The 144179-nt window shown below is 37.0% G+C and overlaps 1 long non-coding RNA gene and 1 pseudogene across 4 annotated transcripts; one reads left to right on the forward strand and one right to left on the reverse strand.

Moving 5' to 3' along the window:
• Positions 1-7313: 7313 nt before the first annotated feature.
• Positions 7314-8175, forward strand: LOC100999894 (annotated as a pseudogene). Its single transcript, XR_644556.4, has one exon. The product of XR_644556.4 is annotated as a 60S ribosomal protein L7a pseudogene (transcript).
• A 197-nt stretch (positions 8176-8372) lies between these two features.
• LOC110742781 lies at positions 8373-72553 on the reverse strand. Of its 3 annotated transcripts, XR_002520845.2 has the most exons (7): positions 70397-72553; positions 69775-69886; positions 68300-68361; positions 68024-68087; positions 67808-67878; positions 51645-51766; positions 50108-50252 (listed from the first exon to the last, which is right to left on the reverse strand). It is a non-coding gene; the product is annotated as an uncharacterized LOC110742781 (long non-coding RNA). The 3 variants fall into 3 exon arrangements; XR_002520846.2 differs by lacking the exons at positions 50108-50252; positions 51645-51766; positions 68300-68361 and adding exons at positions 8373-9216; positions 17740-17880; XR_002520844.2 differs by lacking the exon at positions 68300-68361.
• Between the last annotated feature and the right edge of the window lie 71626 nt (positions 72554-144179).

Raw genomic sequence — 144179 nt, forward strand, 5'->3', positions numbered from 1 at the left:
AGAGAACACTAGAATTGTTCAAAATCAACATTTTTATAACTCTGGAAATTAACCAAAGACTTGCAATAATTAGTAGATGGAAAAAAAAAACAAAAACAAATCTCAGTAAGAAGAGTGAGGTTTGTGGTATTTCTAATTTCCCCTATTTCCACCCCTGCTCCTCTGTACCTTGGCGACAGCCTTGAAAACCAGCAGCCTTACAACCATGGTAGCTGTGCCGGGCGCGGTGGCTCAAGCCTGTAATCCCAGCACTTTGGGAGGCCGAGACGGGTGGATCACGAGGTCAGGAGATCAAGACCATCCTGGCGAACACGGTGAAACCCCGTCTCTACTAAAAAATACAAAAAAAACTAGCCGGGCGAGATGGCGGGCGCCTGTAGTCCCAGCTACTCGGGAGGCTGAGGCAGGAGAACGGCGTGAACCCGGGAGGCGGAGCTTGCAGTGAGCTGAGATCCGGCCACTGCACTCCAACCATGGTAGCTGTAAGAATCAGCAGTCTAACAGCCACTGAAGGAAGAATGGGTTTGGAGCTTCAAAAACCAGATCTTGAGAGAATTGTTATTTTTTGACCTGCCTGGCACCATTCATAGGGGGCTCATCTTTACATGAAGTAAGTCAGAGCTTATTGACGAGGAAAATCCCTTCACCAGGTCATTTATCAAATTTCACAGGCAATTATATATTATTTCAGCTGCCTGAGGTGTTAATATCATTTGGGGTAAACAAGAGTCTGGCCAAAAAACTTAACAAGAAAACTTGGAGACAATATGTCCACTGAACTGTGAAAAGCTCTGTTACATTCTTGGGAAGCTGAAGACCATATACATGTACAGGGCTGTACAACACTCAGAAAAGAACTGAGAAAGTTCTAACCTCTCATTTCTACTTAATTTTGATACTTTATCCAAATAGGAAGTAATGGCTGAAGCACAAATGTAAACTCTCAGAGCATTAAAGACATGCCCAACACACAAACAGAGCCCCTCAGGAGAGTTTAGGGGACTAGTTGGCTCAAAAACTCCAAGGAAATGAATCATTAGCTGATCACTAAGTTAAATGAGCAGTGACTTCAGTGATTGCACATGACCAACAATACAGACTTTAGAGAATTATTTCATGAAAAACATGAAACAAACAAATAGCAACAACAAAAACAAAACTAGGGACAGGAGGAGATCTGATTACCAAAGCTAACACATGATATAATTTTAAATATCCAGTTTTTAACAAGTAATTATAAGACATCCAAAGAAACAGGAATGTATTATCATACATGAGAAAAAAAGCAGTCAATAGAAACTTTTCCTGAGGAAGCCCAGATGTTGGATTTATTAGACACATACAGTAGCTATTCCAAATGTGCCCAAATAACTAAAGAAAATCTTGTGGAAAGAATGAAAATAAGGTTAGAAAAATTCCTCATCCAATATCAATAAAGAGAGAGAAATTATTTTTTAAAAAGAATCAATAGAAATTCTGAAGTTGACAAATATTTCTTATTTTTTTTTAACAACAGGGGCTTTACAGCACATATAAGTTATCAAAAGGAGAACCAATAACCTTGAAAACATGTCCATTGAGATTATCCTGTCTGAGGAACAGAAAAAAAATTATAAGATCTCTGGGATTGGAGTTTCAGGAGGAAAGCATAAGTAGAAATAGATAGAAAAAAATTGAAAAAATACAGGCAAAAACTTTCAAACTTTGATTTAGAAAACACTAATTTACACATCCAAGAAGATCAACAACTTCCAAGTAGGATTAACTCAAAGAGATCCAAGTGTAGACACATTATAATCAGACTGACAAAAGCTGAAAACAAAGGGTATTGAAAGCAGCAAGAAAAAAAGAGTCTTATAAGATACAAAGGAATCTCATTAAAATTAACAGGTTACTTTCAATAGAAATCATGGAGGTTATAAGGCAGTAAAACAACATATTCAAAGTGCTTAAAGCAAAAGAATGTCAACCAAGAATTGAATATCCAGCAAAACTAACCTTCAAAAGTTGAGGAGAGATTAAGATATCCCCAGGCCAAAAAAAATAAAAAATAAAAATAAAAGGAAATTTGTCACTAACAGACCTACACTGCAATAAATACTGAAGGAACTCCTTCAGAATCAAATGAAAAGAAGTTAGACTAATTCAAATCCACGTGAACATTTTTTCAGGCCTGGAAATAGGCACCTGAAAAGGCTTTACCTGGCAGGCCTCACGGGGAAATCTACTCTCCCTACACCAAACTTGACATACAGACAATGCACTGAAGTCTCTGGTGAAAGTTGCAGCCAAGAACTCAGGCCCCTCTGGCTGGTCATGCTCTTATGTACATTTTTATTCATAGCCAAAGGACCTCTATTGGGAAGTCTCCTTATTGGGAAGCCTCAGCTGAGACATTCCTCAAGCACCTCTATATTTTTATAAGGGGTCCTCAAAGATTTTTCCACTCTGACTCAGTAATTACGACTCCTTGAATTTGAGCCCTTACCCTTCCACTTTCCCTAGCCCCAGGTCATAAAATGACAGAAGTCCCTTGTTCAAGTATCTCTTGGCAGTTACATATTTTCTCCACATGTATTGCTACATTTGATCCTCACACACTGCCATTCCATGGGGGAAATGGGAACATTGAGGGAGCCAGCACTCCAGCACTCTTTGCTATTTAGCTTCTTACTGATACTATCACAGTAAGTGAAAAACAGCTCAATTATTATTTGTAGTTTAGTTTATTGTCTTAATTAGCATGAACACCCAGCAGCTCAACTTTCTTCAAAAGAATAAAGAGCACTAGCTTGTGCAGTGGTTCATGCCTGTAATCCTAGCACCTTGAGAGGCCGAGGCAGGTGGATCATGAGGTCAAGAGTTCAAGACCAGCCTGGCCAATATGGTGAAACCTCATCTCTAATAAAAATACAAAAATTAGTCGGGCGTGGTAGTGTGCATCTGTAGTCTCAGCTGCTCAGGAGGCTGAGGCAGGAGAATTGCTTGAACCTGGGAGGTGGAGGTTGCAGTGAGCTGAGATTGCACCATTGCACTTCAGCCTGGGTGACAGAATGAGACCCCGTCTCAAAAGAAAAAAAAAAAAAAAAAAAAAAAGGAGCACTAGTAAAAGTAACTACATCGATAAATATAACAGATGTAATAAATGTATTTTTTTGTTTCTAACACTTTCCCTGATTTAAAAGGTGAATGCATAAAGCAATAATCATGAATATGTGTTCATTGGCCTTAATGTATAAAGGTGTAATTCATATGAAAACTATAGCAAGAAGAATTGTAAGGGAACAAAGCTATATTAGAGTAAAATTTTTGTATACCACTGGAAGTTGGTATGCATTAATTTTAAATACATTGTTGACATTAAAATTGACAATAATTTAAAATACATTGTCTTAGTTAAGATGTAAATTTTACGCCCAGGACAACCATTAAGAAAATAATGCAAAATAATATAACAAAAGTAACAAAATGAATTAAAATAGTGCAATACAAATATATAGTTAACACAAACAAGGCAGTAATTGAGTAATGAAGAAACAAAAAACATTATATATATATATGTTTAAATATATATTTATATACATATATATATCCCAAGACCAAAAAAATAAATTAATTAAAGAAGAAATACATCACTAATAGACCTGTACTACATGAAATACTGAAGCAAGTCCTTCAGAACCAAATGAAAGGAAACTAGTCAACAAGTCAAATCCACATGAACATAAGGAGTCCAGCTCCAGGCCAAAATCGTATATGTGATTTTTGAGGCCTGAAAATAGGCAACTGCATATATATATGATAAATCCAACAGGCACCAAATAAATCCAAAATAGTCACCTACATATATATATATGTGTGTATATATATATACGTGTATATATATACATATATGGCAGATATAAATCCAACCGTATCTATATTGCATTAAACAAAAGTATACTAAACACTCCAATTGGCAGAGATTGGCAGAATGAATTAGAAATATGATCCAACTATATCTTGTCTGTAAGAAATACACTCAAGATTCAAAAATAGGTAGGTGGAAAGTTAAAAAGATGGAAAAATTATATCATAAAAATAGCACTCAAAAGACAACTGAAATGGTGATACTAATATCAAGCAAAATAGACTTCAAGAAAAATATTATTAGAAAAAAGAGAACTATGTTTTATAATGATAAAAGGGTCAATCCTTCAGGAAGACATAACAATTATAAACATATATGCATCTAACAACAGAGTCCCAAAATACATGGAGCCAAAATTGACAATACTACAGGGAGACATAGCCACGTCAACAAGAATAATGGGACACTTCTATAGCCTCAGCTGCAATAATGAATAAAAATAAACTAAGAAGAATTTCAACAGGGAATTAAAGGAGAAGATTTAACAAACCTATAAGCCAACTAGAGCTAACAGATTTTTATGGAACACTCTATACACAACAGAAGAATCCACAGTCTTCTAAAGTACAAAGGTAATATTCTCTAAGATAAATTGTATATTACTTCATTAAAACCACAAAAAATTAAAAAGGTTGAAAACATACAAAATATATTCTTCAACACCAAAGGAATTAAATTATAAAGGGAAAACAAAAGGAATTTTGGGAATTTACAAATATGTAGAAATTAAACAACATGCTCCTAGTCAATGGGTCAAAGAAGACATAAGGAAAATTAGAAAATACTTTGAGATAAAATATTTATAGGATTCTATTACATTTCCACACATCGTGACAGTACATGGATCAAATTCCTTTATTTTTCTTTTTTTTGGGGGCTTCTTTTCTTACAATTTGTACAGAAAACATCCTTGGAAAGTAGCAAAAGTGCTATTTATTGTCATCAGTAACACACCATTATGTGACTATAGAAAGTACGGAGAACAATTTTCTATATTATAAAAATACTAATTGTAAAATGGTTATATCTTTCTAATATGTATTAGTGGTATCATAGATTTTCTGAAATAGAATTTCCGTGGAAAATATTACTATCTAGAAGATGTAGCATTTATTGGATTCTGCTCATTTTTATTCATAAATTAGACTTTTGCTACCTTAAAATTGTTCTTAATACTCTAGGTGCTAAGGTATGCTTGTTGTTAGTGTAATTATTGCAAACCTCAGCTAATCAAATGTTTTATATGAGTTTTTCACTACTTTTGGCTTCAAAGCGAAGAAAAATTTCAGTTTATAAAATTTGCCAAGGAATTAACTGGAACCAAGGACTTGATTAACTATAAAAGAAGGCAAAAATAGGGGAGAGTGATCAAAACAATAAAATAATTGCTTCTAAAATAAAATCTCAGGTACTTTGGATTAACTGAGCAAATTTATCCAGAAATAAGCTCAAGGTAATTATAGACTTTTATATATTCAAGTGTGCATAAATATAACATTTTATATATTCAAGTGTACATAAATATAACATTCATAAATTTTTCCCAGGAAAGACTATATAATGTGCACCTCCAATTTCATGTCAAATCTTTATCACATTTAATAGTAAATTTTATCCCAAAAATAAATGTTGAAAAAAATCAGTCAAGCTACACACTTTTTAAATTAAGACATAAACCTTCATTTGAATAAAAATAGTTATTACACCATTGGATTAACTAATAAGTAATAATTAAGGCCATATTTCCAGGTCTTTACAGTCTACATTCCTGGGAACTTCTGATACTTCAAAAGTATTTAAGAGGTATGATATGGTTTGGTTATATGTGCCCACCCAAATCTCATCTCAAATTGTAATTCCCAGGGCCGGACCTGGTGAGAGGTGACTGGATTATGGGGGCAGCTTTCCTCATGCTGTTCTCATGATAGCAAGATAGTTCACGTGAGATGTGATGGTTTTATAAAGGGATCTTCCCCTTTGCTTGTTTGTTCTCACTGTCACCTGCTGCCATGTAAGAAACGTCTTGCTTCTTTCTGCCATGATGGTATGTTTCCTGAGGCCTCCCCAGCCATTTGGAACTGTGAGTAAGTTAAATCTATTTCCTTTATTAACCACCCAGTCTCAGGTAGGTCTTTATAGCAGTGTGAGAAGAGACTTACGCCATAAATTGGTACTGGTAGAGCGGGGGTGCTGCTATAAAGATACCTGAAAATGTGGAAGCGACTTTGGAACTGGGTAACAGGTAGAGGTTGGAACAGTTTGGAGGGCTCAGAAGAAGACAAGAACTTGTGGGAGAGTTTAGAACTTCCTAGATACTTGTTGAATGGTTTTGACCAAAATGTTGATAGTGATATGGACAATGAAGTCTAGGCTGAGGTTGCCTCAGATGGAAATGAGGAACTCCTTGGAAACTGCAGCAAAGGTGACCCTTGCTATGCTTTAGCAAAGAGACTGTCAGTAGTTTACTGCTGCCCTAGAGATCTGTGGAACTCTGAACTTGAGAAAGATTGTCTGAAATTGGAACTTATGTTTAAAGAGAAAGTAAAGCATACAAGTTTGGCAATTGTGCAACCTGACCATGCAGCAGAAAAGCAAAACCTATTTTCTGGGAAGAAATTCAAGCTGGTTGCAAAAATTTGCGCTAAGTAACCAGGAACCAAAAGTTGATAGCCAAGACCATGAAAAAAATCTCTCCAGGGCATACCAGAGAACATCACAGCAGCCCCTCCCATCATAGGCCTGGAGGCCTAGGAGGGAAAAATTGTTTCTTGGGAGCAGGCCCAGAGCCTCACTGCCACTCTGCGCAGTCTTGGAACTTGGCTCTCTGTGTCCCAGCCATTGCCACACCAGCTCCAGCCATGACTAAAAAGGGGGAATGTAGAACTCAGGCCATTGCTTCAGAGGGTGCAAGCCCCAAACCTCAGAAGCTTTCATGTGGTGTTGGGCCTGCAGGTAAACAAATGACAAGAATTGAGGTTTGGGAACCTCTGCCTAAATTTAAGGATGTATGGAAACGCCTGGATGTCCAGGCAATTTTCTGCAGGAGTGGAGCCCTCATGGAGAATCTCTGCTAGGACAGTGGATAAGGGAAATGTGGGGTTGGAGATACCACACAGAGTTCTCACTGCAGCACTGCCTAGTAGAGCTGTGAGAAGAGGGCCACCTCCCTCCTGACCCCAGAATGGTAGATCCACCAACAGCTTGCATTGTGAGCTTGGAAAGCCATAGACATTCCATGACAGCCCATGAAAGCAGCTTGGTGGGAGGGCGACTGTGCCCTGCAAAGCCATAGGGGCAGAGCTATCTAATACCATGGGAACCCGCCTCTTGCATCAGCATGACCTGGATGTGAGACATGAAGTCAAGGAGATCAATTTAAGCTTTAAGATTTAATTACTGCTCTCTCCTCCCGCCGCCCAAGATGCCGAAAGGAAAGAAGGCCAAGGGAAAGAAGGTGGCTCCGGCCCCTGCTGTCGTGAAAAAGCAGGAGGCCAAGAAAGTGGTGAATCCCCTGTTTGAGAAAAGACCTAAGAATTTTGGCATTGGACAGGACATCCAGCCCAAAAGAGACCTCACCCGCTTTGTGAAATGGCCTCGCTGTATCAGGTTGCAGCGGCAGAGAGCCATCCTCTGTAAGCGGCTGAAAGTGCCTCCTGCTATTAACCAGTTCACCCAGGCCCTGGACCGCCAAACAGCTACTCAGCTGCTTAAGCTGGCCCACAAGTACAGACCAGAGACAAAGCAAGAGAAGAAGCAGAGGCTGTTGGCCCGGGCCGAGAAGAAAGCTGCTGGCAAAGGGGATGTCCCCACTAAGAGACCACCTGTCCTTCGAGCAGAAGTTAACACCGTCACCACCTTGGTGGAGAACAAGAAGGCTCAGCTGGTGGTGACTGCACATGACGTGGATCCCATCGAGCTGGTTGTCTTCTTGCCTGCCCTGTGTCGTAAAATGGGGGTCCCTTACTGCATTATCAAGGGGAAAGCCAGACTGGGCCGGCTAGTCCACAGGAAGACCTGCACCACTGTCGCCTTCACACAGGTGAACTTGGAAGACAAAGGCGCTTTGGCTAAGCTGGTGGAAGCTATCAGGACCAATTACAACGACAGATACGATGAGATCCGCTGTCACTGGGGCGGCAATGTCCTGGGTCCCAAGTCTGTGGCTCGTATCGCCAAGCTCGAAAAGGCAAAGGCTAAAGAACCTGCCACTAAGCTGGGTTAAATGTACACTGTTGAGTTTTCTGTACATAAAAATAATTAAAATACCAATTTTCCTTCAAAAAAAAAAAAAAAGATTTAATTACTGCCATGCCTGGTTTCAGACTATCATGAGCCCTATAATCCCTTTGTTTTGGCCTCTCCCATTTGGAATAGGAACATTTAGCCAATGCCTGTACCCCACTGTGTCTTGGAAGTAACCAATTTGTTTTTTATTTTACAGGCTCATAGGTGGAAGGGACTTGCGTTGACTCAGATGAGACTTTGGACTGTGGACTTTTGAGTTAATGCTGAAATGACTTAAGACTTTTGGGGACTCTTGGGGAGGCACAATTGGCTTTCAAATGTGAGGACATGAGATTTGGGAAGGGCCAGGGATGGAATGATATGGTTTGGCTCTGTGTCCCCACCAAATTCTCATCTCAAGTTGTAATCCCCACAATCCTCATGCATCAAGGGCAGGACCTGGTGAGAGGTGATTGGATGAGGGGAATGGTTTCCCCCATGCTGTTCTCATGATAGTGAGTTCTCATGTGATTCAATGATGTTATAAGGGGCTCATCCCTCTTCACTTGTTCACACTTTCTCTTGCCTGCCTCCATGTCAGATGTGACTTTGTTTCTCTCTCACTTTCTGCTATGATTGTGAGTTTCCTAAAGCCTCCCTCCCAAGTCATGCAGAACTTTGAGTAAGTTAAACGTCTGTTCTTTATAAATTACGCAGTCTTGGATATGTCTTTATAGCAGTATGAGAACAGACTAATACAAAGTCTGAATATGTCTTCCAAATTTAATAGACATAATCATTATAATTACATGGTTTTAATTTAACATATGCATTTTATTGGCTAAACAGGTGCACAGTTTATGCTGGGCCCCTCCACAAAAACCATCCTTCCATTTTCTTTGGCTACAAATGTCATTTCCTTTAAACAACTCATCTGACTTCAAAATCCCAGTTACATGTCTTGTATTATAGGCATTGTGTACATCAAAGCACTTACTATGGTATTTTTGGTTTTATGTTTATTCATCATTATACTCCATAAATATGGAAGCTTCGTGACCACATACGTCACTGATCTTGCTCTTTAACAAAGAACACAAAAGTAGAAAATGGAGGAATGAAATAAAAATCACGCAGATGTGCAACAAGAGGAGTGTTCAATAATTAATCCACACATTGATAAATTCTTTATACTCAGTAAATATAATGAATGTAACAAATGCATTATACTCCTAGAATGCACCATTTTCTAGATACCAGATGATATAGCAGTAAATAAAATGCAAAATGTCTGCCATCTAGCAGCATACATTTTAGAATCTAGATGGTTGTTACCTGAGATATATCATATTTTTAATAAAAGAAGCAATGTAAAATAACATATTATTATCATCTAAAAAATGTGAGGACACTGGGCACATATGCAACATGATGAAATAGGAGAAATGCAGGACCAAGCAAATAGACACATGAAATAGGTCATCGGTTGTTTCAGGATGTCTTGTAGATTCGTGTATTTGTTCATTATACTCAAATACTAATTTGACAACTTATATAAGCATTCTACTAAAAACTGAGTATTGAGTCCTGAACAAACATATGTGGCTCTGTGCTCATAGCATTCTGATTTATTTTTAATTATTATATTTTAACCATTGCTTTGGTTTGAATGTTTTTTTTTTCCCTCTAAAGATATACATTGAAACTTAGCCTCCAATGCAACAAAATTGAGAGATGGAGCTTCATAGAAGGTATTTAGGTCAGAACAGGTCTGCCCTCATGAATTAATTAATGCTGCTATGGAAAGGCCTTGTGAAAGTCCATTCTGCCTCTTTTGCTATTTTGCCATATGAAGAACAGCATCTGTCCCCCTTTTCTGCCCTTCTCCTTCTGCCATGAAAAGTCACAGCAAGAAGTCTCTCATCATATCAAGCCTATGGCTTGATCTTGGACTTTCCAGCCTCCAGAAATGTGAGAAAAAAATTTCTGGTTTCTGTAAATTATCAAGTCACAGGTATTTTGTTATAACAGTACGAAATGGACTTAGACAACCACATATTACCATAAGTTACAATGACTGTTTAAAACTAAACTTATTTTTAAAAAATTATACATTGACATGCAGTTGAAAATAATAATAGAAACACCCCGTGTACCCTTTGTCCATATTCCTGTAATAATAACATCTTGAAGAACTGTAGTTCAATATCATAACCACAATATGACATTGGCACAATTAAGTTACCAAATATTTTCTTTACTACAATGATTTCTCATGGTGCCTCTTCATAACCACATTCCCTCTGCCATTGTGTAACTCATGAAAATCACTAATCTGTTCTCCGTTGTTATACATTTTACTATTTCAAAAATATTATATGTGTACTACCCTAGTATGTAGCCATTTTGGATTGATTTTGTATATATGGAGATTCTCTTATTCATAAAAATTTCCTTTTTTTCTCGCTGCTTTCAAAATTCTGTTTTTGACTTCTTACAATCTGATTGTTATGTGTCTCTGTGGAGTTTTTTGGTTCCATCTATTTAGGGTCTTCTTATAGCCGTGGGTATAGATAATCATTTCCTTCCTCAGATTTGAGAAGTTTTCAGCCACTACTTTGAATATGCTTTCTGATCTTTCTCCTCTTTTTTTTTCTGAGGACTTTCATAATGCATGCATTTAGATGATGTTCTTTAAATCTTTAAAAATTGTTTCACTATGTTTCATTGTTTTACTTTTCTTCCTCTGACTAAATAATATCCAACTATCTGTCTTTGCATTTGCTGAGGCTTTATTCTGTTTGAAATAGTCTGTGGTTGAACTACTCTAGTGACTTTTTCCATTCAGTTATTATATTCTTCAACTCCATGATTTCTGTTGGAACTCTTTTGTATTTTATATCTCTTTATTGAAATTTTCACTTTATTAATGCATTGTTCTCTCAATCTCAGTGGGCATCTTTATTATTAATTAAATTAATTCTATGTCAGGTAAATTATATAACTACATTTCATTAGCATTAGTTTCTGGAGATGTATCTTGTTCCCTGTTCCTTCTTTTTTGTTGTTGTTTGAGTATCATTTGCCTAGTTCTTCGATTTACTTGACTCTGTGTTGGTGTCTGTCCATTAGACACAGCAGGCAACTGTTCCAGTCTTACAGACTGACCTCATTCTGAAGAAGACCCTGATAAACAACCCTAACCAGAGATTCTGGGAGCCTCTACCCACTCTTTCCTCCACAGGGAGGGAAGGCAGCTGTGGTAATTGTCTGCTCACTCTGTGCTGAGCCAGGGAGAAGCTACAGCATCTATCAGCTCAAGCCACCAACCTCCATTCTTCCCAAGGCAACTTGATTGTGCCGGCCTCAGCAGAGCTTTAATATTAGCTGGGCGATGCTATTATTTTTGGCAATCCCTGGTGACTCTTGGGTACTGGGAACATGGATGAACTCTTTCTCTCTCCATATGGAAGCTGAGAGCTGAGATTTTATTTTTGCCCTTTGCTCTATGCTGAGAAGTTGGGGGTGGGATTAATGGTGTCTACCATCTGAAGCCACTCCCTCCTTTCTCCCCCAGCTGGATAGACTGCATAGAACCTGTCAGAGCTCCAAGACTGGGAAGACATAAGTTGGTTCTCTGTGGAACCCACTCAAAAAAGTTGGGGTGCTGGACACTTGAACAAACACCTTGCTTCCCTAAGATCAATCTGGGAGCTAAAGTGTCTATTCCTGATTGTATGGTGCTACAGTGGGGTCACGGTCTCCAGTGCAAGGGTGTCCCAAATATCCCTACCAGCTTTGGTAACTCTGGTTTCACATTCCCTCAAGGTGCAGGAGCGCTTTAATTAGTTTTGGATTACTCACAAAGGAAATTAACCTGTGAATTGCTGCCGAATCAGTGTTTGTGGAAGAAGGGCTGGGATTAATATTGATGTGGAGGAAGAAAGGAGGGTGGGGATTAAAGAACTACCTATCAGGTACTATGCTTATTACCTAGGTGATGAAATAATCTCTATGCCAAGCCTTGTGACATTCAATTTACCTATATAACAAACCTGCACATGTTCCCCTGAACCTAAAAGAAATATTATCGGGATTTTGGTAGAAATTGTGTTTAAACTGTATATCAATATGGGGAGAACTGACATCTTCACTATGTTGAGCTTTCCAGTCCACAAACACACGAGCCTATGAATCCATTAAGCAGATTATGTCTCTCCATTTGTTTAGATAGTCACTGATTTCTTTCATCAGTGTTTTATTGTTTTTAGCATATAAGTCCTATAGATGTTTTGTTCAATTTACACCTATTTCATTTTGTTTTCTGAGCCTTTGTAATGGCACTGTATTTTTAATCCATGTGTTTATTGCTAATATGCAGAAATATAATTGATTTCCGTCTTTTTTAATTCTGTGACTTTGAACTCATTTATTAGTTCTATGAGTTTTTGGTCTCTTTTATGGGGCAGCGGAAGATCACTTGGGATTTTCCATATAGACCATCATGTGATTTGCAAATAAGGACCATTTTATTTCTTCTTTTCCTGTCTGCATGCCTATTATTTACTTTGCTCATTTTACTGTATCAGCTAGATTTTCCAGCACTATGTGGGATACTGGTGGTGAAAGTGAACATCCTTGTCAGTTTCTAATCTTAGATGTAAAAAATATAGTATTTTACCATTAAGTATGATGTTATATATAAGCTATTTGTAGATATTCTTTAGCAAGGGTAGAGTCCCTCTATTGTTATATTTCTGAAAGTTATTATCAGTGGGTGTTGCATTTTATCAAATGCTTTGGCTGTATTAATGAATATGAACTTGTGATTTTTTTCTCCTTGTGAGTGTTAACACAGTGGATTACACTGGCTGTCAAATATTGAAGTAGCCTCAAATCACTGGAATAAATCCCATGTGATCATGATGTATATTTTTTCTACATTACTGAATTCTATTTAATAATATTTTAATAAAGTTTATTACATGCCTATATTTCTGAGAGACATTGATCGGTAATTTTCTTTTTTGTTTCTTAGTTTTTGGTATCAGGGTAATATAAACATCATAAAAAGAACTGGGAACTGTATACTTATTTTTTCTGGAAGAGATTACATAAAATTGGTGTTAGCTATTTAAAGATTTAGTACAATTATATAGGTAACCATCTGCGCCTGGAGATTTCTTTTTAGTAGTTTTTCAAATTTGACTTAGCTATAATTTAATTTTATTAACAAGTATAGGGCTATTCAAATTATCTACTACATATTGGGTGAGTTGTCATATTTTGTGCTTTTTGAAAAACTAGCCAATTTTTATCAAAGTTAACAAACATGTTTGGGGAGTTGATAGTATTTTCTTATTATCCTTTTGAGCTCTGTAATGGCTGTAGCAGTATCACTCCCAATATTGGCAACTTGTGACCTCTTTTTCAGTCAATTTTGATGCTTTTTAAATTTTACTTATTTTTCAAGGAGCTAGTTCTTTGCTTATTTTGGTTTTTTATTGCTTTTCTGTTTTCAAATTCATTGATTTAAACTATTATCTTTAATATTTTCTTCCTTCTGCTCGCTTTGGATTTATTTTGTTCTTAGATTCTTGAAGTCAGAGATTAGATGATTAATTTGGAACTTATTTTCTAATGTATATATTTAGTACTAGAAATTTCCTTTTGGGGTCGGGTGTGTTGGCTTATGCCTGTAAACCTAGCATGTTAGGAGACCAAAATGGGAGGATCACTTGAGGCCAGAAATTTGAGACCAACCTAGACACTACAGTGACACCCTGTCTCTACAAAATACTTTTTCATTAGCTGCACATGGTGGCATGCAGCTCTAGTCCAAGCTTCTTGAGGGACTGAGGCAGGAGGAACCCTTGAGACCTGAGCAGTGAGGCTGCAGTGAGCTGTGATCATGCCACTGCACTCCAGTCTGGGTGAAAGAGTGACATGGTCTTAAAAAAAAAAAAAAAAAAAGGGGAAAAAAAAAAAACCCTCTTGGAACTAATTTTGCTGTGTCCTGAAAAACTTTATATGTTTATATATTCATTTATAATTCATTGAATGTCCTTTTTATTTTCCTTGAAACTTCCTCTTTAACCCAGGGATTATGTAGGCGCCTGCAGTTCCAGTTACTAGGGAGGCTGAGGCAGGAGAGTGGTGTGAACCTGGGAGGTGGAGCTTGCAGTGAGCCGAGATCACGCCATTGCACGCCTGGGCGACAGAGCGAGACTCCGTCTCAAAAAAAAAAAAAGAAATGCATTATTTCATTTCAAAGTGTTTGGAGATCTTCCTATTAACTTTCTGATACTGGTTTCCAGTTTGATTCCATTGTGATTACAGAACACTCCTTGTATGATTTCAATTTTCAAAAAATTTGTCTAGGTCTGCTTTATAGCCCAAGATATGATCTATCTTGGTATATTTTCCATGGGTACTTAGAAGAAATGTTTATTTTGCTCTTTAAAGAGTAAAATGTTCCTTAAATGTTGATTAGATACTTACAGCTGTTGGTGTTAAGTTCTTCTACATCTTTGCTAATTTTTCTGTCTAAATAGTCTATCAATTGTTGATAGAAAGGTGCTGAAATCTCCAACAAAACTATGGTCTTTGTCTTTTTCTCCCATCTTTTTAATTATATCAGCTTTTGTTTCACATATCTTGTACTTCTATTGTTTGACTTGTATACCTTTTATCATTATGTAATGTACTTCTTTGTCTCTGGTAATTTTCTTTGTTCTGAAGTCTCCTTAATTTTACAATAATCTAGCCACTCCTGCCTTTTTAAAATAATATTTGCATGGCATATCTTTTCCATCCTTTTATTTTTAATTTATCTATATTATATTTGAAGTGAGTTTTTATAGCATATAGCTCAGTCACATATTTTTAATCCACCCTATAAATCTTTGCCTTTTAATGTGCGTATTTAGATTATTTACTTTTAATGTAATTATTAACATGTTGGCATTTAAGTCTACCATCTAAGTCTTATTTTGCTCCTTCTCTTTTCTCTTTGTCCTGGTTCCTGTTTTCTTTTTTCCTGCCTTATTATGAGCAATGTGACAATATTTTTAGAATTTCATTTTGATGTATGTACAATAATTTTTATATATCTCTTGTTATAGCATTTTCAGTGATTCCTCAAGACATTATATTATATAATATATAATGTATATTACATAATTATATATAATATATTATATATAATTACATTACATATACATATATTATATATATAATATATATATAATTATATTATATGTACAAAATTTATTATGGTCTACTGATGTTTACATTTTACCAGTTAAAGTGAAGCTTTAAAGCTTTCCTCTCTTCACATCTTTTTTTCCTCTTCCATTTATAAAATAACTGTCTTTAATATATTCTAAGCAATTAGAATCACATCAGACAGTGTCATAATTTTTGCCTCAACTGTCAATCATGGCTTAGAAAACCCAAGAGGAGAAGAAAATATGAGTAAGTCTCTTGCTTATCCATATTTTTGCTGTTTCTTGTTGTTTCTTTCTGATATTTCAAAATTCCTTTTTTTATCATTTTGTTTCTGTTTAGTCAATGATAAATTCTGACCCAATTTTGAAGTGAATTCTCACTGAATTATGTCCCCTCAAAATTTATATATTGAGATCCTAACCACCAATGTGACTGTATTTGAAGACAGAACTATAAGGAGGTAATTAAGGTTAAATAAAGTTACAAAGGTAGGGCACTCATACAATAGGATTAGCGTGCTTATAAGAAGACAGATTAGAAAACTGTCTCTCTGCCTCTCCCGCCCTCTCTCTGTCTCTTTCTCTTTCTGTGTGTGCACGCACACACACACACATACACACACACACACACACAGAGATCATCTGAGCACACAACAATATGGCAACTGTCTACAAGAAGGAAAGAGAAACCTCACCAGAACCAACCAGGCTGGTGTCTTTTTCCAAGACCTCTAGCCTCCAGAATAGTGAGAAAATATGTCTATTGTTTAAGCCATCCAGACTATGGTATATTAATAGCCTATGCTAACTAACAAAGATAATTTCCTTTAGTCATTCTTGTAGAATATGTCTGCCAGTGATAAATTCTCATAGCTTTCCTTCATCAGAGAATGTCATTTAGCTTTGATTCTTAATTGAAATGTAAATGGTATTTAGAATTTTGAACTGACAGTTATTTTCTTTTAGCACTTAAAAAATGCTGAAGTACTGATTTCTGATTGAAAAGTTAATATCATTCAAACTGTTTTACTCCTATAGCCAAAATGTCATTTCTCCCTAGTTGCTTCCATCATTTGTATTTGCCTTTAGTTTTTACAAGTTTGAGTATGATATATCTTCATGCAGACTTTTTCGGGTTTATATTGTCTGGGTTTTTCTAAGCTTCTTGAATCTGTAGGTTTACGTATTTTGCTAAATTTGGGAAGCTTTGGTCATTTGTTTGCGTATTTTTTTAGCCCTACCTTCTTTGTTCTTTCCTTCTGGAACTCTAACCCTGTTTACTTACTCATCCTTCTGTCCTCATTATTCTGCTGCTGAGCTAATCCACTGAGTTTTCTATTTTGGTTAGTGTATTTTTTAGTTTTAAAATTCCCATTTCACTCTTATTTTATCTCCTATTTCTTTACTAAAACTTTTCTCTTTTAATTTATTTCCAGTTTATTTGTAATTACTTGCAGAAGCATTTTTTAAATGATTTGTCACATAATTCTAGTATCTACATTGTACTGGTGTTGACATATCTTGATTGTCTTTCTTCATTCAGTTAGAAATATTCCTGGCCATTTTGTGACATGTGATGTTCTCTCAAAACCTGAACCCTTTAGAACTATGAGACCGGATCCTATGTAAATCTACTCAGTTGGTTTCCTCTACAGGGACAGAAGGGAAGTGAAGATAAAATTTCAAGTTCCCTACTTGATCCTTTATTAATAGTCAAAGGGGAGAAAAGCTCCTTGTTACTGTTGGACAAGTGAGGGATTTTCATGCCCCCACTAGAGGTTTGCTGATATCATACTGGCATGCTTCTATTACTGCTCCCCGTGTGAACTCCACTGACACCACAGGGAGGGGAAACTGGGCAATGATGAAAGTCCAGACTGTCTTCTAGGCCTTTTCTAACACCACCAGAAAGAGGTAGAGGCATTCTTCTTCATTACTAGGTGGTGGTGAAAAGCAAAACTCCTCAGGTGTATTCACTGACACAATAGAAGCCACAAGTGTGACTCATTACCCTTAGCAGAGAACAAAGTTACAACTTCCTACGCAGTCTTCTCTGACATCACCCTGGAGAGAGTTTGAGACCCCTCTTTATAGTCTGAAAAGAATGAAACTTTATGCTTGTCATTTAGCTTTTGCTAGCTAAGGTGGGACTGGGCTACAGATTTTTTTCTGTGGTATTTGGTCAGGGTGGAAGAGTTATTATATAGAAGCTTTCTTTCTTGCTAGTATGTGCCTTTCCTGAAACTTTGGCTAGAGCCAGTAGGCTTTTGTTAAGGATTTTTGTTTTTGCATCCTCTGGCATTTCTGGGATTTTTCCAGCTTCTGTATCTCCACGTTGGAAACATATGAGGCAAAAACAAAACATATAAAACTTACCACCATGCCATTCTTTGGTCCTCCAGTTCCTTAGCTAGTTTTCCTCCTTCTTTACACTTTTCAGGTCTTCTTGGGTTTGTTTTACATATAATTTTCAAGGTTTTCAGTTGGATTTAGCAGGAATATATCTATTCCATCTTTCTGGAAGCAAAATACCATTGAGAGATATTGATTTTAGAAATGGAAATGACTCATGTGAGAGAACACAGAATGGAATAATAATTTTACTGAGACAAGAATGATCAAACCACAGAGAAGATGAAGACTAACTAAATTAGCATGAGCTATGGTGGTTACAGAGGATAAAGTTACCTGACTGTTACAATCAATATTCTGGAGCTCAGGGAAGGCAAAACTATGTGATTAGTAGCCCTTTCCAAATTCCATTATGAGTGGGAACAATCAAATTCCTAATGGCCACTTGCTTAGTACTGGCTTTTTACCCACAAGATTTAATACTAAGTTGATTGATTCACTGTTTCTTTGCCTGTTTCATGAGCTGCTCACTTTAATTCTGGATGTTTGACTAGCAAAACAGATCCATTCCTGTAATTTTGAAAATATGAAAATATGTGAAGTCAAAGTCAATCTCAAAACTTCTTTGTAGAGATGGTAAGTAAAATTAAAGGATTAAAAACCCATTACTGTGCTACAAATCTACTTAAAATTTCTTAATCATTGCTGTTTCTGAGCTCCTCTGAATAATCTGTTAATGTGTGGTACCCTGGCTCATGGTAAGGGCATGACTTACATTATATGCAAAAATACCTTAAAAGTATTTATTCAGGTAATAGATACTCCCTTTGTGATGAGAAACAGATTTAATACAATGATGACTTGTTCCCAAACAATAATCTGAGTATCAGAAATTGAAGCTTAAGTTATTCCTAAGTTTTATTCCTAAAATGGAGTTTTTTTTGTTTTTCAGAAGAAACTAAAACATATTAATATGCAACTTCACACCCAAAGAAATGTGAAACTTTAACTTTCCTGACAAAGAATGTCCACTAATTAAAAATGACTATGTTGGCACTTTAAAAGTATCTCTTTGCATACTGAACACCTGCTTTGGGTAATACCTTGGCAAACTAAAAGCATATGGCCATTCTCCTTTTCATGGTTGTACCCAATAAATGTCATCAGAATTTCAAAATGATGAAGAAGGTCTTTAAGTAGAGAAAATGAGATGCCACTTTTGGTTTTCTAAACCACAGAGATTTGAGGGAGGGGCCCTGAGGCACACACCCAGAGACCATTAAGTGATATAGGGGCCAGAAATACAGAGTCAAATTTTATACAATAAAGATCAAATATCAAAAATAGTTCACAATACTAAAACAGGTTATGTCTAAAGTCAAGAAATTCTTTCAGTAATACTGGTAATTTTTTATGCCTCTAATCATAATCCGTAAGACTGAACTAAAGCAGAAAGCCCTACATTTAATTTGTCGCTTGAGCAATATTATGCGGTTTCAAAACTATAGCTATAAGAAGAAATTCATTTGATGTTTCCATTAGTGTATTATTCAAGTTCAGTCCATTACTAACCACTTTACATTTTTAAATACCAGCATGTCTTAATAGTAGGAGTACTGGACTAAGAGTAACAAGCTGCAAATTCGAGTTCTTAACTACCACTGACATCACAATGCATTACATTTTTTCTGAATCTCACTTTCCTTATTTGTAAATTAAAATAGTAATAATAGCTGTTCTGGGTGCCTCACAGGATAGCTCTAAGGAACAAAAGAAAGAAAATGTTTATTAAGTAGATTCACACCAAAGTGGTAATGAAACCCTTGAACAGTGAAACTCCAAGTGGATGTAACTGGAAACTGAACTAGCACAAAAGAGCAAGAGGAGACATTTGTTAGTGCAAATGAAGGGGAATAATATGTGAAATGATATCTGTACTACAGGTAAATTTCCTCAGAAAGCATTCAACTTGGAAGATGTTCTTATTAAAACACCCAGGGTCATCTTGGTATGTGTGTGTGCATGCATGCACATGTACATACACACACATGCAAACACAGATACACACACTAGTCTGCATTTATTGAATGCTAATTAAATACTAATTTAATGTCTGCTCTGTGTTTGTCACTGTGCTCAGAACTAGAGATAGAGGAGTAAGTAATTGAGAAACAGTCCCTCCTTTCACAGAGCATATGTTCTGGTAAGGAATATTACAATATCATTTCCAAGTATGCAATGACAGCATGATATGTTGTAGAAATGAGAACTACGGTGGTATTCATTATTATAAATAATAAACATACAATATTATTTACAGATACATATTGTATCAATATTAAATACAGATACAATATGCTTCAGCAAAATAAGGGGGAAATATCAAAAAGAAAGGCAACATCATGCAATAAGCCGAGATTGCGCCACTGCACTCCAGCCTGGTGACAGAGCGAGACTCCATCTCAAAAAATAATAATAATAATAATAATAAATACAATAATAAATATAAATATTTATGACTGAGACATGAACATATTTGTGTCTACATTAACTGATATTTTAAATTTCCATCCCCTATTTCCATACTATTATAAAATGTTTAATAGTAATTAACTTGATATTTCAGTATTTAAGCTCCAGGATATCCAGGAGTAAGTGTGTCTCAGCTAGAAAAAAGCATCAGCCAAAGACAGCCAAAAGGACTTTGTGTTCTCTTGTGGTGAGATGGTTAGTTAGTATCTGTTCAGTTATTAGGCAGAAACATGATTTCGCTATGTCTTTATTTGGAAGTCAAAAGGCTTTTATGTGAATATCAGGTTGACAAGGGGCAGACTGTGACAGCTTTGTACAATGTCAATTTAGTTAAACTAAAACTAGGTCTTCCATAATTCTATTTTCTATGTATTTCTGCATTAGGGTGAGCCAAAAGAGAAACTGCACAAGAATGGAATGGTAGACGTGAAAGAATGGCTATAATCTCTAAAGGTCAGTGTAGGGTACCAGGTCCCCATGTAGCTCACATACATTGTTACTGACCTGCTAGGCATGTGGGAGCAGCCAGACCTACAGCTTTTTCAGATCCTGCTAGAGCTTCAGGTTTAGTTGTTGCTCCCAGGTAGAGAGTAGCTAGCTCTTCCTAACACAGGACACTCATATCATCAAGACTGGAGGAGGTAAGATTCAGACACTTCCCAGTTTTTCCTTATGGATTCCAGTTTGTCCTTGCTGTGTCTCCTATTCCATGTCTAACTTTTTTTCTGAACTACCAGCCTTGACTATCTATAGCAACTTCAGATCCACTGCCAGATACAGTGACAACAGCCTTCTGTAGACTTCTTTGCCAGCTCCCACAATTGTATATGTTCTGATTCCAACAATGTTCTTTCTTCTACGGTGATTATGCTTCTCCGATTGAACTCTAACAGATACAATATGCTGCAGCAAAGTAAGGGGGAAATATCAAAAAGAAAGGCAACATCATGCAATGAGCCGAGATTGTGCCACTGCACTCCAGCCTGGTGACAGAGCGAGACTCCATCTCAAAAAAAAAAAAAAAAAAAAAAAAAAGGCATCATCAGGGCACAAAAACAATGAATTCACTAACGTAAGAAAATTTGGAATTATTGACCTAGGATGATTGCTTCTGAAATCAGAAAGCCACCAGTTCAGCTAAATTAGAAGCACGTGGACTTTAGAACAAAGGTCTCCAGGCAAAAGGACTGGAGATTTGAGATTAAGTCCAGATAAAGAGTAGGTTACATGACAGAAAGTAAAGATAAAATTAATGATATTATCAAAACCTGAAAGAAAATGAAAGAAATCAATCATGAACTGCAGGTAAAACAAACATCTGCATAAGCAATTATGGTCTATATATCAAATTACTCCTTCAAATTAGAATAGGAAGCCAGTAAACTTCTAGAGGAAAAATGGACTGGATTTTAGGCAATAGAGTGAGCAAAAAGACAGATGATATTGGAGACATAACAAAGAAAACACATGTTTCCAACAAGAAAAACAAATCAAAATAAAAGCACTTAGAAACTCTAGAAAGAACCAAGAAAAGAAAAAAGCATGGTAAAAACATGAAGGAAGTTAAAATGGGTCATAATTTTAAGAACTTGGGGGAGAGTAATAAAGGAGAATGGATTTGATCATCGTCCATTGAATGTCAGTGGGGTTGTCTCCATGGTGCTATAGAACAGGAGACTAATTCCGTCATCCACTGGGCATTGTTGTCAAGGATATTTACATGGATATACCAACTTAATTGTAATTTATTTCAACTTTCAGACTCAGACTGCATAATGCCTAGAAGACCAAATAATTAACACAAAACAGAATATTAGTGGAATCAACACTGAGAAAATTAACAGTGCAGTTGTAGAAAACAGAACAAGGACATCATTTGATGTGCTTCACTTGCTACAAAATTGAGAAAAAAAGCATCTCAATAAAATATAGTATGACGCTTTGCTGAGTTAGGTGTGAGCTAAAGTTAGGAAAATCATCCTGTTTAATTATACTGTACACCATAAAAACAATTTAGCATAGAACATAAAACATTGCTAATCTATGTTTCTTGAAAACCTGCATTTCTCTGAACTTGAGTTAGAGAATTTTATGAACTGAATGACTGTGTGCCCCCTGCCAAATTCACGTGTTGAAGCTCTAATCCCTAGTATGACTGTGTTTAGAGATGGTGTCTCTAAAGAAATAATTAGGGTCAAATGTGGTAGTAAGGTGGGTCTCTAATCCAATATGGCTGACTTCCTTATGAGAAGATATGCTAGAGAGCTTTCCATGTACCAAGGAAAAGCCATGTGAGGACACAGCAAGAAGAGGCCATCTACAAATCAGAAAGAGAGCCTCACCAGAAACAATCAGCCTGAAGCTTGATGTGGGACTCCAGCCTCCAGAACAATGAAAAAATACGTTATTGTTGTTTAAGCCATCTAGTCCACAGTATTTTGTTAGGCCAGCCAAGCTGACTAAGGCAGAGACCAATGATGGGGTTAAAGAAGAGGTGAAGAGAAGCTAAATGCCTCGTGTTTCTAGTTCAATCATATCAGCCTCATGTTATTTGTTTTATAATTGTTGTTTATTGTATTAGATATCAGATTTTCCCTGATGAAAGAAAAAAGAGTTCCAAACCATGAACTAGCATCCCTGAAGAAATAGAATGTCAAAAGCATCTAAATACTAAATAATTTATGTTTCCTACTCAAATATTACTGATTTTCCTTTATGCCACCATTTTTATGCACTGTTTGATATTTTGTTTTAAAATAAATTTTAACTTACAGGAAGGTTTTAAAATAGTTATATAAAACTCACACTCGTAGCTATATTCAACAACTATCAACATTTTGCCAAAATTTCTCACACATACTCTATTTCTATTCCTCTTTTCCCTTCCCTCTCTCTTTACACATACAAAATAATATAGACATAGAAATCTAAACCTTTGAGATTAAATGCAGATATCATACTTCCACATCTCCTAAATACTTAAACACGCATTACAGCAAAACAAGGGCATTCTCTCTTTAAACACCTTCACAACATTTTTTGAACTTTCTTTTCTCTTTCCCTACTTCTTGCCCACAACTTATCTTGATTGCATTTGGTTACTTTTGTCATATTCATAAATACATACCAGTATTCTGAATGAGATAAGCTAGGTAGAATGGGGAAAGACTGGTGTTTCTAGAAGAAACTGTTGAATTCAGTTGCCATGGTGGGATTATGAAAATGGGTTTGATAAAAATTCAAGCAGAAATAAATATGCATGATCTTCTCCATTTAGAATTGTACAAAAAGCTGTGTATATTGTCTGCTTTGAGACGAAACAATAGTCTTGTGCATTGTCATGTCAAACACAAATAACTCTTTATTCTATTTTGTTTTTCTTGTTTTCCCTTCTAGTCCTGCATGAAAGATATCCAAAAACTGATCTTCACTGAAAAACAACACTAAAATCAAGCAGAAGATTCTTTTTGGCAAAACATATTGAACTGATAAAACACTAATTAGTATATTTGGGTTCAGGCCTCAGGACATTTTCTTCAAATGTTTTCATTTTTATTCATAATTTATAATGTAATTCTCTTTTATTTTGAAATACACGCTTGTTTTGGAGGAAAACTCTGGCAATATACCAAGGAATAAGTTATATCTAAATGATTTAAATAGTGTTTGCTAAGCATCTTTGGTGACTGTTTTTCTCCCTTAGAACTATAAAATCTAACAAACATAATTTATGGAGATGTTTAGTCTTAAACAGAGATGTTATAGTTTTGAACCGGATTAAATTTCAAAAGTACCTTTCTATATCTTGAGACTTTTTGGTAATATAAATCAAAATAAAACATCCATAAAACATACAATTCTGCTTCTTTCATCTCTTAAGTTTCTGTGCTCTACTAAACTGTTATGGGTGTTTGTACACCAACTGCATACACATTTACTCATGGATGCAATGGGAAGCTGAGAATTTTTGAGTTGCACAATTAGGATGTAAGAATATTCTTCAAAGGCTTCGCCATAGTCCAGAGACTGAGGAATGCGTACTATCTCAAAGAGAAAAAATAAATAAGGCTCGCTTATCTTTCAAATTAAATTGATAGGGTATTAGCATAAGTAAAATTGTGTCATATTAATTATTGATCTGTAGGATGTTAGAGATTGTGCTAGAAAACTTAATGTAAGGACATGATACTCTTACTCATGCCTGGAGAGTTAGCAGTAATGTTAGTGTTATCCTGGCCAACTCTGTCCTTTTTCTTCCTAAATCATTTTCCCATCAGCCACTGATAAGAAATTCTGCTAATGAAGACATATTCTTTTGTGTAAAACCCACACATGAATGAGATCATGATTTTTATGGAATCAGTATTAGTGACCACAGAATACGCTTGCAATAAATGTTGCTTAAATGTTTCTGAATACAGAAAAAAGAGACAAAAGTCAGTAAGCAGATGATGAAGCCCTACTTACAGAGACTAAACCTTTTGGGCTTCATGAGGGTTTTTCTGTCTTACAGAGTTTTTGTTGTGAAGCGACTCCAACATAAAGGGAATACAAAAATTAACACATTGCATAGAATACGGTATAATCTCAATAAATTCAACTGCCTTTCACCTCACACATGTCCTTTGCATCTCCCACACCAAAGTGGCCAAATGGGACACTGTTCTATATAAATACATATTCTCTTATATCCAAAAAAAAAAAAATGAGCCTGGTATGGTGGCTCACACCTATAATCCCAGAACTTTGACTAGAGAGTCCCTTGAGCCCAGGAGTTTGAGACTAGACTGGGCAACATAGGGAGTCCCCATCTTCTCTCTTAAAAAAATTTAAAAATTAGTCAGACATGGTGCCATGCACTTGCGGTTCCAGTGACTCAGAAGGCTGAGGTGGAAGGATCGCTTAAGCCCAGGTTGAGGCTCAAGTGAGCTGTCATAGCACCACTGCACTCTAGCCTGAGTGACGGAGCAAGACCTTGTCTCAAAAGAGAGAAAAAAAATCATCTGTCACTTTTCTATATATGACAGTCCGTATACAGTTGTCATATATTGACCACTCTAAATCTAGCCTTCAAATAATATGACTGTTTTTGAATATAAATTGTGCATTGGCAAATCTAAATCCACCTTTCAAAGTACACATAGTTCTATTTTTTTTTAAGTCACTATCTGATTATTGACAAATCTGAACAAATCTGTCATGTGGCTGAGGATGAGGGGCTGGGAGAGGGGAGTGGTATTGCACGTACACCAGATCATTTGACAGTACTTATGAACAAAGATCAATGTCAAATGAAAGGAACTTTCTCTCTACCTGGTCTATAAAGGACCCACCAAGGCACCTGAAATTCCCTTGTTCCTGTGGGACACTATTTGCTGCTGTCCTCTTTCCTACTTCAAAGCCCCCACCACCTGTTTCCTCTGGGATAGAGCTAGAACTGCCATAATGTTAAGAAGCAAAGGAGTTGTCCAAAATAATCCCCTCTTCATGTAAGGTGGCCAAAACAGGCCCGAAACTCACTGACAAGGCTGCAAGGTGGAGGTAGAAACACATGCTATCTTTCTGTTATCCCTGCTCTGTGTAAAGTAGGTAACCTGACGATGAAGTTAAGAGATTGGGAGCTGCTCGCATCGCTACCTCTGCCCATTGGAGAGGTTGGAGCTCAAGGGAGCAGGTGCTAACTGAGAAAGAACAAATGCCCCACTGGATTTCCCAGTAACAGTAATTGGTATGTGGGTGTTCATCCCCTCCACTGAAGCTGATTCCTGGTACGCCCAGGGGCTCTCATTCACCCAATGGATGGTCCAGTCCTGAAGGACACTACCTCCTTTCACTCCCAAATTAAGAAGTAATAGCATTTTTCAGATCTCAGAAATTTAACTCTCCTAATAGTCTCTAAGTCTATTGTTCTACTTCCAGACATTATACTTCTAATTACATTTTCATAAACACCCACTATTAATTAAAATGGGGGCCGTCTATAGTTGTTCAATCATTGGCCAATATTTTGGAGTTCTGTTCATCCTAAAGCTTCTAACAATCTCTGCTACAATATAAAAATGTTTAAATGTTTTGCAGGTAGTAGTGTCTAATAAATATCTAATAACTGATTTAGCACTTTCAGATAAATTCAATAAAACAATTCTTGCATTACATCTACTAGAATAATTTTATTATAGTTACAATAATTCTTAAATTAGCCTTTTGAAGGCATGTGATCTTCACATCACATTTTGTTGCTGTCTCTTCCATGACTATATGGTGTTTTACCATATTTGTGTGATAAACAAAATGTAGTTTTGATGAGAAAGTCTGGAGTCAACATAGAGCCTTTGGCTGAAATCTCACTTGCAGCAATATATTAAAATGATATCTGTTGAGTGTATCCTTTCTAAATTTGAATATTAAAACCACTATTGCAACTTGTTAAAATGTAAAAGTAACTGTTAAATTATAGAAAGAATTCACTAAATGATGCTCTAGTAACTTACTAAAGACATTTTTAATGAAGTCAATCAATATTTTCACTTATCTTTATAAGAGTTCCAAAATGCTAGCATAATGAGCTTTTCACAATATATATTTTGTTTCATTACGTATAATATCACCTTAATGTTTGTGGGAACTTAGTGTTTCAACAATTCCCCTTACTATGTGTTGCTCTTTAGAAATTTTTCTAAATTTTAAGTTATTTAAAGATCAGTGATTTAAAAAGAGCAATTCTGCCACCTTGTGTTCTGTAAAACCAGGATAGCTGCTTGCTTCTGGGAAATTGCCAGTACTTTCTTATCAAACTTGAAAGTTGTAACTCTGAATCAGAATTCAACGATGATAATCAGCTGTGCCCCTCCCCCTGTTTATTTTCTTCCAACTGTGCTTGTACTGATCATGGAAGCTGGTTACTTAAGCTGTACTTGTGCCAGAGTTAGGACTCATTCCTCAGGATTTCCACTAAGGTTTGTAAAGCCAAACAACAAAACTTTAATTGCAACCATATGTCACTCTGTTTAAATTTTATTTTATTATATATATTTCAAATTTAGGATATATGTGTACATGGAATTACTGAAATGCTAGTTGATACTCAGTTATACTGGTCATATTATACTCTATGTTTTAAAACAATAATAAGAATACAAAAAGAAGCTTACAATTTTAAAAAAATATACAACTTTTAAGAGGTAAGAAAAGTTGGTTGTGGTTTTTTGAAGTCAGATAATTAAAAGAAGAAAACTTTCAAATTTTTGGTAAAATACAACTTTTAATCAGAACATTAAAAATTAAACAGAAAAGGGTCTCCTACTAATAAATAATCATTAACCTATTGATGTGTCTCTTTCTTAGAGTGGAAAGTTCCAGGAATACACAATCCATCATTTAAAGGTTTGTAATTTATCATTCTTCCCTGGAAAGGCAGAAGATGAAATACCATCAAAAGCCTCAACTTCTGAGTCTGTCCTTCCCTTGATACTTGGATTACCGAACTCTTTGTATCATCTGTTCCCTTTGTGGATTTATTTTCAAAAGAAAAATATAAGTTAGTCTTCACAGGACTAAACTTTGTAAGTCTATGAAAAGGCTTCATCAGAAATTTATATACATGGTGGTTGGAGTGAAGAGAGACCACCATTTTAATCAGATTCTCAAAGGTGTCTACGTCCCCACCTTCCCAAAAGGATAAAAATTACCATAAAAAGTCTCTGATTTGAATTACACAACTTTAGTTTCTATGAGTAAATCATAAAATTTTGGTGGTATGTTGCTGCCATCTTGTGTCTAGCAAATATCTCTTTCCATTTCCATTAAGTATGCTAGCTGGAGTGATCAATAAAGAAACATTCTAAATTCAACCTGTAGGATTCTGCAGGTACTTCGGGAAAACTTCAAGCTATAGGTCCCTTAAAGCATTATTAGAATTATTGTCCAAAACAGTTTTTTTTTTTTTTTTGAGACGGAGTCTTGCTCTGCTGCCCAGGCTGGAGTGCAGTGGCGCAATCACACTCACTGCAAGCTCCGCCTCCCGGGTTTACGCCATTCTCCTGCCTCAGCCTCCCGAGTAGCTGGGACTACAGGCGCCGCCACCACGCCCGGCTAGTTTTTTGTATTTTTTTTTTTAGTAGAGACGGGGTTTCACCGTGTTAGCCAGGATGGTCTCGATCTCCTGACCTCGTGATCCGCCCGTCTCGGCCTCCCAAAGTGCTAGGATTACAGGCTTGAGCCACCGCGCCCGGCCCAAAACAGTTTTAATAAATTATATGGTTGCTCATGATTAAAGATTTCTCCTTAATAGTTTTAGTCTTAACTCATACTTAGAGCAGGAATTAGAATTGGCAGGAATCTCATAAGAAAGGACACCTAAATAATAACATTTCTGCAACTGAAGGCAAGGAAATATCACTAATTCATTGAGATGTTGCAATTAGTTTTTAAATCTTGGATTTTTAAGGTGAACTTCTCCAAGTTTCTGAGTATTCATCCAACATGTGCCAAACTTCAAAACTTTGTAAAGTTTAGGCATTTCAACTTGAAAAAAAAAAATTTTAAAGTACAAACATAAAAGGAAAATGCTGTGATGTATGACATAAAATCAGAAGAATTTTTCAGCATTGTGATTTTTAGTTATCTGGCTAAATTGTCTGTGTTGATTTAACATACAATTTAAGAACTAAAATCACTTTTTGAACACTTATGTATAAAAAATGATTGTAATTCTAAAATAATCCTGAAATTTAAGAAATGGAGGATTAATTACAGACATCAGAAAGAAAACACAAAAGTTCCAATGCTAACCAGCCTATCCAGCATGAACTTTTGAATATTATCAACTTTCCAACGGCATGGGAAGATGATTGGAGAGAGCTGGCAACTGCTTTTGAGTAATAAGTATATTTTGGAGCTCAATGGAAAGAAGAATTATGAATTTTCTTTCTCAGTAGTGTGACTACAAAATTCTTAGTTATAGAGGCATTAGTAGATATTATGAGGGTATTTCTAGCTAACAAATAATGTCTATTTTAGAGGGACTTCAAAGTAACCCTTTGGTTAAAAGAGGATTTGGAAGTTGGTCTTGAAGCTGATTTTGGATAGCAGGGACACTGATCTGGTGACTTTGTGGGGAGAGCATCACTTAATGCTGCTTTTGATAGATTGAAAACTGCTCTGTGAGAGAGGAAGAATTTGGTTTCATGATATAGCACTTTGGTCAAAAAAATAAGCAGAAATAACTAGTATAAAAATAAGCACCAATAAAGTTAACTTTTCAGGAGAAAATTTCTTTATATTATATTTTTATCTGGTTGGGAGGTTGGGGGTTGGAGACAGGTAAGTTTAATTCAAATTCTCCAACTGACAAGCATTACTCACATTATCTGTATCAACTCACCCTTGTTTGAGCCTTTGATCATACAGCTGGCTTCCTAAACATGATAGGATTTCCTAAGGCACCTAAGATGTACTTCTAACAGGACGCTCAGTTAAAATAAATTATGCACGTTTCCAGGATCTGTTTCTGAGCCACTCAGATTCTTCTATTAACAAGCATATCTGAAATCAGTGTCCTATACCCATTTTTAGACTCTTACCCAAGGGCAGCCTAGCTCTCTGAATTGGCAGAACTATTGTTAGGACACTGCATTGTTCTGGGTTTGCCCATCTGATATGCCTATCCCAGAGGAAGAGCTGTAGGAACTGATAGAAGTTTGGAGAGCCATGTTTCCTTCCACTCCATGCTTCTTGACCAATTAAAACAAAGCACAGAAGGGAAAAATCAGTAATCACATTACAAAAGAACACAGGCATAAAAATCTTTCATTCTGAACAGTGGAAACTCAATTTTGCTATATCCTTCTCAAAATTTGCTTAGAAATGACCAAAAAAAAAAAAAAAAAACAGAACCGGAAAAGACCTCAGAAGGACATGTGAGTGGCTTCCGGCCAGTTTTATGTGCCCCTTGTGTCCCTGGCCACACTTGACTGACAGCATAGATGTTCTCTTTGGCAATCTTTCCTGCTCTTTCACTCCAGTGGCGGCTGGTCTCCCCACTTCTCTTTGTGTTTACTCGATTCTATAGCTGCAGCATTCCCCCTTCTCTCAATGACATTTGGCTGGACTTTGACTTGAAACTTGTTTTGTGCTTGTAGTGACCTCTGATGTAGACTTGTTACATTCTTCCACTAGAATGCTTCCCAATGAGTTTCCAGTACCTGCTGGCACTGCTTTAGCCCTAAGAGGTGAGGATCCCTTCTCAATACCAGTACCTCCCTTGCATCAGCACCCTGAACATCAACCCATTACAAAAAAACACGAACTTCTCAACGACATTTCTAGCTTCCTCTCTTGAAAACTTTTGGATTGTTTTTCCAAGGGCTTGACTGGGGTACATTGACCAACACCACAAAGTGTTACAACGAGAGTACCCATTCCTCCACTCCCAGCATTGTCCTGTGGCCAGGATCAAGTCCAGGCAGCTCAGTTACTTTCCCACTCAAGATAAGCTCCCTTCTCATCCAAAGCACCTTGGAGAAATTGAAATAACCTTTGACCCCACCCTGGGTGGAGGTGTCTTAAGCCTGCCTACTAGATAAAAATGCCAGTTCCAGTGTTGTCTGCAACATTTCTCCTAGGGGAGTCATTAATTTTTCATGAAGATTGTAAGGGCTTTTATTCCTAAGCTGAAATCAATGAAGTTAATATGTTAAAACAAGCCTGTCCCATGGGATATTTGTGTCACTTGAAATGTGGAACTACAAGCATGAATAGTAAAATTGGACTTTTTCCTAAATTTTTAAAGTTGAAATAAGGAGTAGTTTCTGTTTAACTATGTCTCATGCTCATTCCAAAGTAGTTAAATGCACATAAATATTTTCTAACCACTCTGTATTTTTTTTTAATTTCTTTTGTTGTTACTTATTTACCCCAAAACCACATTTTATGACTTCAAATCATCTTCATTCTTTAAAGCTGTCATGGATTTGGCTCTTTCAGATTGATCTCAATATATTTCTGACTGTGGTAACATCAAAAGCCAATATCAATTTCTTTCAAAAAATACCAACCATCTCTATTCCAATAAAATAATTTTTTTAAAATCGTTTCTCTCTTAAACTAGTGTATTTTTAAAGAAGAATTTAAATAAAAAGGCAAGCATTTCTACCCTTACACATGACTACAATTCAAAAGCTTCGACAAAGTTGAAATTTTCTTATTGTCATTTGTCAGAATATATCTTGCAAAACAGATTTATTAGTATTTATCATCCATACGTATAATTCTGTGTGAGAGTATGTATGTACTTTGGCAGTGCAGTGGAGTATTTGCATGCTTTAGTAATTTTTGAAAGGAAGCCCCAGGAAGCAGGATAGTTGATTTCCTTGACATAATGAGCTAAATGCCCATCATCATCCACTTGTCTATAGATAAAGTAAGGAACCTAAGTGTGTTTTGAAGAGCATTAGAAGGGGGGAGGTACCTATCTTTCAAACTACATTTCACTGTCTCATAATCCAACCCCACAAATACATTCAATTGGTTTAATATCCATGGAGATATTTTGATAGTTCTAAATCATTTCTTTATCATTCCAAAATCCAAGAAACTAAAATTGTCTGTTTGTTTCCTAATTCTTCTGGTGGCAAAATCTGAACTAATACAGCAAGTAGCCTTATCTACTTTATCTTAATTAGTACCATTTCACTGCAGAGGTATTAATTAGTTAATTTGATTATGTATTTGATTATAAGGTGAAGGCATTTGTACCATACAATTTTTCTAAATTTAAAATTCTACAATTTAGAATTTGAAACATATCTTGTCTCAAAGTTTTTAAATAGAAGATTTGTACTTATACTGGATAACACACTGCTTCTGGAAGGATAAATGATCTCAAAGGATTTATTAGACTCATTGTTCCCTGATTGACAATAAGGTTGGCTCCAGCACTTCGTTGTTTAGGGGCAAGGTGGGGACTAGACATAATAAGAGTGGAAAGAAAAGAGAGATATGGGTTTCAAGTGGCAAACGATATGTCTTTTGCACCTATGCAAAAGACATATCGTTCCAGATTATCTAAGGGGCAGAAGTAATCAGTTTCCTTCTGGAGCTTTCCAGCATCTAACTGGATCAGTCCGCACTCTGCATGTAGATTTTGGTGTCATTTCCTTCAGTTTTCAGAGGAAAGAGTAGATTCTATAGCTTCTGGCTTTTAAAATGCAGCCATCCCTCTGTCTTGTTTACATTTGAATTAAGCGTTTTCCTGAGGAAATTTCAAGGATAGGTTGAAATTTCAGAGATTCCCCTTTAGAGGCTACTTAGATAGAAGTTCATGGCGAGTGATGGCATCAAGCCATATAATCCAGCACTTTGGGAGGCCAGGCAGGTGTAGATCCACAAAGGTCAGAAGGAGATCAGAGACCATCCTAAGCTAACATGAGTAGAAACCAAATCTCTACTAAAAAATACAGCAGGCGTGGTGCAGGCACTGCAGTCCCAGCTACTGGAGGCAGGAGCAGGGGAATGGCTGGAACCTGGGAGGCCCGGAGCTTGCAGTGAGCCAAGATCGCCACTGCACTCCAGCCTGGGGTGGCACAGTAGCAGAGACTCCGTCTCAAAAAAAAAAAAAGAAAGTTTCTTATGCAGACAAACCATTTTTTTTTTTTTACAATAGTATAATACTGTAATAAGAAGAAAAAATCCACATAAGTTACTAAAATCTGTAATAGTCAAAATTTGATGGTTACAAAGGCAATTTTTTTTTTTTTTAGAATGATCACCATCTATTACTTAAGGCTGGAGTGGAGTGGTCACGACCAGCTCCTGCAATCCCACCTCCAGTTTAGAGCCATTTCCTACCTCAGAGTAGCTGGGACCATAAACTCCCTACCTCCAGGCTAATTTTTATATTTTAGTAGAGACAGGGGTTTCTGTGTTGGCCAGGATGGTCTCGATCTCACAGGCTCTGTGATCCGTCACCTCGGCCCTCCCAAAGGCTGGGATTACGGGCATGGAGCCACGGCCCGGTGGCATTTTTGGAAATTAATTCAAATTTCAAATTTCTGAAAATCTGACCAAGTGAATATTTTTCTTTCTTATATATTATACCTGTTATACATTATACATATTTAAAATGCCATTTTGAATAATTGGCTTTTTGCATTAGACATTTAAAATGCAAAAAAAAAAAAAAAGAAATTGATTAAGATAAGTAAATAAACCAGTCTTTCAGATAATGTTACAAATTTATTCTAAGTTTTACTCAGAATCTACACATATTATTTTAAATTTGCCATACCCTTAAGCATATATAATCAGTAAGTATCTTTAAATAATTGTTATTTGTAAGAATATGTCTTGCAAAACAGATTTTCAAAGTTGAAATTTCTAAGGCATGAAACTAGAAAATGTTGAGGAAAACATAAGAAAACTATGCCCTATTCCTCAAACATTTTCTACTTGTTGGTTTTAGTGGGAAGTCTCATATCACATATACAGAACTCCCTTAAAAAATAAAAAAATGTGCCATAATTTTGGAATCATATAATATACCCCACTTACTAACTTGAGACATGTGTTTTAAAATTATTATTTAGAGAAAAGAGCCTTTCAATAACAATTTGATTGTGAACACAGAATTATAATTGAGCCTTAGTAGCACTATGTTGCTTTTTTCAGACACAATAGATAGGGTTTTGATTTGATCACATCTCCAGGAATTCAGTGTGGCTCACACTGAAATTGTTGTGGTTCACACAAGATTGTTGAGCACAATCTTGGATTACACTCATTGAAAGCTAGAAGGTGAAATGACCGACAAGAGATTTCACAGAAAGCATACTTTGCCATATGGCTTCTAACTGTTTGCTCTTTGAAGCTCAGTGAGAGAGATCTGAGATACTACAGCCATGTTTTTCCTTCGTCATGAAAGATTTGTCTAGGAAGACAGCAGAAGCCATGAATTTGACATGCTAGTCAAAATACAAGAAGTTTAAGACAACAGATGAAAAAGCAGAGGGCTTGCAGCTGTTTCAAATGAGTTCCCGTGGTGCTGCGCTTCTTTCGAAGAGGGCCCTATCTCAGAATAAAGCCACAAGAGTTCTTCCTACCACCTAACAGTCCTATAGGTTAAAACCCATGACAGCCATTCTACTGATTTAAATTTTGATAGATCCTTATTTAAGCATCAAAGTTTAGTCAGTAATCTTTTGCATAAATGGGATATAATTAGTGATGTGTGAAAATTCACTAAATAAGCTTTCCTTCTTTGGTTTATTATGATGCTCAGAATTAGTCAATAATCTTTTGCAATTGTTGCTCTAACTCTGGGAATTTTCATGCTATTCTGAACCTTGAACGTTTAAAATGCATAATAAAATACATGAAGTCCAACTTATCCTCAATTAAAATTTAATAAGCTTTGAGAACTCTATTTTAAGGTATTACTAGTGATCATTTTTTACAAAAGAAATTTCAAGAAATATTAATACACCCATTGTATTAGTCTGTTCTCACCCTCCTATGAAGAAATACCCAAGACTGGATAATTTATAAAGAAAAGAGGTTTAATTGATTCACATTTCTGCATGGCTGGGGGTGCCTCAGGAAGCTTACAATCATGGCAGAAGTCACCTCTTTACAGGGTTGTAGGAGATAGAATGAGTGCCAGGAGGGAAATGCTGGATGCTTCTATGATGTGGTTTGGCTGTGTCCCCACCAAAATCTCATCTTGAATTTTAGCTCCCATAACCCCCATGTGTCATGGGAGGGACCCGGTGGGAGGTAATTGAATTGTGGGGCCTGGTCTTTCCTGTCCTGTTCTCGAAATAGTGAATAAATCTCACAAGATCTGATGGTTTTACAAAGAGGAGTTTCCCTGCATGTGCTTTCTTGCCTGCCACTGTGTAAGACATGCCATTGGTTCTCCTTTGCCTTCTGCCATGATTGTGAGGCCTCCCCAGCCATGCTGAACTGTGAGTCTGTTAAGCTTCTTTCCTTCATAAATTAGCTAGTCTCAGGTATGTCTTTATTAGCAGTGTGAGAACAGACTAATACACTTATAAAACCATCAGATCTCGTGAGAACTCACTATCACAAGAATAAACACGGGAAAAACATCCCCTATGATTCAGTTACCTCCCACTGGGTTCTTCCCACATGTAGATGTTATGAGGATTACAATTCAACATGAGATTTCAGTGGGGACATAGCCAAACGATATCACCCATAGACCACTTTTTTTTAATTCATGAGTTAATTATTTTGAGAAGAGAATCTTAGTATATTCCTAAAATTTAGAGAAAGACTTTATGTCTAAAAGAATGTCAATTAGAAAATTGTCACTGGGGCCAGGCGTGGTGGGTTATGCATGTAATCCTAGCACTTTGGGAGCCCAAGGTGGGCAGATCGCTTGAGGTCAGGAGTTCGAGACCAGCCCAGCCAACATGGTGAAACCCCATCTCCACTAAAAACACAAAAATTATCCAGGTGTGGTGGCAGGCACCTGTAATCTCAGCTACTCTGGAGGCTAAGGCAGGAGAATTGTTTGAACCTGGAGACAAAGGTTGTAGTGAGCCAAGATCATGCTACTGCACTTCAGCCTGGGTGACAGAGTGAAACTCCATCTCAAAAAAAAAAAAAAAAAGAAAAAGAAACTTGATACTGGTTGTTTTGTTTTGTTTTGTTTGGAGCATTGAAACAATTGTCCTCCAACTATTAATCCATCATAGCAAGATTAAAATGTTAATGCAACTATTATATTTGAAAATTAGCATCATGATGAAATTATAAACTTGACCACATTGCAATAGCACCAACAATGGATTACTCATCACACATAATGACCCACTTCAAATTTAAATGATATTATTTAGTGCAATTAAATTAGAATTATCAAATTTCTATCTAGAGGACATATGTGATGACTTTAGAGTAAATTGCCATAAAAACAATAGGCAGTGACATGAGAAGAGGTCAATTTAGAGTCCAAGAGATACAGGAACTAAAGATGACTTTGTACACAACTTATTTCTATTTTCTTTTTACCATGCAATATATGTGAACAACTTAGGGTTGTAATGCAGTGCCTGGAAGTTCCTTTATATCACATTCAGTTGCTATGAGAGTTCCTGGATGAGAAAATCAGGGACAATCCAATGGGAGTGGGCATGGAGCAGAGGCAGAGAACAGCACATCAGAGTGAGAAGGGAATAAAGAAGAATAAAGTTAATGCAAATCTGGCAGTTTCTGACCATTTGTTTTTCCTTGTGACTTTTAAAAATCTTTTGCTAGGCTGCCTTTAAGCTATAATTTGTAGTCTCAACAGAAGGCATAGAGTGAGTGGTATCCAGACCACTGCGACTCAAAAGAGAGAAGACCTTTCTTTAATGGATAGAAATTTAAGACTACAAGAGTTCACTGTTTTTACCATCCTTGGAACAATATGTGTGCTCTAGGGAGAGATAATTACTTTTAAGAACTTCAAATCTAGCGCCTTTCACCAACTTAATTCTTTGAAAATGTTAGAAAAACATGACTTTTTTTCCTGAAACTTATTCTGAACAGACTTGAATGTTCCCACCCAGGGAGCAATTCAGGAAAGATTCTTCTTGCCAACCTTTCATGGCTAAATTTCTCAAGCACGACCTAGGTTAAAGTAAGGTTGCTTCAGTCTTGGGATGATTGCCGTTTTTCCATTTATTGATTTTACATTTTTTGTTTCATCTCTGCAGGAAAGCATCTGTGTGGCTGGGGGATGAGGAAGTGTGAAAGAGTGCCTGCTTTTTCTGGGATTGCATGGTCTCCTATGATTTCGTCACTTTAAGATGAAAATGCTGACAGCTAGGGTGGAGAGTCAAAGAAATAAATTAACGCCCTTGTCTGGTGTTCAAAGTAATGATTTCATAAGTGTTACAATGATTATTCCATACTAGGATAAAGACTCATACTGATGAATGACTTAATAACCTATGGTAACTATGTGAAGTTGTTTTATTAAAGATGGTGGCCTACTGATCTCTGTCTCTTCTGAAAACAAAATGAGGATAAAAAGTGCAAACCACACCCACAGCAAGAGAGATAAAACAGATATTCTGGATTTTCTAATCACAGTAGTTGTTATGAAAGAAAATCAATTTCTAAGAAATTGTAAGTGATCTCTAGTAAGAAATCAGTCTCCCTTAGTGAAATAAAAATATACCTGAAAGTGGCTTCCCCCTGCCCCGCCACCCCCGCCCAATGGCAGCTGGCATGCTTCATGGGACCCTAGCCTATGACACTAAAATTGACCTCTAATGCATTAAGGGAAATAGGCTCTTCTTCCACTTGTTTGTATATATAAGGGCCTTGAGTTCCCCACATTTATTTGAGTCAAGAAGCAAAAGATTAAACATTGGTCACTGATTAAATAATGTAATGATTTTCAATAAAATTCACAGGTTACCCCAACAATCATGGGTTAACTGTGTCCTATGAGATCATAGTAAAATCCAGAATATTTTCATTATATTTGGTAGCAAAGCACACTGCATGGCTACAAATTCTTCTCTGCCCTTGCTCAGCTACTTCCTCTCCTCCAATTCCCCTTTGCCATCCATGACCAGCCATGCACATGCATGAACAGTCAGAGGAGGAACAGGGATGCTCTTCAGGAACCCTTATAGAGCCCCTGAGTGTCTGACAAATGCAATTGCCTCCACTGCACTCCAACTCCCACAGACAGCTCCTTTCTCCATTCTTTTTTGGAGGAAGAGCTAGGTTCCTAACTCCACTGCAATCAGTCACAACTCACTTCATCACATGTGCCCTGGATGAAGCTATAAAATCAGATATCCAATCAAGAGAAATGGTGTAGGCATTAACTTTGGGCTAATTTCCGGTGGTATATTCTCAGATTCTTGCCTCATTTCCTCTACTGTTTTGTCATAGAATGTTACGGATTTTCTAGAGACAATAAAGCTGAAAGCAATGGAAAGAAGTCTTGGCTGGAAAACAAAGAGAAAATAATCCTTCAATATTAAAATCCTTTAAAAGGAGATGAAGGAATTACATTAAATGACAATTATAGTGCAGTAAGGAAATGACTCCAAAGCTGGTAAGCTCATCATGATTTTGGGGGAGAATTCATAGTAGAACAGGAAAAGGCAAAGCTTTGGAGCTAGAACAGAGCCCCCAAGGCATTTGTGCCTGAGATATGTCACTGGAGCAAAGGCCACTCATGTAAAGGTCTGTGAGAAGACCGTCACTGAGGCCTCTCCTGCTGTCTCCAGTGGCCCTACCCTTCCAGTGCGACCCAATTCTCAAGACATCTAAGAATTATTAGGGAAAGGAAAGGGAAGCAAAGGAAGAGAAGACTCAAGTAACAAACCTATAAATAACTTTTTTTGGTTTTTTTTTGGTTTTTTTTTTTTTGAGAGAGAGTCTTGCTCTGCCATCCACGCTGGAGTGGAGTGGTGCAATCTTGGCTTACAATCTTAGCATCACAGTTGGGATGCTAAGAAATGTTGGGAATGGAGAAACAAAAGTTATCATTTTTAGTTACTTGGTAAAAGTTAATCACAATTCAGTTGGTAAATTCTCAATCATCATTGTTCAAATGTCAGCTAAAGTAAATCTCCAAACCAATCTTGCCCAACAGTTGATCACTCTTTCCATGCTTGATAGCTCTACCTTGTAAAGAGTTATTGGCTGGGTGTGGTGGCTCATGCCTGTAATCCCAGCACTTTGGGAGGCCAGGGCGGGCAAACTGCCTGAAGTCAGGAGTTCAAGACCAGCCTGGTCAAAATGGCGAAACTAAATAAAATACAAAAATTAGCCGGGCGTGGTGGCATGTGCCTGTAATCCCAGCTACTCATGAGGCTGAGGCAGGGGAATTGCTTGAACCAGGAAGGTGGAGGTTACAGTGAGCCAAGATTGCACCACTCCACTCCAGTCTGGATGGCAGAGCAAGACTCTCTCTCAAAAAAAAAAAAAAAAAAAAAAAAAAAAGTTATTTATAGGTTTATTACTAGAGTCTTCTCTTCCTTTGCTTTCCTTTCCTTTCCCTTCCTTCCTTCCTCCTCCCTTTTTCCTTCCCTCCCTCCCTTCTTCCTTCCTTCATTCCTCCCTCCCTTTCCTTCTCCTTCTCCTCCTCTTGTTCCTCCTCCTCTTCCTCTGCTTCTTCTCCTTCCTTCCTCCTTCCTTTCTCTCTCTCTCTTCTTTCTTTCTTTCCTTTCTTTCTCTCATTCTTTCTTTCTTTGTCTGTCCCCCTGACTTTAGAGAAAAGAAATGGTATCATCTTGGTTGTGTTCTGTCACATGAATCTGACAAATATTTGTTGGGCTCAAGGAAACTGAAGGTTGTAGAAGTCACTCTTAGATTCTTGGAAATATAGTTGCTCAACTGTAAAATAGTCATAATATCTTTTTCTTATGGTTGCTGGACTAATTTTAATAATTTGCCATATATGTCTGGTAAATGTCATGCCCTCAGCTAAATGGTTGTTGATGTATTACTATTTTCAAGTATGATATTATTTTAAATATTTCATAATATGTCTATTTTTATTATTGAGACAGAGTCTTGCTCTGTCACCCAGGCTGGAGTGCAGTGGCGCAATCTTGGCTCACTGCAACCTCCGCCTCCTGGGTTCAAGAGATTCTGCTGCCTCAGCCTCCTGAGTAGCTGGGACTACAGGCGCCGCCACCACGCCCAGCTAATTTTTTGTATTTTTAGTAGAGACAGGGTTTCACCGTGTTAGCCAGGATGGTCTTCATTTCCCAACCTTGTGATCCGCCCACCTCGGCCTCCTAAAGTGCTGGAATTACAGGCGTGAGTCACCGTGCCCAGTCAGTATGTGTATTATTATCACTAGTACTAATAATAATTGAGTTCCTAGGTGGACCTGGGGTAAACTTCATCTGCTGAAGACTTGAAGTGATTGTCTTTGTCCTCTAAAGAGAGTCTAAATGATTTCAGTAAAGCACAGACCACTTCTTTTTTGCATTTTTTTTTCTTTTCCAGATACGTTCTTGGTTATGCTTTCACTGCCTTTTACTTCTTAAAATTTTTTTCAAGTGTTCTTAAGATGACTTCTCTCATTCTAATGGTTTTAATATTAAATTTCTAAATCTGGTTTTAAAATGAAACAGGATTACAAAACATGTTTGCAGATTAAGCTGGTATTAAAGAGATTAATAAATAAAAGTATTTTTTAACATGGGAACTCCACAATGTTGTGGTAGCTGGGGACAAATGTTTCTAGTGTATTTTGTGGCAGGGAAATGCAATCAGTTCATATGGGAGATGAATTTAGTTTTTGGATGCTCCTCCTTGTAATTAATAATAAATCCTGGTTAAAATAATGAGAGGAAAACAGGAAACGGAAGAAAAGAATCTCCAATCTGTGACTGGAGTGTAACTGTTTGGATAGTAATTATTGCCACATTTTTTGTATCATTACGAAAGTAAAATATCAGACCAACATTCTGATTGTTTTATAAAAGAAAACAGGAACATCATTTTGTTCCTGATACTTGGCACTGACATTTCTACATATTATTAGAAGTAGCATTTGTCCCTTTACTGTAATAATGTGTTTTGAACAGATTGATTTTGACATTCTAATAAATAACCAACATGTAGGCAATTGAATATTTTGATTTTTTCCCAAAGAATTAGTTAAAACTTACATATACATTTGAAGAATCATCAACTTTTAGATAGCATTTAATTAAAACCATGAGACCAGATGAAATTACTTAGGGAATAAACAGAAATGCATAGACATTTTTGTTTGTTCTTAGTTTTCAATCATTGAAAAAATGATAAATTATCAGGCAAGGTAACTGGTGATCAGTTTCGTTATCAAAGAGGAATAAACAACTATAAAAACTGAAGGGCAATTGTCATATTAAAGTAAAAATCCTTTTGGGATTAAATAGAGGGCACTGCTCTAGTAAGATATAGCAAACACTAAAAATGTTAGAGGTGATTTGAGACCTCGGTATTCCTTGCTGAAGCCAAATTTAGATATACAGTTGATTTTACTATTTATTCAAGTTTACCTGCCCAGGAGAAAAAAGAAAAAAATGAATTTTTCATTTTGTGTTTTTCTTAAATTAGGCAAATTCTAAAACAGATTTGTATTTTACTAGCTCACATTCTACTTAAAATGAACAAGTACAGATATGTTTATAACCCTATTTTCTGACCTTCTACTCTAGTCTGGCTTTCTCCTCATGCTGACTTCTTCCAGATTAACAATCTCAGAGCAATTCCAGAAGAGTAGTGGGATCACAGTCTCTATTTAATGTGCAGCAAAATACCAATAGACTTTATTTGCCTAAATAATCAAAAAGATATCTATAAATGTGCATGCATAAAAATCCTAAAATAAATAAAAATGTTAAAGAAGTAAGTCTTTAACATTTAAAAATTACTTGCTGCTGTTGTTTTGAAGAGTTTCTTTCTTAGGTCTTTGGAACTATTTCATCTGGTATGGGAAGACAGTCTGATTTTTCATTAGTAGAAATAGTAGTGATACAAAAACAGTAGTAATAGAAAAGATAGTGCATGTAAGCATACTATTTCCGAGTTTAACTAAGAATTGGTGAAGTAGGTTAGGAAACACAGCCATGAACATTTCAGGGGTCATGGCACAGAGCAAAGATAAGCATAGAGTAATATGGAAGTGATGTCTTGACTGAGCCTCTATCTAACTGAACACATGTTATTCAGGTCCTTCAAATCAATTTCTGCATGTTTATTTAATACATACAAACTTGCTATGGTTGGAGTGGCTTACTGGATCACAATTCTCATCTCATTCTTTCAATTTAATATTGCTGAGCCTAAGAAAGGTCACTTCTTAAACCATGTTTATTTTACTCGGAAATCAAAATTTGGACAAGGTTTAGAGAAAATAGCTTTTCTCTGCTCCTCTCAGAACCTGAAGGTTTGTTCACTCAAATTTTTGACAGTTGATGATCACTCTCTGTTGCAAGTTTATCTGGGGCTACCAATGAGAAAACCTACACGTGGCCTCTGTGCTTTCTCACAGAATGGTAGCTGAGTTTCAGAGACAAATGTTTTGAGAAAGAAAAAGTGATAGAAATAAAGGGAGAAGGAGAGAGAGAGAGAGAGAGAGAGAGAGAGAGAGAGAGTAGACAGAAGCCTTAGAAGCCTTAGAAGTCATGCAACATCACATCCACTGCATTCTATCCATCAAGCCAGCCACAAATGCCACCAAAATGCAAGGGCATGAAAAACAGACTTTACATCTTTATTAGAAGAGGCAGAATTCTGCAAAAGCATATAGGCAACAGAATCTCTCATAACTGGTTTGCTCGACATGCTGTCAGTATAGTTCCACAGAAGAATTTTGTTGTTGCTGTCCTTATTTTCTAAAGAGTAAAGTTTTATCATGAAGAACATAACTGATGAATATGAAGGGAAGAAAGATAAAACAATTAACAGTGTGTGCATATTTACGTGTGTATTCATGCTAAGTATACGTTCCTTCAAAAGGCTCCTATTCACTGCTTGAAACTTCATGGGGAAATTGATTCATGGCTAAATATAAATAGCAGCTTCCATTTTAATATACAGTCTTCCTTGGGATAACAGGAAATTGGTATGACTTCACACATCAAATATTCTTTTTCCTCCCCTTCCTCCCTCTTCTCCTCCATCTCCTTCTGCTGCTTCTTCCTTTTTTCTCTTTTATAAAATAATTTTGCATTATTATCCTCAAAGTAACAGTTATAGCTCATCACACTCCATGCCCACACTGTTTCTTCAGACTTGAGATTAAATCCAAAGACATAATGTAATGGCCAGTGATTGTCAAAGTGCAGAAAAGGTCTATCTAGGGAAGAAGTCTCAATAGGAAGAAAATGTGGAACACTCAATGGAAAGAAGAGAGGAGAGTCAGACCTGTTCTTACTCTCTTCCTTTTGGTATAGAAATATGGTAGGTAGACAGAGGGAACAATGCAAAAGAAATACCAGCCCAGTGAGGAGGGAACTCAATGCCATTTGGGGAACAGTTGTTGCTTTTTGTGGTGTATTTTAGAGAAATTTCAAGTAGTCGTGTTTAGGTTTGGTTAGGAGAGGTGACTAGATAGATTATCTGCAGGGCTCTTCATGATCTTCATAGAATAAGTGGCAGAGTAATTGGTGATATAAGATTCTATGTGCCCAGAACACAGCACAGAAAACATGAACAGGAAGAGGCCTCCAGGGGAGTCAGACTTAAAAAGGCACAATATTTAAAAATGTCACCATAATTGGCAAATAGTTGAGCCCAAGGACTTCAGTAATGGGTACTAGAATGCTAACCACACAACAGATAGGGCCAGTCCTGCTTCACTAGTTGTGGGTTCAGGGACCACAACAGAAAGTCCCTGCTTAGCAGAGACCAGCAAGATTCAAAAGACACCTTGTAGATCAGGGAACACTGCTATGGAGGTTCTCCCTTCCTGCACATATGTGGAGAGGAAGGGTAGAGGAGAAGAAAATCTAAACTCCTAAGCACTTGTACAAAGAAGACTGATACATCCAAAATTATTATCTAAACTGGAAGGGACTGTGATTCTATCAACTTCAGGTTGCAATTTAGGTTTCCCTGACCACTTATAAAGTAACTGTTAATGAGGATAATCAAATTGGTTGTAGTAAATTAAGAACAACAAGATTTTGCCCATCTGAGTACATGCTCATCTAGCAAATGTGTGAGCCTTCCCCCTTAGAGAATATTGAAGGTCTTATCATGAAAGAACCAATTTAGCTAACGTAAAAGAACAGAAATGTCTTCCCTTAGGAAATAGAGGTCCAAGGTATTCAAATGGCCTGCTTACAAGTAGCAGAATAGAAATCAGCATTCAGGATGCCTGGCATCCAGTTCAGTTTTCCCTGCCACACTATGTCCCACATGCAGTCAGGTCTGCTTGCTGTCCAATGGAAAGTCAGTGGAGGAATGAGTTCAGATGGGAAGGGACAGACCAGATTAAAGGTGTGAAAGCCCAGAACACTAATTGGCAAACGTCAGTTAATTTTTAAACATAATGTCTTCATCATTAAACACTTACTCTTCTCAAACTACGTGAAATCATCAAAGGATGTTACTGAGTCAACAGAATAAAAGACAAGGTCCATCTTGGATCATTTCACTGTTGGAGACTAAGCAGAAGTGAAAATCTCCTCTAGCAAAATTAGCCACCTGAATCATCTAAATGAGCTTAACAATGTTATACTAGATTACCTTTCAGAGTAATTAGACCACCCATGCCTGTCAATTTAAGGAGGCTACTTTCCAGAATGTGTTGAACTTGACATCATTCCCAAACTGGTAGAAAATGGAATAATGAGAATTACAGTTTTGATATCATTTGTTTAGCCAAGTATGCTTTATTCCACTAAGTAACCATAGCAATTCTTAATATTATAGATACTTCGTTTTCTTTGTTCAACCCATTTTGTAACATGCTATTTTATTATTTTGAAAATTGTAGAATTGTGTATATTCTTCTTAGGCATATTGGTCAAGCTGTAATTTTTTTTGTTTAGCATAATTAGAAGTCTGGTATAAAAAAGTGTTTTAAAAAATATTATCTAAAAAAGAAAGTATGGGGCAGTGCAGCTTATGCATAGGAAATTTCATTTGTTTGCATGCATAAGTAAATATTTTCATGGTGAAGTCAGATGTGTTTGCATGACCAAAGCTCTTTTGCATGTACAAATATGGGTTTCAAGTACCCAAATTACACAAACACATATGCTAATATAATGTGTTGTAGTTGTCGAATTTTTTTCTAAGTAAAATATCAAGGATGAATGAGCTCATTAGTTCCACAGTAAGCAGTTTTTCTCCCTGAAAGCATCTTATTTTAAAATACTCATCCCTCTATCCTTGCAACTTATAGAAATAAAAAACAATTTTTTTAACTTGAAGAAATACTTTTGAAAGGCAAATATCACACAAAGTATTTAATTACAACACAGGCATAACAGTTAAGTTTTTAAGAAAGATTTTCAATTTTTCTAAGAAAGTTATATAGAAACCTACTAAACAGCCACAATTTTAGGTACTAAATTCACCATGCTATTCTTAGAGAGAAACAATAATTTTTTGAAAGGTGGAGTAATTCTCACAGGTCATGGGAATTAATTTGAGGTGGACCCTCACCAGTTCTGTGACTCTACCAATCCTAAAGATCTGCTACTTTGCTGGAAAACCCTTCTCATTTTCTCAAATGTGGCATTATAGGCAGTAACCATTACTGAATACTCAGAAAGGAAAGTGAATCTTCAAAGGGGAATATTTTAAAAACGTGCCTGAAATGTGAATTTTAGAAAAATAACTTTCCTCTCTCACAACTTTTCCTCATTAATATATCTTTCCAAAGTTACCTTGTAAGTTAAATTAAGGTTTAAAAGAGCTTTTAGAGTAACTTGATCATGTTTTAAGAGTTCAAAAACAATCATTTTATTAAGGCGTTGGAAATAGTTTAATAAAGTCATGCCTAAAGTTTTTCTTCATTTTTCTTTATTTTTTCCTAATAACATGTTCTGGACTAAATGACTTCTCTCAAGTACACATTCAATGATGCATATTGTTTGAATAAGTATATTCAGAAGTCTTCCAAAACAAGCAATTGTGGAAATTTAGTAAGGCTTACTTGGGCCCAAAGCATGATTTTCTTCGGAATAGTTTCTTATTCTTTTAGACTGTAAGCAATGGACATTAATTGTATTTGTATTTATACTATATAAAAATGTATTTATACTATATATAGAAAATATTCACTGTGACATACATAAACACAAATATAACGAACATTTCATTTACATGTAGTATAAATTCACTGCTATCAATATATGTATTATACATACAGTAGTATAAGTTCATTGGTATCATTCTCTATGAAATACTAAGAGTTCTATTCAGCACATCAGATTCATTCACCAAAAAAAAATGATTTTGTTATCATGAATTTCATAGCATTCACTCTGTACTGAGGAGAGAGAGAGGGGTTGGAAGTCATGGGACTTTAAGGAAACTGAAACCTAGTCATGAAGAAACATGCACAAAATGACCTACTACTTCCAAAATGTTATATCAAGATTTTAAATTGTGCATCACAACAAATGGAAATAAGTGATCCGATGTGAACGGCACTTGAAAGGGTTGATGTGGAGTTCACTGTCATTATCAGAGTAGCACAGATTGGCAGAGGAAGACTTCAGGTGTTTAGAAGGAATGATCTCAGCAAAGGAAGAGAAGAGATTAGAACTCCTCAGCAGAAGCCAAAAAGCAGTCAGAAGTTGCTATAGGCTACCACTTATAAGGAAGAACAGGTGCTATTTGGTTTTCTGTTCCTGTGTTAGTTTGCTAAGGACAATGGTCTCCAGCGCCCTCCATGTCCCTTCAAAGGACACGATCTCACACATGAACACATAGAAGGGAAGAACACACACTGGGGCCTTTCTGAGGGTGGAGAGTGGGAGGAGGCAGGGGATCAGGACAAACAACTATGGGTACTAGGCTAAATACCTGGGCAATGAAATAATCTGTACAACAAATGCCCATGACCAACTTTACCTAGTAATAGACCTACACTTGTACCCCTGAACTTAAAATAAATGTTTTTTTTTTTTTAAAGTTGCTATAAGCTTGTTAAAAGAGGAATAGGAATTGAGAATATGTAATACAAACGAAAAATAGAGCCATGCCTGTTGACCACATTCTGGGAACCATCACACAAGCCAGCTTTGTTGGACTGATTAACCTTATACAGCCACAGTGTAGCTAGACCCTTGTCATGCATCTCATTATTCTTTTCACATAACCTCATGCATATCTCACCATTGAGGACAACAGCGAGAACCAATCTTGTCTTCATTCTAGAATTAGAGTCATAGGGACAACAAAAACAACAATAAAGTGATGGAGCATCTAACTGTCCTTATATCTAAATGTCAAGAAATGACCCTGATGTGTCATCCCCACCCTGCTTTACAATCAATGTTGTCCCAATTATAGAAATGATCCTTATGTTCTTGAAAATGTCAAAGTCTGATGCACATGAAAGAAGAGGTTGTTGGGTCCATTCCAAAGACGACTAGGGAAAAAAAGTATTGAGAGATGAGGAGAGCCTGGAAGATAAACTTTTTGGCCCAAACGCAGCTTCCCATTCAAAGAAAGAATTCTACAGTGGGCAACGCTTCCATCTCCAAGACCTATTATGGGCACATTTAACTTCTGGCCAGATTCCCAGCATTTCTACTGTTCTTTGACTTTTCTACTGGTCCACAATGATGGAAATTCATGCATAAAAGTATATGTAGAGTAAGAGTGCACAAATAGGGGCATCTTCTATTCACCCGTTGAAAGAGAGGGTCCATTTCTGAATGCATGCTTGCTATTTCCACCCAATAAAAGGAGTAGGAAACATAAAAGGTCTATTAGATCATCTTGTCAACTCTTTTTCTTACTTTCATCAACAGTCCAGGATGCTGTCAAATGAAACTCCTCACATTAGGGCATCTCCAAGGATAAAGGCCAGGCACACCTCTGGAATTTACATAGATGCCCAGTGTGCCAACCAGCTACAACAAGGTTCTATGATTCATGATTAGAAATGATGAAAGACCACCTCCCAGTGTTTCTTTCTCCCAGAATTAATAAACTGTATGACACTGAATTCACAAAATATTGTATTTTTAAGCATTCATATGCAATGATTCCTTTCATTGCTATTAATAAACTGGAGGACTCATCCAGCTGAACTCTTTCACTCTGTGTGTGTGTGCGCGCATGCACGTGCTCCCACTTGGACTAGAAGAAAATCCCAGCATCATCTATATCTGACAAGCTTGCTGTACTGTGCTAATGAGCCCTAACGGTTTTAACATAAGTCCTGCAGGGCTGGACTACTTGAGGCTTATTCCATCATTGACAAAAAATGCTCAAGCTTATGGCAGTACTAGACGTTCAGAGAGCTTGAAGTGAAATACAGTCTGTCAATCTGTTCAGTGTCATACCTATAATCAGAATGCTGGGAATGTCTGCACAAATCCTTGTGCTTTTTCTTATGAATTGGAAGACTTTTCTTTCTTAAATAAAAGGAAACAGATCATGCAGCATGTTGAGTAGAAACAGGCTGGTGCATAACAGGAGAAGAAAATCCAATGGAGTAGCCACACACAGATTCCCTTTACTTCTAGGTTGGCAGGCAAAGTAAGATTTGGAATTAACACCAGAAAGGAATTTCTCCCATCTCTTTCCATGGAGCTGGCTCACTGATGTTCAAGCCATGTTAATAGTCTCAGACTGCTGGCTCTGGAAAATGCTAAAGGTACCACAAGGCACTCAGACATTTACCAGTGAATCCAAAATATATAAGCATTTATCCAAGTGCACGTTTCCCAGTCTTCATTAATAATCAGGTAATTGAAAGTGTTCTCATCTCTAATGCCTAATGCAGTAAATTATGAACAGTCTTGCCACCACATCTATGAGGCATGTTAAAGCCTATGGTGGGTTCTCAACCCTGGCGGCATGCTAATGTCACCCAGAGAGCTCTCACCAAATACCTACATCCAGAGCCCATCCCCAGAGATTCTGGCTTAATTGGCCTGAAGTAGAGCCAAGCCTTGGTATTTTTTTATTGCTCCCCAGGAGATTCTGGTGTGCAGCCAAGATTGAAAGACTAAAATTAACAAGCTGAATCTGAAATGAATTATAGGTATATTGGTATATTATAATAACATGTAACCCTTTATTAGAAGACTCGGAACTTTCTAGAAAAAAATTCCTCTGACGCCTCAGGACTTCTCTCATTACTTCACTTGATGTCTCCTGTGTATCTCAACAATCAGGAGCTACTTGGCATAAAATGTGTGTGAGAGGCAGCCCTGCATAATGGTTAAGAACACAGTGTTTATATTCTTGGGTTTAAATCCTTACTCCTTGGTTGATCTTGGTTGAATTACTTAGTCCTTCTGTTCCTCTACTTTCCCTCTGTAAAATGGTAATAATAGCTCCAGTTGAAAGGATTGAATGACTCGATGTGTGTGAAACATTTGCACTGTGTCTGGCCCATGGGAAGTTCTACATATGTACTGGCTATTATTGTCTCTAAACTGCCAATAGCTGAAAAATAAAAATGTATGAAAATCCAAACTCCAAGTGTTTAATGCTTGAACAGTGTTCTAAACAAGAGTCAGCTTTTGTTTTCCCTTTACTGTAAGTCCGGTATGCAATGACCTCTACAATTCTTAATATTCCACCCAGGACTCAGTCAAATGCACTAGTTTCTTCCATCAAAAAGGCTGCATGTTTTCTTGCCAGTATTGTCAAATTGGGAATCAGTTATTATATAATTTTGTGTTTACTAACAGCATTGTTGCAACACCATAAAAAACTATAGTTTGCAAAAGAGCACTGTATTTCCAGATGTTTTAAGCACGTCTATAGCAGTTTTGGTGACATTTGGAATATAAGCATTATGTAAACCTGAAATTTAAATTTCCATTTTTACAATAACAAGACTGACATAATGTGGATCCAAAGTGTGGTAGGTTTTTTTTTAAAAAAAAAAAAAAAAGAAGAAGGAAAAAAAAAACTAAAAAGTCTTTTGTATAAGCATGTGCCCCGCTTAATTAGCTACTTCACTGTTTGACAAAATATCATTTGGAAACAATGTCGGTAAGTACCACCAATCCTATGTAGAAGTTGTACTGCACTGACTCTGAAATATTGTTTTGCTTTTAATTCTGCAGGCGTAATTTTTCCAGTGGGTCAGAATCAAGATTACAGTAATATGAAGCAGTGGAAGAAAATCTCCCTGCTGTTAGAAGAAAATATGGTTATCCTACCTATTAGTAGACAAACATGGAAATATTTGATTTAATTTAATTTTGACATGATTTAATTTTGACTTAATGCTCTCCCAGGGAATAGTGATTTCCAATGTCAGGAACTGCCTTTCCTTTAAGGCATGCGCTTCTTCTTTAGAGGCAAGGAACTGCAAACATTTTCTGTAAAGCACCACGCATATACATTTTAGATTTTGCACCCATATGTTCTCTGTTGCAAATACTCAACTCTGCTATTGTAGCAAGAAAGTCACAAATAAATGAGCATGTCTGGTATGGAAGGCTGAATAATAGTTTCCAAAGAAAAGCAGATTCTAATACCTGCAACATGTGACTACTGCCTTATATTGCAAAAGGAACTTTGCAGGTATGGTTAAATCAAAGATCTTGAAATGAGGAGATTATTCTAGATTATCTGGATGAGCCCTAAAAGTAATCACAAGTGTCCTTATAAAAGAGAGGCAGAGAGGACATTTGACCACAGAGACAGAAGGCAATGTGACAACTGGAGCAAGATGCTATGCTACTGGCATGAAAGATGGAGAAAGGGCCCGAGGCCAAAATATCAGTTTTTAAGTGTACGATAGCGTTATCATCTATAGGGACAATGTTGTACAGCAGATCTCTGGTACTTACTCATCTTGCATAATTGAGAATTTATGCTCTTTGACTAGCAATTCCCTAAAGCTCCTTGCCCCCAGCCCTAGGTTACCACCATGTTATCCTCTAATTCTATGAGTTTGACTATTTTAGTGTCAATTCTATGAGTTTGACTACGTCAGCGGAATCATGCAATTTTAGTCCTTCTATGACTGGCTTATTTCACTTAGCATCAGGTCCCTAGGATCATCCAAGTTGTTGCATATAGCAGGATTTTCTTCTTTTTTAAGTTTGAATAAATATTACATTGTTAAGTACATACCATATTTTATTTGTTCATCCTTAAAAGGACATTTATTCATTTCTACATTTTGTTATTGCAAATAGTGATGCAATAAACACTGGAGTGCTAACATCTCTTCTAGATTCTGATTTTAATTCTTTTGGATAAATACTAGAAGTGGGAGGAGTGTACTATGTGATAGTTCTATTTTTAATATTTTGGGAACACTCCTTACTCTTTTCCATAGCTGCTGCACTATTTTGCATTTCTGCAACAGTGCTCAAGAGATCCAACTCCTCCACATCCTCACCAACACCTGTTGTGTTTTGATTGTTGAAAACAGCCATACTAAAAAGTGTGAGGCGATATCCCATTATGGTTTTGATTTGCATTTCTCTGATGATTACTGACAATGAACATCTTTTTCTTATACCCGTTGGCCATTTACATGTCTCAACGACTGTTTATTCAAGACTTTAGCCCATTTCTTAATCTGATAATTAGGTTTCACTATTAAGTTACAAAAGTTTCCTTATATATTTTGGAAATTAATCGCTTATATAATAAATGGTTTACAAAGATTTTATTCCATTCCCTAGATTGCCTTTTTCACTCTATTGATTATTTCCTTTAATGTTAGAAACTTTCTAGTTCAATGTTGTCCCACTTACCTATTTTGCTTTTCTTGCCTGCTTTTGATGTCATATTCATGAAATTATTGCCAATACCAATGTCTTGAAGTTTTACAGTTTCAGGTCTGATATGTAAGTCTTGAATCCATTTTGAGTTGAATCTGCATATGATTTAATATAAAGGTCCAATTTTATTCTTTTGCATGTGGATATCTAGTTGTCCCAGAGCCATTTGTTGAAGAAATTATCCTTTCTCAGTTTTATGACCTTTGTCAAAGATAATTTGACCACATATGTGTGAATTTATTTTGGGGTTCTCTATTCTGTTCCATTTTTCTATGTGTTTGTCTTTATGCCAGTAACATATTATTTTTCATTTTTTATTGATAGAGGAAAGTTTGTGTATTTACCATGTATAATGTATTGTTTTAAAGTATGCATACAATGTTAAATAACTAACTCTAGTTAATTAACATATGCATCCCTTCATATGGTTATCATTTTTGTGATGAGAACACTTCATATCCACTTTCTTAACTATTACTATAGCTTTGGAATAAATTTTGAAATTAGGAAGTGTTACATTGAATCTGTAGATTACTTTGGGCAGTATTGACATTTTAACAATATTAAGTCTTTCAATCTATGAACACAGGATATCTTCCATCTGCTTGTATCTTATTTCATCAATGTTTTGTAGTTTTCTGTGTAGAAGTATTTTGCCTCCTCAATATGTTCTGCTTTTGTTGCCTTGTAAATGGGCTTGTTTTCCTAATTACTTTTCCAGACAGATTGTTGTATAGAAACTCAACTGATTTTTGTATGTTGATTTGCATCCTGCAATTTTAATGACTTTATTAGTCCTAATGTTTTTTTTAATGGAGTCTTTAGCATTTTCTATGTATAAAAACTGCATCTGCAAACAGAGACAATGCTAATTTTTCCTTTCTGATTTGAGTGCCACTTTTCTTGCCTAATTTCCCAAGCTAGGAATTCCAGTAGTATGTTAAATAAAACAACAAGTGACAAAAGAGGGCATCCTTACTTTGTTCCAAACCACAGAAGAAAAACTTGCAACTTTTCACCTTTAAGTATGATGTCAACTGTGGGCTCTTCATATATGGCCTTTATTATATTGAGGTAATGTCTTTCTATGCCTATTTTGTTTAGAGTTTTTATCACAAAAATGTTGTTGAATTTTGTCAAACACTTTTTCCACATCTGTTAAAATAACATATATATGATTTTACTCTGCTAGTTCATTCAGGTTGTTATAACAAATACTTTAAATTGGGAGGTTAATAAATAGAGGATGAGATGTTCACAACTGAGGTACTGGTCTCTTTTATAAGAGCACTAATTCCAATCATCTCCTAAACACTCTCCCTCCTAATGTCATCACCTCGGTGATGAGGTACTAACGCATGCATTTTGGGGTGACACAAACATTTAGACCATAGAAGTGGCATAGTATATTAATTATTTTTGTATGTTAAAACAATCTTGCGTCTCAGAGAGAAATCCCACTTGGTCATGGTGTATGATCCTTTAAATGTGCTGTTGAATTCAGTTTGCTGGTACTTTGTTAAAAATTTTTACATCTTCAGAGATATTGACCTGTAGTTTTCTTTCCTTGTGGTATATTTGTCTGAATTTGGTATCAGGGTAATGTTGAGATCTCATAAAATGAATTTGGAAGTAAGTCCTCTTTTCCAGTTTTTTTAAAGAGTTTGAGAAAGGTTGATGTTAAATCTTCCTTTTATGTTTGGTAGAATTTACCAGTGAAGTCATCTGGTGCTAGGCTTTTCTTTATTAAGAGGTTTCTGGACAATGATCCAATCGTATATAAATATATATAGACAGACGTAATTTATAGATAATATAATTTATATTATATAATATATTGATATCAATATAATTTATGTTGATATATTGATATCAATATATTATATATATTAATATGTAATATACAATACATTAATATATTATATGTCATTGATATATCATTAATATATCAGATGATGATACATCATATCATTAATATATTAGATATCATATATTTATATATCACTATATTAGATATGATATAGTAATATATTAGATATTATTTATATATGATATATAAAATATATAATATAAAATTAATATAATAAAATTATATAATACATTATATATAACATATATAACACAATATATACTATATATTTATATAGTATATTTATGTATATTTATATACCTATATGTGTGTGTATGTGTGCATATATATATGTATGTTCTTTGGGATCAGCTGAAGTACGTCTTCTTTCATTTCTGATTTTACTTATTTAAGTATTCTATCTTCTTTTTTAGTCTAGCTACAGGTTGTCAATTTTGTTTGTCTTTAAAATATGCCAACACTTAGGTTTGCTTTTTGTATTGTTTTCTATTTTCTATTGTGTTTATTTCTGTTCTAAACTGTACAGTCTCCGTTCTTCTGCTAACTTTAGGCTTAGGTTGTTCTTCATTTTACTTTTTCACCCATTTTACTCCTTTGAGGTGTATAAACCCCCTTCTTAAAACTGTTTTTGCTGCATCTCAGAAATGTTTAGTATGTTGCATTTTTATTTTTGTTTGTCTCAAAATATTTTCTAATTTCCCTTTTGATTTTTTTCTTTTACCCACTGGTTCTTGAGAAGTAAGTGTGTTTTTAAATTTCCATATATTTGTGAATTTTCCAGTGTTTCTTCTGCTCTTGATTTCTAGTTTTATTTCATTGTGGTCACAAAAGATACTTGGTATAATTTCAGTCTTCTTAAATTTATTAACATTTGTTTTGTGACCTAGCCTGTGCTCATCCTAAAGAAATATTCGTGTACACATCAGAAGACTTTGTATTCTGCTCCTCTTGGTTTGGATGTTCTACATATATCTGTTAAGCCTATTTAGTCTATAATGTTATTCAAGTACTCTGTTTACTTATTGATATTCTGTCTGGATGTCTGTCCATTATTGAAAGTATGGCATCGAAGTCTCCTCCCATTACTGCATAGCTGTCTATTTCTACCCTCAGCTTTATCATAAACATATAAAGCTCATCTGCCATATATATTTAAATGCTCTAATGCTGGAGGTATATGCACTTATAATCATTGTTTCGTCCTGGGAAACTGATTGTTTTATCATCACATAACGTCTTTTTTATGTTTAGTGAAAGTTTTAGACTTAAAAATCTATTTTGCCTGATATAAGTGTGTCCACCTTTGCTGGATTTTGGTTGCCATTTACATTAAATATCTTTTTCCGTCTCTTCACTTGTAGCTATGTGTGTCCTTAAATCTAACATCAGTTTCATGTGGATACAGCATAGCTGGATAATTTTTTAGTCCATTCAGCCACTCTAAGTCTTTTGATTGGGACATTTAATCATTTCAACTTTAAAAGTTTATTTATAGGAAAAGATTTACTATTAACATTTTGTTGTTTGCTGTTTATCTTATAGTTCTTTTCTCTCTTTGTCTCTCTTTTTATTTGATTTGATTTTTGGTGGGGGGGGGTGGGGGGATGGAGTTTTGCTCTTGTTGCCTGGGCAGGAAAGCAATGGCGCAATCTCAGCTGACTGCAACCTCTGCCTCCTGGGTTCAAGTGATTCTCCTGCCTCAGCCTCCCTAGTAGCTGGGATTACAGGCGCCGCCACCACGCCCGGCTAACTTTTTTGTATTTTTAGTAGAGACGGAGTTTCACCATGTTGGCCAGGCTGGTCTTGAACTCCTGACCTCAGGTGACCCACCGCCTTATCCCTTCAGAGTGCTGGGATTACAGGCGTGAGCCACTGCACCCGGCCTCTTTTTGTCTCTTGCTCTCTTCATTTGTGTTTCATTGATTTTTTTTTATTGATATACCTTTATTTCTTTTTATTTTTCTCTTGTGCTGTAGGCATTTTATTGTGGTTACCATGGGATTAACATAAAATATCTTACAGTTATAACAGTACATTTAAAAAAAAAAACAATTTAACTTCAAGCATATGCAAACACTTTTTTCTTTCCCCTACACTGTTATTGATTTCCTAATTTAAATTAAGTTATAGTGTGGATCTATTATATTTTTAAATGATAGTTATTTTCAATACATTTGTCTTTTATATTAGAATTAAAAGTGATTTGTCCACCATTACAATAATACAGCATTCTGTATTTGTCTATACATTTATCTTTTTTTTTTTTTTTTTTTTGAGATGGAGTCTCACTCTGTCTCTCAGGCTGGAGTGCAATGGCATGATCTCAGCTCACCACAACCTCTGCCTCCCAGGTTCAAGCAATTGTCCTGCCTCAGCCTCCCGAGTAACTGGGACTACAGGTGCCTGCCACAACACCCAGCTAATTTTTGTATTTTAAGTCGAGACAGGGTTTCATCATGTTGTCCAGGCTGGTCCAGAACTCCTAATCTCAGGTGATCCACCCACCTCCGCCTCCCAAAGTGCTGAAATCACAGGCATGAGCCACCACGTCCGGCCCTATACATTGATCTTTACAAATAAGTTTCACACTCTTTATGCTATTCTGTTACTGGTTGGTATCCTTTCCTTTTGACTTGAAGAACTCCCGTTAGCATTTCTTGAGAGGCAAATTGAAAGAATGGTGATGAGCTTCCTCAGTTTTCGTTAGTTTGGAAAAATCCTTCTTCTTCTTTTTTCTTTGAAGGATATTTTTACCAGCTATAGTATATTTAGTTGGTAGTCGTTTATTTGTTTATTTCTTTTAGCACTTTCAATAAATCATCCTACTCTCATCTAACTGGCAAAGTTTCTGCTGAGAAAATTACCTTTAGTCTTGAGGAGGTTCCCTTATATGAGACAAGACATTTTTCTCTTGCTACTTTCAAAATTCTCTTTGGCTTTCGACAATTTGATTACAGAGTGTCTACATATAGATTTCTTTGGGTTTATTCTTTTGGGTTTGGGTTGAGGAGGCAAATTTCTGGTCTATATATTCATTTCCTAACCCAGATTTGGAAAGTTTTTAGCATTAACTTTTAAAATGTGCTTTCAGTATCATTTTTTTCCTCCAAGATCCCCATTTTATATATACATTGGTCCACTTGGTGGTGTCCCATAAGTTCCTTAATCTTTCTTCACTCTTGTTTTCTTTCAGCTTCTATGACTGAATAATTTTTATAACCAGGCTCTGACTTTACTAACACTCTCTTCTGTTTGATCTAGTCTACAGTTGAAGTTCATTAGTGAATTTTTCAGTTCAGTTATTATATTCTATAGTCCCATGATTTCTGTTGGTACATTTTTAATATTTCCTATCTCTTTGTTGAAATTCTCACTTTGTTTATGCATTATTCTCCACTTCTTGGTGAGAAATTTTAAGATGCTTATTTTGAATTATTTGCTAGATAAATTATATAACTCCATTTAATTCAATTCAGGTAGGTTTCTAGAGATTTGTCTTCCTTCTTTGATTGGAACATCACTGCCTGGTTCTCTAGTTCCCTTTCCTCTCTGTGTTGCTGTCTGAATATTAGACAAAGGAGTCACTTCTCCCACTCTTTAAAGACTAGCCTTGTCTAGGAGAAGTTCTCACTAATCAGCCCGGCCAGAGATTCCGAAGACTTCTCGAACCTGTAAGTTTTTCAACCCACTTTCTTTATTATACTCACCACCCCCACCACCACAGGCATCTAGAATATGCCAGATGCCATCAATACTCTAAGACAAGAAAAATAAAACCAGTTCTTCGGAAGTCCCTGAAAAGGTTGGATTATTGGGTACTCTAAGTCAACTCTTTCAATACCCAAAGAGGAGCTGGGAGCTGGGATTTTTATCTTCTCACTCTGATCTGCGCAGTCAGGTGAGCAGCTGTGGTGACTAGTTGTGTGCTAAAAACCCTATGCCTGCTTTGCTCATGTTCTTACCAACTATCCTCCATCACAAAGATACATTAATGGTACTATAGGTGTCAGTTTACATGACTGGTTTTTTTTTCTTAGTTGTCAATTTTTGTGAGTATATAGCAGGTATATATATTTATGGGGTACATGAGATATTTTGATATAGGAATACATGCTTAACAACCACATCAAGATAGACAGGTGATATTCATCACCCCAAACATTTATCCTTTGTGTTATAAATAATCCAGTTACACACTTTTAGTTATTTTAAAATATAAAATTAAATTATTATTGCCTTTAGTCACCCTCTTGTGCTATCAAATACAAGGTCTTGTTTATACTTCCTATTTTTTGTACCCATTAACCATACCTACTTTTTTCCCACCACCAATCACTACCCTTCCCAGCCTCTGGTAACCATCCTTCTACTCTCTATACCCATGAGTACAATTCTTTTAATTTCTAGCTCCCATAAATAGGTGAAAACATGCAAAGTTTGACTTTCTGTGCCTGGTTTATTTCACTTGACATAATGATTTCCAAGTCATTATGTTAATGACACGTTCCATTCATGCTGCTGCAAATGACAGGATCTTATTTAATAGATGAATAGTACTCCATTGTATATACGTACCACATTTTCCTTAGTTATTCATCTGTTGATGGACACTCAATTTGCTTCCAAATCATGGCTACTGTGAATAGTGCTACAATAAACATGGGAGTGCAGATATCTATTCAATATGTTAATTTCATTTCTTTTGGGTATATACCTAGCAGTGGGATTGTGGGATCATACAGTAGCTCTATTTTTATTTTTTTTGAGGAAACTTGAAACTGTTCCAATAGTAGTTGTACTAATTTACATTCCCACTAACTATGCACAAGGTCTCCACCTTCTTACTAGCATTTGTTTCTGCCCCCCCCCCTTTTTTTTTTGGATAAAAGCCATTTTTACTGGGATGAGATGATATCTCATTGTAGTTTTCATTTGCATTTCTCTGATGATCAATGATGTTGAGCACGTTTTCATTCATCTGATTTTTATTTGTACATCTTTTGTAAATGTCTGTTCAGATCTTTGGTCCATATTTTAATCAGATTATTAATTTTTCCTAAAGAGTTGTTTGAGCTATTTATGTATTCTGGTAACTAACAATTGGTCAGGTGGATAGTTTACAAATATTTTCTACCATGCTATGGGTTATCTCTTCACTTTATTGACCATATCTATTGCTGTGGAGAAGCATTTTAATTTGATGTTATCCCATTTGTCTATTTTTGCTTTGCAAACTGTTTGTGGGCATTACTCAAAATCTTTACTTAGTGCAACGTCCTGGAGAGCTTCTCAGATGTTTTCTTGTAGTCGTTTCATAGTCTGAGGTCTGAAATTTAAGGGTTTAATCCATTTTGATTGGATTTTTTTATACGGCAAGAGATAGAAGTCTAGTTTCATTCTTCTGCATAGGGATATCCAGATTTCCCAGCACCATTTATTGACGAGACATTTATTTTTCCATTGTATGTTCTTGGTGTCTTTGTTAAAAATGATTTTGTTTTGGGTTCTCTATTCTGTTCTGTTGGTCTATGTGTCTGTCTTTGTTTATTCGTTTGTTTGTTTGTCTGCTTTTGGAGACAGAGTCTTGCTCTGTTGCCCAGCCTAGAGTGCAACGGCAAAATCTCAACTACTGCAAACTCTGCATCCAAAGTTCAAGCAATTCTTGTGCCTCAGCCTTACAAGTAGCTGGGGTTACAGGCATGTGCCACCAAACCTGGCTAAGTTTTGTATTTTAGTAGAGATGGGGTTTCATCACGTCGGCCAGACTGGTCTTGGACTGTTGGTCTCAAGTGATCCATCAGCCTTGGGCTCCCAAATTCTCGGGATAACAGTAGGTGTGAGCCACCGCACTGGGCCTATGTGTCTGTCTTCATGCCAATATTAATGCTGTTTTGGTCACTATAACTGTAATATTATTTGGTGTCAGGTAATAGGATTCCTCTAGTTTTGTTCTGTCTGCTCGGAATAGCTTTGGCTGTTCTGAGTCTTTTGTGGTTCCATATAAATTTTAGGATTATTTTTTCTATTTCCGTGAAGAATGTCATTGGTATTTTGATAGGAATTGCACTGAATCTGTAGATTGTTTTGGGTAATATGGACTTTTTAACAATATTTATTCTTGAAATCCATGAACATAGGGTATCTTTCCATTTTTGTGTGTTACTTTTTTATTTGTTTTTCAGGTTAATTACTTTTGGCATATAAAAATATTAATATCTGTATATTGATGTTGTATCCCATGATTTACTGAATTAGTTCTCATCATTTTTTTGCTGCAGTCTTTTTTCCAAATATAAGATTATATGTGCATACAAGGATAATTTGACTCCTTCCTCTCCAATTTGGATGCTCATTATTTCTTTATCTTGTCTGATTGCTCTGGCAATAACTTCCAGCACTATGTTGAATAACAGTAGTGAAACTGGGCATCCTTGTCATTTTCTCAATCTTAGAGAAAAGGTTTTCAGTTTTTCCCCATTCAGTATATTAGCTGCGGGTCCGTTATATACAACTTTCATGTTGAGATATGTCCTTTATATACTGTTTTTTAAGGGTTTTTATTATGAAGGGATGTTGAATTATATCAAATACTTCTCCAGCATTAGTTGAAATTGTCATATTGTTTTTGTCTTCATTCTGTTGATACATCAAATTAATTGATTTGCATATATTGGACCATCCTTGCACCTCTGAGATAAATCCCACTTGGCCATGATAAATCTTTTTGATGTGTTGTCGAGTTCAGTTTGCTAGTGTTTAGTGAAACATTTGTGAATCAAGGTTAATCAGGGATATTGGCCTGCAGTTTTTATTTATTTATTTTTTAATGTGTCTTTGGTTTTGGTATCAAAGTAATTCTGGGCTCATAAAATGAGATTGAAAATATTCCCTCCTCTTCTGTTTTTCTAAATAGTTTGAGTAGGATTGGTATTCTTTAAATGTTAGGTAAAATTCAGCAGTGAAGTCATTACATCTCAGGCTTGTCTTTCCTGGGAGATGTTTTATTATCATTTTGATCTCATCACTTATTATTGGTCCATTCAGATTGTAAATTTCTTCATGGTTCAATGCTGGCAGATTGTATGTGTCTAAAAATTTATTCATTCCTTCTAGATTTTCCAATTTATGGGTATATAGTTGCTCAAAATGGCCTCTAATAATCCTTTATATTTCTGTACTACTGGTTGTAATGTCTCCTTTTTCGTCTCTAATTTTATTTATTTGGGTCTTCTCTCTTAGTCTGGCTAAAGGTCTGTCAATTTTGTTTAACTTTTCAGAAAACCAACTTTGATTCACTTTATTAATCTTTTGTATTGTTTTCTTCATTTTAATTTCATTTATTTATGTTTTGATCTTTACTGTTTCTTTTCTATTACTCATGTTGGGTTTGGTCAACTATGGCTTTTCTAGCTTTTTAAGGTGCATAATTGGGATGTTTAAAGATTTTCTGCTGTTTTATGCAGGCCCTTATAAACTTTCCTCTTTGTACTGCTTTTACTGAATAGCATACCATAGGTTTTGGTATGCTGTGTTTCAATTATTGTTTGTTTGTAAAAATGTTTCAATTTCCTCCTTAATTTCTTCATTGACCCACAGGTCATTCAGGAGCACAATGTTTAATTTCCATGTACTTGTATAGTTTCTAAAATTCCTTGTTATTGATTTATTATTTTGATTATTTATTACTTTTTATTTCATTTGGTCAGAGAAGGTATTTGGTTTTTTTTTTTTTTTTAATTTTAAAAGACTTGTTTTTTTGGCCTAGTATATGGTCTATCATTGAAAATGCTCCATGTGCCAAGGAGAAGAATGTGCATTCTGCAGCTGTTGGATGATATTTTCTGTAAATATTTATTAGGTCCATTTGGTCTGCAGTGCAGATTAAGTGTAAAGTTTCTTCGTTGATTTTCTGTCTCGATGATCCGTGCAATGTGAAAGTTGAGTGTTGAAGTCTTTAGCTATTATTGTGTTAAGGTTGATCACTCTTTTTAGCTCTGACAATATATGCTTCATATATCTAGGTGTTCATATGTTGGGTGCATATACATGTACAATTATTGTATCCTCTTGGTAATTTTATCCTGTTATATAATGGCCGCCTTTGCATTTTTTACAGTTTTTGTCTTAAAATCTATTTTGTCTGATATAAGTATAGTGACTCGCTCTCATATGGTTCCCACTGGCATGGAATATATTTTTCCATCTCTTTTTCAGTCTACTTGTGTCCTTACAGGTGAAGTGCATTTTTTCTAGACTATAGATCATTGGGTCTTGTTTTTTTTTTTTTTTTTTTTTTTAAGACAGAGTCTCCCTCTGTCACCCAGGCTGGAGTGCAGCGCATGATCTCAGCTCACTGCAACCTCTGCCTCCTAAGCTCTAAGTAATTCTCCTGCCTCAGCCTCCGGAGTAGCTGGGACTACAGGCACGCACCACCATGCCTGGCTAATTTTGTATTTTTGGTAGAGATGGGGTTTCATCCTGTTGGCCAGGGTGGTCTCAAACTCCTGACCTCAGGTGATCCACATGCCTCGGCCTCCCAAAGTGCAGGGATTACATGCATGAACCACAACACCTGACCTTGTTTTCTTATCCATTCAGTGAGTCTATGTCTTTTCATTGAGAAGTTTAGTTAATTTACATTTAATGTTACTCTTGATAAGTAAAATCTTACTCCTGTAAGATTTTTTTGTTTTGTTTTGTTGTTGGTTTTCTGGGTGTTTTTTTTGTGTGTGTGTTCTCTTCCTTCTGACTTGTCTTCCTGCTTTCCTTTCAGTAAAAGTGATTTTCTCCAGTGGACTATTTTAATTTCTTGCTTATTATTTTTTATTTGTTGTGTGTTATTGGATTTGCAGTTACCATGGAGCTTGCAAATAAAATTGTATAACCTATTATTTTAAACTGATAACAGCTTAACACTGATTGCATAAATCAACAAATGAAATAACAAACAAGCAAAATACTAATAAAAACTCTATAACTTTAACTTCTTCCTCCTACTTTTTTGTGATGGATATTTATGATAGGTTTTATAATTTCTATATTTTTATTAAAATTTTAATTTCCATAATGAGTTTTTAATTAAAATTTTCAATAGCTTTTGGGGTACAAGTGGTTTTCATTACATGGATGAAATTTTCAGTGGTGAATTCTGAGATTGTAGTTTACCCATCACCCAAGTAGGGTAGGCAGACTGTAGCTAATGTGAAGTTTTTTATCCCTATCCCCCCTCTGAGTCTCTAAAACTCATCATATAACTCTGTATGCCTCTGCATACTCATAGCTTAGTTCCCACTTATAAGTGAGAACATATAATATTTTGTTTTTTACTCCTGTGTTACTTCATTTAGAATAATGGCCTCCAGCTCCATTGAAGTTGCTGCAAAAGACATTATTTCATTCTTTTAATGGCTGAGTAGTAGTCCATGTGTGTATATAACACATTTTTTTATCCACTCAATAGTCAATGAGCACTTAACTTCATTCCGCATCTTTGTAATTGTGAATTGTGCTGCATTTGCAAATGTCTTTTTCATATAATGACTTCTTTTCTTTTGAGTACTCAGTAGTGGGATTGCTGGATTGAATGGTAGATCTACTTATAGCTCTTTAAGGACTCTCCATGCTATTTTCCATAAAGGTTGTACTAATTTACACTCTCACCAGCAGTTTATAAGCATTCACTTTTCCCACATCCATGGCAACATCCATTGTTTTTCTGACTGTGTAATAATTGCCTTACTTGCCCGAGTAAGGTGGTATCTCACTGTAGTTTTAATTTGCATTCCCTAATGATTAGTGATGTTGAGCTTCTTTTCATATGTGTGTTGGTCATTTGTGTATCTTCTTTTGAGAAATGTCTATTCATTTCCTATGCTCACTTATTAAAGGAATTATTTGATTTTTTTCTTGGTGTTTGAGTTCCTTATAGATTCTGGATGCTAGTTCTTTGTCAGATGCATAGATTGCAAATATTTTCTCCTATTCTATGGGTTGTCTGTTTACTCTGGTGAGTATTTCTTCTGCTGTGCAGAAGCTTTTTCATTTAATTAGGTCTCATTTATTTCTTTTTGTTTTTGTTGCATTTACTTTGGAGGGTTTAGTCATGAATTCTTTACCTAGGCTGACATCTAAAATAGTTTTTCCAACATTGTCTTCTAGAAATTTTATGGTTTCAGAGCTTATGTTTAAGTCTTTGATCCATCTTAATTTTTTTTATATGGTGAGAAATAAGGATGCAGTTTTATTCTTCCATGTGTGGCTTGCCAGTTATCCCAGCACCATTTATTAAATAGAGTGTCCCTTCTCCAATTTGTGTTTTCATATGTTTTGTCAAAGATCAATTAGTTGTATGATTTTTATTTATTGCTTTTGATTGTTTTGGTTATTCTGACTCTTTTTTCATTTCATATAAATTTTAAGATTTTCTAATTCTGTGGCTACTAATGTTGGTATTTTGATGGGAATTGCATTAAATATGTAAATTGCTTTGGGTAGAATGGTCATTTTCACAATACTCATTCTTCTAATCCATGAGCATGAGTCATTCCATCTGTTTATGCCATCTGAGATTTCTTACAGCATTTTTTTTTTAGCTCTCTTGTTAGAGATCTTTCACCTGTTTGGCTATTTCCAGGTATTCTATATTCTTTACAGCTGTAGTAAAATATATTGAGTTCTTGATTTTATTCTCAGCTTGGTTGTTGTCGATATATAGCAGTGTTACTAATTTGTGTACGTTGATTGTGTAACCTGAGACTTCATTAAATTTGTTTTTCAAATCTAAGAATCTTTTGGAAGAGTCTTTAGAATTTTCTAGATATACAGTCATATCATCTGTAAACGGCAGTAGTTTGACTTTCTCTTTTTCAATTCGGATGCCCTATTTCTTTTTTTTCTTGCTTAATTGCTTTCTTTAGTACTTCCAGTACTATGTTGAATAGAAATGGTAAAAGTGAGTATTTTTGTCTTTTCTGGTTCTCAGAGAAAATTATTTCAACTTTTCCCATTCAGTATGATGTTGATTGTGAGTCTGTCATATATGGATTTTATTATTTTAAGATAGGTTCCTTCTATGTCTAGTTGGTGAGAGTTTTTTTTTTTTTTTTCATAAAGGAGAGCTAAAATTTGTCAATCACTTCTTCTGCATCTATCGAGATGATCATATGGTTTTTGTTTATAATTCTGATGATGTGATGTATCACATTTTTTAACTTGCATATACTAAACCACCTCTGCATCCCTTGGACAAAACTCACTAGATGATTTTGAATTATCTTTTTGATGTGCTGCTGGATTCAGTTAGCTAATATTTTCCTGAGGTTGTTTGCCTCTATGTTCATCACATAAATCGGTCTGTAGTTTTATTTTTTGTGTCATTCCTGGTTTTGGTATCAGAGTGATACTAGCTTCATAAAATGGTTTAGGGATGATGTCTTCTTTTTCAATCTTTTGAAATAGTTTCAGTAGGATTGCTAATAATTCTTTAAATGTCTGGTAGAATTCACTTGTGAATTTATGTGGTCCCAGGCTCTTATTAATTGGCAATTTTTAAATTACTGACTCAGGTTTGCTGCCTCTTATTGATCTGTTCAAAGTTTCTATTTATTCCTGATTTAATCTGAGAGGGTTGTATATTTCCAGGAATTCATCCATTTCCTCTAGGTTTTCTAGTTTGTATGCAAAAAGGTGTTCCATAGTGGTCTCAAATGATCTTTTGTATTTCCGTGGTGTTGATTGTAATGTCTCCAGTTTCATTTCCAGTTGAGTTTATTTGGATCTTCTTTGTTCTTTTCATTGTTAATTTAGCTAATTGTCTATCACATTTGTTTATTTTTTCAAAAAACCATTTTTTCTTTCATGGCTCTTTTGGTTTTGTTTTTTGGTTTTTTTTTTTTTTATTGTTGTTGTTTGAATTTCACTTAGTTCTGCTGTGATCCTTGTTATTTCTTTTTTTCTTCTAGCTTTTGTTTTGTTCGTTTTTCCAGTTCCTTGAGGATGACATTAGGTTGTCAATATGTGTTCTTTCAGACTTTCTGATGTAGGCATTTAGCACTATAAACCTCCCTCTTGGCAGTGCTTTTGCTGTATCCCAAAGGTTCTGATGCCTGTGGTGGTGGACAAGGTGGGAAAGACTTCCTCTTCTTAAGACCCTTCATATGCACCAGGGCTTTCTAACTGTTGGGGTAGAGCTGAAGACTTTCCCTGCTCAACTCAGCACTTTAACTGTGCCACTGCTGAAAGCAGCTTTCCACCAGCAGAAAGACCTAGTGCTCAAGGCCTGCCACCCAGATTCTTTTGTCCCACATGGTGTTCCCTTCATGTGGTGCACTTCTGCCTCCTCTAGACTACCGTGAGTGTTGTTGCTCCTCTGGGTCTAGCTACCCAGCAAAGCTACAACACTCCAGGCTGGTGCTGGGGAATGTTTGCAAGGGGTCCGGTGATATGACCTGTCTGAGGCAATATCTTTCGTGTATGTGGGATTTCTGGTGTTTTGAAATAGTTCTACAAAGAACACTTGCTAGTTTTGTCATCAGAAATAAATTCTTTCAGTGTAGTGCAAGTAAGTTCTATGTTTTCAGGCATTTCCTCAGCCTCTGTCCACAGGCTAATCTAAAAATGTGAAGGATGTTTGTATTGGCAGATTGAGATGTGAATTGTGCATACAAAGGTAGGAAAAGGTGGAAATAATGTTAATCCAAATGCCTTTGTGGAAAAGAAATAAGTTGTGGCATGAGACATGCCTTCAAAGTTAATTAGGTAATTATTTGCCTAAAGAAGCAAAAGGTCAAAGTTGCATAGTTTTAGCGATAAATCGTAAAAGATTCATTAACAGAAAATGAACACAGGAAGTTCCAGAACTAACCATGAGTCCCTGGTTCTTGTAACTAAAAAGGTCACCTTCTGATCATTTTAACTAATATTCCTCCATCCAAAATTATGAGGAAAAAAATTGTACTCTGCTCCAAAACACAGGTAAAAAACATAAAGTCAGAGTGAAGAGGTTAAAAATTAACATTTTTCTAGTTGCATTTAGTGAAAATGTTTAATTTTCAAAATCAGTGAAACAAAGGTAGAATGCATGGGAATTTGAGAACAATTGGAAAGGAGAGTTCTGTCAAAGCCAACACTGAATCCTCTGGTTGACTGAAGAATGGTAGTGCCAATAACAAAAATTCATAATAGCATTTGAGAGACAGAGAGAGAGAAGTGCCACAAGGCAGAGACGGTTTCAAGAGAGGAAACGCTGACTTCAGTTTGGTTTGTGTTAAGAATGTCTGTCCATATGGAAATACACAAAAGGTGGCCAGGTTTGGTGGCTCACCCCTGTAATCCCAGTGAGGCAGGAGAATAGGGTTTGGAGACGAGGAATGTAAGGACTTTCTAGAACTAAATCACATGAAAACATTACAGCTATGACAGGAAATATCTTCTCCATTTACATAGGGAATAGGCTGAATACATGACTTTGTAACTTTACTTCATCCTCTTCACTTACATAGGGCATACACCAAGTAACCAATGGAAACCTCTAGACAGTATTTAAACCCCCCAAAAAATCTGTAACAGGACCCTTGAGACCCTATGCTCAGGCCCACTCCCGCACCGTGGAGTGTACTTTCATTTTCAATAAATTTCTGCTTTTGTTGCTTAATTCTTTCCTTGCTTTGTTTGTGCGTTTTGTCCAATTCTCTGTTCAAGACACCAAGAACCTGGACACCCTCCACTGGTTAACACCGCACTTTGGGAGACCGAGGCAGGCAGATCACTTGAAGCCAGAAGTTTAAGACCAGTCTGGTCAACATAGCAAAACTACCAAAAATACAAAAAATTAGCCAGGTGTGATGGCATACACCTGTAGTCCCAGCTACTTGGGAGGCTGAGGCAGAAGAATCGCTTGAATCAGGGAGGCAGAAGTTGCAGTGAGTCGAGATCGCACCACTGCACTCCAGGCTGGGTGAAAGAGCTAGACTCTGTCTCAAAAAAGAAAGAAACATATAAAAGGTAGCTGAAAATTAGAACTTACAGGAGCTATTCAAGCAGGTGAAAACAAGTTGGATATCATGCACAGCAACCTGATCACCGAAGCAACGCCCTAAACTGCAGATTCATGAAAACTAATAGATCACAGATAGGGAGGGAGTAGCAGCAGAATTCAGAGGGCTTGTTGAGACAGAAGCACGGGAAAAGAATTTTAGGGAATAGAATTTGAAAGAGGAAAAAAGTAAACACAAAATGAGAAAAAATATTTTGGAAAAACAATACGTACCCACGTAAGAGATATAGGACAAGTTTGTAGAAGAGCCGATCAAGATAGCTTTATTAGTCCCTGGAAAACCTCTGAAACCACAAAAAAAAAGGAACAGAGAAATATATTTTTTAAATTGTGACATTATCCAAGACTGGATCTTGAGTGAAGAGCAGTAAAATATTAATGAGGTTACTTATGTTTTAGAAAATACATAGACTTTGGAAGCAAATATACCTGTGTTTGAATATTGACCTGGAAGACTTTGAATCTTGAAACTCTTTGAGCTTCATAGTTCTTTCTGTATAAATTAGAGAGGACTATACTTAGTTCACACAATTATTTTGAAAAGTTCAATGAATACAAACACATAAAATTCAAAGCATGCCGCAGGACACATAGTTGTCATTCAATAAATATTACCTCCTTTCAAGGATATAGGTACTATTAACCATACATTACAGATAAAGAAACTATAACATACAGTGCTTGTTCCCTTCAACTGATACTTACTGAGCCTCTACTATGTGACAAGGTATGGTTGAATTGCAAGGCAAATGGTCCTGCACAATCTTCTGGCAAAGAAAGGCAAATAATAAATAAAAATGTAAATACAGATGTCATATAAAGATGAGTGCAATTCAGAAAAACAACTGCATGGTTTTATAAAGGTATCCGGGTGGCTAGCTTAGGTTAGGTTGTCAAAATGCTTCACCAGAGAGGTAGGAAGAAGGAATCAGGCAGCCTGTGAAGATTAAGTTGAGGGCTATTCCAGGAAAGGTCAACAGCCAGAGTAAAGGACTTAGGAAGAGTATGACGCAACTGGCACATCCAAGGAACCCAGGGAATGTTTAGTCCAGCTAAGGGTTTTCAGTGGATGAGGGGAAGAGAGGAACCAGGGAAGTCAGAGTGGCCAGATCACATAGGGCTTGGTAAGCCAGAGTAGCATGGGTGTTAGTCCACATGAAATTGGGCAGCATTGGAGTACTGTAAACGGGCCACTAAAATAATCTGATTTGTGTTTTTCAAAGATCCCTCTGACTACTGGGTGAATAATAGACAGCTAGGGGATAAAAGCCAAAAGAGGAGACACATCAGGAGGTTATTGTGTTCACGTTTAGAGGAGAAACAAGGACTACTTAAGCAAAAGAAGTAGAGCTACAGAGGAGCAAGGGAAGATACATCTTTGGGGTATGCTTAACAGAACCTGCCACCAGGTTAGATGTGTGGGAAAGGTAAGTATCAAGGGTAACCCTTGGATTATTGTTGGGTACAAGTGACTGCTTGGGTGCCAATTAACAAGATCAAAAAGCAGAAAGTCGGGGGGCAAAGAGAGGACAAATGGGTGGAGAGAAGATGCTAGATACTCAATTGGATGAATATATCTTGAAAAGTTTTGAGGAGATTCAGAAACAGCAATTTAGAACAAATTTTAAACCACAGAATGGAATGAGAACTCTGAGGGAGAGTGTACAAAACTGGGAGAGAAGAAAACCCAGCATTCCCTCTGGGGCATGTCAACCTTTCGAGATCACACAAAAAAGGAATAGGAAACTGTGAAAGAGGAAAAGAATAGACAAGTAAAGCAGAAGGAAACTCAGAAAAGTGTAGAATCAGGCAAGCCAGGAGAGGAAGACATTTCAACAAAGGGACCATTCTGTTCAGTGCTGAGATAATAAAGTATCTATAATAATTTTAAAGGTGAGTCCATTGAATTTGAAAGCATAGAAGTTATGAGTGACCTTCATAAGAAAAATCTCTGTGAAAGGATGAGAACTGGAGGCCAAATAAGATTTTGTATCATTTTCCTATACAGCAACATAGCCTAGGCATGCTCTATATATTAAATGTTAGCCAAGGAATGACTTAAAATACTGTATTTATTTTCTTTATACAATTATGTTTAAATGTTTTTCATGCATAATTTTGTTTAATCAAAAATATTTATATTCTACTTTAAATCTTTTTCTTTTCCTTATGTTTTCTACCTTTCATTCAACATCAGCTCTCCTCCACCACAAGGTAGCCCACATTGCAACGCAGTAGTGATCTTCAATATCTTTTCTGTGCCTAGTCTCATTTATGTACATAGATGCATACCTGTATACAGATATATAAGGCTTAGATTTTTGTCCATATATTGTTTTACCTAAATGGAATCATACCATAAATACTTTCTGAGTCTTGCTTTCCACTCACCTATATCTCACAGAAACCCTGAGTCAATCGGCATAGCTTAAATCCACTCTTTTTTAACGGTTGGGTTATATTCTAGATGTGAGTTTGCTATAATTAAACATTCCTCTATAGACTAGCATTTACTTTGTTTTCAATCAAACATATGATGATTAGTGGTGCCAAAATACATCAAAACTTTATGAGTATTATAATTCTCTTTATTTGAATGTTTATGTCTTTACCACATTTCTATTTTAATTTAAAAAATACCTGTGAACATTTACACATAAATCTTTCACATATCTCTAATTCTTTTCTTAGGATAGATGCTTAGATATAAAGGCAAATGGCTTGGGCATAAAAAGTATTTGAAGAAATCTTGACAAATGATGCTAAATATCTTTCTAAGAAAGTAGAAATTTGTATTCTTACAGAAGATAAGAGTGTTAAGATCCCTGTTCCATGCCGTCAGAACTCATCTGAGCATTATCTGAAGCAACTATGCCATCACTGAGGGAAGATGCTTCATAACTCTAACAGAGGTCTGACTTAAGTGCCAAGGCTGATCTAAACAAAGCAGTCAGGAACACACTGGCTAGGATTCTCCTGACCTCTTCTTTGTTGCCATAGTTACCTTTATCAATAAATGACCAAAGACGTAACCGAGGCATTGTTGTCATAGTTAACTGGATGGCAACAAACTGTTGTTGAATAAATTAGTGTCCCAATTAAGAGTCTTTCCTATTTTTCAGCACCTTTCCAATCTGTAACAGGCATTTCCTTTCAAAACACTGACAGAGTAAAATAATGTGAACTTCGTTAGAAATGAGAATCCTTGGCGTCAGTTTAAAATCTTGACACCCAGGAGAACGAAAATTGTAATTTCTATTAATTATCCCATGAGGTTTTGCTAAAAAAGCAACTGTTTTCTAGCCCTGCACCTTGTATCCTAACCAAAATATAATTGTCTATGATTACAGCCTGGTTGTCTGCCTTCCTGAATCTTGGGCATCAGAAGTCAGTTTTCTGCTGCTAATCTCCTTTTGGGACAGCTCTCTAGAAGAACTCTAGAAAAGTTTGTATTGCGGAGTCTTGCATGGAGTTAACTGGCAGACATTAAGAACACAAGATAAACTCTGTTGAGTCAGGCACTTTTGACTTTCAGAAAATTTTTCAATCTTTCCCCTGAAAATTAGGCGCTCTGGAAGGTTTTCTTTCCTATGGAAAATAGTAAAATGCTTAAAAACAGAACACATTTAACACAATTCCTTATTTGAATCAGATTTATTTAATAATCACAATCTAATTTTAGATAGTTTCTGTTTTCCAGAAAATGCAAGTTAGAGATCATTAGAGCAATTAGTACAAGATAAACTTTAGAATATTGCATTTGGCCAGACCAGATGTAAAATCATTAGGGAATAAACATAACCCTGTTTCATAGAAGCCCAATATTCAGCCATTAGATGAGTTTTAGATCTGATGACATAATGACAGGCCTCATTTAAAAAGACTAATAACTTAGTGAAAACCATGTGTATTTCTACAACACTATTTGCATTTTACTAATTTAATCTCACCCATTAACTGAGGGTGCTGACATTTTAGCCAGTGTGAGCATGAGAAACAGATGACTCATGTATGATCTAAATGCACCACATCAAGATCACTAGTTGAGTTGTATTCAGAAGGGCTGAAATAATGTGTTATTGTCCAAAACACCATAGTCATATAAAAACAGGCAGTATAGCAGATACTTGAAAAAATATTTTTTGGATGAATAAGGGAAAATGTTAATATTTTACAGGCTATAAGTTGCTTTCATTCCCATTTCTTCAGCATCTGTTGTTACTAGGCAATGAACTAGTTTTTGAGATGCTAAGATAGATAAGATAGAGTATCTCTTTTTAGAAGCTAGCTTAATTCTAAACCCTGTAATCCAGGAATCATGAGTATTATTAAGCCATTTGTACAAGAGCTGAAAAGCAGTTAAATATGATCAAATGAACTGTCCAAGTCATGGAGTGCTAAGTGGGAACATTAGGTCCAATATTCAGGCTTTGAAACTCAGTCCAGTGTGCTTTATACCATCTTTCTCTCACCATCTTCCAAATTACTGTTTCTTTTTATGACAATATCATCAATGATCATATTTAAAATAAGACATTGAAAGATTCAAATGCATTCAATGCCTCAGTTATTTGCATTTTGGTATAATGACAGACTGTGATGAATAATTTTTTTAACAGTACAGACACATTTACTTTGCATCTCCCATTGCTTTTGGCACAGCTGTTAGTTGCTCAATAAACATATAGTAAACAAGATTATATAGACGGTTTATTGTAAGTGTGTTGTAAACGTGCCAGATGGCATATTTAAAAGAGCAAACTATCCCCATGATCCAATTAGCACATAAACAATTAAGATTGACTTCCACCATAAAACTCAAATGTGTCCTTTTGTAATGCTGAGTACCATTCAAAACAAGTAGGTTATTATCATGTTCAAAATATATATAAAAATAACTGCATGACATTTTCAGTTTTGCTGTATGAATAAATTCTGGAGATCTAATGTACAGCATGGTTACTACACCTGTATTACATATTTGAAATTTGCTAAGAGATTAGATCTTAAATGTTCTCACCAAAAAAATGTAACTATATAAGGTGATAGATATGTTAATAAGCTTGATTGTGACAATCATTTCACAATGTATATATACAAAATATTTCACCTTAAATATATACAATTTTTATTTGTTAATTATCCCACAATAAAGCTGGGAGAAATTCTAACACAAACAAAAAAAAAAATAACTGTACATTGAGAGTTTAGATCATTCTGGTAAATCATCACAGGTTTACAAACTCAGAGCAAAAGGGAAATTCAACACTAACAAAAAAGAAAGTTGATATTCCACAGGCAGGAATTCTTACTTAAAATGTAAAACATAACGAATACTTTGTTTTTCAAGAGGATCAACTCCCCGTTGCACTGAAGCTGGGATCCCATGCCACACAAAGAGGCATAGAAGGGACCAGCATAAACCATGGAAGGTAGAAAATAATCCAGTATCATTTTCCTTTAAGTAAATTACATCATTGTCTATCTTGTAGATAGTCACAAATAACAAGATGTAAAATGAAGAAAAAAAATTTAACGTTTTTATTTTGAGGGCATTCTCAGAGAATAAGACGCTATTCCCTGAAATTAAATGATTTTCTAACCTGGCACTAACCATTCCGAGGCCAAGTGTTATTACTTCCTAGCATTTCTGATGGAAGTTTTACCAACTTAATTCAATGTTTCTATGGACAGTGTTTAGTTAACATGAGTTATCCTTTTATTGATGACTTGACAATGTTGTTATGAAAATCAACTTATAGTTTTTCTTTATATTCAATCAGCCCTTCTCTTTTGTATTCAGCTCTTTCTTCTGGTTTTTCTTTCTGGAAATTATTTCTTTGGAAACCCTTTTCTATTTTTACTTTTCTGTTTCTTATCTGCTACTGATCAAAAAAATAAAACTAAGACTTTTATAATTGTGAGTTAGGTAAAAGTAGATATACATTAAAAGCATGTTTCAATAACTCTTTTATAAAATTAAACAAATGGTTTAATCACATGAGAAATTGTGCCGTTTTTTGAGATGTGGAAGACTGAAGAGAAGCAAATTTGGAGAGGAAAACAATTAATTATTATTTGTTACTGGATACTTTTGTCCATTCAATATCCAAGTGGATAAACTGACTAGTATGTTGAGCAAATCAATCTTGGATTTCACCATTGAGATGTATGCTGGGATGTAGTTGGGGGAGCTACCAGAATATTGATGGTCTATAAAGCAATGGGACCAGGTGAGATTATTAGGGAGTGATGGTAGATATGGAGGAAAAAAAGTAGATCACTGAGGCTTGGACCACTCCAACATTGAGCAATCAGGAAGAGGAATGGAATTCACAAATGAAACTGAAAGAACAACCCTTGAGATAGAAGAACAACCAAGAGGATGGGCTTTAAAAGCTAAGTGAAGGAAATGTTTCAAAAGAAGTGTTTGATCAACTGTGGAGTAAGATCAAGACTGAAAATTGACTATTGGATTTGACAACATGGAGGTTATCAGGTCTTACTCAGGACAATTTGGGTAGAAGTTTGGAGGAAAAAAACAAACAACCAAACTAATGTAGGCTTCAGAGAAAGGGAGAAAAAAAAACAGAGTTGGTGAGAACATATAACCCCTGTCAAAACTTTTTTTCAAAAAAAAATAAAAAGCTGAGAAATGTGCCCAATAACTGGACAGGAAAGTAGGACCAAGAAAGGACTTTTTTTTAAAACATGGAAGATTCCAGAATGTTTGTATATTGAAGAAAATGCTCAGAAGGGAGGAAATATTGATGATACAGGAAAAAGAAAATATTATTTTATATGAGGAGTGAAGAAATGAAGATGTTGAGGATGACCTGTAAGTTTCTGGCTTGTGTACCTGAATGAATAGTGAAAATCTTTATCAAACTAGAAAATAGTGGAAAATTACAAGTTTACAAGAAAGTTCATGTTGTAACATAGGTTAAGTTGCAGGAGTTTGAGTTATCTAAAAGATACAAGTAGACAGTATGGATCCTAGAAGAGAAATTAGATCTAAAGAAACTTTAAGACAACTGGACATGGTAATAACTTAAGCCAAGGGTGAAGGCAAGATCTCCAAGGTCCTCTTAATTTTTTGTGGTTAAAGGATCTCCTATATCCATGAACTTATCACCCTAATTTGGGAAATAAAGAAACCATATTTTAAGGGCCTGTTTTATATGTTTTGTACAGGATATTACCATGTGTGATGAATGTTTTAAATACTGTGAGGTTGTAAAGTTAATATTATTTTATAGATGAAGGAACAGAAATTTAGAGAAACCATGTGACGTTCAAAATGGTAGAGATGGAATTGAATCTAGGCTTATCACAACCCAATGCCTGTTCTGTCTTTCAGCTACATGAGTTGGGATTTTTTATGATCCCCTCTGACCATTATAGTTACTTCTTAATAGGTTTTCTGATTTTCTAGCACCTTATCCTCCATTCCTAAGCTTTTCTGTGGATAAGAATCACTTCCAGAACATTGCCCTCCCCAGATAAACCAATAGTACACACAGTCTGCACATTCAATAAGCATCCCCAAGTGATTCTGATGTGCTAATTTAACAAATAAGATGACCCATTAAGCCATATAAAGGCCTTCCTTCCACTAGGGAATTGAGGAGGCAAATTGAATATTGAAAAGGAGCTTTAAAAATGTCATCTGCTTCACCGTAAGATTTCACACAGCACTCAACTGTATAGACACAAATGTATTAAGAAAAAATGCTTGTTTGCTGTAAACTAAAATGAAAGTCATAACAAAATTTCCTAGTACATTTTCTCCCAAGCTTTATTATTGCAAGTAAACAACTAACTCAAGTAAAATTATTAGAGATGGTATCTTCCAAATCTTTCTTATCACAATCCCATTCAAGACCAAGAGGTATAAACTGAATCAGAAAAAGATGTAGGTATACAATAAATTATTGTTAACCATACTCACCCTATTCTGCTACCAAATACTAGATGTTATTCATTCTATTAATACACATCTGTAGCTTTGTACCCATTAACCATCTTCACTTTATCACCCTCTACCCACTACCACTCCTGGCCTTTGGTAACCGTTATTCTGTTCTCTGTCTCCATAAGTTCAATTTCTTTTTCAGCTTCAAGAAATGATAAATGCTTAAGGTGATGGACATCCCTGTTACCCATTCTGATTGTTACACATTGTATGTCTGTATCAAAACATCACTTGTACTCCATAAATATATACAACTATTACCTACCCATAGCAATTAAAAATATATTTTAAAATTACAGGAAGAAAAACAGTATGGCAGTAGAACTATAACAGCCAGATGTATCAATGACAAAGAATAAAACATCTGCAAACAAACAAAATAGTAATGTGGGCATAGTGAAGACAAAACCAATAACTGAAAGTAAGTAGTTACAATCAAAACAGAAATACACAGCTGGCAAATTAGTTTTGCAGAAGAGTTTAAGTTTTCCTATTTCCTTGGCAACTGAAGAAGGTTGTGATGTTAACTGCTTAGACATCTGCATCCTTAGAACCATCTCCTCTTTTAGAAACTAGAATAAATACCAAAATAATACGATGGGCCAGAATATACTACTCCTTAACAAAACCAAGTGAAAGTAATGAAATAAAGCTTTTAATATGTGAATTATCTTGGGTTTAATGCTTGAGAGGGATTAATTATTTTTTGTTTTCCTTGTTTTCTTTAGAGAAAAGTGAAAGTCCATGTAATGGCAGGAATTTCCTGAGGTTGCTACATTCCAGGTGTTTTAGGCCCTTGAGCTAGTCATTACAAACTATCCCTATACTCTTAGGAGATTTTTATTATTCTTCTTTTTAGGTTGAAATTGGCACTTGATTATGGACACAGTTGGCTCAGAGCCTGTAGAACACTGGCATGAATACCAAGGAATAGCCAAAGGCAAGCCAGATTTCAATCACAGAACTCCTATTTCCCACATTAGAATACATTTAAACTGACAAAGGACAAAAGTCAATGATATAAAGTCAAAACTAAAAATCCAAAGGATTTTGTACACAATTCAACATTAATTGTAGAAATTTCAATTTTTTTTTCTAGGTTTGTTTGTGAGTCTCTAAAAACAGATGGTTATATCTTAGTAGTCACAGTACTCAGTCTGCCATCTGGCCAGTGGGTACCTGATCTAATTTAAAAGTTCAGGGATTTTTTTCCCCCAAATATCAAGATTTGTTGTGATAATGTCAGAGTTATTCATACTTTGTTAGGTACACAGGTACAGGTACAGGAAGCCACATATAAGAATCACCCAATTATTTAGTGAATTTCATTTTTTGTTGTTGTATGTGATATAAGACAAAACTTATGTGAAAGAAAAGATAAATAGAATAAATTAGCTGTAAGGGCATAATGCTATAGCTGTTTTTTAAAGAGCAGCTCAATCTCCTCTCCTCTCTTCTCCTTCTCTCCCTTTTCTCACCTTGTCTCCCTTCTCCCTTGCTTCTCCTCTCCTTTTCTTTCCTCTCAGAAATGGAGAAATGGAGTTGAGTGGTTATGGGTAATTGCAAGTCGTTCAGTGAAATATACGCCCTTGGAAGCTCACAGTTAACAAAAGGAAGTTAATAATGCTTGCAAAGTGTCTTGGGGTGAAAAAGTATTTTCCCACTCACAGATATAAAAAGTAAACAACTAGTATATGTTCATCTGTGAAATCTTTGGCATTTAAAAGAAATCCTCATTCTCTGGGTGGGCAGCTTGGAGATGAAAAATTTTGGCAAATTAGACACTCAGATTTCTACTCATACAGTATCTCAACCTGGCTTCCTCTTTTGCTTACTCCTAAATAAATTCCATACAGAAGGCTGTTTTTAAAAAATCGTAATAAATAATTCAGGAATTATATGTGCCAAATAATTGATTGAAATAATTGAGGTCAACAGGCATGAGGTTTGCACTCATTCCCTAAGGCTGCTGTAACAAATTACTATAAACTTGGTGGTTTAAAATGACAGGAATGTATTCACTTGCAGCTCTGGAGGCCAGAAGTCAAAATCAAGGCATCAGCAGGGCTGCATTCCCTCTGGAGGATCTAGGGAAGGATTCTCCCTTGTCTTCCCCAGCTTCTTGATTCCTTGGCTTGTGGCCACAACCTCTTTGCTCCATCTTCAAACTGCCTTTCTTATGTGCCTCTCTACTCGTCAATGGGCTACTTGGGAGGCCACTTGTTATTGGGTTTAGGACAACTGAGATAGGTTAAGAGGTTCTCCTCATCTCAAGATCCTTAACTTAATTGCATCTGCAAAGACTCCTTTTCCAAAAAAGGCAACATTTACAGGTTCCAAGCACTGAAACGTGAACAAAGCTTTTCAGAGTCCATCATTAAACCCACTACAGAGTTTGCATTTCAATTCAAAAAATCATTTCTTTTTTTTATTTTTTTCTTTTGTGACACACAGTTTCCTTCTGTTGCCCAGGCTGCAGTGCAGTGGGGCGATCTCAGCTCACTGAAACCTCCTCCTTCCCAGTTCAAGTGATTCTAGTGCCTCAGCCTCCTGAGTAACTGGGATTACAGGTGCATATCACCATGCCTGGCTGATTTTTATTGTATTATTAGTAGAGATGGGTTTCACCATGTTGGCCAGGTCAGTCTTGAACTCCAAACCTCAAGTGATCCACCTGCATCAGCCTCCCAAAGTGCTGGGATTACAGGCATAAGCCACCACGCCTGGCCTCAAAAGATGGTTTCATAATAAAGGGTCTAGGCTTGGATATAAATAAATAATCAGCTATTATGTAATATATTATTCAAATGAGATCATAAAGCTACTAATCCAATTACTATTTATTATTAGAACTATGCTGGAATTATACTACAACATTGTTGGAAGTACAAGCGACGTGGTATAATACATGTTCTTAAAAGAAAATGTAAGAAGTGTTACTGAAATAACAAACATTTTCCTCTAAAGAATTGCTAGGCATGAACCCTGTAAACTCCAGCTAAATGAGACTTCATAATAATAGTAGTAAATTGAGTGTGCCATGCACCATACTACGTGTTTCACACATTGTCTGGTTTAATCCTCATGACGACTTACAAGATAGCATAACAGACTTCTCTGAATGCTGATTCTTCCTTGCCATAACATCTCTTCCTTCCAAAAAAATGAAAGCCATTTCTTATTTTCTGGTGTCTGGTATCTTACAAAATGCTGGGACTTCATTAAGTCAGTGATAATAATCCCAACCCCTTTGCTGGTGAGTGGATCAGGAATAGACATGGAACACAATTGTGGCCAATGCTACTGAGGGGGTTTTTAGAATAAAGTTTCTTCACATATTGTATTAGTTTGTTAGAACTGCCATTACAAACTACGACAGACTGGGTGGCTTAAATGGGAGACATTTATTTTCTCATAGTTCTGGAGGCTAGAAGTCCAAGATCAATGTTGATTTCTTCTAAGGTCTTTCTCCTTAGTCTTTTCTCTTTGTCTATCTGTCCTCTTCTTTGAAGGACACTGGTCATATTGAATGAGAACCTACCCCAGTGACCTTATTTGACTGTAATTACCTGTTTAAAGGCAGTATCCCCAAATTAGGTCACATTCTGAGGTACACGGGGTTAGAACTGATGAATTTGGAGGGGACATGGTTCAGCCTGTAACATGTTTAAAAAAACACACACAGAAAAAAAATCTTAATCATTTAAACGCTGTCACTGCTGGGTGTGGTACCTAACAGGCAATGAATGTCCCTGTAGATGACAGAACAGTGGACAGAATCTAGAACCTTTCTGACATCATGAGACTGGGGCATCCTTGACTTAGGACTTCCTATTATGCATGATAGTTACTGTTCTTATCTTTAAGCAGTTGAGCTGTTTTTTTTCTCTCTCTCTTCTGCTACAGTATCTAATTTGTATAAGTAAATACTTTTATTTTCATTGCCATTTCACAAATGCAGAAACCTTGTCAGGAAAGCTGGAATTCTGATCCTGGAATCTAACTTCTGCCTGAATGACCATAAATAATAGGTCTGTGGCATCATAATGTTCTCTCCAATACTTAGCCTTTCATTTCAGTTTTATAAAGGCCTCCTACAGAAAAATGTAAAAGCACAGACCTTAGAATATTACTAGCTGGATATTCCAGAAATCTAGATGCAAGAAACTGTCCGAAGAAGTAAAAGTATGCCATGAAAGTATTTTGATGAACAAGAAAGTGTCTCCACTAAGATAAGGTTAAGAAATAGTAAGAATGGCTATAATATAAATACACAAAAGTCAATGGATAACGAAAAAGTGGTATGTATACACTACGGAGTACTCTACAGACATCAAAAAGAATGAAATCATGTCTTTTGTGGGATCAAGGATGGAGCTGGAGGCCATTATCCTTGGCAAACTAACGCAGAACCAGAAAACCAAATACCTCCTAATATGGTTTGGCTTCATGTCCTCACCCAAATCTCATCTTGTACCTCCCATAATTCCCACATGTTGTAGAAGGGACCCAGTGGGAGATGACTGAGTCATGGGAGTGGATATTTCCCATGCTTTTCTCATGATAATGAATGGGTCTCACAAGATCTGACGGTTTTAAAATTGGAAGTCTCTCTGCACAAGCTCTCTTTTTGCCTACTGCCATCCACGTAAGACATGACTTGCCCTCCTTGCCTTCTGCCATGATTGTGAGGTGTCCCTAGCCATGTGGAATTGTAAGTCCACTTAAACCTCTTTCTTTTGTAAATTTCGAGTATTCGCTTGTAACTCTCGAGTATGTCTTTATCAGCAGTGTGAAAACAGACTAATACGCTGCATGTTCTCACTTAGAAGTAGAAGCCAAATGATGAGAACTCACGGACACAAAGACAGGCACAATGGATACTCAGCCCTACTTGAGGGTGGAGGATGGGAGGAAGCAGAGGAACAGAAACAAGAAATATTGGGTACTAGGCTTAGTATCTGGGTGATGAAATGATCTGTACAACAAACCCCCATGACACGAGTTTACCTATGTAATGAACCTGCACATGACCCCAAAACCTAAAATAAAAGTTAAAAGTCATTAAACTAGTTAAATGAGATTATTATTAACAACCGAATACACAAATTGTGCTCTCTCTACTAATCTCTGTAGATAGTTTGAGCCCAGTCCTTAATTCTCTTTGGCAAGAATCGTAAATTTACCTTTAGCTACGGATTTCACTGTTCAATTGGTTTTAATTACAGGGTTTTCCATTACTCATCATTTTCCTTATTTCAAATTAAGCCTCTCTTTTACTTCTTCCCTTAAGAGGAAATGAGCGCTTGTCTTTTCTCAAACCTTCCTTTACATATTTGTATCACATGCCTTTTGTTGCCTTTCTGGAATAAACCCACTGCTCTTTCATGTCCACAGATGCCTCATCATCCCAGCATAAATTATTCCAATATTTCATGTATTTTCTTTAAGTTTTAAAAAATAGCCTGCCTATCTTTCTTCTTCTGAGATGGAATAATATAAAGAAACATAGTCTATTTCTTGTGCTTCAAAGAACACATTCCTACTTATTTGGGCCACTTTCTAGTGTTTTTATTGTGTGTGGGAAAATCCTTCAGGTTAATTCCTCAGTTTTACTCAGAACTAGAATGCCTGGCAGTGTGTTATCACCAGTTCCCAACCAGCATCAGGAAGGACAGCACCTAACCCAGCTGTAACTGATAAATAACTCCTGGCTTAGCAGAAACTCTGAGCTTGTGCATGATGGTTAAGCAATGTGATAAAGGAACCAGCTCTAGTGGAGAAACTCTGAGCTCCAGATGACTCACTGAGGTCAGAGTCCCTCTGCCTTACTTTCTAGTGATATATGTTTTGCTCTATTTTATAATTTACTTTCGTCCTATTTGGCTTTAGAGGTACATTTTTCTTCAGTGACTTTTACTTTGCAGCTGATTACGGCATAAGTACTGCTGTCTATGGCTTTTTTGGCCCCAATTAATGGCCTCCCTTTGCCATGTGACTTTGCAGCTCTTTCCACCAAGACATGAAGCCTGTCCTCCAAGTCTTTAATATAGAGCTGGCTTTGTACCTTTGTACCAATAGCATCTGGTGAAGGTGGCAGCTAACCACTTCTGAGGGTAGGCCTTAAAAGCCCTTGCACATTTTCACTGTCTCAGAATGCCACCTTTGCTAGGAAAACAAGCCCTAGATAGCTTTCTGGAAGATGAGAGACCACATGGAACAGAGACCAATGATCTCTGCTGAAGGCAACTTCAACCAGCTCCCAGCTGACCCACCGACTGACAAGTGCAAGAGTGAGCTTAACCAAGATCAGCTGAGGTTGGCCCAGATCAGCAGAACCACCAACCCAGTCCTAAGTTCATGGACAAACATAAATTTTCATTGTCACATACCAATGCAAACGAAATGGCTGCGATTTACTCAGTAGTAGGCTGAGGTGGCTGCCCGGTGCAGCATGATTCAGCGGGTTTGGAAAGCAGGCGCACAACTCCGCTTACGTAACCATGCCACATGAGGCGCATTAGGTGATCACCCATCTGAGCTCGTGCTTGGCTCAGAGCCACTGTTGTCTGTAAAGGTATAATTACCCTACTAAGACTGTACATACAGCTTGCGGTTTACACCTTCGGCTGACACCTAGGCTCACTCGCGCCCAGAGAGAGAGTAAAAGCCATGTCAAAACTGTGTACGATTTCTCGAGTATTTTTCCAGCTGCCTGCCATTGGTCTATCCACTCCCCTCAGTCCTCAGTTTGGGCTGGAACCTGACACTTGGCATGAAAATTGGCATCACGAACAGGATCCCAAGGTAGGTGAGCCTTCGGTCCCCACTGATTCTGGGTTGGCCCTGATGGCCACAACATGGGTAGTGGGTACCAGACTGCGGCTGTGCAGCAAGGATGGGCTCCAGTAGAGACTGGGCAGTGGTAGGTGGGGTTCCTTGCGAGCATGGAGAAGGCGCCGAAGTCACTGGAAGCACACAGCACTGAGAAGGAAGGAGCCTTTGCTGCAGAATTGGATGGGCATTTTTGACTGCGCTCGGAGTCCACACCCAGTCCCTGAGGGATGCCGCAGAGGTAAGGGCTTTCCAGGCATAGGCGAGGCACCTGGAGGCCTGGCTACACAGCTCAGAAAAAGAATTAGAAGCTGCCATTAATGGGGACCTCCAGGCACCCCCTGCAAGCCTGGCTACAGAGCTTGAAAAAGGAATTAAAGGCTGCTGTGAATGCAGGCCTGGAGGCCATTGGTGGGACAGAGCGGTCCACGCAGTAAAGAAGGGGAAGATGCCCCTCTCTCAGCACCCCCACCACGGGAGAATAGGGGACCCCCAACGAGTAACACACTCAAAGATGTGGATAGATTTGATTTTGGTCAGGATTGACAGAGAGAAAATTGATAAGCAGCCCAATGAAGTACTCTTAACTTTGTGAAGATGGCTGTCTCTGGAGCAGTAATTCCAGAAAATGCTCAAGAGGAAGGCGGCGAGAAGGACATTGCTGCATGACCCGGTCCCGCCCGGGATGTTCCAGTTCAAAGACTACATGCTGCAGCCAGGCAGGGATGTAAAGCCTTTTCTATTTATGAGGGAACTGGCTGAGGTGCCCAGCTTGAGGGGACACTGGGCAACCAGAGGCCACAAGTGAAACTGAAAATCTACTGGTCCCTGCACCCAGATAAGTTTCCAGGCAAGGCCACATAGACAGCTATGAAGTGTCTGTGGTCAATGAAAGTGAAACCTGTATCTCTGCACCTTGGCATCAGCCACTTGGGCCCCTGGTTATGCACTGTGTATGTCTCTCCCATACCTATATACATTCTGGGGTTGGACATTTTACATGGCTTGACAGCTGTCTCATCTATCACACATTTGATGGACTGCTTGACAACAGAATCGGGACAGTACCACTATGGGGTGGACTTGGCTAATGCATTTTCTTTTTTTTTTTTTTTTTTTTTTTTTTTACAGAGAGCCAGGAACAATGTGAGAAAGTGACAATGGACTTTCACAGTGTTACTGCAGGGCTATGTTCATAGCCCCACCATATGTCATGGTCTTGCTAATGATATTATTCCTGGTCTTTTTAATGATATTATGCTAACCTCTAATTCTCTTGCAGATTTAGAAGCAGCAGTGCCCCTCTTCCCTGAGATTGCGATGGTGCAGCTGAGACCACCTTCCTGGCAGCCAAGTGGGCTATTTGGCAGCAATAAGCCCTGTGGATAGTTGACCAGGGGCTCCCATTTGAGCTGGATGTGCATGTGACCACAGATGGTTTCAGGTGGGGCCTGTGGCAGTGCACAGAGTGCTTGAGAACACCAGTAGGCTCTTGATCCCAACTCTGAAAGGGAGCTGAGCTCTGGTATTCCTTGATAGAGAAGCAGTTACTAACTGCATGTGCTGCCCTTCAGGCTCATGAGAGCTTGGCAGGATGGGCTACAATCTTCATGCAGATGATTTACCCAATAGCAGGATGGGTACATTCATGGATAATGGCCCCCTGGACTGGGATGGGGGAGACATCAACTTTGGCAAAGTGGAGTGCCTACTTGGAGCAGTACAGTACGCTGAGTACAAGTCCCTTAGAGGTCTTGGGAGCTGTAGTCCTATGTAAGATAAGGCCATGGGGCCTGAGGCACCCCTAGACCCTGAGCCTTTATCATTTAAAGAAGGGTATCCCTCCATTCTCAATGGGGCATGGTACACAAATGGGCCTAGCTGAGGTGCTTGGACCACTGTTGAAATCCAACCCAGTACTGACACGATATGGTTTGAAACCGGGTGTGGGCAAAGGAGCCAATTGGCTGTATTTAGAGCAGTATGGATGGTGATCACCAAGGAAGTGACACCTAATAGAAATCTGCACTAATAGCTGGGAAGTTTATTGAGGCTTAACCTTGTGGTTAACTACCTGGAAGTTACAAAATTAGCTAGTTGTTCACTGGCCCATGTAGGCCAAGCCACGTGACAAGATCTATAGGAGGAAGGATGACCTTCTCCAACCAGGCATAGGGCTGAACAGTAACCTATTGTTGCCTGTCCTGATGCCCCTGAAGTAAGAGGAACAGAAAACCTGGCTGTCGCTGTGGACTCTCCAAGCCCCCAACTGCCTGTGGTTGGCCATCATAGCTCCCTGGGAGAAGGGCCTACAACATGACTTGCCTGTCACTCCTTGGCTATTCAATGCATGGCCCCCACTGTTGACTGTTCATAGGGAAACAGCCAGAGGATGAACTGTCCTCTGGGAGACATATGTACTATCTGTGTTGCCTATTATGAGCTCCCCTGTGACTGTGGCACAGATACAGGACCCAAAGGAACCATGGGGAGCTGAGAAGGTGTGGTATCATCACCCAGGGCAGAAGCCCATGGTGGCTGAATTGTTATCCAGGGATGGAAAGTTAGCCTGTTATTGTTGTTGTGGGCATATCCCCTCGCAGAGGATGCCCTCAACCTATGGAGTGGAGTGTAAGGGAAATGGCTGCATGTTAGTCTGGAGTAGGCTGAGGCAGCCTCCCAGCACAGCATGATTAAGTAGGTTTGGAGTGCAGGTGCACAACTCCACATGTTATGTAACCACGCCGTATGAGGCACATTAGGTGATCACTCACATGAGCTTGTACTTGGCTCAAAGTCACTATTATCTGTAAAAGGTATAATTACACTGGTAACGCTGTACACATGGCTTGCCGCTCATGCCCAGGCCCATGCCCAGGCTTGCGCCGAGGCTTACAGCTTGCACCCATGGCTCACGTCCAGGTTTGCTCGTGCTCAGAGAGAGTAAAAGCCATGTCAAAACTATGATTCCTCGAGTATTTTTCCAGCTCCCTGCCACTTGTCCACCCACTGTCCTCAGTCCTCAGCTTGGGCTGGAACCTGACATTTAGGATGACAACCATTATGGTCTTGTAGTTGTTAATTAGACAGCATTATTATAGCATAAAAAACTGGCACAAGCCCATTTCTAATAATTATTGTATTTTCCTAATCATGACATATGATTTTTTTTTAGATTATCTTGTTTTCTGTTCATGATTGCTTGACATTTTATCTTTAATTTTATTAAAAGCTGTGACATTCTTTACCATCCTCAGGAGAGGAGTTTGGTATTTTGATTTCCATAGCAATATGCCTAGCAGCCAACCAGGTTCAAGTGAGTGTCTAAATAAGACTACTTACTGGATAATTGTCAGGTTTCACAGATGCACCTCATTTACTCCACCCACTCTGTTTTTCCTAACCTTATCAGGTTTCATTCTGTCACAGTCCTAATCCATGAAATCAATGTAAATACTGTCTACCCTTTGACCTCATTTGATTAGTAGAAAACATATGCTATCACCAAGCCAAGCTTTGATCTAAGGGATGTTTCTTAACTAAAGCAATGAGAATAATCACTATTCCAGGAACAGCAACAGTTGTTGAACAAACAAGATTTACCTTGGGATTTGAAGCGAGGGCAAATTTTTCCTCTCAATTTTTTTTTCAAATAAATAAATAAATAGAAGGGCAAAAGCAAACAGGAACTAAAAGTATAGACCCCTGTAATACCTAGTTATTATTTTTTTATAATTTTGAAAGTCTTATTCACAAGATAAACAGCCACCTCTATTTTTGAAATTTCTTATGGAGGAAAAAAAGTCAAGGTTCTAGACTGTCCTGCTTTGACAATAAAAGAGGGTGGAAAATCCCTCTGTCATTTAAGATGGATGCAGGTTAATTGCCTGAAAGAGTGGCATATAAAAGGCCAGTTTATTTGGCTAAGGTGTGCAGGTCATTTGGATAGTAGCACAATTAAGCAAAGGTGAGTTGGGGGAGTGTGAAAGAAATTCAAGGAATCTTCATTTCTGACAACTTGGTGAAGGATATCTGACCTAATACCATAGTGTATAGGTGACAGATTTCCATGAAATTGGAGTTAGTGTGGGAAGAACATAAAATGTGTATGGCCAGAAGACAGACTCCAAAAGCAAAGAACTAGGTGCAGGAGGGATGATGGGTTAAAATGGGAAAACAAAACTGAAGACAAAGAGAAAGAAGTCAAGAGATTTCAAAATGCAAAGACAAAACAGGGGTAAGGAAAGGAAAGAGAAGATCACACAGTCTATAGACCATTACCAAGTGAAACTATCCAAAGCCATGAGGGACAGGCATAAGCATATACCTGAGTTTAAGGAGTACCGGTAAAAGACTCAGTCAATGTCATCCCATTTTCTGAAAGCAGGGAAAAAAAAAAAAAGAATAAGCCACTGAAAATTAGATTTTCTTAACAAATGGTTGAGGATAAATACTGCATAGGTACATGAGATATATACTAAAATTAAAATGTAAAAAATTTTTTTTTTTTTTTGGTTTTATTTTTTTTTTTTTTTTTTTTTTTTGAGGAGTACATCAGTTTAGTAAACTCTAAGCTCTTCTGTTTGCTCATAGTCCTCTGGGCTATGGAAATACTCTGGCTGTGGGACTATTGCAGCTATGAGAATAGTACAAGATGAAGCTTCCTGTTATCGAGCTTCACAGGTAATCTGTGTCCTCTGACATTCCTGACTGTTGCTCACTACACAAGAGGCAAGAAGGGCTGTGAATCTCATCACCACAGCGTGTGTCTATTGCTATTTCATAGTCCCCTGTTCCATCTGATAAAGATGGAACATGATCTATCTTGCTCACTCTCAATTTTTGTTTTTGCCTTAAAAACTGGACCATGAGTTAGAGGCATGAATAGAAACCATCTCTCAACTCCAGGAGGCTTTGCAAATTACAGACTACAAAGTACTTGACATATAGTTTCTAAATACAGTTAATCAAAGTTATAAAACCTAAGAAATAAACTCAAGATTTGAAAATCTGTTTGAAAAGTGTATAGCTATAGTCCTATCCCATGACAAGAGTTCATTTACTTCATCTCTCTCCTTTTCCACCAGAAAAAAAAACTATTAACATGTAGAGGTTTCAGAAACTGTATTACAAAACTGTCATAAAAGGACATCATATTTCATGCATATGGGATCATGCTCAGATCCAACACAAAACTAAGACAATAATTTTTTGAGAAAATTTATAATTAGATTTTATTAAATTCAAGTTGCTAAGTGTTGTTCTTTTCTTACATTGTGCATAAATGGCCTGAGATCAGAGTTTGCATTATTTTTCATTTTGTGAAAATTATCTTGTTATATTGGTAATTTCATTAAAACATCTTTTTTATTCACAGTATTTCTCTAGTCTCTTTTAAAATATATTATTTCTTTTTATAAGAACTTATCTGTGATTGTGGGAGTTAAAAACTTTAAGTTTCTAAGAAATGCCCTTGTTTGTTCAGAGCCTTTCTGTTTCTTACTCAGAGAGAAATTGGCTTCTATATAATAAAGAGAAAACTAAAATTTTACTCCAATATTGTTTCCTATTTGGTTCAGACAAACCACCAACTGGATAGACAACATACTTGCTGGAACAGACACTAAATCATCTTATCTACAATAATGAAATGATGTCTGATATGGTTTGGCTATGTCCCCACCCAAATCTCATCTTGAATTCCCACATGTTGCAGGAGGGACTGGGTGGGAGATAATTGAATCATGGGGGCAGGTCTTTCCCGTGCTGTTCTCATGATAGTGAGTAAGTCTCATGAGATCTGATGATTATGTAAGGGTGAGTTTCCCTGCACAAGCTCTCTTCTTTTGTCTGCCGCCACATGAGATGTGCCTTTCACCTTCTGCCATGATTGTGAGGTGTCCCCAGTCACATGGAACTTTTAAGTCCATTAAACCTTTTATCTTCCCAGTCTCAGGCATGTCTTTATCACCAGCATGAAAATAGACTAATACAATGTCTTAGAACCTGATATGGTTTGACTCTGTCCCCACCTAAATCTCATCTTGAATTGTAGCTCCCAGAATTCCCATGTGTCATGGGAGGGATGCTGTGGGAGGCAACTGAATCATGGGGTTGGGTCTTTCCCATACTGTTCTCATGATAGTGAATCAGTCTCAGGAGATCTGATAGTTTTATAAATGAGAGATCCCCTACATAAGCTTTCTTGCCTGCTGCCATGTAAGAGGTGACTTCGCTCCTCATTTGCATTGATTGTGAGGCCTCCCTAGCCATGTGGAACTGTGAGCCAATTAAACCTCTTTCCTTTATAAACTCCCCAGTCTCGGGTATGTCTTTATCAGCAGTGTGAGAACAGACTAATACAGAATCTTATTATATTTAAAATTTGCTTTAGAATATGCTAAAAAGATATATATGTGATGGGCTACCAAACATTATCTGTACAATGATTTATTTATCCCTTTGCAGCAAAAGTTTAAGCACCAGAAAATTAAAAACATTGAAGCACAGCAATCAAGTAAAACAATATCAGGCAATTCAGGTTTCTGTGGGGTCCTCCACAAAGCCAAAAAGCTTTCATCAGTGCTTTAGTCTGAGGACAGACATGTTTCGCTAAATACCTTTGTGGTTAATACGATTTTTAAATAACATTCTCCAAAATTATTTCTCCAGAATTAGGTAATATAAATAAAAGAGGCAAAGGCTGGGTTGCAAGTTGATCACTACATCATTCATTTCACCATTGTTACACAAATATTTCTTGACCTCATTTATTTCATAGAATGTACATGTGAATTTTTGTAAGATGTAGGTTACATTCAACTGATCTATTAAACAAGTAAATATTCATATTTGAATGTATCATTGTGCTAAGAAGGGAAAAAACTGGATAATTTCCTAAATTCAGAAGAAAGTAAAACTAAAAAGAAAAATATTTAAAACTAACATTAAAAGATATTTATCTGAATTGTTACAAATGGATTAAACATTACATAATAAATAGCATGCCTTATATTTCAATTTGGCTGTATTTAAAAACAGAAGTCAAAATAACTTTCAAATTTTTAAATTAAAAAAATATATTTGGAATATTCTAGAGAGTGGTATACTTCTCTAAATGCCTTGGTAATTCTGGTTGGTGTAACAAAGAGATAAAAAAATCTAAACAAACTCCACTCAGATTTTACAGTAAAGCCTGAGTGTATGGCTGTCTGTTTATTGAGATAGGTGGGTGATAGATTGGTGATAGGTAGCTATATAGATAAAGAGGATAAATCATCTTAAAATGTGACAAATACCATGAATTTAATCCCTATAAACCAATAAATTATACAATATATGTCTTCAAAATAGAAATTTAACCTTATCTGACCCACTTATGAGCAAAATTTTTTAGAGTCCTCCATTGAGTTGCTACATCTCCATACTTTTCTTGTAGCTGCTAAAGTAAAGTGTTTTAACTCCCGTTTTTCAACAGGGAATAATTAGTCTGAGATCCTTGGGGCTATTCCACTCAGCCCTCTAAACATACCTGTGGCACATAAAATGGCCATGACTAAAGATCAAGACCATGGGCTCCTTCCTCTTGTTTCTCTCTTAACCTAGAGGAGTAAAGACACACCTACTCACGCCATATTTGACCCTTCGCTAGCTCATTCTCCTGAGCAGAGCTGTCACTGGTCGGATTAAAAGAGCCAGGATGATCACTGGACCTGATTTTATTAGGAGGGGAGAGGTGCAAAGAACGGAGTTGCTGTTCCCTAAGAGGAGGAATCCCTCAGACTTCACATTTTCCTCTTAAGTCCCACAGAACACCAGTAACTTTACCCACAACCTTAGTGGGAGGAGGCCCAGCTATTCTTCTTCTTATTCTGTACCTCTCTTCCACATACTTCCACATTAGAAAATATTCCTAGTATTTCTGGGCAGGCTGAGACTTTCCTCTTGGGCTCCTAGCTATCCACACAATAGAACATACTGGCAATACCTTACTCACAGTTTATAATGTCATTCACAAAAAACCCACCATGCTATTATTGCATACGTTTCTTACAAGAGCTAAATAATATTTTTACTTCTACTTGGTTAGACTATTTTACCTGCATCTACGTTGTAATATTTTAAATATCTTAAGTTATATTTGATTACTTTTTATCACAGCACCTATGTAACTCAGAATAGCTGTTGGGAATATGAAGTATGGTTTGGTTCTTAATCCCCCAAACTCACCCCACCTTCTCTGCAGGTTCTGAATCAAAGAGTGCCATTTGGACCGTAAGGCCTGTGCCAGGCTTCCACCCCATCTACTTCTTAATGTTAAATAGCTCAGCTGCAGAGCAGAGTGAACTTGACATACCCGTAGCCTCTGAGAAAGTGAGAATAGTACAAAGAGGTCAAACAAGGTCACCAGGCTGACACCAAAAGAGCCCTTTTTTTCTAGATAAAAATCACAACCATAGGTTGCCAAATTAATATTTTTTAAAAGATTAAAATTTTTAGTTGCTTATTAAGACAGCATAGATGGTGAACTAATTATTTAGATTATTTTGCCAAATCACAGCTAGTTACAGTTGAAGAAACAGCTCTTGTTTTTAGATAAACCTCACCCTCAGAGTGGTAAAATATTTATACGAGCATGATACAGAATATCATGAGTCATTTTACTTTTATAAAGGAAAATGCCAACTCATTTCCCATGTCAGCAACTTTTTCTGAAGGTTAGGATTGTCTCTAACAAATTACAAAAACTAATTAATAAGCCAGGCTCAGCCACAGAAAGACCATAGTATCTCACTTATGTGGAATATTTAAAAAGTAGAATTCGCAGAAACAGAGAGTAAAGTGGTGGTTGCCAGAGGCTGGGGGTTAGAGGAGCTGGGAAAGTGTTGGTCAAAGCACATGGAATTTCAGTTAGACAGGAAACATACATTCAAAAAATCTGTTGTACATCATGGGGATTACAGTTAATAACAATACATCATATATGTAAAAATTCCTGAGAGTAGATTTTAAGTGTTCTCACCACAACAAAATAAGTATGTGAGATAATGCATGTGCGAAATATCTTTACTGAGCCCTTCCATTATGTATATATATGTCAAAAACTCATGTTGTATGCCATCAATATATATTATTTTACTTGTCAGTTTGAAAAATCAATTTTAAAACCTAACTATTCAGGACACTTTTTTTTAAAATAATTATGTTGGGAGATCACCATGCCACCTTTTAGAAGCAGTTTAAATCTCAGTGGAAAACAAAATTACTTATTAGATATATCCTTGTAGCACATCATGTTTGCATACAACTTAGATTAACATCATTGCTCAGGCTGTCTAAATAAATGACACATAGAAAAAGGATAAAGTTAGGATATAGAAATATACAGAAAAGCACAGGCCTGTGGGGAGGCGGGGTCAGGCATTGAGGGTTTGCGACTAATTTTTATGAATACAAAAATTTGGACAGAAACAAATTTATTTTTCTTTCTTAAATATCAAGAGAAAAGGAGTATCTGTTTATGTTATTTTTCTCTCAAAACATATTTCTTACATTCTGTAATAGTTTTGGTATGAGAGTCATCTTACATAATTAAAATAAATTGAAATCTTTTTTAAAAAATAGGAGCAAAGAGGGAAAAGGGCAGTCACTTCTTAGATGAAATCTTGGTTTATTTTGGATTATTATTTTTCCAAATAAATTATTAATAAAATATCCAATATGGAAAATAAAGATAAATCAGATCAATAAATCAAGATGCATCAAGATTCCACCAGTACTAGACTCTGTGTGGGTACAGCGCACTGGAAAGGTGGAATTATGGAACATTTTTTAAAAGCAACTGCCCACATGTAATTATTACAATTTAATTCATTGGAAAAGAAATAAGCATGAGAAAAGTGATGCATAGTGTGAGATAAAGGAGATGAGGAATCTCAAGAATGTCACCAGAGAAAGATTTTGCTTTTTAAATATTAAACATGGAAAAATTCATTCTTAGATTGCCCCACTTAGATGGTCGTATTAGTTTCCTATTGCTGTAGGTACCAACCACTGCAAACGTGGTGACTTAAAACAATAGACATTTATTATCTTGTAGTTCTAGAAGTCAGAAGTCCAAAATGGGTTTCACTGGACTAAAACCAAGATGTCAGTAGATCTGGTTCCTTTCAAAGGCTCTAAGGGAGAATTTGTTCAAATTCTTTTCCCAGGTTCTGAAAGTTACCTGTATTCCTTAAATGGTTCATTTGACCTTCATTCCTTGAAGATCCTCCATCTTCCAGTAGCATAGCATCTTCCAGTCTCTTTCAGACTCTGACCCTCCTGCCTCTCTCTTATAACAACCTTGTGATTGCACTGGGCTCACGTGAATAACCCAAGATAATCTTCCATCTCAAGATCCTTAATCACATCTGCAAAATCCCTTTTGCCATGCAAGGTAACATATTTACAAGTGCAGGGGATTAGCTTATGGACACCTTTGGGAGGAAGGGGCATTAATTTCCTATTACAATTGTGGACTGGCATTTTGCTTTGGTTAAAATACTCTCCCAATTTGGAAGCTATTGAGCATGTTGATGCTAAAATTAACATTCCAACCTCTAGGCAAAATGCCTCTCAACTGCATAGAAAGGGCTCACATGGATGATATATTTTATTTTGGACACTTGGTTGCAGTCTAAATGAAATTAAGTTGAAAGTGGTAGCCACTCTATGACTGAGAAGTGATTAAATGAGTGAGATAAGACAAACACAGAAGAATCCTGTACACACAAAAATAGATTCAGCCACAGCAAGCCCTGCTGGCATGGTGAAAAGACAATCTATACATAGATTAAATGTAAAATGAAAATTCACACAGAAGTAGTAGCCACCATGTGTACTTGACCTCTCACGTGAAAGAGAAGAATTAATATAAATCACACAAGACATTTAAAAGTGGATTCAGTCAAAACTTACATGACTTTAGGAAATTATTTTGTAATGTGAATGAGTGATATCCCAAAGTATGTTCTGATCCCAGTGTCCAGGAATTGTGAATTCTGTTTGAATATGGATATCCACGGCATATATCCAAGCAGATGGAAATTCTCTGGAAGAAATATAACTAGACATATCTGTCCTTCTTATCGTAGCAAAGAACTTCTGCTCTAAACAAAAACCCTGATAATTCCTTTCATATGTCTTCCTTAGACAAGATCAGTCTATGAAACAATGAATTAACTGTAAGATCTGCATGCAAGGAGAGGAATATTTTATTCTAAACTTGGCTAAGCCACTTGGGTAGAGGTAGGTCACTGTCTTCATTACCTATTGCTACATAACAAATTGCCCCCAAAACTTAGTGGCTTAAATCGACACACATTTTTTATCTCACAGTTTCTATGGGTTAAGAATATGGAAGCAACCTAGCTAGGTAGCCTGTAATGACTCTGCAATCAAGATGTCAGCTAGAGCAGCAGGAGTCATGTCAAGATTCAAGTGACAAAGCATCCACTTCTGAGCTCACTCACATTGTTGTTGGGAGAACTCAGAAGATTTTCTTCTGAGCTCTTTCCTGGGCTTATCAACATGACTGTTCCATGACATGGACACAGACTTTCTCCAAAGAGAATCATGCAAGAGATGGCAAAAGCACATTCAGGATGGAAGCCACGGGTTTTTTTATAACTTAATCTTGGAAGTGACACCCATCACTGCTACCACATTCTACAGTTTATTCTTGAACAACATGAGTTTGAACTGCATGGATCTACTTACACATGGATTTTCTACTGCCTCTATCACCCATGAGACAAGAAGACCAACCCTTCCTTTTCATTCTCCTCCTCAGCCTACTCACTGTGAAGATGACGAGGATGAAGACCTTTATGATGCTCCATTTCCACTTAATAAATAGTAAATATCTGCTCTCTTCCTTATGATTTTCTTAGCATTTTCTTTTCTATTAACTTACTTTATTGTAAGAATACAGTATAATAAATATGACATACAACAGGTGCAAACCGACTGTTTATATTATCAATAAGGTTTCCACTCAACAGTAGGCTATAGTAGTTAACTGTTGGAGAAGTCAAAAATTATAGAAAGATTTTTTGACTGTGCAGGGCATCAGCACCTCTAACTCCCATGTTGTTCAAGGGTCAACTCTATTTATTAGTAATGAGGTAACATATAAGTCCATTTCCTTGCTGCTAATAAAGACATACTCAAGACTGGGTAGTTTATAAAGAAAAAGTAGTTTAATGGACTCACAGTTCTGTCTGGCTGGGCAGGCCTCACAATCACGGCAGAAGGCAAAAGGCACATCTTACATGGTGGCAGGGAAGGGAGAATGAGAACCTAGTGAAAGGGCAAATCCCTTGTAAAATCATCAGATCTTGTGAAGCTTATTTACTACCACAAGAACAGTATGGGAGAAACGCCCCCATGATTCAATTATCTCCAACTGGGTCCCTCCCATGACACGTGGGAATTATGGGAGCTGCAATTCAAGATGAGATTTGGGTGGGGACACAGCCAAACCATATCAGGTAATATATCCTAGCCCATATTCAACAAGTAGGAATTCTACAAAGTCACAAACACCAGGAGGTAGGAAATATCACAGACCACCTTAGAGGCTGCCTGCTGTAGTCACCTGGGAAAACTCTCCTCCTAAATTAACTTTCCTAAGGAAGTAATGGTGCTTATACTCCAGTATTGGATCATTTTAAAGCTAATTTCTTAAAGACTAATGTGTATGTCTATCAAAGATAAACAAAGCCAGACATTACAGTGGTAAAGACAAATTTGTAATCAGTAATATACTATTGCTGTACAGAAGCATGTCCAGTGTAGACTGAACTCAACTTTGATTTGTGCAGAGGTAACTGAGCATTTTAAAGGGAGAATGGGAAGGTTGACAAGGGGTCTAGCAGCCTATCAGTAGAGTCAGAAGTGAAAAATTACCGAGACTCGGTCCGTAAATGTCAATTAAACCAGCTGTATCTGTTGGCTGCAAATTGTCCAAGTTACAATTCTCTCCTTTCACAGAGACTGGGAGTCAGAAGCCCTTTCCTTCCTGATTGTTACATATTAAAGGAATGGCTTTCAAGTCCTTGAAAAACACACTTCTGTGTTGTAAGAGATACATATACATCTCAAAGGGATGGAAGAAAGATTCACAATCATGAACAGTGTTTGGAAAATGCTTGAAAAGAGTTGTCAGAGCTCTATAATCAGGTGTTGGCTATGACAAACAGTCAATTCTTTTGGCAGCCTTGAACTTTCTCAGGCAGGCTCTGTAAGGGGACTGGGATCATCCTAGAGATGCAACCTGAAATGCAACCTTGAAATGTTAGAAACTATGCTAGTGTTTGTTTCAGCCTTTTTTTTTTTTTTTTTTTTTTTTTTTTTTTTTTTTTTGAGACAGAGTCTCGCTCTGTCGCCCAGGCTGGAGTGCAGTGGTGTGATCTCGGCTCACTGCAAGCTCTGCCTTCCAGGTTCACGCCATTCTCCGGCCTCAGTCTCCCAAGTAGCTGGGACTACAGGCGCCCACCACTACGCCCAGCTAATTTTTTCTGGCTATTTTTTAGTAGAGGCGAGGGGTTTCACGTGTTAGCCAGGATGGTCTCGATCTCCTGACCTCGTGATCCACCCGCCTCGGCCTCCCAAAGTGCTGGGATTACAGGCGTGAGCCACCGCGCCCAGCTGTTTCAGCCTTTTAATGTGGGAGGATGGGACAGACAAAATCATCTGTGCTGAGAGTTTTTATAGGCCAAGATCAAGAGGTTTTATAGCCAAGAGGAAGGCCCAATGGAGACTACCTAGAGTTTGGTAAAGGAAGTATCTTCGTCATGTCCTTATTATGACACTTTAAGCCCATTCATTCTCTATTGGGCCTCAGTTACTAAGTGCATTAATGTGCAAGTTCAGTGGTACCTGAGTCAGTGCTGGTAAAGACAGGCATCCGTTCATGCTACTCAGTTCTCCACTTGTGACTGGAATCCCTCAGCTAATTTATCACCTTCTTCCTTGCTTGTGGCTTGGCTGATTATAGGCCTCATCAACTGTTGGTCCCCCAAAATGTAGAATCAATTTGTCTGCCAACTTGGCTAGATGTCGAAGCCAGCTAGCTACACTGACTATTCTCAGGACCAGGGAGAACCCAAAGCACAGCCCCTCCAGGACAGCCAGCCAGTCCCCCGCAAACCAGCCAGAAATTTCTGAAAATTTCCAGAGCTGGATAGCTATGCTTGACATCTGTGTTCCAGAGCCGGGGACCCTCAAGCCTTATTCCAAACCCACAGGGCCAAATCTTGCTATAATATGTAGCTTTTATTTTCCATTTGCACTCTTCTTCTGATATTTTTGCATGTTCAGGGCTGGCCAATCTTAGCAGAAATGAAAAACTTTGTTATGTTCAAACTTTTCAAGCAGACATTGTTCAGTGCATTTTCCAAACCAGAAGGTACTAATTAAAAACACTTCAGTAAGATTCTGGATTTTCCAGTACTCAGTTCCCCAAACTGAATGGGAACACATATGGGAAAACATTCATTTGTTAAAAAGTTGAAGTACTATGTGATAGAATGAAATGTAGTTGAATCACCAATAGCAGGTCTATTATCTTTGATGTCGATATTTCTAATATTTTCCATAATATGTTTTCTCACAAACAGCTGAGTCTTCCTTTTTTAATTTTAAGCCCTTCCAGTGTTCATAGGAAGTAGTCTTTTTAGAAAAAAATCAATTTTTCAGTGACTCCTTTTATAAACTTTGGGACAGAATGGTTATGCAATGTAACAATAATACCAATGTTGAGATATTATCTTTTAAAAAAAATTTCATTAATAAAAGTTGTGTATATTCAAAGCATACGACGTGATGACTTGATATACTGTATATATTGTGTACCGACTACCACTGTCAAAATAATTAACACATCCATCACGACCTACAGTTATCATTTGTATGTGTAGCAGGGTGGAGGAGGGGATAAGACACTTCAAATCTGCTCTCTTAGCAAATTTATTTCTTTTTCCTTTTTTTTTTTCTTTTGAGATGGAGTTTTGCTCTGTTGCCCAGGCTGGAGTGCAGTGGCGTGATCTCGGATAACTGCAACCTCCACCTCCCAGGTTCAAGCAATTCAGTCTCCTGAGTAGCTGGGATTACAGGTGCCCATCACCATGACCGGCTAATTTTGGTATTTTTAGTAGAGACTTGGTTTCACCATGTTAGACTTGTCTTGAACTCCTGACCTCAGGTGATCCACCCTACTCGGCCTCCCAAAGTGCTGGGATTACAGGCATGAGCCACTGCATAATATTGTTAACTACAGTCACCATGCTGTACTTTAGACCCCCAGAATGCACACATATTAAAACTGGAAATTTGTATTCTTTCACCAGTATCTCATGTCCTCTACACCCCAGCCCATGGAAACCAGCGTTCTACTCTTGAAGCACTGTATATTAAAGATCATCTGAGACCTGTTTCCAGGTATCTCCAAGCTTCAATTTACTTGTCTTTGAATTTATATTAATGTTCCCCTTCTCTCTCTGGGTTGATGTGAGAAGGGAAATGAAATCACATACATGAAAGCTCCTAGCACAATGTCTGTTCTATAATAAATGTAAAATTAGTATTTGTTTTTCTGGTTGGAGGGTTATAATTTTTTTAATTATAGACATTTCTTCAGAAGGAATAGAAGAAAAAATGTTAGGTCTTTGCATGTCTTAATCTTCAAACCGTCACCCCAAGACAGCTTTATACTCAAAATGTGAATTTATTCCCTTTAGATGATGAGTTGGGGGGAGGGTGAGTTGTTTTCGATCCCTTGTTGAATGGATAGTCAACCTAAAACCACAGTTCTTGAGTGTCTCCCATAGACACTAGCAGAAAAGAATTATTTTATGCCTTCACTGTGATAAGATTCGATATCTTTTATGAAAGATCTCAAACGCCTATTTTTTCCCGAGGCCATTAATCCATTTTATTCTTTTACTGTTGCAACAGACTTATATTAACAGTATCTTTAAAAACAATGAAAAAGAAGAAGGGTTTTGACTAATTAAATATGTTGGATGCTTACTATATATTCACAACATGGTCTTAAATGAACTGGGCGGTATATTTGGATTAAAAAGAAGAGAGGAGCAAAAATAATTTACAGAGTTGAACAGAAGTGCACTAGAGGAAATGCCAGATACACGTTTAGGGACTGAGATTAGGCAATTCGGGCTGAAACACATGGATTATATATAAGAGTAAATGACAACATGCTTCCTCATGTAGCTATCAACTGTCATCTCGTTGGCTATTCATTTCCAGGCAAGAGCTTTGCCAGATTTCGCAAATGAATTTTCTACACCCATTACATCTATTTCCTCTCCACCTACTTTCCCCTTTACCCCATTGTAATTTGCTTTTCACTTCCAACAATGTGTCAAGTGCATGCTTGCAAAGTTCACCAATGACTATATTATTGCCAAAACAGGAGACCTTCTCTCTTTTGTTTTATTCTACAGGACATCTTCAGTGCATTTGACACTTTCTCTTAACGTTTTTTCTTACCTACAGTCTTAATCTTTTGCCTTGGTTTCTCTATGTTTTGTAACCATTTCCAGTTATTTTTCCTCATTTTCTTCCCCAGAAACATCTCTGTGCACTACTCAAGAGGTCTGTTCTTCAGACCCTCTCTTCAAATATTTTCAGCCCTGGAATGCAGCCATCCTCCAAGCCTTGACTATCCCTTATCAAATGTTGCTTTTCTATGCGGCTGGCCCGTCAAATCTTTTTATGGCCTGTTCTCATAGGAATGTGCAGTGCCCTCACATTAACCCTTCATGTTCTATCCCCACCATCTCTTCTCTCAAATGTGACAGGCTTCTCACATGCACCAGCCACTTTCAACCATCTGGCCTATGTGCAGTTCCCATAGTTAACAACAAAAAAATATCTGCTAGTTAATTCATGTTCTCTCACATTGCACAGACCTTTTGCATGTACTTCCCTCCACCTGGAATGACCTTCCTATCCTGTGAGACTTTTTAATATCTGCGAGTCTTCCAAGACTCTGCTAAAGTCCTTAATAAGTATTTCCTACCTCACTATTTTAAGGCAAATGCTCCTCTTCCTTCTGTTTTAAGAGTTGATTTTGGAGGTTTAGTCTGTTTCTTTCAGGTTGTGAATACTTTAAAAAGACAGTCACTATTTGTCTCCTTCCTCTGCTTCCAATGCCCAGCATAATTTGTAACCCACCACACTTAATCAAAACCTCTTTGTTCAATGAAAACATGAATAAAGCAAGCCAGGCAGTTGCCAGGTCTGCCTCTCTGGTGAGTTCTCTAGTCTTAACGTGTGTAACTGATTCCTTGGCATGTCCATCTCCACTCATCTCAAATCCAGTACTTTCAATACTTGAAACAATACCTCAGTTCACAATGGAGATCTCCCAATTTAAAGCTTATTCTCTAAGAATTTCCCATTGAAACTAGGATTTTCTCCTCTGTTGGACTGTAAGCTTCTTACATGACAATCTCATTTCCCCTAGAACTAAATAATACTTAATCCATGTATGTGCATAAATTTGGACTAAATGAAAGGTTAAATAGTAAATATAAATACTGGAAATGTAACTTGGAGCCAGTTGATAGGAAGCTAAAACCAAATGTTGGCTCTGCCTAGAAGGCTTCCTACTTGGTCTTTGTCAAAATCCTTCTCCAGTGTCAATTCCTCCATTAAACTCTTCCTCAGGTTCCACTTCACAAATGGTACTTAGTAGATAGAGATCTGTTATTACAGTGATTTTGAATGTGCTTTTGCCCACTCCATCCCCCTGCCATCTCCCAACAGTAAGACAGCTGAGGTCACAACTTCCTATTGCTTTTAGAAAAATACCTTGCCCAGACTAGGATTTGTAGCTATTTGGTTGAACTGAGGCACCAAGAGTTGGGATCCACAGGCTTCATCAGATGTCTTACGAGTTCAAGAGAAGTGATCAGGTACACTAGCCAGCAATAGAGCTAGTCAGCAATAGAGAAACCCCAAAAAGCTGACAGCTTATTTCACAAGTCTCTGCCCCTTTCAGAAAAGGAGAAGACAGCTCTGGAATGTTCTAAGTGACCATTTCTTTTCACAGGAACCCTCACCATTATCCACTACAACAGGGCCAAATAAAAAGTGGGACTCTGCCAAGCAACCTCAAATCCAGTTACATGACTAAACTGTTAAACAGACATCCTGATTCAAAGGCCCGGGGTAACTTGCCCTAGCATTTCCTATGAGAACATGTCTGTTTAATAACAATGTAACAGATAATAAGGACACCAATCACAGAGAGAGCTGGTTCGGCCCATGTTAAAAGTTGATGATAATTACTAGACTAAACAAATTATTAAAAATATGTCTCTCTCTTCAATCTGAATTTTTAAATACTTAAGACTAACTTGGGAACTGAGGTTCAATTTAATAAGCATCATTATAACTAATACCAAATGGTTTAGCTACAACTGTACTTTGAAAAGGTTTGGGGATTTTTTTTTTTTTTTTTTTGCATGTCAGGACAGATGAAATTTCAAAAGAATACATATTTCATTCCTTCTGAAGTGACCCTTAATTATATGGGGAGGAAAATGAGATGAAGCCTACGTGTCAACATATGCTAAACACCCTTAGTCTGTACATATGTGGACACATTTCAGACATCATAGGTGGAAAATGATTTTAAATGTTTTAAAGTACTTTCTTATTTAAGAAGCAAGGGTAACCAAATATTTACTGGCAAAAGAAAAAGAAAATTGACCTACTCTTCTTCTTCAAATCTAAAAATGTGTTCATTATGAACACATTTGGGTTCTCTAATATAGGGAACAAATTTCCTAGATCTGAGTAACAGTAATTTGTAGTTTAATCTGTCCATCAAAGAAATCTGTATTACCAACTCCCCTAAAAGGTGGTGGGGAATAAAATAAAATACAAAAGTTTTCAAAAAATTGGGTGGTATTTTTTATCATCAAAGAGCCATGAAATAACTTTTTTTCATAAAGAATATTTCACTTTGAGACTTTTATTTCTGCCCTTTCCATAACCTGTACAATATGTTTTTCCTAATGTCATTTTTCCTGGCTGAGAAGCACATTAACAAAAATAGAGATTTTTTTTTTTTAAGTGGAGGTGGAGAAAATAGGAGTGTTATGTCACAAGTGACTTCAAATGGAAGAAAAATACCAATTCCACATTGTATTCTGAAGAGAGAATGGAAATTTAAAAATAATGTTCAGTAACTTTCCCTGTGTGCCCATAGTCAACCAAGGATTTCTGTGTCTGCTTAACCCCGCCTTGATCCAACTAAGAACTTGTTCCTTCATAGAAAATAATCTCTGTTCCAACATAAGAGGAAGCAGTGTGAATTCTTTATTTTTAGCTAGGCTGCATATCATGAATCCTTGCCATGCTGAGGAATTGTGCTACTGATTCTTTCTATTAAAGACCATTTGGGGCATTTGAATTAAGTAACCTGCTCTTCATGCTAACTAATACGGATAGATTCTTACCATTTTCCAGTACCTCATGTAAATATTTCCATCTCCTATCAAATAAAACTAGTATTTCTGGACTCTTTTAATATACTTCAAGAAGCTTTTATGTTTGTTTTGGAATGTTTTAATTTTCACTTTAGTGATTTTTAGCTAAAATGTTACTCTTTTACTCGACAAGTTAATTTTGAGTGGCGTGAGAAAAACTCATGTTTCAAAACCAGATGAGATTATCCCTGTGTGATGTTGCACTTTGCACTCTTTGCAGTTAGCAAATATAAATGAAATGCACAGGGATAGCGTTCGTGGCATTTTTTCAGATATACCATAGGAGTGGAAAGTGGCTGCACAGGAAATGAAAATATGCAAATGGATAACAGGCATATAAAAAGGTACCCAGCATCACTGATCATCAGAGAAATGCAAGTCAAAAGTACAATGAAGTATCATCTCACCCCAGTAAAAATGGCTTTTATCCAAAAGAGGCAATAATGACTGCTGGTGAGGATATGGAGAGAAGGCAGTCCTCAAATACTGTTGATGTTCCCATGGAACTACGATGGAGAGCAGTTTGGAGCTTCTTTAAGAAACTAAAAATAGACCTACCCTACTGCTAGGTAAATACCCCGAAAAAAAGGAAATCAGTATATTGAAGATATACCTGCACTCCTATGGGTTTCGTTTGTTTGTTTGAGATGGGGTTTCACTCCCATAGCCCAGGTTGAAGTGCAGTGGCGTGATCTCAGCTCACTGCAGCCTCAACCACCCAGACCCAGGTGATCTTCTCACCTCAGCCTCCTGAGTAGCTGGGACTACAGTGTGGCACTACTGCACTCAGCTAATATTTTATATTTTTAGTACAGACGAAGTCTTACCACGTTACCTAAGTTGGTCTTGAACTCCTGGGCTCAAGCAATCTGCCTGCCTTGGCCTCCCAAAGTGCTAGGATTACAGGCCAGAGCCACAACACCCAGCCTCCTATGTTTATTTCAGCACTGTTCACAATAGCCAAGATTTGGAAGCAACCTAACTGTCCATAAACAGATGAATAGATAAAGAAAATGTGGTATGCATACCCAGTGGAGTACTATTCAGCCACAAATAAGAATGAGATCCTGTCATTTACAACAATATGGATGAAACTGAGGTCATTATGTTCAATGAAATGAGCTAGTCATAGAAACACAAACTTCATACGTTCTCTTTCATTTGTGGAAGTTAAAAATTAAAAGAATTGAACTCATGGAGATCGAGAGTAGAATGATGGTTACCAGAGGCTATGAAGGGTTGTGGTGGAGGGGAAAGAGAATGGTTAATGGGGACAAAAACACAGTTAGGTGGAATTAATAAGATGTAGTATTTGATAGCAAAATCGGGTGACAATAATCAAAAATAATTTATTCTACATTTTAAAATAACTAAAAGAACAAAATTGGATTGTTTGTACCAAAAAGAAAAATAATAAATGCTTGAGGTAGTGAATATTTCATTTGCCCTGATGTGATTACTATGAATAGTACACTTATATCAAAATACCTTATGTAAAAATATATACACCTACTATGTACCCACAAAAATTAAAAATTAAAAAATCAAAATTAATGCCTTTGATAAGCAGAGAAATTTTCAAACTGATACGTAACTACTGTCCAGTAAATGTTCGATGTTATTATAATTTGTCACTGTATCCACCTTCAACACCTGTGACCTCAGTGTTTTCATAATCTGGTTATATCTGCATATTCATTTCTAGTTACCAAATAAAATTCCAAAACTCGGACCTAGTAAGATCAGTCCCACAGTGCCATAAGCCACCTATCTTGTTTGCATTTTTCCCAAGAATTTGAAAGTACGCACTGACAATATCAATATATTATTACTGTAAGAATTAATAATGATGCATGAAATACTTTGATCCACTGGGGGACAGAGGTTATACAAGATTTTATCAATTTCCGGTGGCGTCATGTGCTCCTCTCGCTGAGGTTGTGGGCCTTGATTTAAGTAGCTCTCCCTTCATTGACTTCAATCACTTTTGGTTCTGAAGGTATTTATTCCCATTGCTAGTGTTACTGCAGCACCCACTATAGGAGATAGACAATAAATGATCCAGAAAATAGTTTCTCTCCTAAACAATCACTTGTAACTCCTGGTAACATTGGCCATGAAATAAACTCTCCCAATCCCACATGAGCAGGGGCTGAAAGAATTCAGGGTGGGCCAGATGGAAATTACATCCTGAACCTACAAGAAATTTAATATACTCAGCCTCTCCGGTTTCCTTTTTTTTTTTTTTCCTTTTGGTTTACATGGGAACCTGTGTTTGTAATGGAGTTTTGTGTTAACCAGCTGCAGAGAGAGTCCCCATTGCCTGTGCCTTCCCAGTGCTACAGAACTCCTTTTCCTAACATTTATTCAAGCCATGCTTTATGGTTTAATACACCTTTTAATTGATTTTAGTCTTTCCCTACCAGAGGCAATGTTTGGGTGCTTTGTTTATTTGTTGGTTGCCTGGTTGGTTGTTTTGGGTTTGGGTTTACTTGTTAGTTTTGCCCACATTTTATCCCCACTGTATCTAACAATGTCCTAGATCCTGATAGGCTTTTAAAAAATATCTGGTTGATTGACTACTTAATCAAGTTCTCATGTTCTCTAAGGGTTTCTAAGATGACATGCTTTCCAAATATTCATTTTTTCCTCTTCTTTCCTTTCCCTAATCCCTATGCCTTACAGAACAAATGGCCTTGTTGGGTTTAACAGATTTCTAAAAACTGGATTAATCAACACACCTCCACATCCAGCACTATGATCACCACAATCTTTGTCTTTTTGTTAGAGAAACCCTATCCCTTCTATTTTTTCTCCTGTTACATGGTTTAAATTTATCTTATGTGTTATCACTGACCTTGTGCTATGGAAGGAACTATGTGGGCAAAATCACTCTTTGGCTTTCTACATAACAATTTTTTTCAGGGTTGTTTTCTCTTTCCTATGAGGGAAAGTTTGTGCCATCTCTAAAATATTGCAAATGGTTCTCCCAGTCTTCCTCTTACCTGGCTGTGTTTCTGGCCAAAGTTGAGAATATGGAGAAGGCGGCTCATGGTCCCTCAAGTAGCCTACCATACAATGGAGAGCACATGCGTGGACAAAAATTACAATGTGATGGGAGAGATGCTATCATGGAGATCTGTATGAAGTGCTGTGAGATAACAAGAGAAACATCCAGATCTACCCCTCAACACACAAACACACACACACAAACTCAAGGGAGAAGTCACAGGAAAAAAAGAACTTTAAAATGACAACTGGAGTCATAAGTATGCATTTGCCGGGCATAGGCATTCTTCGTAGAGAAAGCAGACTGTAAGCAATAGAGGGGGCAGCCTGCTCAGCTGATATGAGTAATTCAGTGGGATGTGTATGTGTGTGTGTGTGCAGGTGTTTATGAAGAAGTGTTTATGAAGGTGTTAGGAGATTAAATATTGAAAGATGAGAATAGACAGGTTAGCATAGTTCAACTAAATATCTTTTACTCTATCCTGTGGGCAATCAGAGGCTGTTTTATATTTACTGGTGAGAAAGATTTCTGGCATAAAGCAGGGAACTGATCAGTGAAGAATGATATTAAAAGCAGAGCAAATTATACAGCACTTGAAGCAAGAGATGGCATGCATTGACTAGCTGATGCTACAACAGAGTCAGTGGAGACGAAGATATTTTGGAGGCATGTTAACAGGACTTGATGATGGTTTGAGTGGGTACTGGATGTAAGGTGAGGGGAGGCATCTTGCACAATGTCTAGGATCACAGAGAGGATGCTAGAGGAGTAAATTTGAGGAGAATATAAGTTTAGTAGTGAAACAACAGGTGAAAATATCCAGGTGGAATCAATGTTTTTATTTGAAAAGCAATGGAAGAATCTGGTTGGAGAAATAAATTTGAAACTCATCAGCAACTGAGCACAGATGGAGGCACGTAAGAAAATGAAATTATCCTTGCAGAGTAGCAAGAAAAAAGAATTAAGTTTAAGTGTTTTGCTCTGAGCTACAATGTAAACAAGACTACTTTACAACTGCTTTATTTTTACTTTCATGTAATTTTTTACACATCTTTTGGAGGGTAAACTTCACCATATCCATTAATAATCCTTGGTTATTTTAAAATGGAAAAAAAAGAATGAAATTCTGGTGAATCTCCATCTGTAAGGTATAGATGGAGGAAGTAGAGCTACAAAGTACACTGAAAATTGGCCAGAGAAATAGAAAAGAATTCATGTAAAAATGAAAGTTGGAGCATAAAGTGGTAAACAATATAAAATGTCATAAAGAGGGTCAGGTAAAAAGAGGAACAATTTTCTTTTTAGTTACAACATCTTGAAAGGCTTCGATGATGGTTGCTAGAAAAATTTTAACAGAGTAGTGGTGTGTGAGGCCAAAGTGCAATGATTATTAATGTCAATAGAAGAGAAGGAATAGAGATATCTAGACAGTAGTTCTATGGGGAAACTGAGTCTAGGAGGGTTTCATCTTAAAGATGAATAAAGAAAACTTTACCAAGACCGAAGATAACATCAATCAAGAGTAAAAAGTAGAAGATACACAAAGAAAGAATAATTTTTGGACCAAGTTCTTCAAAGAGGTGAAGAGAAGTGTGAGGTAGAACACAGAACGATGGCATGAACTTGAATAGTGATGGATACACCTCTGCTAAGGCAGAGTGAACAAAGGGACATAGAAGACGAGTGTGAAGAAAAACCAGAAAGTTAAAAACATTTGCTTCCAATAACCTTTATTCTCTGGTGAAAGTAAACACAGAGCTAGACGGAAGATGGAGTGGCAATGGCTTCTAATAACCACGTGAGGAATTACAGATAGGGGGATGAGAGAATGACTAAGGCTCCAAAGAGAATCGTTTTGAGTTCACAGCTAGTGACAGCAGATGACCCTAACGCAATGTGTTAAATCTGGTCTCCAGATGTATGAACTTCAGGCTGGCATTGGGCCAGAAGATGATAGCTGGCTCTGTCCTGTGAAGGAGGTGTGGGTAGGAAAATGTTCATAGCAGATGCACTTGAACAGGTAAGGGATGGGAATCCCAACAGGCCGAAGACACAACACAGAAATAGGAGGTTCTAAGGCATGTCTGGAAGCATCTTATTTCTTCTATCTTTACTTTTTTCCACAGTGATGGGATTCTCCTTATCAAGGCCCAGCTTGTTTATTGAAGTCATGCTAGAGAGCAAGCCATGTAATTCTTGCTTCCAGGAAATATTTTTTTCTGGGAAAGTATGGAAGGAATCTGTGTGCTCTGTGAGCTGCCCTGGCCTGACCACACAGCTGCTGGCTCTGTCAAAAACCAAGAGGATGTTCAGATGTTTCCCTAAGGCAAAGATACATATTGGGCATATCCAGCAGTTTATTTATCTAATAAAATAATCACACATAGTTCTCCTACTATGGGCCACAACTCTTTGAGCACTTTGTAAATATCAATTAATTTAACACCCAGAACAACCCTCCAAGGTGAGTACTGTCATTATCCCCATTTCACATATAGGGAAGCTGAAGTCTAGAGAAGTTAGGTGTGGTGTCTACAGAGTCAAATGGGGTAAGATACAGGAAGGGATTTGAACCTAGACAGTCCAGCTCTGGAGTCTGGATTCTTACTATTCCAAGCTGTCTTTTTATAAGCAAATAGTTAAAAGTTGTAAAATTCTGTGTGGTGGGAATTTTCTAACTACTCCAATTCCTTCCTATTACACTATCACCAAACATTTCATTAGAATTGGCAACTTAATAATTTCAATTTTGTTATCTTCTTTAAAGACATAAAGGTGTAGAATAAAGGTGATCATTTTTATTTTAATGTCACAGAATGTTTTTTCCTTCAGCCTGAAATATCCACGTCTTTGATTTCCATGAGTCACAGAACATTCATGTGTTCCCTGGATGTCAGCCCTATTTTAACTCCCTTTGTTTCCAGAGCAGGTGTCTACACAGTTGGTCATGGTGACCTCTGTTTGCTCTGGGAGCCTTTTTGAATAGAAGGTAGTCTACTATTAGCCAGTATTCCACTTGGCAAAGCCAAACACATGTCAAGCCTGCTTGGAGATATATACATATATATCTAGCAAATTTGATTTTCCTTATTCTTAGCCAGTTATATATCTGTGTATACATTAATTGTTATAAGTTTAATTTTTCCATTGTCCTACATATGTGTATTTGTGTCTGGAAATGAATATCTTCCATTTAAAATTCAAAGACATTGTTTCCTTAGTTAACAGATTACTCTGTCTTCACAGAGATGTTCGTTTGATTTTCTAGAGAAGTAGTTCCGGGATTTTGAATGTTTTGTATTTTGAACACTGAGCCAAACTCTGACCACATTTTTTTTTTAATGGAAACACTTTTGACGAAAAGATAAAGCATTATGTTAACCTGTAGCCTTTGGAGTTGAAGTCTAAACAGAAGTATAAAGCATGAATTGGCTAATTATTTCCCACTTCTGAGTTAGTTGGCTTTTTACTGTTAGCTGTAAGAGTCACAGAGCTCACAAAATTCTGTCTCCCCCTAACCAATGAGTAAGAAATGATGAGTTGTTTAATATAATACAAATCAAATTATAGAATGTTGCCCAAAAAATGACAACAGCAGTTTGATAATGGAGCAATTAAAGTTTAATTAAGAAAAATACATTTTTGATTTGGCAGATAATTGAGATATCTTCTACTATGATGTTGGAAAAAATATAAAAGATTAAAAATTTTTAAGTGAAAATGAAGAGTAGAAAATAAAATCTCTAAGCACAAAAACATTCTTAGTTTCCTCAGTGCAGTAGAAAGGCCAGCTTGCCTGAAGCAAAATGTACAAAAGTAGTTCTGAATACTAGCATTCATAGCAGATCTATGACTTAAACTTTTGATAGCATTGTTCAGGAAAAATCCATGACCCCAGAATATAGGTGAGAATCTCATTAGTAATGATTAATGATTGATATGAGTACAGTAATTTGCCTTTTGCAAAGTTATTTATTCATTTAATTAAAAATTATCTGTTGATCATTTACCATGTGCACAGCACTGTGTTAGATAATACAGCAACAAGATCTTTACTCCAACTGAATTTCCATCTACCCAGGAAGACGAAGCATGACATGTCATTTCAAATGTGATTATGTGTATTATGAAAGGCTAAGTACAAATTGCTATGGTGGCAAATGCTACAGGGGACTTAGTCTTAGGGCACATAGACTTTGTCTACATGCTAATAAAAGATGGTTCTTTAAATGTTAGTGTGCTTACAGCAAAAGAAACTACCATCAGAGTGAACAGGCAACCTACAGAATGGGAGAAAATTTTTGCAATCTACTCATCTGACAAAGGGCTAAAATCCAGAACCTGCAAAGAACTCAAACAAATTTAAAAGAAAAAAAACAAACTACCCCATCAAAAAGTAGGCAAAGGATATGAACAGACACTTCTCAAAAGAAGACATTTATACAGTCAACAGACACATGAAAAAATGTTCACCATCACTGGCCATCAGAGAAATGCAAATCAAAACCACAATGAGATACCATCTCACACCAGTTAGAACGGTGATCATTAAAAAGTCAGGAAACAACAGGTGCTGGAGAGGATGTGGAGAAATAGGAACACTTTTACACTGTTGGTGAGACTGTAAACTAGCTCAACCATTGTGGAAGACAGTGTGGTGATTCCTCAAGGATCTAGAACTAGAAATACCATTTGATCCAGTCATCCCATTACTGGGGATATACCCAAAGGATTATAAATCATGCTGCTATAAAGACACATGCACACATGTATTTATTGAGGCACTATTCACAATAGCAAAGACTTGGAACCAACCCAAATGTCCATCAGTGACAGACTAGATTAAGAAAACGTGGCACATATACACCATGGAATACTATGCAGCCTTAAAAAAGGATGAGTTCATGTCCTTTGTAGGCATGTGGATGCAGCTGGAAACCATCATTCTCAGCAAACTATCACAAGAACAGAAAACCAAACACCGCATGTTCTCACTCACAGGTGGGAACTGAACAATGAGAACACTTGGACACAGGAAGGGGAACGTCACACACCGGGGCCTGTTGTGGGGTGGGGGTGGGGGGAGGGATAGCATTAGGAGATACACCTAATGTAAATGACAAGTTAATGGGTGCAGCACACCAACATGGCACATGTATACATATGTAACAAATCTGCACGTTGTGATCATGTACCCTAGAACACAAAGTATAAAAAAAAAATTAGTGTGCTTAAAAGCTCTATACCCATCTAATTGTAGCTATACATTACAGCATTCATCACATTCTATGTGTATGTAGACCTATTCCACCAAACATTGTTCTTAACTCTGATTACATAATAAGTGGTCTGCAGGGAAGCCCAAGCAAAAATGTATTTTTTTAAAAAGCTTCCCAGGTTATTCTACCACACAGCTATGATCAAGAACCACAACTCTAGGCCACAAGCTGCTTAAGGACAGAGATACCGGTTGTCCTGAACTTTATGCCTAGCATCTGGCATGGGAAGCTATCGAGATTTGGTGTACAATAAACGCTTTTACACTGAACTGAACTGATTAGAAATGCCCTGGAAATGCATTATAAACTGCTTCCTCAAGAGAGAAAATCTCAATATTGCATGTCCCTCTTTCATTTCTACTCCAGCAACATAAACATGATGAAGACACCCATACCAACCCGGTGAGTCATCTGCCTGTTCTCTCAGGGGGACCAAAAAATTAAAAGCATATTATTAAATAACTACAAAAAATTTGGATTAGGAAATATCCTAATTCAGCCCTGGCCTGTCTAGTCCACTCAGTTCTCAATGCACATGCCAACTATTGCTAAAACTATCTGTTCCCTTCTAGACATGGATGATCCCATCAAACAACCATGAGCCGAATTTGCTAACCATCAGCCTGCAAAAATACAGAGTCTGACTTTTCACCTGACCAATCCTATCAGCACTTCATGCCAGCCATAAAGACAAAAAAGTCCAGTCAGCTGAACTCTGTGAATGGCTGAACTTATTGAACTGCCTAGATATTCTGGTCAGGAAGACACAGTCTAAGGCTTCCCCATCAACACAAATTTCCATGGAAACCAAACCCGGAGATAGAGTACATGTACTTTATTTTAGGTCCAGTGGTTGTCATGAGGCCTCCCCTGTGTCAGTCAAGGTTCTTGGTATCCAGGCCAGTGCTTTGCTCCATGGCTGGCTATCGTTTGAGCCATCACTTTAACCAGGCTCAGACAGCACTTACTTTGAATAGACTCCAAAGAGTTTTCCATGGAGAACTTATGTCTATAGAACTGTCTGCTCACCCAGACTTCATAAACCCTTTGTCTATCCAGACAGGAAAAAAAATCAACATTGCACTGTTATTAAATTCATTGAGTATTATTTTATTCTTTTTAAAAAATACAGCTGCATTCCTCTCTTACCACAATATATCTGGAACTTGAAATGTTATATCTGCTTTTTAAAACCATTTTAAGAATATCAATGACTTATATCCTAAATAGCCAAATATAAATTAACCCTTATTTTTCATAACAGTCCAGAGTGTTATGAAATGAAAAATTATGGTTTACTGTGAAATGTTACTCTCTGACTTTTGTAAACTCAGATTTGGGCACATCAGGCCCTCCACTATTTAATGGAAGTAAAAGTGTAGGTTTACCTTCACATTGATGATATCAATCCCTATTAAAAGTGAAATCAAATTTTGTGCTTTCAACATTCACATCTTTTTTTCCTTGCCTAATGTGTTAGGAGGAATTCAATTCAGTGCAGGACACGGAAATCACACTGAGGGTTTTAAGCAAGGACAGATTAAAATAGGAAATTTGTTTCTGACAAAATTATTGAAAAGGCTTGAAAAACGGCTCCAGGCTGGACCTCGTGGAAGGACTTCAAAAACAATTAAAACTGGCCGGCCGCAGTGGCTCACGCCTGTAATTCCAGCACTTTGGGAGGCTAAGACGGGCGGATCACGAGGTCAGGAGTTCCAGACCATCCACGCTAACACAGTGAAACCCGTCTCTATTGAAAATACAAAAAAATAGCCGGACACGGTGGCGGGCACCTGTAGTCCCAGCTACTCGCGAGGCTGAGGCAGGAGAATGGCGTGAACCGGGGAGGTGGAGCTTGCAGTGAGCCGAGATCGCGCCACTGCACTCCAGCCTGGGCGACAGAGCGAGATTCCATCTCAAAAAAAAAAAAAAAAAAAAATTAACACTGACTCTTTAAGGTGGTTGCTAGAGCTATGATAGAAGGGAGATGTTCCACTTCATGGCTCCAGTGTCCTTCCCACATCCAAAAAGCTAGAGAATGAACACTGCCAGCAGTGATTCTGAGACTGGAAGGCCAGATCATGACGCCAGCACCTCTGCCCCTGCTTCTTGACACCATGGAAGTTTGAGAATGGACAGTGGAGTGCTGAATTAAGGAGACCTCCTGTCTTCATGATCTCACTGGCCAGCAGCAACAGCTAAAAGCTACAAAAGGATGGCTTCTCCCTCACATCTGCCTTTCAGATTTCATGGAAATCAATCTAACTGGTGGATCTTCATTTCTTCTAAACCGCAGCTGCAATCATATCTGAGAAATTTAATAATTTTTCAACCTCTTCAACTAGAGGAAAGTTGTGAGTGTATAAATAATTTTTCAATCTCTTCAACAAGAGGAAGTTGTGAGTATATAAACACCTATATAAACAACATAAAAGAGACACAAAGTAATATTCATTGTTTTATTTACACATTCAAGTTGGATATAGATAGAAGATGACAAAGTCTGATGACCAGAGGCCCCAGTTTCAACATTTTTAAAAGGAAACTGAGGTCATGCCAATCCTAAATACCATGCATTCAGATTATGGTTTCAAGTTCAAATAACAGCTAATGACTCAATTCACATATATTCAGAAAGACAGCCAAAAATCACCCCAGAATAAAACTCCCATGTCTCCACTATTTGACCTCTGTACCATTCAACTTCACTTAGATGTCTAATTTTTGCCTTGAAACTGCATAAACTCAATCTTCAAAAGTTTATTGTTCTGTAGGACAACCAGAAATTTACACTCAGTTAAGAAACATAAGATGCAGTTGTCTTTTAGCATGTCCATTCTTCTGAATGTATATCACTCATAATAATAATAACCGATACCTCAAAGCAAATAAAGTATTTTATGATGTGGCTTAGTGGTTTTATTTATGCCTCCTCAGGAAGCCAAGAGACCACAACACAAATCTGAAAAAGAATTAGCCTCTGTTTCTGATTAAACACGTATTGCTTAAAGCTATAGCAAGTGAAAAAAAAAAAGTTTACTGCTAATTCATACAAGCAGTATTTTTTTCTGGACCCTTTATATAATGAAAGCTATGAAAATAGTGGCAAAGGATAAAAGAAATTAAACACAATTTAATTTCTTCATTTTGAAATGCAGTCAGTAAATGTTTTCATTCATACCCCTTTGGATTTTCTTATCTATCCTGTGCACCAAGGAAATAAAATGTATCCAGAAAGGTCAATTGATAAATGCTTATTAAGTTAAAGCATGTTTAAGCTAAAATCTTAATCCTAGAATTATTTGTTTGGTGGAAATTCAATAGGGCAAGTCTTATTAACAAAAATCATGTGGCTAATCATTAGTGTTTCATCTTTAAAACTACTTTTAAGCTAACAAGAACATTTCTCACAGTTTGCAGGTTGATTCAGTAATGTACCTTTGACCTTCATGAGCCACTCACTTATAACCCTCCTTTTCAAATCTCCTAGCTTCTAAGTCTGCAATCAGAGAACACATACACAGAAGGAGTCTTAGGTGTTATGCTCACAGTGCAACTCCTTATATATTCAATTTAAAAATCTAAAAGTGCCTCTTAAAGCTATTTAACTTACAAAGTCTTGATAAAATGCACATAGATGTTGGTGAAGATACTTACTCATTCCAGACACATGATTTAAATAGTCAAGCTCTCATAGTATGCACACAAACAAAAGCTGGAAAAATTTAGAAAACATTTATTTTTTTTAAAACAAGGTCTTGCTCTGTTGTCCAGCCTGGAGTGCAGTGGTGCAATCATAATTCACTGCAGCCTTGACTTTCTGGGCTCACATGGTCCTCCCACCTCAGCCTCCCAAGCAGCTGTGACTACTTTTTTTTTTTTTTTTTTTTTTTCCCAGACATGAGGTCTCACTATGTTGCTCAGCCTGCTCTGAAACTCACGGGCTCACGTGATCCTCCCACATCAGCCTCCCAAAGTGCTGGGATTACAGGCATGAGCCACTGTGCCCTGCCCCAACTATTTGGATCTTTAGTTCCCAAAATACCAAGTATCTGCATATACAAACATATCTGTATATTGGTGATTTTAGTTTTCATTTGAAAGTTTTCCATAAAAACCACAATCTTAGTTTTCTTAACTATGTGCCCTTAGTTGTGAATAATAATTTTGATAATGTTACTATCCCTTTAGGAAAATATTTAGCATAGGAACTCTGAGAAATATATCTTGTCTGTTGCAGTTGACTACGTCTGCAAGAAGAAGAGGATTTGGAAAAGATATTTCAGTAATTCAACATAGCCAACAACTTATCATTGTATAAGTATTAACACACTAGTAAGACAACTAATCTTATTTTATGTACCACAATATACTTAATGAGTAAATTTAACTAAACCTATCACAGTAAAGGGTAAATGACTACTCCACTCCTTTTACATTTGAAGGGGGCCCAGTAATGCTCACTTCAGTGCAGGGGCTCTGAGGTCTCCACACTCATTCCTCAAAGAGTAGCAGGGTACAAACTGAGTATTGAATTTGGAAGGGGAAACTGAACACATGTTTCCCAGCCTCTTCCTGGTTCCTCAATCTAGGAAGTGTAAGGCTTGCAAGTAGCATGAATTTTCCTATGTGCCATTTTGCTCCATGCTGTAAAGGATCTTGTCTCTATTGAGGAAACTTGTGGTTTCCAGGACTGCTGGAATTGGCAATCATACTCTCCAAAAGAAGATTTACTAGGTTAAAAAAAATGTGGTAATTTGCTCCACATCTTTTTTATCTTTTGTCTTCTCACTTGGTTCAGAACTTAGGCAGTTTAATAGAGTTCTCTTTATTGGACCCACTTGAGCCTCATATAAGATTTAATTTTAAATCATCTGAAAGAGAGTCTGAGGCACCCAAGAAGCCTCTAGTTCATTAATCTGCTTGACTTTCCAAATCTATGTGAAGTAGCCAGAATCTATGTGCATAGATCTACCTATATAAAAGCCCTTCTGTAATTACAATCTCTACCTGGGCTTTTTTTTTTTTTTAAAGAAGAAATAGAAATGGGAAACTCAACCAATCTACATTTTTTTCTTATACAGCTCATCATAGAAATATATAGATATACATAAATAACTATATACATAGTTACAGAAATAACTTTTCATTTAAAACACTATTAAAATCAGAACACATATTTAATATACATTAAAAGGTCACAGGCTTAATATAGTTTTCTGTTGCTCTCTAATGAAAGGTGCATGAGAGACTTATTTACAAGGTTTCTTAATTTCAGCATTGGTTGCTTACTCTGCCCAAAATCATGAGTAATTGATGAAGGCCTATTTTGTTAATTATGTGAAGATCTGTTTTAATTGTGCATTCTGGCATTTTTATACAAAACAAATTGAAATCGTGATTTAGGAATTTTCTAGTAAACTTGATCAAAGTAGGCCACCAAGCTTATTAATTCAGGCAAAGAAAGAGGCGCTGGTTATCAGAATTGATCAAATGAGTGATGGTCAACAAATTCCTACTGTTTTGTGTACTATGGACACATAGTCTAGGAATTTACCCTAACTTCTCTTCTTCTCCATGAAATATATGAGAAATTGCCTGTCTCCAAGGCCAAAACTAAAAGCTACTTAAATTGATTACAGATGCTTATGTATCTCAAGATTAATGCACTGTGGATACAGAACTATCAACCCAGACTTCATAACCAAATCAACTGAAGCTCATATGGCACACACCTGTGGAATTCTGGACAATCTATGTGCTTTCAATTCCACATCATCCTCAAAGTCAAAGGATTCCCCCATGTAAATAGCTTGTCTCCTTTGCAAAGTTAAAAAAATACATTTTGCTTCATCTTTGCAATTAAAAACAAAATGAATATACATCTGGATAAGCAAACAGAAATCTGAAAAGTTCAATGACTGCATAACCTTGGGAATAAAGCGCAGTTTCACTGGATTTTATATGAATGTCTGGACTACACAATCTTTTTTACCTAAATAATATTATTCAAAGGACATTTTACTATTAATAACATCTCGAACCATTAGACAGCAGTTTCAAGTGTCACTCTTCATGTGTTTTCTCAATATTCATCTACTTATCTACTCACACATTTATTCAAAAAATGGTACTATTCAGTGATTAATGACACAAAATTCCTAACTTCAGCATTTATTCTCTCCAGCAAAACAACAGTCACTATTAAGTGGAAAAAGCGGTACAAAACAAATGTGTGTACGAGATATTAGAGAAGCAGAGAAAAGGGTACTTAACTCATTGGGTGGGGGTTCTTGGGGAGGAGAAATAACATCTGACCTTGATTTTGAAGGATAAGTAGAATAGTAAGAGTCAATTAGGTATGTGGGGAGGAGAGTCATCATGGCATATAACGACAGCATTATGACCAAAACAGTGTTAAGAAGTAAAGTGTATTTGAGGAACTGAAAATAGTTCAATACATTTAAAAAAGGGTGGCAAGGAGAAAACCCCTGGAGAGGCAGACAGGAAGTGCCACTTTACTTGTGATGTCTACAAGTTTGAATTTTAGTCAGAAGGGAATTTGAAGCCAGAGTAAATGGAAATAATTGACACATTTGGACAATGGACTAAAAGTATAGGCTGAAATAGGGCATGGGGTATGAGATAATTGGTGGCCTCCTCTATGGAAACATGGCAGATGGAAGATTCCTTTAACTATATTGCAATACAGAGAAAGGAGCAGGTTTTGTAGGGGGCTGGTGAGTTAATTTTGTGTGTGGGGGGGGGGAACGGAGTCTCGTTCTGTCACCCAGGCTGGAGTTCAGTGGTACTATCTCGGCTCACTGCAATCTCCACCTGCCGGGTTCAAGCAATTCTCTGCCTCAGCCTCCCGAGTAGCTGGGATTACAGGCGCCGAGACACCACACCCAGTTAATTTTTGGATTTTTAGTAGAGACGGGGTTTCACCATCTTGGCCAGCCTAGTCTTGAACTCCTGACCTCGTGATCCACCCACCTTGGCCTCTCAAAGTGCTGGGATTACAGGCATGAGCTACCGCGCCTGGCTGAGTTAAATTTTTTACGTGTTGCTTTAAAGATGCTAGAGGGCCATCCATGTAGAGATGTCCTCTAAGAACATGTTTATAGCAGTCTAGATCTCAAAAGTGAGTTTGAGGCAGAAAATCAGCCCCATTCATAGACCTAAAAAATGAATCACTTTCTGAAAGCTAATTTAAGAGTGTCACAAAATGACATCTGATGCAAAGCGTTTCTCCGAGTGGTCTACATTTTATAATATTTCATTGGAGGTCATTCCTTCAAAGGCTTCAGAAAAGTGGTAAAATTATATTAATCTATTTAGGACATTAACTTGTCTGGGTAGAAAACACATTAGCTACCCTAATTAGCTTATCATCTTTCACCACTTTCAACCATCTAAATGCTCAGGAAATTGGATACAGGTAGATATATATTTTTTTTTACCAGAAAGGAAGGGTAAAAGCAGAAGCATTTTGTAAGACCTTTCTTAACAAGCAAGTGTGTATTGCAAGGGGGCTCTGGGAAATGAGGCCTGCTGCAGGAGGGGAGGGAGGAGACACAGGATGCACAGGAAAGACAATGGCAAGTACCAAAGAAAAACATCCTTGATTTCTAAAATTAGAAAATAGCATCAGTGACTGAAAAGGACCATGTACAAAGTCTGTGGGGTTTTTTCACTGATTATTATAACCAATTGCAGCTTCCATTACCATTTTCCAAATCTGCTATCTCTTGGGTTCATAGTTTGCTAAAGCTTTGGCCCCCAAAGGAACATTCTATCTCCTATTCTATACTAACTTCCCTAGCCAACATTTCTCCCTCAAGCAATGCATTTTTTTCTGCATTGCATGCATGAAATTTACAAAGCATATATCCCACATGTTAAAAACCACAATGCTTATATTAAAAGCAAGAGAGAGAAATAATGCACAAAACACTGAAAGGAAAACAAAAATTGTCCCCAGAAATAACTTGCCAAAAATGTAACCCTAGAGTCCTAAGTGGGGCTGGAAAGCAGAAAATGTTCATCTCAAACACCTTTACCTCTTTTTTACCCTCCTTAGGAACGTCCAGAATGTCTCAGGTCCTTATGAATTCCTAACTTCTTGTTCAAATTGACTCACAGAAAAAAAAATGCCCAATAAACTCATCCATGCTAAGTAATAAATTTGTCATACATTTTTACATTAATACATCATGAATGTTATTTTCTGACACATACATTAAAACACCAAAACAATATATACAATAAGGAAATCCCAATCATTTAAATAATGGAGAAGAAGTGACCAGGTGTCCCTTTAAATCATGTGTGTGCCTACACAAGCTGGCTCCCTTCGGTGTACTTATTGTTCATCGTGAGAAGCAACAGCTTCCTATCATCTGGACCAAGTGCAGGGAGAATGAAAGAAAAGCTGACTGTAACAGGGAGTGACAATAAATCATCATTCAGAGTCTGAAGGTGACAGTGTCTTTGCTGCACTTGTAATCCCTCTCATGATACTGGAGAGGACAGAGGGAGAGTTAAAAACAGTGGACATGTTCATCTCCAAGCAGCCTAACTGTGATGTTTCTAGGGAGAAGCAGTTCTTAAAACATCTTCTTCTGAAATTCTCTGAAATAGTAGTGCCTCACAGCGTCAATAATGGAGTAAGGGATTAGGAGGATAAATGGATATAACAGAATGAGACAAAGTCATGCTTTCAGGAAACCTACATCTCAGAGGTGAAGAAGATGGCAAGCAAGAAGCTCAAATAACAAGATAATTAAGGATGATAAAATAGGGGGAGCTCTTCATGGGAAGAGATGTGAGGAGACATGAATCTAAAAATGAGACAGCGATGTCAAACACAGTGAAACATAAAAGTGCTCAGGCAAATAAATGCGACACGCAAGGACCCTGAGCTGGTCTCTGGGCCTCCCCAACCAAGACTAAATACCTACAGCCTTCACTCCCTGATGTAAGCTGTACATTGGGACCAAAAAAATATATATGCCATTTGTAGAAATCATTAACAGCCAAACTGTTTTGGCTGTTTATACTAACAAGATTTGTCAATAGCTTGTGGATAGTTTTACATATGATGCAATTTGATATGGTTTAGCTGTGTCCCCACCCAAATCTCACATTGAACTATAATAATCCCTATGTGTCAAGGGCAGGGCCATGTGGAGATAATTGAATCATGGGGGTGGTTTCTCCCATACTGTTCTTGTGTACTGAATAAGTCTCATGGTATCTGATGGTTTTATAAGAGGGTGTTCCCCTGCACAAGCTCTCTTGCCTGCTGCCATGTAAGACGTGACTTTGTTCTCATTCACCTTCCACCATGATTGAGAGGCCTAGCCAACCATGTGGAACTGTGAGCCAATTAAACTTCCTTTCTTTATAAATTACCCAGTCTCAGATATGTCATTATTAGCAGTGTAAGAACAGAGTAATACACAATTTAAGTAATGTATAGGTAACATTTTTCCTGGATCAATCTACACAGACTTTGGATGAGAGTAAGAAGGATGACAATGGCCTCTTCTCTTTAGAGTTGAGGAAGTGACTATAACAAAAGCTAAACATCAATTTGCCAAGGAAAAATTCAAAGTTAGCAAGGATATTCCAGAGAACAGTACCAGCCGGTTCTGCTGACACCAAATGTAGTGGGGAAATAAAGAGAGACTAATTTGTATTTATGAAATAGGGAAAGCAAACTACCTTGGGGATGAGTATTTTCTTATTCCCAGTAAACGACCCTTTTGTGGGAAATCACAACAGTCAGCAGAGAAGTAGGAGAAAACAGAAGTCTTCAATTCCCTCAAAAACACTTTCCTTGACGTAAAAGGAGCTTCGTTTGTTCTCTTACTGCAGTCACAGCAGGATGAAACCATATCATAATTCTTAATTCCAGGAAATTTAGGACAAATTATGAACAAGCTATTCTTTTAAAACAGCTGCTACTTTTAGTGTCTTTATAATTATTTAACTTCCTGGAAAGAATAACATATACAACTCTTCATCTTCCAAACTAAAATGTTTGGGCTTTTTAAAAATGTTTAAGTAAATGTTAGAGTTGTTTTAATAAAAACATGCCAAATTTACCTTCTTCTACCCACAGTGTTTACAGGTTCTTCTGTATCACTATATTACCCCCCCAAAAAAATGGCCCTGACGGAAAGAAAAAGTAAAAGTGGGGGCTTTGAAAATTATCTATTACAATAACTTTATATTTTGGTAATCATATATATATATATATAATATATATATATATTTTTTTTTTTTTTGAGACAGAGTCTTGCTCTGTTGCCCAGCCTGGATTGCAGTGGCATGATCTTGACTTACCACAATCTCTGCCTCCCGGGTTCAAGTGCTTCTCCTGCCTCAGCCTCCCGAGTAGCTGGGTCTACAGGCATGTGCCACCATGCCCAGCTAATTTTTGTATTTTTAGTAGAGACAGGGTTTCACCATCTTGGCCAGTCTGGTCTTGAACTCCTAACCTCGTGATCCACCCACCTTGGCCTCCCAAAGTGCTGGAATTGCAGGCGTGAGCCACCTCACTCAGCCCAATAATCACATTTTAAATAGTGATAGTGTAGTTCAACCTACTGGATTATGTTATTTCAACTCTACCCTTTCTTAGAATAGAGTAGCTACATATATTCATGGACTCTTAAGAGAATCTATACCACCTGGACATTGTGCAAGTGAGAGAACTGAATTCAGCCCAAGAATCTTCAACAACTCACCCAGGATACCACAGGGAGAAAGTGAAAATGGCTGATGAGGGAAATATTTTTAGGTGAATATTTTTGTTCAGAGAAGCAGAATAAAATTTCTCACCTGTATGGACCCAGATTTACACCCTGAAGTAAAGTAGAACCTTTTAGCTGTGCCCAGCCTTTCAGCTTGCAGCCAGGATAGATGGAAGGCATTGCACTGACTCCCAACAAAAAGAGAATCAAGGGGAAAAATCCAGTTCTGCCCCAGGCAGGCAGAGTGACAGTCCTAAGCAGAGTAGGCAAAGTTTTTTTCTGTAAAAAGCCAAACAAAATATTTTTAGTTTCTAGGGACAAGAAACAAATTATACTATATACTTTTAAAACAAGTGAGAACACAAATTCTCAGAATGTTTTCGTTGATGAAATTCAAAATACAGTGATAACTGAGTACTTTTTTGTAATATAGGTCTACTAATGAGAAAAGCTGAATTCTTTATAGGGTGTATAATGTGTCACCTAATGAGACTCAAAGGTAAAAACTGTCTCTGGTGTGTGAACCAGAGAAAACAGACAGTAAGCTGTATTCGACCCATAGGACACAGGGTACCCACCCTGGCTTTCAGTGTGGCTCTATGTGTTATTACCCAAATGTCCTCCCATCCAGTAAAGAAAAACCGGGGCCAAATTTCTTAAGACAGATGGAGTAAGATGTAATGTTTCTCAATGAGAAAATCTCTTATTATTTTAAAGCCTGTAGCAAAAACAGCAGTTGTACCACTGAAAGAGGCCACAGTGCAGCAAATTAAAACGGTGCTAATGAGAACAGCAGGAAGACCTTGAGAATCATGACAAGAATGGTGTTCACCATCAAGGGGCTCTAGAGGAATTAGGCCTTGGTCCAGCCTTTATGTAAATATCCATATTTGCTTTATGTAAATATCCATAAAGCAAAGACGTCCAAAATTGTTTTCAGGCTATGCAATTGTGCTTAGATTGTCTTACTCCAAGGCAGTGTGCTCTCGTGGAGGAAGGTCACATATTCACATTTGTATAATCTTTTTGTTGCTTCTTAAACTCTGAGTCTTTAACACTGAGATTCTTTTGCCTGTCCCAAAGCTTAGTCACTCCATTCTAATTCACCACAGGTGATCAGTCTAAGAAAGAAAGAATGCGATACAAGTGAGGAATTTTCAAGCTTTTGGAGATAAAGGGAGAATGACAGTGTGTAGTTTGATGCAAAAAGGAGCACAGAGAAAGAATATTCTCTTACCAGATATACACTTGCTGAATGGATGTTCTAGAACTCTCAGGTCATGCTACTAATACATGTTACTGATGAGGTTCAAGAAGTTTCAAGAGCCCTATGGAGATCTAAAATTGTAGGCCCTAGAAAAGTGGCTAAATTAAAATACAAGAGGAGTCTACAGATAAATTTTGCTTCTAGAAGGAATTGTGTCCATGGCTGGAGCTTGTCGGCCCAACATAGCTTACACTGTCCTCATGAGTAGTGTTAGCTTTGAGGACCTTTGTGATCACTGAGTAATTGCAGAACCTTGTGTTCACTCAGGACAGTGATTGTTGGATTTAGAATGTGTACAGCTTCCAATGACTAACTCTGCACATCACTTTCTCTGACTCCATTGTCATAATCCCAGTAGGCCCTTCTCCCATGAGAGACTAGGGAAGCTTTATCAAGAATGAAGACTATGAGATATTAGCCTACTTGCAAGCTAACATATTAGCCCCCCACAGCTTCAAGGGGATAGGCAGAAGACACTGGACTCCCAGATCAAAGAGAAAAACTTTATTATTCAAGGCACAATGAGCATCCTTATCTTCATATTTTCCCAGGTGGACACAGCACACACACTGGGTATGCATCATAGATGAACAACCTTTTGCTGGCAAAACCCCAGTTTCTAATAAAGAGCTACAGAGAATAATAAACCCAACATCTGCCCCAGATGAAGACACTGTATTTATTAGACTGGACAGTAGACAAATGCCTTTTGCATCAGAGAGAGAAATCATCTCTATCTTCAGAAGCTGTTTGCTCTACCAACATCCTTGAAAAGATAGAGTGATCATCATTGGTGCCTTTATTTGCAAGACATACATGGAGAATTGTCTCCCAACACGCCAGGACTTGCTTAAATTCATTCATGTCACATTCCCTATTAGGCTTCCAGATAGTAAATAAATCACATCAACCTAATTCTTCTCTTTCCCTTCCCTGTCTAGTACACTAACATTTATTGATTAGTTAGGCAGTGAGCAACTATTTATTGAACGCCATTCTAAGACATGGCTTTATTCTTATGCAGCTCAAAGTCATCAGGAAAAATAGTCATTAGGGAAAAAGAAGTGAGTCATGATTTCTAACCGCTGCAATAAAGATACCTGAGCCAAGCCATTTGCTATTTCTCAGATTCAATTTTTGCTTACATCTCACTGAACAGAACTTAGTGACATAGCCTCACATAGCAGGAAAGGCAAGGAAATGAGTACATTGTTGCCTGGAATGACATCAAGGTTCTGTTACTAAGGAAGATGGGAAATATGGATTATCTGACACAAGAAAAAAACCTATAAAAGTTATGAAGAATGATACATCTTTGGGAAATTATTCTGCTCGTATAAAACCAGTTTTCCCCAAATATGAATTAGGTATTCCTGTCAAATGTTAGGTGATTATGTAACTGAACGAGAAGATAGAAAATTAGACTTACCATGCTTATTTATTCCATTAAACAAACAGATTAACTCAGTTTAGCATTTATATATGCCATTGTGTGGTAACTATCGTGTAGTAATAATCTAACAACATAAAATATTGCTTTAAGATTAAAGCATAAAATTTTCAAATACTAAGAAGTTACCAAAAACTGTATACTACAGACTCACTGTATACTACAGTTCCACTGAAGGTTGTTTCAAGACGTTCTTTTAAAATTTAGAACATAAAGGGCAAGGAGGTGAAAATACTAGACAAAAAGGGAAACAATCTAAAAAAAGCCTAATTCTTAAAACAATATATTGGAAATTTCAGAAGGAGATATAATAGACAAAGGAGAGAGAATAATCAATAAAATAATAGTTGAGAATTTCTCTGAAGAAATACTAAATGTTAAAAACATGTATGGTAGTAGAAACATAATTATACTGGAAAAGATTTAAATATTTCTCCAGAGTAAATGGGGGATAATAGATGGGGGGGGAAAGTGAATGTGTTTCTTTTCCACAAATACCAAATTTCAGAAGACAGTAGAGCAAAATTTCTAGAGTTCGAGCTTCAATACCTTCATACCCAATCAACCTCGGATTTAACTGCTAGGGCAACTGAACAGTATTCTTACACATGCAGGAATACTACTACCCATGTGCCCTCCCCCGCCACAAAAAACTCAAACGTTTCACCAGTTGAGGAACAGAATAAAAATAAGACATCTGTGACATACTGACAAAATGAAATGAAAAAGGCAAGCTCAAAATATGTCTTACAATATGAACTTTCTGTTTAAAAGTATTTATTAAACATATTTAATGGAGATATATATCTCTATTTAAAAGCTTAGAAATATATAATCAATATCTTAACAGTGGTTATGTTTCACTAGTGGGAAAAATAATTTTTAATATTTATGGTCTATATCTGAGCTGTCCAACATGGTAGCCACTAACACATGCAACTAGTAAATGCTTGAAATATGGCTGGTCCCAGTGAGAGGAGAGATATGCTATAGTGCATGCCAGATTTCAAAGACCTAATGTGAAAAATGAAAATAAAATATCTTATTGATAATTTTATGTTAAGTACTAAAATAATATCTTCAATCATTAAATGAATAAATTTTATTATTAAAATTAATTTTATCTTTTTTTAAAAAAAATTATCTCATGAATGTAACTACTAAGAAGCTTTAAATTATATATATTGTGAGTAATGGAAGTCCTATTCGAATTAACAGTTTTAAAAAGAAACCTGTAACTCATGGAGCTGGGAATAGTATTGGTATAACTCATGAGATGAAAGGAAAAGCTATGGGAACCAATATTCCGGTCATTATCCATCTCCCAGCTCTGTCTTCAACTGGCTTCTTTCCGTGGGAGGCTTCTCTCCACCTCGCAGGAAACATGTTCGCCAGCAACTAAGTTTCGCATCCTCCCAAATAAAAGAAACATCTTTCTCTCCACATGTTGATGTGGTTTTTGCTTTGTTTTGTTTTGAGATGGAGTCTTGCTCTGTCGCCCAGGCTGGAGTGCAGTGGCGCGATCTCAGCTCACTGCAACCTTCACCTCCCGGGTTCAAGCGATTCTCCTGCCTCAGCCTCCAGAGTAGCTGGGATTACAGTTGCCTACCACCATGCCCGGTTAATTTTTTTGTAGTTTTAGTACAGACACGGTTTCCCCATGTTGGCCAGGGTGGTTTCAAACTCCTGACCTCAAGTGATCCACCCACATTGGCCTCCCAAAGTGCTAGGATTACAGGCGTGAACCACCATGCCTGGCTCATGTTGATATGTAAGCTGAAAAAATTACTCCGGTTGGCCCTACTTCGGACATATGGAAACTCCTGAACTAGTATTTTTTCTGACAAGGTCTGAATGGCAGGTAGACAGGGTACCTACAGGAGGGTGAAAGACAGGCAGAATGGGCTTGTCAGGGTCCATGACCAGAAGGAATAAGAAAGTGTTCTAAGAAGACAGCCCACTAGAACCAAAGTCTCAAAGTTATTATGCTAGACAAGTATTTCGTGAAATGAAACATTATGCATTAGACCATTATGACTCACATCATGTCCACTACACAAAAGTCTGGAAAGTGGCAGAAAATAGAAAGATTGAACAATAATTTCAGGGATAAAATGGACTAAGTATGATTGCACGATCTGTCTGTTCTTGTAAAAAATCACTTCTATAAGAAGGATTATGTGCATTTTTGCTCTAGTTTCCTTCCACCACAGTCTGGCATATAAACTATGCCTGCCTCTTACCCTTTGTGAACTAGAGATCCTGCTCTGTTTTTATTGCCTTAGGCTTTCAGAGATCAGCAATTACAAAAGCTTCCAAGACTTTTCTCTGCTCAAAAGCTTTGTATACTTTCCCAAAAGAACATAATTTAGGATCTATCTTTGCAGGTCACAGGTGCTTTCCCACCTGAGGGTCAGGAGGAGGACATCAAGAGAAAGGATCAGTGAAGACAGAGCTTGGAGCAATCACAGCTTTTGTCTCACCATTTAGCTTTCTGCTCTCCTTCCCTATGTAGATATATCTCCACTATTTATACTGGAGAAACATAGATGTGCTCATGATTTCCTTGGATTGATTTAATGTAAGTTAACTTATTAATAAATAACCTTTCTTACCTTTCCCTTTCCATTATCTCATAACATACACAGCACATGAAGCAAAGAAGAAAGTTTCCTGGAGGTATTACTTGTTCATTTATCACCCAAGTTGTCTTTATCCTGTTTTTGCTCATTTAAACTGTGAAGTATTAAAAGGAAAAAAGAAAAAAATGTATGAGGAAGGAAAGACATTTCCTTTCTTATTTGCATTTCTCCATCTCTTGTCATCATTCTCCTTTACTACACCTTGGCCAACATAACCATTTTGCAATACCAGCATTTCCCACTATCTTATGATAAATATTCACCTCTTATCTTCTAATATCTTATAATCTGCCCGCTTGGGACCAGTAACACCTACATCAGAGACTATGAGTGATTGGCGATGTAATTTAATAAAGGACCTGAGAACATCTGGAAACAGACCAGTATTCACTGTCAGTAATAATGTTTGTGCATATCTGAGTTTTCTTTCAGCAAAATCCCTTAAACTTTATTTAATTTTCATTGTAGAGGACCTGTTCACCATAGAAAGCACAATTTGATAAATAGCAAGTAATGAGTAGAGGGCACACATGCAGTAGTAATCCAGAAAAGGAAAATGTTACTGCTGTAACAGCACAAATGAGGTCATCATGGTACAGGGGCTGTAATAGTCAGAGGCTCAACGTGGTGGTCACTAGCCTTTGATTAGCAATTTCCAGTTAGTCAGAGTCATGGCCAAGGACAGAGGGCAAAGCATGAAAGACGTATCAGCAATAACTCAGAAGCAGGAAAATGGAAAAAGTCTTAAAAAAAAAAATAACCTGACTTGGAAACCAGGGATGAAACCAATAACACAGGTCACAGCTGGGAGAAATGAAGCTGAAGGTGGAGAAAGCATGGAGGAGGTGAGTCACAGGCCAAGGAACAAAAGCCAGCGAACAAAGCATGGAACACCATGAGTCAGCCACGCTCAGGATAATGAGCAAAGACAGCCTTTCCATGAAACAGCCGCCTTTTGGAGGTGCATGATGGCTGGACTTTCAAGTCTTAAGTTAGCAGGAACATGGGACTGCTTTGGGCCCTGCCTCTGGACACTTGGGGGTCTGGTGGACACAAGAACCCCAGTGGAGGTACCTCTAAAAGAATTCAGATCCCATCAGAGAGGAAGGAGAGAGATTATTCCAAAATGTGGTCATGTGATAAAGCAGCAAGTTGAGAAGGCAGATGGGCCCACATGGCGGAGGACTTAAGGAGGATTTAAGTTAGTGAATTCATAACCTGAAGGCTCTTTGGAAAAGCAGAATAACATCATAAAAGCAAAATTGTGCATGGAAAATCAAGGACTTTCTATTGTACTTTGAATCTCTGTTTCATTTATATTTTAAATGTCTAATTTAATTGTTGCAGTCATATTTCAAAATCATATGGCCTAGCAGAAATCATAAATCTTATTAAATGCTCTGTTTCTTAGTCCAACTGCTGTAACAGAATACCACAGACTTGGTAATTTATAAACAACAGAGATTTCTTACACTTCTGGGGGCTGGGAAGTCCTAGGTTGAAGGGGCCACATCTGGCAAAGGCCATCTTGCAGGACAACATGGCAGAAGCCATGAGGGTAATAGAGCATTGGATGAGGAAGGGAAGAAAGTGGGATGAAAACATCCTTTTATCAAAAAGTCACTCTTCAGATAAGTGACCTTCTCCAGCAATAATGGCATTAATCCCATTCACGAGGCGTAGCTCTCATGACCTAATCACCTCTTTGAGGTCCCACCTCTCAACACTGTTCACTGGGGAATCAGTTTCCAACAAATAAGCTTTGAGGGACACATTCAAACAATAGCATTATGATAACGTAAACTTTTTTTTTTGAGACGGAGTCTCGCTCTGTCGCCCAGGCTGGAGTGCAGTGGCGCAATCTCGGCTCACTGCAAGCTCCGCCTCCCGGGTTCCCGCCATTCTCCCGACTCAGCCTCCCGAGGAGCTGGGACTACAGGCGCCCACCACCTTCCCCGGCTAGTTTTCGTATTTTTAGTAGAGACAGGGTTTCACCGTGTTAGCCAGGATGGTCTCAATCTCCTGACCTCATGATCTGCCCGTCTCAGCCTCCCAAAGTGCTGAGATTACAGGCGTGAGCCACCGCGCCCGGCTGATAATGTAAACTTTAAATAAGTAAAGAAATGAATCCCTTTTCTAACACTTTCCAAATCTGTTTTCAAGTTATTAATCTATATTCTTTTATATATATGCATGTTTATATATTTATGTGTCTGCATGTATGTGTGTGTATTCCAAAGTTTAAAAAACACTAAGAAAACAATACTTAATAGGTTTCTCTACTTTAGAACTAATATTTTAACCTCCAAGATTGGGATCGGTTTGCATTATTTATCAAATTGTTTGACCCTGCATGATTTGTTCTTGAAGCACATATTGGCAACCTTCCTGGAGCAAGGGTTCATTGGAATATCCGTTTGAGAGATTCTGTTTCAGTCTACTGGCTTTTTCCTAAGAAACCAAGCAGTTTGACTGATGTTGCTCAACCAAAAGATGGTTTGGAATGAAGTAACTATTCACGGCAGAATCTACCATCTCCCAAATTGTCAAATTATCGGTATTGTTCTTAAGAAAATGTTTCATGCATAATACGCTGAATGTCTTCTTGAGAAAGCAGTGTCCTGCTTTCAGGATTCTGAAGGCACATCAGGATCTTTGGTGGTTTGTAATTATTTTCAAATTCCATTTTGCTGGTAGAACAGAGAAACACAAGTTTTAAAAGATGCTTCTTAACATGTAGCTAGATAACTAAAGTTTATGCATATTCTGCAATAAGTATATCTTCATATATTTATACACACATATAAAAGGAACTTTGATAAACACCTTGCAACTAGTCTTGTGAATTTATTTTTAATATTGGTTATGAATCAATGTATTGTACTGAGCCTGAGAGTCCTAATCTACAGAACGGGTCTATTAATTCTTATTCTTCTGCTAAAGTGGGTCAAAGAGATGAAAGTATTTTGTAAACTGTTTATGCAAATGTAAATGGTATTATTCAGTATATTTTTGTTGTATATATTTAGTGTCCTTGGTTAACTGAGTGGCTTAATCATTGGAATAGCTTATTCACCTGAAGCACATACTCTTTGGGTATGTATCTACATTAAAACCTAAGCCACATGAATAAAACAGATGTAAATCAAAATTGATATAGATTATCATTGAACCTGGAGTCATATCGTGTTGACCTGCCTAGGTATTAAATTGGGATGATTAGTTCACCTACCTCTAAATTCTGAAAAAATACAGATATTTTCCCCCAAAGTTTGTGTTGCTCACTGCATCTTATAAATGTCACATGTAACTGATTCTCTCCCACTCTTAGCCCTAAATTTTTGTCTACCAAATCCCTCTATAAAACCATGACTATGAAATAAAGGGAGAGGACTGGATAGGATGTCTGTGACAAAAAATACAGACTCATAATGCACCAAAACACAGCATTTAGATTCTGAGTATTTTTATTTTACTCTGAGAATTAAAAGCAGGCTGTTGACGCACAGTCAATAAATCAAACACATGAAAATCTTGGGCTTTCTCCCCAGTGTCCACTTTACCAGGGTTTCTAATAAAAAGTCCCATATTTTGAATTCAGCTCATTCAGACCTCAAATCCAAACATAGTTTAATTATTGAACTATGGCTGTTGTTAAACGTCACAACCGAATGTTAAAAAACAGTTGCTGAAACATAGACTGTTCACCAAGCACTTTCACCTGACTTCTAAATACGTGGTTAATAGATTGGGACTTTTTTCTTTGTTTTGCCTGTTTTTGTTTTTGTCTTTTGTGTGTTGCCTATTCATAAGACTCTCAGGAAAAAAAAACTGTCAATGTTTACAGGAGAAAGTTAAAAAAAAAAAACTGAGCAATACATGCAAACATTGTTTGAACTCACAAATTGGCTGAAACAGGGACCAATTCCCGCAAAAAGAAAAGTGACAAGGAGTAACTAGAATACAAGTTCCCATCAGAGGTTAATCTATATGTTTTCTAAAGCTGGGAAAATAAAACACAATCAGAATATCCAAATATTTTGAAAACACTACTAAGACATTTCATTTGGTCCAAGCCCCTGATTTATAGACATTATAAACAATTGGGCAAAGCACAAAGCTTGCTGGAGACTCTTCAAAAGAATGATGCAAAGAGCAGGAAGAAAATTAATAAGCAACAGATGCATGCATGAGCATTCTGTGTAACTGGCTGTGAGTACAGCATGTGCTGTTTTGTTTGTGCATGAGTTTCCTTAACACATGCACTATTTGTATCTGTAGATATTATACCAAAAAAATCACCATTACAAAAGAGGCTTAAATATTACCAGTTACTACAATTTTAACAAAACGCATAAAGACAAGTATTCATGGTGAAAAAATACATATATTTTACTTCTCAGTTGCATACCTTTTTTTCCTTCAAAAACAAATCTTGGATAAGAAAAGGCAAAGCAATAGTTTGCCAGAGAATCAACTGATGCACTTGGTTGCGAGACAGGTTTTAAATGTGCAAATTACTTCCATCCAATAGTTCACTTTTGTTTCAAACCATTCATTTTTTTATGTACTAATTTTTCAAACAAAAGTCATATGATTGACTCTGAATAGGTTATGCCTCCATCTTCTGTCCTTACTTTTACCTCTTCCATGTCTAGCCACTTATAGAAGTGATATAGAACTACGATGCTGCTTAGGGCTAAAAAAAAAAGAATCAAATTTAATGTGCTTGTCTCTATTCAAAAGATTGAATTATATTCATCCTACATTGTTATCCTTTTATTCTTTAATCATAAATTCTACAGATAACCAGTAATGCTTGATGGGCACCAGGTACCTGGAACTGGGGGTGTAAGGATGAGAATGAAAGACACCGATTCTGTTGTCACAGAATTTGCAACCAAGCTAATAAAAAGCCAAAGATTAAAAATACATTCAGTTAATTAGGTTTGACATCCAGCAACTGAATTTTCTTACCAACTCATATAATACGCTCATTCAAATATTCACACATCATTCATTCAACAAACATTTATTCTTACCATTTCTAGTTATGGCAGACACCACTATGTTAAATCCTGAGGTAGGTGTAAGAAGCAAAAATATCCTTGCTCTGGAAATGCTCAAAGACGATCACATAAGATAGATCTGCAAATATGTAGTACTAGAATGTACTAACAGAAATGTGTACTGACACGATGCCAAGCACATAGTAGGTATGGAAAATAAGATGTTCTTGCTTTGGCAAAAATAGACCAAGGAGCTATTTGCCTACAGAGGAGCTAATTATTCTGCCTGATGAAGCTGGACAAGTTTCCATAGAGGAAATGGCATTCGATTAGGGTTTACAGGGATGAACACACATTTCCCAGATGGTGAAGAACACAAAGACTGTTTTGGGAAGAGGCAAAATCACATGTAGAAGCACAGAGAGCTATTAAAAATGTGTAGAATAATCACACATGCCCGATCTCAAGTTCTAAAATTCTAGTGAAGAGGGATTTACTCTGTACATTATATCCTCAGGGAAATTTTAGTTTCCATGCACATGAATTTATACTTCTTCCTGCCTTAGATTATTAGAGAAATAGGAAACTAGAAGTTAAGAAAAGGAAGCAGGAATAACTCACAAGGGAAAAGATAAAAGAGAGATGAGGCAATGCAGTGAAACTGTAGGAGAGAGAAGGAGACCTGGGAGAGGATTATCCTAAAACCTTGTAATTGAGTGTTTTGGTTCATGGGTGAAAACATCCATGGAGTTGTAGGTGAGGAAGGGCTTTCTTGTAAATTTACTATGTTCAGAATTGGCACCACTGGGCCCTGCATTGCGGAACGGAAGTTGAGAAATAAAGACTACCCGAGGTTAGTTTTCCAGCTCAGGCATCCACATGAATGTCTGCAGAACGGCTGTGAAATCATACCGATAAAAGGTAAATTAAAATCATAAAATCAGAGAGGCTTTGAAAATTAGTGGACAAACACAGGGAATCTTCTGCACCGTAGATTAACACCATCAAACAAAAAAATCTATAAGTTCTGTATTTAAAATATGGAAAATGGAGAACAGAGATATTGAAAAGTCACTGGTGATCAAAGAATGATAAATTAATATGTATCCATCCCATGCTATTAATTACCAAATGAAGGAATGTGTGAGATATTGGCATTCTCATTACTTGGTGGGCTGTTTTCATGGCTCTATTTAAGAAAACATAAACTATGCTCATCAGATTTTTGAGAGATTAACTAATGATCTAATTTCCCCAATCCTATTTTTCCCCACGGGATTGTGAATTTCTCACATACGGATTTCATAAATCTAATTTTATGTATACAGAAGGGACTATTACATTGCAGCCAACTAAATTCACCATATCTCACATGGTTGTATACACACAACCTTAGGAGAATTGCAAGAAGCAAGTTTGTCAAAGTGAAACCAAAGAGTTTTAAAAGTGTCCTGTAGCCAGTAAGAAACTAAGGAAAGATTTTAGGAAACTCTGTCTTGAAAATAATTTTTTATTACTGCCTCCTCTTCTTGACTATTGAGAGTTCTTTTTGTAAGGTGCCATCTTTGAATTATGTTGAGTCTTCCTAGAAATGTGGTGGAAAATTCTTTTTTATTGAGAACATATGCATTAAAGGAAAGGAATTTTACATGTGGGAGAATACAAAATAACCAATATCCTAAGTTAAAGAGAGACAGGGAGAGAGAGTAATTTGTTTTAGGCTCCTTCACTGCAAAAGAAGAGGATTTGGTATTGTTTTCATTTGTTTAACTGCATGCATTGCTTGGTGGACAAACGAAAATCAGGCAATTCTATTTGCCAAAGCTTCAAGATCTCACTCTTGAATCAGAATACCAGTACACTCTTAAGACACAGCAAGAAGGAAGCTGCAATCCCGCATCACACACGAATCACATGTAAACTATGTACAGTAGTGATCTTCCCAGTGGTAGAAGAGCTCAAAGCCACATGAAACCAATCAACACCATATTGATGTCATCTTCTCAAAACTTCTCATCTGTTTCAGAGCCATCAGACATTGTGATCTTTAAAGCAGATACTTACCCTCTCTGTTGCTAACTAGGCCAAATTTTGCATTACAGTAACTTTTCTTACAAAATATTTTTCAGATTGTTGAAAGAACATAAAATGGGGTGGTTTATTTATTTAGTGGCAATAGTAATTAACACTGATATTATTAACTTATAAACTGTCCATTTAAAAATATGCTTATACATTTATTATGTGTCTTTTTTAATGACTACATCAGCCAGACTCCTAACAGAAAATTATGACATTCTCAAACTGGATAATTTGAGTTCAATAAAAGACCTATTTCTAAAAGTATGGATAAAGCTAAAAATGGTAGCTCCAATAATAGTAAAATACCTCTTTCTTGCAACCTTTGATAGGCAATTGCTCCTCTGGTTTGAAAACTGTCCCTTCCAGAACTCATGCCGAAATGTAATTGCCATTGCGACAGTATTAAGAGGTGGAGTCTTTAAAAGGTGGCAGGCCATGAGGGCTTCACCCTTGCATGTGGAATGGGTGCCTTTATAAAAGGGTAAATTTGGTTTCCTCCTTCTCTCTTGACATTCTGCCTTCCACCATATGAGGGCACAAGAAGAAAGCCCTTGCCAGATGCTGGCACCTCAATCTTGGATTTCCCAGCCTCAAGAAGTAAATTTCTGTTCATTAAAAATTACCACATCTGTGTCATTCTGTTATGGCAGCACAAAATGGACTAAGGCAGTTGTCAACAACTTGACAAATCTCAAACTCTCCCTTGGCATCTGAAGTACAAGGCAGAGACCCCACTGAGAAGTCTTCTATATGTTTACATGACATGAGTGGATTTAGTTTTCCTCATCATAATCTGTCAGAGTTTCCTCTTAGAAAAGCTTGTGAAAACTACATTGTCATGCCCTTAACACTGGATTGGAAAAACCGCACCAAAATCGCTTGAAGGAAAACTGACTGAACAAAGTTTCACAATAATGTCACTCCTACAATGCATCATCTTTGCAAAACAAGATATCAAATTCTATAACTTCCCAGCACACTAAATTATCTCCCATTTCCTCTACTTTTTTTCTTACAAAAACATATACTATACAAATACACATACCCCCCATTGCCTATCAACAATAATTGTGTACTGAGACTTCCAAAGAAGTTAGGTGACAGTTTAAGTTAGGTGACTTTACATTTGCGTGTATGTAATTACCTGTGAGCATAAGTCTTACCTTTCATGGTTTCCTAGGTAATAGGACCTCTTTGTTGACAGAACAATCCTAATATTGACATAGGAAAAGGAGCCACAAATAAGAGTTGGGCTGTTACTTAGGAAAGCTTGTCATTGTTACTTCCCCAGGCGATAAGAATAAATGATACAATAAAAGAATGAGTGCCTGCTTCAGCAACGCATCATTAAAAGTGAAGAACTACTACAGGAAGCAGAACTCTAAAAGAATGTATGCACTTATGCAACCTTCCTTTTAGCCTTTTGCAGCTAATTCTTATTATTATACATCAAGATAAGAAAAAAAATCACATAAATCTTTGAGGAAAAAAGAATGAAAGAGGGCTTTCTTTAAAGGTTACTAGCTAAATCCGTTTCTTTACTTTCTGATTTTTCTTTCCTTTTAAATAATCATTGAAGGCACTGATTCAAAGGAAGTTAAAGCTGCAAAAGACCTAGAAATATTCTAGGAGTCTATTGACTTTAAAAATATTTTTTTCTTACATCAGGTATAACTCCCTTCAGGGTCTCTTGTAAGGCAGGCCTAGTGGTGACAAAATGACGAGTTGATGGGTGCTGACGAGTTGATGGGTGCAGCACACCAACATGGCACAAGTATACATATGTAACAAACCTGTACGTTATGCACATGTACCCTAGAACTTAAAGTATAATAATAAAAAAATAAAAAACAATTAAAAAAAAGAAAAACAAAAAAAAATATTTTTTTCTGAAGAATATTTTGTTCAAGTTCAGTGAAATTCCAACATGTGACAGCGCTTTGTTCTGGCTGAAGTCCACTTGGGTTCCTTTCCTCTTGTAGCCTACATCAGTAGTGGCTTCTACAGGGATTCTGGGTAATTCCCCACAAGAGCACTGGCCTGGAATAGTGCCCCCTATGTAGAAATAAGAAAAAAAATGAGGCACAGAAAGATGAAAGGATCCACCATCACAAAGGTGGTACACAGCAGATAAACATCTCTTCCTTACCTTTTTATCTCCTACATTTGTCTTCTCATCTTTAAATCGTTTGGTAGGTCTGCAGAATAACTTTCCAGAGAAGATCCACTACACCACATAGCTAAAAGCTAACTTTTTTTTCTTTCATTTCAAAAACTCAAAACACCTGGTTGTGCAATGGGACATTTTCACAGAATATTTAATTATGGTCCACTTACTGATAGTATCAGTTTTATGTGAACAGTTACATGGCAATTAAATTTCTCAGATTACCATTTTTAAAGAGTTCTCCAGAGTGCGTCAATGGCAAGGGATCCATTTTTCCAAACCTGTCTTGTTTCCTTAGTGAGTCAGTCTCTCAAAGCTTGTACTGCAGTCATTGTTTGTATTATAAAAGTAATCCCTAAAGTAAGAAGAACAACTACATATAGTCTCTATAAAATTCCTAGCCTAAATAGTCAAATGCCTTGCTTTCTCAAGTATTGCTTAATATTACCTAACTATGACTAGGACTGTACAAAAATATAGAACACTTGGGAGAAGATTATGGCAACAGTGAGACCTGGGAACATTTGTGTATTGGAAGGAAAAACCATGATTCTGGTGGGCAACAAAGAGAATGATCTTGAACAACAAAAGAAGAATATAAGAGTCTGGCATATCATGCTTTTCCAAACGTATGGCTTCATTTAACAAACTTGGGACAGTCTTTATTTTTTCCATGATTACTTGTGTGTCAGCAGGCATAGCTTGGCCTTCTCCATCATAGGCCTGACGCTGAGTCAATGCTTAGCATCCAAACCACATATAAACTATTTTTTCCCCTAGAAAGTGCTCATTGGATGACTTAATAAAAGTATTTTAATGTTTGGAAAGGAAAAACATGCTTGCCTTATTCCTTTAGATTTACAGCTGCTTAGGGTTTATAGAAAATACTGTTGTCAACAATATTCAAAAGGCAGAATAAAAGAGTTTGAGGATGTAATCTTGCTACCTCTGTGTTACTCCTACCATTCTGATATGGTTTGGTTCTGTGTCCCCACTCAAATCTCATCTTGAATTGTAATCCCCACACGTCAAGGGAGGGACCTGGTGGGAGGTGATTGGCTCATGGGGGCAGTTTCCCCCATGCGGTTCTCATAATACTGAGGGAGTTCTCATGAGATCTGGTTGTTAGATAAGCAAGCAACTGGCATTTCATTGCGCGCTCGCGCTCTCTCTCTCTCTCTCTCTCTCTCCCCCCTGCTGCCACGTAAGACGTGCCTTGCTTCCTCTTTGCCTTCCACCATGATTGTAAGTTTCCTGACACCCACCCAGCCATGTGGAACCATGCGTCAATTAAACTTCTTTTTTTTTCTTTTATAAATTACCCAGTCTCAGGTATTTCTTTATAGCAGTATGAAAATGGACTAATACACATCTGCATACCAGAAAGCCAGAGTGATGTAATAGGATGCAGAACAGAAGTGACTATAGAAAGTATGGCATGGGTGACTGATTCTTGCAGGATGCTGACTTCTTAATGAGTTTTCAAACCTTGGACTTTGTACACACCAAATTGTTCTGAGACCAGTACAACTGACTTCTGATTCTAGAGAATTTATGCAATTCGTGTAAAAACAGAGCAAGGAAAGATGAGACCCTGTATCACTGAAGTCATGAATAATAACAATAGCAACAGTATAATAATAGCAAATGTTTTGGGAGCATTTACTATTCCAAACACTAAGCTAAACACTACATGCATCATTTTTCTTACTCTTACAATAAATCTTATATTTCTGTTTTGCAGATATGGAAAATAAAACTTAGGAAAGTTAGGTAATCCATCTAAGTTCACAGAGCTAATAAATTATGGAGTCAATATTAGGAGTCTGGTCTTTCCCTTTAATACCAATACCCTGTTCTTAATCAGCAACAAGTCCACTTCCATCTCTGAGTAGAGGAAGGTGGACTAGATCATGTATAAATTCCAGATCAACTCTTTCAAGCTTTTGATTTTATACTAAAAATCATCTCCTAAACGCCACTAGCAGAAAATAGCATATCATCTCCAGGAACACAGTCCTCAACAGCTGCTTTTCCAACCTGATCTTTCAAAGCAACTTGTTCATACATTTCTCATATTCCAAATGAACAATTTCCAAGGCCTTTCCACCTGACTCCATATTCACTGCTGTTTTTCATTCTCACTATTGTCTCCCTTCTTGCACCTTTACCTATCAAAATTCAAACTAGCTATAATTTCCAAACTAAATGCCACTTTCTCCACAAAGCTTTCTCATCAGATGGTGTCTGCTCTATGCATAATTTTTAATTACCAGCCACACATGTCCTGTGAGATGTTATAGCCTTTTATCCTGTGGACCACACATACAGCGTAGACACTGTAAAAGGAACAAAATTGTCTCATAACTCTGTCTAATTATCAATATTGTCTACTGACTCTGTTCACCTACTGTGGAGGTGGCTGATTCTTCTCTTATTGTTCATCTTTACCTCTACATTAACCCAAGTCAAGTGCAGCCAACGAAGTCACAATGAACTGCTTATTTGTAGTTATTTTCCAAAGGATTCAAAAAAGTACAACATATCATTTACGGATGCTCTGTGATCAGGAATCCTTACATAAATAAAAGTCAAGCAATTTCAGAAAAATGCTGATAGGAAATAATTCTGTCCAAAAATTCTGAAACAACAATACAACCAAGGGTATGCATGTGTAATCTTTTTGGTAGCACATTACAGACATACTTCTAATACCTCTAGTACTTTATATTCTGAAATTGTATTTTCATCATGGTTTCTCAGCAGGAATTTCACAACCAGTGGTCAAAGCTAATCTCAACATCGCTGATCTAGCTTCAAAAATAATAATAATAGCAACAACAAAAATGAGGTTGAAGAATACAGTTTTTGTATGATACAAACTTCAGTTAGATTACACATCAATTTTTCACATGCCATAAAACATAAACATGTATCTGGAAACCTCAGCTGCAGTGCACAGGAATTAAATGAATACTAGGGAGGTAAGGGGAGATTATGACAGATGTACAAGTAGAGAAGGAAGAAAGTTTGGGAGAAGGATCAATGAGTTGATGTTCAATGCTAAGAAAGCACAGATCCCAGGTCCCAGAAGCAGGCTTTTCTACTCTCAGCATTCTTGACTGACCTTCAATGGGCTCAGTCAGACTTGAAGACTTCAAAATGGCACGTAGGTTTTCCTTTCCTTTAGAAAAGGAAAGAAAAATGAAGAACTGCATTTTCTTTACTGTGAGACCACAACTCTTCAGCCTCTGTACAAAATCTCTAGGGTGTTAAGGCAAAAATAAGGAAAATATAGTCAACTGAAGATATTAAATAAAATAGTGCTTGCAAAGAACTTTGTAATCCAAACTTATTGGCTAGTTTGTAACATGTTAGTTTCATACTGAAGAGCTATATCATTTTTATTACAAAATAAAGCTTTTGAAAATGTTAACATTTATATTTTCAACAAACTCATGAATCAGATTTGCCTTATGTCATCTTATTAAGCATCTCATAGCTAATATCTTAAGCGTTTAGTGCTTGATAAACACATTTTGTTTGGGGTTTTCTTTAAAAGATGGACATATTAAATTGACTTTTTAAAAAGGCTTAGTTTATAGCACAATGTTTTGAGGCATAACATCATCATTTGTTAAATTTTAGTTTTTATGAACGTTGTTTCTAAAATCTGAATCTCAGGTGTGTATTTTCCTTAATACACAAAACCACTATTAACTGTAAACAGAAAGAATTTGATATCTAAGTCTAGGGGCAATCTACCTCTTTAGTCCTACAGATCACACAGAGAATGAAAAAGATTCATAACTGACATAACAAAAATCTCTGGTAGACCTAAGACACAGGTTGGGAAAGGGGAAATTATACAGAAAAAGACACAAAAAGGATAAAAGTACTTAGGAAATAAAGAACATATAATAAGAGGGGTGGTAAGTAGTGGTGTGAAGACAAGCTACTTCAGGGGACGTGTAAGTTTCACGCACAATAAGGCACAGTCATAGGATCAACTTCTCAGAGAAAACATTGTCATCAGAGCTACACTTTACAATGCAAAACACCACATTGTAACTTCCAAACACATTAACCTGGAGAGGAAAACACAGACCAAAGCATTCCAATGTGAGAATATATCTTTCAAATGAATGCAATAAGCCAAGAACCACCTCCAATCTAATGGTTACATGACTGGGAGCCAGGACCAGCTCAAGGCCCTGGTCAACTGTGTATGCTTTTGCAGTTGTCAAGAATTTTCCAGTGATGAGCCAGACCACTAATAACTGATTCCAAGGTTATGGTGTAGAGAACTGAAAAGGTTCCTTACCCTTCACGCTGCTAATACTTTGTTTCCTTACTCACAATTAACCTTATGACCTTAAATTATAAACCCCACATAATAAAGCTGACTAAATAAGAAACATCCTGTCTTATTCTGCAAAATAATAAAGAAGTCACTCTGATTCATTCAAATTACGGTAAATTTAATTCTTTGTGAATTTCGTGTAAAAGCTCTATTAAAATGTCCAAAATAAATACACTTGCTCGGACACAAAGGATAAAGCAAATTGCAAAAAACATTAAGTCCTAATCTGGTGGTTCTCAACATTTGTAACAATTTAGAATCACCCAGGAAACATAAAAAAGAGAAGATTCCTAGGCTTCCACCCTCAGAACAATTATATTATACTTTCTGGGAGGTTAGACTTGGGCATCAGTATTCTTTAAAAGCTCCTCAAGTCATGAGAATATATAGCCAAGGCAGAGAACTACAGGCCTCATCTATTTGCTTATGAGATGGTAGTGGAGTGACAGAAGGAAATTCTCCTATAAGATGAGAATTCAAAGTCAAATTAAACAGGATGAGATGTGTGGTTTGGGGCAAATAAATCAGGCTCTCTGTGCTTCATATTCTGTATCCTTAAAATGGAGGACAAATAATTTCTCTTAAAGATCAGATACTTCTCTGGGGTTAAGGATCAATTATCACAGAACAGCTGGCTAGTGGTGAGACTGCAACAAGGTGGAATTCCCTCTCACTCCTGAACGCCTCCTTTCTCCCTCTGCCATTGATCTAAGCCTTCATCAACTAAGTTATTTATTCACTTCATGTCACAAAATATTGCTTTCTCATGAAAAGAAAGTGGTGATTATTAATTTCTAGGCATACTAAAAATTAAATATTTTTAAATTTATTCATTCCAGTCAAGGTTTAATATATTAAGAATAATCTAAAAATACATCTTGAATTATCTACATCTCAGTAGAACACTTACTCTTAAAATAGTAATCCTTGTGCAAAATGGTCTAGAAGGAGACAGACATTTAAAAATACAAAGAATCACATAGGTACAATAAGAGAAAAAAACATATGATAAAATGGATGAAAAGAGAGGAAAGCATCAGAAAATGCTTTGAGCAGAAAAAAGTTCCAGTGTGATTATAGACCTTACCAAGAAAGCTAACCAAGCTTATTCTTTCATATAAAGGACCATTCGAGAAATCAGATATTGCAATTTCTAATCTCCCAAATGATTGTTTGCCAAATTCACATGAATTTGACAAAAAAAAAAAATCAACAAGAATGTCAAATATTTTAAAGAACATCTAAAATTATCAGAAAGACAGCATAATAAAGAAAACTATTTAAACTAGTTAAGAGTGAACACTGTGGACATTTATACATGAGCTATCTTTGCTGGGCATAAATGGCATCTGAGAATAATCTAAACCACGGTCACTATGTCTCTTGTATACTTCTTACCACAGCACTGCCATTGGCACAGCCACCATCTTGCACTATTTCTTTTAGTCAGGGTTGGATTTAGGAGATGACTTTTAAGCAACCAAACCACGCAGTGTCACACCGTTTGCCAAGGGAAATTTTTGGTGTTTGTTTGTTTGTTTTTAAGATGGAGTCTCATTCTGTTGCCCAGGCTGGGGTGCAGCCATGCAATCTCAGCTCACTGCAACCTCCGTCTCCCAGGTTCCCAGCGATTCTCCTACCGCAGCCTTCTAAGTAGCTGGGATTACAGGCATGTGCCACCACATCTGGCTAATTTTTTTGTATTTTTAGTAGAGATGGTGTTTCACCATGTTGGTCAGGCTGGTCTTGAACTCCTGACCTCAGGTGATTCACCCGCCTCAGCCTCCCAAAGTGCTGGGACTACAGGTGTGAGCCACCACACCTGGCCAGGAACTGTTAATAGCACACCATGTGCCATGTAGACTATAATTTCACTATCAGTACCCATAATTGAATGCAGATGCTACATGCCCATGGGACCATTTCTGGTGAACTTTTTGACCACTGAATGGAGGGATCCAGTTTGTTCTTCTCATAGAGCCAAGAAGGTCTTTCCAGTGCTGCAACATCCTCATTTGTTAGGAGACATGAGGGTGAAGAGGTTGTTGGGCAAGGGCTTGATGCTGACCGCTAATATTTGCCATGTTAGCTCCCTCCTCTCCTTCATGAGCTATGTAAATTTTAAGAGATCAACCAGTATCTGTAGCCCTGAAAAGGTCAGATGTGATCATTATTCTACTCAACTACCAAAGTTAATTTTGTATCAATCAAAATAAGCAAAACCAATTGAGATTTTTAGAGGATTTTAAAAATTACACATCTGGTACTCATTCATTTATGTTGTTCATGTTTCTAGTTATTTATTCATTCATGATCTAGTCGTTAAATAAATAATTATAAAGTCTCTATTATAAACCAGATAATGTTTGAGGTACTAGAGATGAAAAGATAAACAAACAGCATCCCTGCCTCAAGTTCTTTACAGTATAGAACAGGATTTCTCAACTTCACCATTATTGACACTGGGGACCAGGCAATTCGTTGTCACAGAACTTTTCCTGTGCATTGTAGAACATTTAACATCACCCTTGGTCTCTTCCCACTAGATGCCCGTAGCACCCTCTCACTGCCTTCTCCCCAGGGTTGTGACAAGGAAAATGTCTCCAGACATTGCCAGATGTCCACAGGGGACAAAATCACTTTCAGATGAGGACTGCTGGTCTAGAAGGAAGAGATAGACATTACAAAATACAATGAATGACATGGGTACAATAATAGGAAAACACAGACGACAAAATGTAGGAAAAGAGAGGGAAGTGCCAGGAAATGCTTTGAGTAGAAAAAGGCTGAAGAGTGTGATTATAGACCTTCTTTCTGACTAAATATGCTTGTTATTTCTACTGTGACAAGACTACCCCAGGCTGGGGTGAGAGGCATCATGTGAGGCCATCTCTTCCTAGAATCCCAAATGGGATCTTCTCATTTGATTTCTTACCCCTCACACCCTCCCCTGGATTGAAAGGGGTAACACTCAGCTGTGTTTCCCTCCTGGATGAAACTACTCTAACGTAATATATTCTCTTTCTCTGGATCACAGTAAGCCTGTAGGTCCTTGCAGATTATTGCAAGCATGATTGAGCACAAGGAAGGTTGAAGTAATGCTCTTGAGTGTCCCTCTGCTTCAGTGTGGCAGGAGAGGGGCAGAGGTGTCCAAAGGCAGGGAAGTTAAGAGCCAGTGAGACTGCAGTAGGGGCTTCTATAGCAAATGGCTGAGGCTCAGTGGGGTCTACAGTGCCTAAAAGAGCCAGATGGCATCAAGGCAGCAAGAAAGACCACTGTGGAGGCTCTTGCAGTGAGAAATAAGGAGCAGAGAGGAAATCTGACTGACTGGACATAAACCTAAAATAAACCTAACTACACAAAAATATAGAGAAAAACTGAAATACCATTTTTAAAAGCATGTTAGAATTCTTTACTAGAGTAGGCATAATTCCGGAAGATTCTATCAGTTACAGAAAAGGAATCATCTCCATATTCTTTGCCCATCTGTATTTTGACGTGATGACTTTCTATTTTGCTACTCAATAACTTCAAGATTAGAAATACAACATTCTGCAGGAGCACACAGCACAGTGCAGGTCTTGGCATTCAGGGAAAACTGGGATGAAAACATATAATTTGAACAGAGATTGGATTATGAACAGAAAGTAGCTTGCTGAAGGTAGAGAGGACAAAAGAGAGAGGAAGGATATTCCAACAAAGGGGATGGATGCAAGGGGCTCCAGATGTGGGGAAGAATTAGGTGAGTTTGAGAACTGGCATATATACATACAGCGTTTCTAAGGTAAAGAGAGACATAATAGCCAATATTTATTCAGGATGTATTATATTCCAGGCACTATGCTACATACTTTATAAAACTAATCTTGATTAAGGTTCATAACAATTAAGTAGGTAGTTGTAGCCCCTCTTCCTCATTTAGTTATTGTCTTCATCATCATATTTTGTATTTTGGGAAATGGATAGATACAAGGAATGAAAGAACAGATTCACAAGAACCATTTAAGAAGCTATCACTGCAGAGGAGGAAGAACTGAAGTTCCAGACTATGCCATCAGTGATTGGAATAAAAAAGAATGAATGGATTCACGAGTCATTTCAAAGGTAGAACTGAAAGAGGTTGGATGCAACCAACTTATTTTTAAAGTTCAAGAGAAGTGTTGAATAGGAGGCCAA

The sequence above is a fragment of the Papio anubis genome, chromosome 4 (assembly GCF_008728515.1).
Source record: "Papio anubis isolate 15944 chromosome 4, Panubis1.0, whole genome shotgun sequence".
NCBI classification, from domain to species: Eukaryota; Metazoa; Chordata; class Mammalia; order Primates; family Cercopithecidae; genus Papio; species Papio anubis.